General features: G+C 36.4%; 3 pseudogenes; 1 reads left to right on the top strand and 2 right to left on the bottom strand.

Moving 5' to 3' along the window:
- Positions 1-45999: 45999 nt before the first annotated feature.
- LOC144252318 (kinetochore protein NDC80 homolog) lies at positions 46000-80744 on the bottom strand (annotated as a pseudogene).
- A 5813-nt stretch (positions 80745-86557) lies between these two features.
- Positions 86558-108823, top strand: LOC144252316 (cadherin-2-like; annotated as a pseudogene).
- Positions 108824-131215: 22392 nt separating this feature from the next.
- The window catches only part of LOC144252297 (protein Spindly-like), a 20613-nt pseudogene continuing 7649 nt past the window's right edge, over positions 131216-144179 (bottom strand).

Raw genomic sequence — 144179 nt, 5'->3', positions numbered from 1 at the left:
AGTTTTTTTCCTATTTTAGCAAAAGACCTCATACCCCCAAACACAATCCTTAATCATAAGCATTGTTGGAAAGCAGATTTTGCTATTATTTTTTACTTTCTAAAAATCACAGATAGTACCTCAGGAAAGTATCTACAGCTACCTTCACATACATATGGGCACACATATACATATGTATATGTAATTATGTATTATATATACTTTGTAGTTATATCTGTGTGTGTATATATATATATATATATGTAATTTTATGTATATACATGTGCATGTATTTATGTATATTTATGTATGTGTATTTAGTTAAGTTTCAATCCTCTATTACCTGTGTTATTTTTATTTTTAATTTTTGCTTATCCACATTTTGAACTTTAAAATGGTGGAGAATCACATTGAAATAGAAGTGTTTTCCTTCGTTTAAAATTAAATATTGCAAGTTAACCTGGATTGAGTTATCAACATTATTCATTAAAATGATGACAGTAAATGATAATTTACAATGTTTAAAACATATTGGAAAGGAAAAAGTCTGTAATTAGCACATTTTTACAGTAACTTTTTAATAGTATAATTCTGTTTAACATTCTTGGGCACTTTTGTAGAGGTCACAAGTGATGAAAATCCATGTCCCTCCCCTCATCCATTTTTTACTATTCACATGAATCATTTGGACTTTGACAAGGACTAGGGTTCTGGTTACCCAGGAAGTTAGCATGAGTCAGAATAACTTGGCAGTTGCTGATGAAACTAAAAACTCACCACTTATTTTCTTCCTACACATCTTTTTTGTTCATTTGGAATTAATATTTTTTTTCAAAAAAAAGGAAAAATTAGAAGATGGGGGAAGAAAGGGTTCTCAGGAGAGGGGTGTGACAGGAGTGACTGGAAGCAAAAAGGAGGGAAGAGAAAGATGGCAGAGGGCTGGGACCAGGAGCAGCTGGAGGAGCAGGGAGCAGAGGGTGGATCTGCAAAGGGAAGGACTATTTTTATTATAGTCTTCTGTAAAAGCGAAAAATCAACCCCTGTTCTAAAGAAGCCCCTACTCACAGCTTTCATCCACCCCTCTGGAACATGTAATGTTATTGTTCAGAAATTTAACAGGTCCCATTTAAAAGCAGATATGAGAAGCCTGTTCCCAGTTCCTTCTGCAGAGCAGTATTATCTGCATCCTGCAAAAGACTTCCAGTGCTCCACAACTGCCTGCAATAGTAATGCCCATGGTTGCATTACCCTATTTTATTTTTATTACTTTTTATACAACTTGAACACAGATTATATGTGTGTGTGTATATATACATATATATGTGTATATATCACATATAATACATATATATCCCATATTTTATAAGTGGATTAATTATATTTATATATAATGGAAAAAATTTGTTGTATTTGTATATGGACACAATATAATAACGTAATTTGGTTAATATTGTTTGCCAATATTTCCCTGCGTCCCTCTTCCCTATCCTTGGTCCCTTTTCCCTACTCTGTTGGTCTTTGATTTTCATGAAAATCCCTATAGGTATATTCACACACACACACACACACACACACACACACACACAGTGGGGAGAGAGAGAGAGAGAGAGAGAGAGAGAGAGAGAGAGAGAGAGAGAGAGTATTCACACACACACACACACACACAGTGGGGAGAGAGAGAGAGAGAGAGAGAGAGAGAGAGAGAGAGAGAGAGAGAGAGAGAGATCACATTTTCTTTATTCATTCATCCATTGATAGACAACTAGGCTGCTTCCTTAGTTTGACTCTTGTGAATTGTGCTGCTAAACATGGGTTTGGATGTATAGCTATGGTAAGCTGACTTTAATTCTTTAGGGTAAATTCCTAAGAGTGGTATAGTTGGGTCTTATAGTGGTGATTCTATTGCTAGATGGCTTTTTTGTTTTGTTGTCTTGTTGGTATAGGCCAAAAGATTTAGAAACGGTGATAATAACCATCTAACTGGAACCTTTACCTTGTGTCTTCAAACATTAACAGCAAATCATCTTGGAAGATTATTTTCTGGCTATTCTAAATATGAATGTCTCCTGAAATGAAAAATTGGAGGTAAAATGTCTGAAGACATGTTGATTTATTTCTGTTAGAGCAAGAGTGTTCGCCTATATGGGAACAACTTCCTGCAGTGGTCAGACCAAGTAAGGCTCAGTGACATTCTTAGCTGCTTCTTCTGTGCCTTTGTTTCCCTTTGCATCTCATGTTTCTCATCACAGGTGCCCCACTTCTTTTTTCACTCATCCCCTCATTATTACTATTTTTATTGTTATTGGAGACTCAGCTTCTGGGAGCCCAGGGCTCAAGTCATGGCAGGCAGCTCTGGTTCTTCTTTTAAACATTTTTGGCTAGCCTGGCTGCAGGTTGAAGACACATATGCATTCACCAGTACTTGCCTTAGAGCTTCTATATAAGCAGAATTCAGAAGAGTGAATAGCAGTCAGGCATAACAAGCATGGGAAAGAGAGTCATCCAGGTGAATACAAGACAAAACAGAGCCTCAGAAGTGGGGACATCCCTGTCATAATAAAGAAATGAAGATACCAGTCCATGTACCATTACTCTGTCTGGTAGAAATGCTGTACAGGCCACTTGTGCTATTTTTAAGTTTTCTTGTAGTTATGAGGGGAAAAAAGTAAAATCAATTTTAATTGCATATCTTAAAAATACATTATGTACAAAATAGTGTTAGTTCAACTTATAGGCAATGTAAAAAATACAGGAGATTTTTCTACTTTCTGCTTTCCTGGTAGTCAGTCTTTGAAATCTGCTTTGTATTTCACATATCCAGTTCATCTCAGTTTGGGGTAGCCATGGTACAAGGGTTCTGTAGCCACATGTGTTTGGCAGCTCCTTACAGAGCAGAGCTAAAATATGATAAGCAAGAAAGAGAGAAGAATGCTTGAAGATAAAGTACAGGCAGGAACAGGCAAGAAAGGGTGTTTCTGGCCATGATAGAATCCATATAAGTTTGGCAAGAAACTTCTTTTATGAAAGAGAGCAAAAAACAGTTATTAAACTATACCTTTGCTTTGTGCTATCACCTGAGGGCTCAGTAAACCATCACCACCTACATTTTGTACCCAGGGGATTGACTCCTTTGAATATAAGAAAAATGTCCTCTACTGTTAAGAAGTAAAGTTTTAAGGAACTTACCTAAAATGCTTAAGGAGGAAAGAGAAAGAGAGAGGGAGAGAGAGAGAGAGAGAGAGAGAGAGAGAGAGAGAGAGAGGAAGCAGGGGTAAGGGGAACCCATGGAAACCCACTATAACATCCTTCTGTCTTGAAGACTGAACCCTTATGTTGAACAGAGGTGCCTTGCCCCTCACTGTGCACCAGGGTCCCTCTTTATCTGATCTCAAAATATAGCTGAACAGTTGGAGCTCCCTGCTGGCATCCTAGAAGCATCTAAGGAACATTGCAAAAACTCCCAAATCTTGGTTGGTCTTTCCTGATCCACACAGGGTCCCATGTACCGGTTGGATTTTACAATGTGCTTTAGGTAGCAAATGATTGAAAGTTATGTCAAAATTAAACCTTTGTTATTTTGTTATTCAATAGCATTATAAAGGTGCCCAGTAAATATTTGCTGAGAAAATCCAATGGATAGAGAAGCAAGCACTGGTAGAGGCACTACCAGTGTTCCAGGTACAATGAGAAGCTGTTGGGACTCTGGTGTTAAAGTAGAAACAGACACAGTCCATGCCTCCATTGCTTAAAAATAGGGATGTTCTATCCTCCACTTCCTGGTACGTCAGTCCTTGAAGGCGTGGTTACAGCCAGGGCACTCCTGGTGTTTTTGAGCACCTTGCCCTGGATGTGGACAACAAGGTGGGGACAGCATGGTCAGCACCTTCCTGGTGGAGGCAACAGGAAGCAATGGAAGCATACAGTAGGGAGCTTCAAGCCAACCTGGAATGCAGCCTAGAAGAGGTGACATCTAAGCTTCATACTAAAGGAAGAGCATAAGCTGAGTAGAAGAGGGAAGAAAAGTGTGCCAGGCATGAGAAAAACAATTTATGATAAATTTATATTATTTTGCTCCTGCATTACAGTCACTGATCTCTTAGGACCCCTCATGTGTGAAAGTGTTCAGAACAATGTAAAGCCCTATGTGTAAACAATGTAAAGCATTATTATTTTATGGATTCTGTTTGAGGGAACCTAAGTTGAGTGTTGTTTGGGCAGTATGAATATTTGATAAGCAGGGAACACACTCCGCAGCACAGCACGCCTCTCTGAGAAAGAATTTCACTAGAATTATGGCAAATCTCTCCCCTAGCCACAGTGCCCAAATGTTTGTGTCATCTGCATTATGTAATATGAAAATAATCTGAAAATCTTGCTAAAATATATGTCTCGTTTACTGTCTTGGACTAATGCTTCCTAAGGTCAGGGACTCTACCTATCTTTTTGTTGGATCTCCAATGCCCAGAGCAGTATTTTACATAGTGTATGTGTGCAATGAATATATATTGTCTGAATGAGTAATTGAAGTAGAAAGGTTACATTAGGAGTTTTATCTTTCAGTGGTTTTGATTTTTTTCATGATTAAGATTAAGCTGTCTATAACCTATCCCCAAAGTAGTTTGCTATCATTTTAGACTGTTTGTGGATTAGCCATGCTATAACATAACTCAAATTTCAACACATAAGACTTGAAGTTCATTCTTTGTTTTTTTATCCACTGTCAGAGACTGTGTGTTCTGTCATGACCTGTTCTTTAACATCCCTTCATGTACAGCATTACCTGAACTTGACCACAAGCAGAATCTCATTATGTATATTATTCTGATTCCATTTTTTTTTACTTTATCAGCATGTTTTGGAGCTTTGCCCTTCTAAGAGCAACATCTACTCTTTTTAATGACTTCATAGGCATTCATGTATAAGATATCATAATTTATTTAGTCTTACCTATATGTTAGTAATTTAGTAATTTAAAATATGTTACAATAAATAGTCTTCTACATATATTTAAGGCATATTAATGTACTTATTTAGCTTAAATTCTTCAGACATTTTAATTTTATAAAGGGAAGCATTTCCATTGCTCAGTCATTTCCTTTGGGCCCCTCCTTTTTTGCCTCTTTTAATTAAAAATATCAGGTATAAAAAAGATTTTTCATTAAGAATTCTTAGTTGACAACTCCTTATTTCACAACTTAATTGAATGGTTTGTGCCCCTCAGATGGAGACAGCCTCTGGACCTAGGACACACTGCAGCACTTGCCACTTGTGAGGTTCCTAACGCTTCCCAACATTCTCATCATGATCCCAGTAATGGATGCTTATATAGTCAACCCACAGAGCCATGTGTAGCAGCCCCGATGTCTAGAGTTTTCCATCTCACTATTTTTTTTTTCTTTTAGGATCTTCAATACCCTGGGTACTTTGATACATAGACAGGATCAGTCGCTGTGTTATTTATAAAACTTAGAAGCAGTGTAGGTCCTTCAGAAAAGCAAACAACATTTTAATCTTGGAAACAGACATTGGCTCTGTCAATAAATGCTTTGCTGAATGAACAAATGAATGGATGAAAGTGAAGTGAATGAAATTAAACTTTTGGCTCCTAGGGACTTTTCCTACATCACTTACTGACCTGCAAATTGTGGTTTGAACCTGCTGCTGCTGCTGCTGCTGGGAATGGGCAGGGATGGACTGGTGTAATTGGGGCATCCATCTGGATAATGAGCTCACACTGGGTGTTTAATGATGGTGTGGGGCTGTCGGGCGGAAATTCCCAAAGCCCACAACACTTGAGCCTTCATGTCGACAAAAAAGAAAATGCGAAAAGTGGCTGTACAAGTGACTTAGCAAGATACAAGGTCTTCTCCGATCAATATCCACCAAACAACAAAGGCAATTGATAAGTTAAGCCGTGATAAGCCAGATAGTACCTGTGGGCTCTCTTGACAAATGTGACCAACAAGTCCTTTACACTGTACATCATATAAGGAGGAAATCAAAGATGAAATAGAAGGTTTTTTTTTTTTTTTAATTTTTCCCAGTTAAATGAGAGTGTGTAGTTTTGACTGCCCATCTATTATAGTAAGGTTACCTTTGTTTAGGAAAACAGAAAGTGTGTTCATTCATAGTATGTTTTTCTGCCATGCACATAGGCTTATTTCATTCAATAAATATTAATTTAAAAATCATTGTGTTGCAGGCATGGTACTGGGCCTTAGGATATACTTCTATATTTATATAGTATGTACCCTTAGGTGCCATCATTTTAAATATTTCCCCAATTATAAATCTGATTTTTACCATCTCTACCTTAGTACTGAATTCCTTGAATAGCTGATAACAGACACATATTCAAGGACAAACTTATGCTAGAATAGAGAGGTTTAACCCCTGGGTCTTTACTTAAGCTGTATATTATTCCAGAGGTCTGCCTATTTTACAGCATTTTTGATAACTTAAAAAGTGCCTACCACTGTGATAATCACTAAAACGGGGTTGAGGGGGAAAATATAATGCACTGCATAAATACCCATGGGTTTATTATCTGGTTAAGGAGTCCAACCAATGTGAAACAGTTAATTAAATATAAAAGATAGCATCTGATTATGTGGCCAAAAATTACATGAGCATTTTGATAAGGGGCTAGATGGGTCTAGAATCATTTGAAGCCTCATCTACATATTCCTGTGTTTCTAAACATGTGTTCTGAACGTGAGAATATAATGCATGCATGGAAATGGTGACAAAGTGCTCTAATTAGCAGAACTTTAAAAATTAAGTAACAGCAACAAAAACAGCTCCTCTTTAAAATAATTTAAATTCTCTAAAAATTGCTTGGCCAATATGGGAATGGGATGCTCTTAGATATCATGAGGAAATTTGTTCTGAGTATCAAGATACAGTTGAAAAGAGGTGAGAAATAAACTTCATAAATAATCCTGCTATTGATTATATTTTAATTATTAAAAAAATGCCCTCATACCTAGGAGTTTCCCTCCAAGGGTATAGTTGCTATTCTCAGATTTTGTGCGATTAATCCCCATCATTTTAGCCTGGAGTGTGTCATTGTCCATGGAAAAAGGACCTTTGTCGATTATGCTTTAATTCAGCTGTATATAACAAAAACCTACTTAATACTGCCTTAAACAAATAGAGGTGTTGTTGTATGTGCCAAGAAGTTCTCCTGGCAATAGGTCACATCAGTCTCAGCATTATTTGATCTTTACCTTTGCAAGATGGCTTCCTTATTTCTGGGCACTGTGGTCAAATTCATAACAGGAAAAAAGGAGAAAAAGATGATAGCCCATACATTTTTGCCCACTTTTCATGGGCAAGAATTCCATTGTGGCAGCTATACTTATCTTCAAAGGGTACCAGGAAAGTGAATAGTTTGCCATGAAAAGAAGCACATAAGAGAGAAAAAAGATTGCAAGTGAGCAGTGAATGGGTGACCAAACTTTCCTTCAACACTTCTGTACAGGTAGCATTCAATTAAAATAAAAACTGTCTTGAGGGGCATCTTGCCTCTGAATCAACAGGAATCTCTTCCTTTCTTTGTAAACAATGGATTTACCTATGGTTGATCTATATTTTAAGGTGTTTTCTTGCTATAACACCTATGATTTCTCAGATACTTTTGTGATGATTGACAACATTATTATATTAAGCAAGGACACTTAAGGAAAGATTACTGGGTTGTAGGTACTTTAAGTTTTTATTGGGCATGATCTCGCTCCAACCTCACCACACCTTTTTGAGGCAGGCACTACTGTGCTGTCCATTTTATGGATTACAGAGATAAAATTAAGAACAGATTGAATCTCAATGACATGGTTAGGTGCTACTTTAGGTGAGGGCATGGTGAGGACTCATTCAGAATGTGGCTGACCCTAAAGACCATGCTCTTGACCACTAAACTTTAAAGCTAAATGGCAGCCTCTCATTCAAATATATCCATTTTGACCATATGTATAATACACATGGTGGTGTGCTTCTCTGTTTTCAAAACTTTTAGTTTTATTGGAAAAGCCCTGTCTTTTGTGAGTTCATTGTTCTCTGATTTGTGTCCTGTAGAGCAATCTCAGGTCAAGACATGAGCCTTGAATCAAGAATGAATATAGAATAAAATAAATAAAATAGATAAACCCCTGGCCATGCTAAACAAGAGAAAAAGAGAGACAACTCAAATTACTAAAATACAAGATGAAAAAGGAAATATCACAATGGACATGTCTGAAATACAGAAGATAATTAGAAGCTATCTTGAAAATTTATACTCTAATGAAATAGAAAATTTCGAAGACACAGATGAATTTCTAGAGATATATGATGTACCCAAACTGGATGAGGAGGTCATACATTATTTAAACGGACCAATTTCAACAATAAAATAATGCCATCAAAAGTGTACTAACCAAGAAAAGCCCAGGACCAAATGGATTCTCAGCCAAGTTCTACAAGACTTTCAAAGAAGAATTAACATCAATACTTCTCAAAGTATTTCATGAAACAGAAAAGGAAGGAACCTTTCTAAATTCATTCTATGAGTCTAATATCCCCCTGATACCAAACCAAAACAAAGATACATCAAGGAAAGAAAACTTCAGACCAATATCTCTGATGAACATAGATGCAAAAATTCTCAAAAAAAATTTATACAAAAATATATTAAAATGGATAAAGAAAATGTGAGAGTCTCTCTCTCTCTCTCTCTCTCTCTCTCTCTCTCTCTCTCTCAATGAACTATTACTCAGCTTTAAAGAAGAGTGCAATTATGGCATTTGCCAGTAAATGATTGGAGTTGGAGAATATCAACAAGCCAATCCCACAAAACCAAAGGCTGAATATTTTCTCTAATATGCAGATGCTAATTCACAATAAGCTGGGGGCACTAGGGAAGAATTGCCTTACCTTAGATTAGGTAGAAGACAGTGAAGGGAGAGGAGAGGAGGGGATGTGGAGATACGAAAGATAGTAGAATGAAACAGACATTATTACTCTGTGTGTGTGTGTGTGTGTGTGTGTGTGTGTGTGATTCGACTGCGTGACGAATATTATTCTGCAACATGTACACTCAGTAAAAAGAAATTATATTCATCTATGTGTGGTATGTCAAAATAGTGGTATGTCATAAATGCATTCTACTGTCATGTATAATAATTAAAAAAATAAAAATTAAGAAAAAAAGAATGAATATATTGTGCCATAATGACTTTGCACCCTGTTGTGTTTATGCTTGAATCCTACCTCTGCCACTTGGTAGAGTGTCACTTTGAGCATGTTAAGTGTCATAGCTTTATATGTTTGCTTCTTTGCATTCATTGAGAAAAGTGTGGCATAAACCCATGACTTTCTAGAGAAAAAGTAAACAAGATAGTAGCTGCAAAGTGCCTTGCACAGTAACTCTCCATGTATTAGATCATAGGTAACCATTTGTGAATGTGGTTAAAGAGAAAAGAAGTACATACAATTAGAAACAAAAGTGGGATTATTCAGAAAGTGCTAAATGTGATTCATTTAGTGTGTCTGCACATGGATTTCCTTCATTCTGTGTGTGAAAATTTTCTTTGCCTCTCATGTCTGCTGTGAACTCAAGTCTGCTGTAGCTAGCACAGTCCTAGTATGCTGCATGATTGTAGGCTCACATGGAAGACTCTTCCTGTCTTTATCCCCCAGCATTTCAGGGGGTACATGATTTAATGCTGTTAACCCTTTGGTCAAACTCTAAGAGGTCTTGTCTATAGCAGCAAGAGGGAGTCTGGTGTTCAAGTAGATCAAATACAAGGCAGAGATTGCAGTGGGAGCACAAGGTGGCAGGGTGACTTGGGGGCTGGGGTACATCACTTATACTACATCCCTTCAGTGCAGCTGAAAATTAATCCCAGAGCCCAGTGAAGTAAATTCCAAGCTACCATGTTCATCCAAAGGTCAAAAGAAGACTTATGAACAGCATAGTATCATCATTGCTAGGTAATTATTTTCCTTTCGTGTTTCATTAATATTTCTCATTTATCTTATTCAAAATAGTGCATGCATACATAATAGACCCCAAAAAAGAAAGGAAAGGTATATAAACAAAATTAGAACTTGTCCTCCCCTCCCTGCTCTGGTCTGAAAGCCTCTGGTGCTCCAGATAATACCATTGTAAAGTTTCCTATAACTTTTCACAAAAGGAAATTATGCATGTGTGAACATGCAAATAAAATGATACACAGAAAGCCTTTCACATCTTTTCTTATGACATGGCATTAAATATACTCTTCACATCTTGCTTCTTTTTTTAATCATAGTGTCATAAAGAACAGACCCACCTTGTTGTTCTTCATGGCTGTGCCTACAGCTTTGCACTGGTAAACCAAAATGTGTTTAACTCAGTTCAAGGCATATGGGTTCTTTCCACTATGTGCTCCTCCAGTGCTAGAGATTGAATTCAGGACTCAGGCATGCTAAGCAAGTACTTTACTGCAAAGCCAAATGACCAGCCCCAGGTTTTGTTTCTACATGCAATACTACAAAGAACAGCCTTGCACATGTTTGGACTTATTTTTCTGTCAGTAGGGTAAATTAATAGTGAATTTGGTGGGTTACACGTTATATGAATTTGGCACTCTTATAAGAGGTTGTCAAATGCCTGACATACAGAAAACTTCAGCATATCATATTTTCCCTCCCCCAAAACAGGTTAAAGAAAATACACATTTTCTTTATCTCTTTTCCCCAATTCTATATGCAAATCTCTCAGTGGTCTTCTCAAGAGTTTGAGTGGCATGCCTGTCAGGTGGATTTTTTTTGGAGATTTGGCCTTCTTTGTCTTGTACTTGTCTAATGGGACAGGAGGCAGATGAGCTGTGGTAAATATGGGAAGTCAGTGTTCTGGTTGCCTCAACCAGTGAAAGTAGCTGGACTGTTTTTCATAAGTCAAGACATCTCTGTATAGTATGGTAATGTGATGTTGCTGGGATATATCACTTTTTCAAATGCTAAGATGATTATTTTTGTTTATACTCAATCTCATCTAATAATTGCTAAAATAACCATATTGTCACAAAAGTTTATTCTGTAAATCAGATGTCATTGTGTATCTCCTTACCCTGTGGAGACCTAACTGTATTTGGTCCAAACCTCCAATTCATGAGAATTTAGTGATTTCTCCACCTTCTGTGTAAATTTGTGACATGCATTTTTTCTCTCTGGTTCTTAGTCCAGATATGTTGTTGTATTCTGTCCCCCATCATTAAGATTTGTGATGTGTCCACATAAACACAAAACAACTCCTCCCCACCCCAATAACAGTTGTTTCATTGAGTGGTATTCTGGAAGAGCCAAGAGTCTTCACATTGAACCACTTCTTAGATCGATCCTGAATAGCTCCTTTTTTTTTCCAACTTCAAACCCTCATTCCTCTCTTGCCCCTTTGGAAAAGTTTTGCCAACATCTTTGAAACTTTATGACTACGAGTTTCTGTACCCTCCAATTTCTAATTCTTTTTTTTTAAGAGAGAGTGAGAGAGGAGAGAGAGAGAGAGAGAGAGAGAGAGAGAGAGAGAGAGAGAGAGAGAGAGAATTTTTTAATATTTAGTTTTTAGTTCTCGGCAGACACAACATCTTTGCTGGTATGTGGTGCTGAGGATCAAACCCGGGCCACACGCATGCCAGGCGAGCGCGCTACTGCTTGAGCCACATCCCCAGCCCCAATTTCTAATTCTTAACATTGATGGTATACCACTGATGGTTTAAGGGGCATGCATTTCCAGCCAATTTGATATGTTTTCTCAAAAAAAAATGAGGAAAAAATAAGAGCCTCTGTGTTGTCACCTTCTTATTCCTTTTATCTTATTGAGAGCATCTCACTCACAAAGAACATTTCCCAACCACTTTCTGCTTGCTTGGTTTCTGTATTAGTGAGCTGGTATTGGCTATAAGATTCAGTAGAGGATCTACTTTTGAGAATGAATCCATCACTCCTTTTGTTATTGTTGTTGTTGTGTTAGTTATACATGACAGTAGAGTGTATTCTGGAATATTACACATACATGTAGTATAACTTATCCTAATTAGAATCCCATTCTTGTGGCTGTACAGGATGTGGAGTTTCACTGGTCGTGTATTCATATATGAACATAGGAAAATTATGCCTGACTCATTCTGCTATCTTTCCTAATCCCATCCTCCCTCCATTCTCTTCAGTTCCCTTGGTCTAATTTAGTGAACTTTTATTCTTCCCTTCCTGCCCCCTCCCCATTGTGTGTTAGCATTTACATATCAGAACATTCAGTCTTTGGTTTTTGTGGGGATTGGCTTATTTCCATGATAGTCTCCAGTTCCATCCATTCACAAGCAAATGCCATAATTTCATTCTTCTTTATGGCTAAGGAATATTCCATTGTGTATACATACCACACTTTCTTTATCTATTTATCTGTTGAAGGGCACCTAAGTTGGTTCCATTACTCTGCTCTTGTGAGTTGAGCTGCTATAAAAATGTTCAATGTCTCTAGCAACCAGAGAAATGCAAATTAAAGCTATAATGGATTTCATCTCACTCCATTTAAAATAGCAATTATCAAGAATACATAGTAACAATAAATGTTTGCAAGGATGTGGGGGAAAGCTACATTCATACATTGTTGGTGAGACCGCAAACTGGTGCAACCACTCTGGAAAGCAGTATGGAGATTCCTCAGCAAATTTGGAATGGAACCACCATTTGACCCAGTTATCTCACTCCTTGGTTTATACCCAAAGGACTTAATAGGCTTAATATGCGTCAGCATATTACAGGCTATAAGCCACATCAGTGCTTATAGCAGCTCAGTGCATCACTCAGAGGAAGGAAAAGTATGATCTTCGGAAAGGGACACCAGGGCTTATGTTCAGACTGTCATTTACTCACTATTTAAGATAGGCAACTTATCTCCCCCCCACCGCCCAGTAATGGGTACTAAACCCAGGAGTGATCTACCACTGTACACATCCACAACCCTTTTTATTTTTCACTTTGAAATGGTGTCTCACTAAGTTGCTGAGACTGGATTTGAATTTGCAATCCTCCTGCCTCAGACTCCTGAGTTTCTGGGATTATGGGATTGTGCCACTGCACCTGGCTGCAACTTAATTTTTGAATCTTATTTTTTTTCAGTAACATAAAGGGGAATATTCTTCATGAATTGTTTGGAAAATTGAAAATGACAAACATCAAGCATTTGTCATAATGCTTTGGGGGTGCTTAAAACGGAGTGGTAAGACAGTGACACAAAACTTGTTTCAAATTAATTGTCATCAATCCTGAGTTAAAATTGTATGAATTCCTCAGCAGGGAACACTATCTTTTTCTCCTTGCTCATTGACTCAACAACTCCAGTACCCATCCCCATAAGAAGGGGCTTCAGGAGAGAACCTTGTAGTTCATATTTTGTAGTTGCTTACTTAGCATGTATTCAGTACTCAATGGGTACTTATGGCTTGGTATTCTATTGACGGATTGATCTTTAGGCTGAAAATTCACCTCCCTTCTTGCTTCTTGGTGATAACCTAAGAAAATTAAAATTCATTATATTAGACAATGTTTGGTTTCTTCTCTGGATATCTTCCTTGAGTCAGGTTTCTGTATTCTAACATGAAATCTATCCTCATTTTTTATTCTAGCAATCAATCAATCATTCTCATTTCTTATTCATTTCCAAGTTCCCTTTTATAAATCTTTTTTTCTCTTTCTCTCCTTTGCATGGATTCCTTCCTGTTCTTCTGCTTGAAATCCATCTCTGGTGTCATAAATATCCTTATTTCTCTGTGATTCTCCTGTCTTCTTTCCCTCCAGATGATAAATCTGCCTTATTTGAAAGAAAACATCATTTGTTTCCTCACATCTGATCTGAATAATAATACTTTGAGTAAAGAACCCTCTCTATTTACTTGACTTGCAATATTTTAATATTTAACATGCTATGATGTAAAACTTGTGGAAGAAAAATCTCCTGGTGTGAAATGATTGCCTAACAATTTACATTGAGCTGCAATATTTTATTTGCTATAATTACTCACTGACAAAACAGAGAATTGAAATGCAAAAATACAAAATGCTCTCAGTTTGTATTTTATTTCAGAATGTAGAAAAACCCTCCATTCTTGAGAGAGAGAGAGAGAGAGAGAGAGAGAGAGAGAGAGAGAGAGAGAGAGAGAGAGAGAGAGCGCAAGAGAGCGAGCATAGGTTAAGAAAGGCAAGCCAGCTTAGGCAGATAGCCATCTCTGAAAACCAACTCTTCAGCAGGAAGATTCAAACCAAAGAGGAGACTGTATGGCTGCCACAGAGTTTTTCTGAGGCTTCTGATGTGGACTTGAGTTTGGAGGGCAGGGCACAGGGCCCTCACTTTTCCATCTCTGAGTCTAGAGTTTTCCTGTGATTTTATATATGTTCTTCAGCTTTGTGGTACCAATGGCTCTGCTCTTAAACCATTGAAGTTTCATAGATAAAAGATATCAAACCAGTGGGCTTTTGTTAGAAAGTATCCAACTCTGGCACTCTTTCCTCCCCCTATTATTTGCACTCTTGACAAGCACAGGGTGAATGGGCTCCTGGGTCTGAGTGCAGCATGACAGTCACCAGCACAGGCACAGTGTGTGTCAACTAGCAGCTCAGTTGATTTTCTCCTCCTTGAAAAGGCTCTTCTTGATTTCAGAGATAGTAGCCCTCACGGACCCACCTCTTGCTTCACACACCCACCCGACCCTGGTTCCAGTTTGACAAATTAAAAGTGTCTGTTTCTGAAATTACTAATATGGTTGTCCCAGTGCAGTTTGCCAGGATGTAATTAACAGCAGAAATTGAAACATGATTCTTCTTTATGATTAAATTTAACACGTACTCTCCAGGTCAAAACAAACAAAACATTAACTTTGGTGTTGTACTAGGGGCAAAAAGTTATGTTCCATTTAAAAAAAAATCTAATGGCTTTGATACATAGTTGATTTCTTTGTAGATGTGCTTTAGGTTGCATATAACTTGCTCAAAGTAGGCAGTGTACTTTTAGGAGAAAAAATGGGAAACTATTTACCAAGGATAGTTAATATGCATTTTAATATTTCTGGCACATGAAGCAGTTAATGCAAAAGATTAATCATTACATAAACCACGTGTTGCCAGGATTTGGAAAAAGTTCTTAGAAATATAGAACTATATTAGATGGTACATATTAAAAAAGATAGCTTTCTCTAAGCAATCAATAACACAGGATTTAGTGATCCTTAGTTAGTCCCCAAATATTGATTTCATGATCTACATTCATTTTAATTTTATTTTTTAAGTAGCTGGAAAGTTGATTTGGGGGGTTGAAGAATTTCTTTTCAGAGAAACATTTTCAAGTAATATGTGGGTGGATTTCAGCAAACTTTTTCAATGCTATTTTAAAGTCCCAGTTTATTCTTCAGTTTTGTTGATGATTCAAGATGGTGTAGAGTTTCCCCTAAGTTAATAATACCTTTTATTGCTTTATTTCTTCCAGTAATAATAAATTGGATCTTCACTATCAATTTTTTCTTCCATTCATCTTGGCATGTTGTATATCAAAGCAAAAAGAAAAAAGAAAAAAATAGAAAAAGAATGCTCTTGGAACACATTATAACACCTACGAATTAAAATTGCTCTTTAAAGACAATACCCAACATCACCAGGTTACAAGGCTCTGTTGAAGTTGTACTAGTTGAGATTTAATATATAGACAGTAAAGTCCTATGAAGCAGGAGGGAGATTTATTGCAAGGCCACCTGGAATCTTGCACTGGAATTACAAAGCCAACAAGAACTGGGGAAGTTTTCTAGGCAGCCCTCATTAGATTTATGGTCACAAAAAAATCTCTGGTATTTTCTGCTTTATGCCTTGATTTCTTTGCTGACTTAGTTTTTAAGCCTTCAGAAGATCAGCTTGTATTGACCTAGTCTTTTTGGTCTTTCTCTACCTTGAGCTTCCCACCTAAGTTCTTGTCACGTTTCAAGAGCAATTAAAAATATCCTGTCATGTTTTATTCAACATTTCTGTGTCTTATTGCAAGAAGGTTTTACAAATCAATCATGTTTCAGGTGGGAAATCATCCCTAGGGTCCTTCTTTAAACAATATTCTTAGTGGTCTTTGTCAGTGGATTAGAGTTGACATGCCTAGTGTAGATAATCTTTTATGTCTCTAAGCTAGTTTTAAGAAATAGGTTTGAAATCAGGGCCTATGTGACTTGTATGATATTGGATAAACAAGAAATATTTGTTTATGGTTACAAAATTTGCATAACCCAAAATTTATTATCTTAGCTATTTTTCAACGAAATATTCATTGACATTGAGTATCTCACAGAATTGTACATCCACTATCACTTTCCATTTCCAAAACTTTCTATTATCCCAAACAGAAATACTAGACCCAATACACAAAGCCTCTCTGTTTTCTCATTCCCCCAGCCCCTGGAAATCTCCATTGGATTTTTCTGTCTTTATGAGTTCACCTGTTCCAGATCCCCATTTAAATATGGTCATAAAGTCCATATCCTTTTATGTCTGGCTTTTCACCTTCAGCATCATGTTTTCAAGTTTTATCCATATTGTAATGTGTCAGAATCTCATTACTTTTTAAGCCTAAATAGTATTCCATTGTATAGGTATGCTCCATTTTATTTACATAGAGGACAACATTTAAACTGGGCACTTTAGTATAGGAGAGGCATAGCAGTATTGCTTCTTGGCTTATTGAGTTTCTGAGGGAATAGACCAGTAGGGCCACACTGCATATCTCACTAATATTTCACTTAACTAGTGTATGACCTTTGAAAATTGGAGTTTTAAATGTTCCCTAAACCTATTTTTTGTCATGTCCTGCAGACATAATTAAACCTCTTAAAGGTTTGATCCAAGTTTTATATGAAATAGTGCCTTGAATGTTCCTGACATGGCACACAGTGGGTATTCAGATAGTGAACCAGGCCTTCCTCACTTTTTACCCATCTTCCCACTTCAGAACCCCCTACCCATGATACAGAATGAAGACAAACATAAGAGCAGGTGTGTTTCTCTGTGGTTTACAGGAGACAAAAGAAATATGAGTTCCCAGGGCACAGATTTGGGAACTGTCAGGCAGGGATGGCAAGATCCTCATTACAGGAAGAAGAGCCTCTGGGACCTTTACCTCTCTTTAATTGGTCCCATAAACTGGAGGCAGCTGGTTTCCTGGATCTAGTCCATCTCAGGAGAGGAAGGAAACCACTCCTTTTTCCATCTGCCATACCCAAAACACCTTTCCCAAGATAAAACTGTCTGTTACTCTTTTAAACTGTTTTTGCTGTTACCCATGAAAAAAAAATATTTTTCATTTTGATAAAAATCAATTTCTCTCTTCCTGCCAAGCCAACAAAGACTCTTTGAGAAATGCTTTTGCTTTCATGGTATCAGGGTGTAAAATTTGCATGCCATGGAGACCTGCAGTGACATCATTTCAGAACCTGCCTGGGGTGGTAGCTGGAAGAAAAGCAGAATGAAACACACACCTCCTGGTACAGCATTTGAATCAAACACATATGCCTGGAGTCTGCTGGGTGCCTGGGCACATCTGAACTTACAGCGCACTATGGGGTGCTTCCTGTGAACAGTAGATTCAGGACAGGGTAGTGGAAATAGTAAAAATGAACACTGTGGACTCCTCCTCCTGCCTCCCTTCTCACTCTATTAAATGGTTATTTTCCAGCAGAAACCCATTTCATTCCAAATAAATCCAAAGTGATAGAACCAGAAGCAAACAAGCTTTCTAGTCTACTAAAAATTTCCTGGGAAATGTCGTCTGTAGAATCCATTTTCTCTGTGTGTCTCTGAAGAGTTGTAGCCAAGTCGAAGACATAAAACAAAGATATTGTGTGCTCTGACCCCCTACCCCACTCTGTCCCAGGAAACCCTTGGTGTGGAAGCTACAGGATGCCTCTGGAGCATGTAGAGATGTGTCCTCAGACACCTTCCTTAAGAATGACAGTGAGTGAAGGGGGCCAGCCGTGAGTTGGTTTGGGAGTATATGAATCAAACTCAATTGTGCATGGAGTGAGAACTTCTGCATCATGGAGCTGGCGTTTCCTTTAAAGGATATGGACCTTATCCATCATATCCATCTTGGCCAGCTGATTGGAACATTTAGGGAGCCCTCCAGAGCCACTGGTTCAGCATCTTCAAAGCTTCCTTGAGAGGAGCTGTGGTGTGTGGCAGTGTGTATAAGCTTCAGAATCAGATCTGAGTTTGATTTTCCACTCTCCTTTGGCTTTTAACCCATCTGAATTAAAGTTAGCTTTCTTATGAAATGATGATAAACCTGCTCCTGCCCAGCACATTATGTACAAGTGTGAATTAAAGAGCTTTTTTCTAAATGCTCTGCATCATGTTTACCCAGAAAATGTTGATTGTCTCTCTTGTCTCTTCTCCTGGTTTACAATGAAATTTTCTTTTGGTATAGATGCTAAGGCAGTTAATCTGTGTGTGGCATCATCGTTATGATACAGACATTGGCCAGGAGCCTCAGGAATAAATCTGAGAATTAGAAAGAAATACACTTATCAGCTGACATTTTAACCTTTTCTAATTAAAAGATTTCATAGCAAAATACTTATTTTTTTCCTTATTCATGTGTGTGGATACTGTTTGACAGGCATTTTCATGCGTGCTAAAATCCGGGTAAAGTGACAAGGAAATCCCCAGTGAACATGTCACATCCCCGTGCTGACAGTGAAAGCCCTATTTGCTGATGGGTTTTCTGTGCTCAGCTTAGCCCAGCACCTGCCACCTCTTAAGTGCTAAGTCAGGGCTGGTTTGGGTGTTATTAATAAGCAGATCATACAAAAACTTTGCTGTTTCTCAGTATTATCTTTAGGGAAAATAATATGTAGTTGTCAATAGACTGAATGGACTCCCACGTTTCATCATTATAAAATGATAGACTTCCAGAGTATTTCAAAACCATGATGTTCTTGAGACATGTTACTAGGGTGGATGAATCAGACCCAGATCATTTCCTTAGCAACAGAATCGTAGGATGTGTTTACATCTTCCTTCCAAGTGTCAGTAAAAACTATTTTTTTTCTCTTTGACCTTGATACTTCCATTTATTTCAGATATGTATAAAGTATCTCCCAGGTTCTGTTATAATTTTTTTTAAGTCTGTGATTTAATTTTATATTCTGTTACCTTTCTTTTTTTTCTTTTGTTTTTGTCTGTTACTATTGCTTTCCAGTAATTGTTTGCAAACTTGTCATTTGGTTCTAAAAAGACATTTGAATTGAATCCAAAACTTTTCAAAATTCTATAATTAAAAAAGCTAAAGAGTTTCATGTAGAGTTATTATCAAATTAAATTGATTTTGCTCCCTGTAATAACTCAAATTTAGAATTTTTTTGTGATTGAGCAAAATCATTAAATATGTTCTCCTCTCAAATATATGTGAGCTTTTTTCCCCCATAGTAATTCTTTGGAAAAATACAGTATACATGGTTTCCAATTTACATGTATGAAATGCCTGATTTAAATGGGACTATGAATAGGGTTATATTCTTCAAGGAGAATTTGTATATATGTTTATGCTTTCTAGAAAATGCTTTAGTCCATATTGAATATTTGGGGGTTTTAACCCTATGGATATCATATAAAGTTGTATTAGGAAAAGAGTTTATGAAGAAGCGAAATCATAGAGATAATGTAGTAAGAAAGAAGAATATCTAAGTGTGGGAAGCCAGCAGAATCTGGATTAAGGGGAGGCTGGAAACAGAGCAGCCAGTTCTTATGGGGATTGTATTTCAGGATAATATTTAATTGTAAGTGCCTTGAATTGTCAGATGTAAGAAATAGAAATGCAGGATACCCAGTTAGCTTTGCCTTTCTGATAAACAATAAAAATCTTTGTTAGTATAAGCTATGACTCAAATTCAGGTTGAATGCTAAGTCTCAAAATCCCAAACCTACCCTGATGTCTCCGTTGGGTGTTCTCCTGTTATCCCCCTTTATCCCATTTACGCTATGTGTCATAAAGCCTTGTCCTCTGTCTTTTCTGTCAGACTAGGAATCTCTGAGGACACAAATTGTATCTTTTCCTTTGCTAATTATCTGGCATCTAGCCCAGGGCCTGAAACAGTGGACAATCTCGTGTGTGCTGGTTGAATGGACACGTTTCATGAGATCTCTTTAGAGTTACCCCTGGGCCAATGAGCCACATGCTCTTCTCTGAGTCAAATTTCTAGGATATCAGTGGCTAAGAGGATTATTTATTAAGCATCTCCAGCTGTCAGGTATTATGAAAAATCTTGGAGGTACCTGAATCTAGGTCTCTGACCTTAAGGAGCTCATCAACTAGTTGAGAATGTGAGATAATCCAGAAAAAGACAGCAAAATCATAGGAAATGCAATGAAGAATTTGAATAACTAATAGAATTAGAAGACTCAGAAATGCTTAACCTGGATTCCATGGACTGAATGCACAAGGGTATATGGAAGGGCTGACGTCCAAGAAGTCCCTGGAATTATTCTGTGTCTTAGGCATGTGCATTCTTCTTTTTTTGCATGTTTGTTTTTTAGGCATAGGTGGACACAGTATCTTTATTTAATTTTTATGTGGTGCTGAGGATCGAACCCAGTGCCTCACTGATGCTAGGCCAGTGCTCTACCTCTGAGACACAACCCCAGCCCCATGCTGTGCATCTTTTGGTAAGAAAAATAAAGCTTTTATTGAAAGGAAGTACCTGACTGCAGAATTGTTGGCTTGCCATCTGCTCTAAGTGCAGTACACATGCATGATGCACCAAAGATACAAATATGAACAGTGAAACTAGAAGCTGAGAATGGAAAAGATGAAATTTCTTTATAACTTATTGCTGGGGTAGAATTTCTTAAAATAACAAGGGTAAAACTGGAGGAATTATCTCATGAGTAAAGATTTACATTCAGTGAAGAAAATAGAGAAAAAAGAGACAAAGGACGAAGTGAGAGAATATTTTGGAGGTAGATATAATAACTATAGGGAGATTCATGTTGACAGTATATTCTTTTCATTCCTTCTAATTTGTAAACAAAATATATATAATAAAAATTTTAATGGGAAAAATGACACAGTCAGTTTATGAAAGGGAAACCTTGAATGACTAATAGATATTCAAGCGATGTTCCCTTTTGTTTGTATTCAGAGATGAATATTTAAATGAGAAATGCTACCCTACAGCCATCAGATTGTCAAAAAAATCAGATAATAGTAAGTATCAGTGAGTAGCATAAAAACAGGGTTTTTAAGGGTTCTATGCTATGATGAATTAATGGAAATAATGGATCTTCTTGCTGACTAGAGAATGGGGAAGTGAAATTATGGCTTATGCTTATTATAGAACATTTATAACAGAGCACTTATGGTCAGAAGAGATTAAAACCTGGAGCATTCCTGTCCAGCAGAAACCTAAAGGAAGCCTTGTGTTTAATTTACCAGCTTTAGTAGCAACATTCTGAGAACCTGTTGAAAGTGGAAGCACCAAAAATGAGTCTTTCTAATCTTAACCCCTTCCCAGCCTGCTCATTCACTCACTGTTATGTTTTGTAGAACATTAATATGCCAACCGATAAGTGCTAAATTGTATTCTCCTGAAAATTCATATTGAAACCCTAACCCCAGAACATCAGAATGTGAGTGTTTTTAGAAATAAGATGTTTGAAAGGCAAATTAAAATGAGACCATTAGGATGGGTCCTAATTCAATCTGACCAGTGTCCTTAAAACAAGGGACACCAGAGAGGTTACATACAGAAGACCATCTGCTAGGAAGGGACAGGCTCTGTGTGAAACCAAACATACCTGCAGACCTTCCTCTTGGACTTTCATCCTCCAGAACTGTGAGAAAATAAACTTCTATTTTTAAGCCACCCAGTCTGTGTATTTTGCCATGGCTGCCCTGCTGAATTAATACAGCTATATTTTAAAATGTAATGGACTAGGGCTGGGGATGTGGCTCAAGTGGTAACACGCTCGCCTGACAAGCGTGCGGCCCAGGTTCGATCCTCAGAACCACATACAAAGATGTTGTGTCCACCAAAAACTAAAAAATAAATATTAAAAATTCTCTCTCTCTCTCTCTCTCTCTCTCTCTCTCTCTCTCTCTCTCTCTCAAAAAATATAATGGACTAGCTTGAGTGGTAGCACTGCATTAGGAGAAGAACTCTGTAGTCACTTGGGATCAGCCTTAAACTGAGTCTACAAATTGCTAGCTCTCGGACCCTTAAGACCTTTCTTTCTTGTTTGAAATGGGGAATAGTAATTATACCTGCCTTATAGAATCATTGGGAGTATTAAATGAGTGAATAGATTGCTACATAAGTGTTCATTATCTGATCATTAGGCTTGGACGCCTCATTCTAGATGTCAGAGTCTCAGTACTCATGCACAATGCACCTGGGAACCAGGGGAACCTAACACGTCAGTTCCTTAAGCCAAGTGTGGCCTTAAGGATCATGAACAATCACATCACTCTGTGGACCATTGGGGTTTCCCCATTATTTTCAATGGCTTACTGTCCAAGAGCCCAGCTTTAAATTAACTGCTAGAATTCCAAAATTGAACATGGTTTATTCTGAGTTTTCTTTAAGGCATTATCACTGATGATGTGTAGTTAAAATGGGCATGGGAAGCATTGAGACTCTACCAGACACAGCAGCGACCTCTGCAGCATTGTTTGTGAACAGCAGCCTCAGGAGAAGCAGCATCAGAATGCTCTGGGTAGAATTTTGTTGTAGTTCTAATTGCTTTTCCTTCTAGAATGAATTGAGGACAGAATTAGCCTTTGCAGATGGGTACCACTCTGAACCAAGTGTTGTATTTTCTGGAGCATTACTATAATATGCCTGTATTTTAAAATACGACAGATTCTTAGCAACATGTCACTATGCAAATGCAGTGCCTTCCGTGTGCTGAAGTTGGTTACCTTCCCACATCAAGCTAAAGCAGATAGATAAAATTAGGCACTTAATATTCAATGGATATGCTGTGAATAGTCCTGTTGATATGCTTCATTTCCTAAAATCACATAACTTTTTGTTATCTTGTTACACATAAAAGGGATGGTTAGATCTGAGAAAACTATTCCTCTGTCAGATAAACAAGTCACAAAATTCCATTTAAAGTACTTAGGCCCTGCAAGGCAATGCACTTTCCAGGGGACACAATTAGAAATATTGGACTGAGTTCTCTGCATGCTTCTCGACAATGTCTTCGGCTAAAAACAAACAACAAAAACAAAAAATACTACCAATTCTGTTTTGTAGAATTATAATATTCTACTACCTGTGTACATTACTGGTTTCATAGGGTGTTTTCTTGCCTTTCTCATTCCTCCCCCTCTCTTCTATTTCCCTCTCTTGGGATGTTTCTTATTCAAGTGTTCTTTCTCAGCCAGTGGCTACTTTGGTTTGTCTTTGAAAAATTTCCCCCTTGTATTTGTGAACAAGTCCTAGCACCCATGAAAATAGAAAACTAACAGGATTGCCTGGAGACAGTCACATATGTTTTAGACAGGCCCTGTGCAAAGCTCTGCAGTCAGCTTGCAGAACCTTCTTCAATTCCAGCTTGTGAACACCGAGGACATCTGGGCCTGCACAGATGCTGCCAGCTTCTGATTATTGCTTCCACAGACTCCCCTGGTTTGACCATGCTTGCTGAATTGATTGGTGTTCTGTTAGAAAACCACCTGCTTATTAAACACCCTATGTTTGTCTGAATTCAACATTGAATTCTGCAGTTTGGTCACAGTGGGCATATGTAAGATAGTTTTAGCTTAAAAAAAAAAAAAAAAAGATGCAGGGGGAACCAGGAGGTGAGTCAGGTGAAAAGCTTAGGAAAACAGCTTCATGAAATGGCTCTTTTATATTCAATGTCTGGTCTTAATTTATACATATAACCCAATGACTGCCTAGAATTACTCATATATGAAATATTAGGCACAAATATAAGGTAAATCTGCACATATGTCTGGAAAAATATAAGCTTATTGTTAATGATAGAAGGAAAGGATTTTAGAAGGATATAGTGTGGGCAATAGAAATACAGAGTTCCTTCCTGAGCTGTGGATCCATGGAGCCAACTGTGACTGTTGATATCTGGTTAGAAGAAATCCATGCCTTCAGGACCCTGTCCTCCTCCCAGAGTCCCCCTCCTTGGTGTTCGATGTTCTTTATTTAAGTTTTGCCAGGAACTTGAGAAATAATTTATGTCCTTCCAGTTCTTCATCCCCTTATTCAAATCATTTTATTTCTACATCCTAGATGTTTGTGAGATCAATCCAGTTGAGAAAAGAGAGGGAGAGGGGAAGAGAGAGTTTTCTTTTAAATTTTATTTTAAATTATGGTTAAAAAGAAAAACACTTAGTGTCTAACTTACCATCTAAATCAGTACCTCCCCTTATTTTCATCATTGTTAAATCTACGGCTTAATAGTTTTAAGTTTATGCACTTTGTTATACAACATATCTCCAGAACTTTTTTATTTTGTAAAACTAAAACTCTGTTATTATAGCAATACTCCATCTGTCTTTCTTCTTCCTCACTTTTCTCCCTCCCCTCTTTCTTTCCCTCCTCTTTTTCCCCCTCAATGGCTAATGTGGAGAACCAAAAAAGACATAGAAGAATTTGGCCAAATTAATGTAAATCTATCAGCATTGACTCATGTTGACATTCCTACCCGATAATTTTTAAGCAAGATGATTGGTTGGTGGCATTGGACATTTTTTTTTTCATCACCACATGGTGTTCACAGCCACAGCTTGGAACTCCTCCCAGTATTTTCACCAGGTTTCTCAAACTGTCTTAATTTCAACAACCCAAGAAGGTTAAGTGATCCAGGATAGATCACTGTTGTTGTTGATAATTTATAATTTAGAAGCTTACAATAGTGTAGTAAGGTATATGATCTGGATTCGAGTTTCATTTTGTCATTTACTTAATTGTGATTATATACTGGACAAAGCCTGGGTTAGATGAGCCCCCTGGTTTTCATCTAGTTTCTCTGGGCCTACATCAATATGCTGCTTTTGTTCTCCATCCTCCTCTTCCTCTATTACTGTCACATTGTTGAGACACTTGACTAAGTACTTCTTCGGTGAGAAGGGGGAGAAAGGAGAGCATTTGTTTTGTGATATTATGTAGGAGCTGAACCCTGGGATTTTTTTTGTGTGTGTATGTGCTGAAAATATACTGAATGCTGTTCCTGGGGTGTCTATTTGATTTGGCAGTAGTCTGTTCTGTTCAGAAGTGTTAAGCTATTGTACCCAAACTTTCTTTGCTACCAGTGGGTAAAGGTTAATCAAGAAGTGAGAACTTTTAAGTCTGATTCATACAAGATAACTCATCTGTCAACACATGCTTGCCCTGTTATAATTAAAGAATGGTCACATCTTTGCCTTATCCATTAAACCCATGTTTTTGTGATTTCCTGTAAATTTCCTCTGGGCTGCAAAGTAACACCTGCTATCTGTTTGGGAGTAAACTTTTTAGCAGAAGGCAAAAAAAATCAATTTAGCTGGGTTTGACTTATGATAGTTAAAAGAGAAATTGAAAGTCTTGGATTTGGGATAAGTACTTTTGCTTCACAATTTGAGGGTCGAGTGGATGTTAAAATATCACTCACCCCATTGGCCTGTCATTTGTATTATTCTGTTTTATTATTTGGAAGCTATAAAATCAACCAACTAATTAACTGGGATGCACATTGTCTATTTCACATAAAGTACCACTATGCTCATTAACACATCAAATATGAATCATTTGGCTTAGAATTTTTATTTTGTTGTTGAGTATGTTACATTACAGGAGTAGATACGAGGAAAAAAACAGACATTTCTAATCAGTGCCAGGTTTATTGCTACAGGATTAACATTAGTCATAGATTTTTGGGGGGATGAAAATAAATATTTCATCTATACAGTTATAATGTTGGGCAGTTTCCAAAAGTTCTGAGGTTGAAAGAGATATTATTACATAGGGCTTAAGAGCATGGGGTTAATTTAGTGAACATCTGGTTCATATTTCATCTTTTCTGTGTAGTAACTCATCTTGTGAAAATGCACCCAATTACATATGGCATATTCCTGGCAAAGTGCCAGAAACACAGTAGGTACTGGGGAAAGGGAGAGGTGTTATGACTTGCTATTATCAACAAGAGAGAATTAGATGTATGCCTTCATTATTTGCTCCCTCTAAACTGTATTAAAATAATTTTCATGATTCACTGTCCAGAGGAATTTGGCAAGAACAGACTGGTCATTTATTTGTGAACTCAACTGATGCTCATTGTTCTGGGTTCATGGTTTGAAGGCCTTCTCTACCTAGTGTGGAAGTGTTCCTGCATCTCTAGTGTTGCTGGAAACCATCCAAGTGTCAGGGTGAAGGAGAACAAGTGCTGGAAAGCTTTCACAGCTTCGAGTTTTGTACTCTAACCAGCACACATTTTACCAGGATACATGGACTGACATAAAGAGAAAACAAATTCATGAGCACAGAGGTTCCAGATTCTTCTCTCTTTTGATCCATTGCATAGCATAACACCTGGCACAGAATGGTGCTTAGTCAAGGCTGCAGTCAAGATATTAAACCCATATTTTAATATTATTTTGTCAGAGAAATGTATGACAATACCATCTGTCCCCTCTGACAAATGACTTTTTAAGAGTCAGAGGTGTTTTTGTTGGTCTCTGTTACAGATTGAATTTTTTCCCCTCAAAAAATATTGGTTAGAATCAAAATGCCTAAAACCTTAGAATGCAACTGTATTTGAAGATGAGGTCTTTATAGAGTTTAGCTAAAATTAGGTCACTAGAGTAGACCCTAATCCAACATGACTGGTGTCCTTTCAAAAAAGAGAAATTTGGACAGAAATACACAGAGAGAAGACACTATGAAGAGACAGGAGAAAGAACAGCATCTACCAGCCAAGGAGGGAGGCCTTGAACAGATTCTTCGCTCTAGCCCCCAGAAGGAACCAATCCTGCTGATACTTTGATTTTGCACTTCTGTCTTTTAGAACTATGAGATACTAAATGTCTGCTGTTAAGCCTCCTGTTATGATAGTCCTCATGAAGAACATGGTCCTGCAAAAAAATATTTATGGAGAGTAGGACTATTAAAAAAGTAAGAAACGAATTAATATTTATTACAGGCCTCCAGTTTTTTAGACAGTAACGTTGGCAGATGTATTTCCATGTGTCATTGTATTGAGTATTGATGACTGCAGATATCATTTATTTGTGATTGTTTTATTGTTGTAGCCATTTTTGCTCACTCTTTGATTTTCACACTACCTATTTGGTTTTCCATAAATATTTACTGCAAGAATGAAAGAATGATGAAACAGTGACTCTTCAGTGCAAACATGTGAACTCCATAATCTCTTCATGCTCACAAATGAGAATAGTTGACTTCAAAAATTTAAATACTTCATCAAACTTAAGACCTCTCACAAGTGACAGAGCTAATATTTGCAAATCCTTATATTTGGTTCTAAGATCTCCCATGAGACCTTACTGCCTTGGACACCATCTTTCTCCATCATGCTCTAGTTGTGAGAGTGTTGAAATCACCAATGCAAACACATGTTAGTACTATATCTTTTTGCTTTTGCTATTAGTTAAATGTATCTAACAGCAGATTTGAAAAATAGGAGAAATTGAAAGTGAGTTATTTAGTGTGACTATATCCTGAAGGTCAGTGATGAACCAGATGCTAAATATCTGTGCCCTCATTAGCTGCTATTTGGATCACCTGCATGCTCCAAACACTCCCTTTGTGGAAGATGGGGTATTATACACCTTGCCAACCTCTCGACTTTCACACTTTGTATTGTTTTTAGTTACAGAGTCTTGAGCCAAACACCATCACACACCAAAACACTGTGTATGAAACTGATTAAAATTGAACCTCTCAGATTAAGAGAAAGAAGTACTCAGGGCTCTGCCAGCTTGGCCTACTTCCTCAGCTCCTCAGAAAGTCTAAGACTTTTCAAAACAGAGTTTAACACCCACTGGCCTAGAAATGCTCTTCATTTTATAGTTAAGGAAGCCCTGTCCTGAAAAGCTAAATGTGATCAGCAAGTCACAGAATTACTAGTGTCCCAGGAATGTTGAGAAGTCAGGATAGAGAATTTTATACTCTTTCAGTAAAGAGCAACTCAATAACCAGAATAGCAACAGAAAACCTAAGTCAATGTCTGTTATGATTTGGATATGACATGTCCCCTGCATGTGTAAATTCAGGGTTATTTAGAACTGAAATGATTAGATTACAAGAGCTATAACCCATTCAGTGGATCAATCCATTTGATGGATTAGTAATTTGAAAGGACACTGTACCTGGTGTTAACTGTAAGCCAGTAGCGTGTGACTGGAGGAAGTGGGTCCTCGCAGGTGAGCCCTTTGGGATTACATATATTCTCCCTGACTCCTCTGGCTCTCTCTGCTCCCTGAGTGCAATGAGCTGAGCAGCTTTCCTCCACCATGCCCTTCTACCATGGTGTTCTGCCTTACCTTGGGCCCACAGCAATGGACTTAGAATATCATGTGCTGAATCTTTCAAACTGTGAGCCAAAATAAACTTCTCCTCAAAATGGCTCTTGTATGATCCTTTGACACAGCAATCAAAATCTGATGAACACAGTGTCCATTACATGTCAGGTACTGTGCTAAGACTTTTATACCTAACCCCTTAAGAATTTTTGTAAGTTGCTGATAGAGCTGCTTTTATCACCCTCATTCTGAATGCTGATGGTGACACAAAATGCATACTTAATCTCACTTCCCTAATATTATCTGGGCAGAAATCAGGGTGACCAGTACCCTGAATAGAAGTCCTACTCACCATACCTGCTTCCCCATTCACACACTCTTGGTGAACACCCAGGGCCATGAATCCTCTCTCATTTACTTAAATAACTCATAACTGTTTTGCTGTATTTCTCCCATTTCACTTCCTAGCCATGTACCAGAGTGGTGATTCTCAGAATTCTTTCCTCACTGACACTCATGTTGCATATGATGTTGCTGAGAGTCACCAAGAATTGTCTGACATTACCTGAACCTTAGTACGCCAACTTGAGTTCAATCCCTCCTTGATGTGTGAACAGCCTGAGGTATGGCTTACACTTGACTGCATTCCTCAATCATAGTATGAAATCATGCTTGAGAACCATTGTCCTGGGGCATATTATCCACAGTGAAAACATGGCCTCAAATTTTGCAGCATTTGTATAGCAGAACTTCCAGATAACCCTGTATAGAACTTCCAGATAATCCTGTATCTTCCCACATGTAGAGGTCGTTTGAAGCAGCCAACATCATTCTGTATTATCCTAAAGTAGACACAAGAGTTCTTCTTGGCTCCCCCCCTAAATTCACTTCTGTCCTCATAGCTAGTCTTGAGGATATATCTGGTCTTCTGTGGCAACTGGCTGATTGTCAGAAAAGAGATGACTTATCCTGGCTGAGATGAAGGTCTCACTTGTCTTCAATGCCTCACATGATATTAGCTTATAGAAGATAGCTAGTAAATATTGGAGTTTGGTTATTATTTTTCTCTTGCAGATAATACAGCAAGGTAATTGTCCTATGGATGTGAGGATCCTATATCATGAGTGTCTAAGCACAGCAGAGTGAATTTTTCAAAGATGTGGCAGCATACTTTGTTGTATCCTAAATATTCTTCTTACAATGTGATGTGTTTCACCAAGAGATGAAGTGTATGTTCCCTCCACTTGAATCTGGGTGAACCTTGGTAAATGCCTTGACCAGTAGAATATTGCAGAGGTGGTGTGGCATGAGTTGTAAGGCTTGGTCACTAACAGATTTTTGACTTTATTGGTTTTCTCCTTTTTGGCATATCTCTTGGGAACCTCAGTGCATCTTATGAGAACTGTGGCCACCCTGAAGCCACAGTTATAATCTAGAGAGTATACTGATGGATAACTTACAGAGCTAAAGAGGGGTGTCCTGAACTTTCTTCCCATTAGGGTATCCAGATTCATACCTAATGTAGCTTTCAGGATGGATGACTCTCTGAGTCATCATGTGGCTGCAATTTGTCTAAACCCCAAAGCCAAAACTTCCTGACCTATACACTCACAGAAAATTCCTGACTCTCAGAAACCATAAAGGTAGTTCATGATGACTGTTACTTACTTCACTGAGTTTTGAGGTCATTTGGTACAGAGCGTTAGATAACTAGAACTCCAGGCACTGTGTGTATATAAATTTTCGTATAAAAATTTGATAATTGTTCAGCTTTGGCTTTGTAATCTTTATTTCAAACCATGGTAGTTGTTTCTCAATGAATATTAATTTTCTTCTCATATTCCTTTCTTCTGCTCTATTGGTACATTCGAATATAAATTCTTCATAAGAAACCAACCAACCACATTTTAGCTTAAAAATGTATCCCTTTCATTTTCACCAGAATTTCTCCCTTAAGATTTGTTTGAGCAGCATTCCAGGTCTATGACGTTTTGCACATTAATGAAGGCATATCTCTAGGAAGAAACTATTGAACTATTGAGTATTTCATGGGTATTGAGACAACATGAAGGAAAATGTGCTAGTAACTGTAGTCGCATCTGAAAATACTATTTAAGGTTACTTCTTTTGACAAATTTCTAGAGAATGTTTATATTTGTATTAACAGATTCGTAGAAAATTATCTAATATTATTTATAATATAGTAGGCTTGGTGGATTTTGTGTCATTATTGTGGTGGTTGACTGTGGTGAGCCGTTTCTGTGAACTGTGGCCGCCATTACAAGATGGCGCTGGTTTCCCCTGTAGTCTGTGACAAACAACTCCTTATCAGAATGAGTTGGCATGCTGTGACTTGGCACCCTGTGAGAAAAGTCCACGTGGCAGCTTCGCATTGGGGTTTGAGGTGCTTTATTAAGGCTGGGAGGGGCATCCAGGGGTTAAGAAGAAAAGTATCAAGGACCTGAATAAACGGCTGAAAGAAGATTCCTGAGTTGCGTCTTCCTTGCGGGCAAGGGGTCGCGACAAGTGGTGCCGAGACCCGGGAACCAGAACTTTCAGTCAGTCAGGGGTGGTGCACCGGTTAGTCCCAGGTAAGTGGGATCTGCGATCAAAGCAGGGATAGTCCCAGTAAGTGGGATCCGCGTCCAAAGCGGGGTCAGCTCCTCTACAAAGAAAGAGAGAGCCTCATATTTATCGCAGCTGCACTGTGTACTTTCACTTTTGTTTTCTGTGTTTCTTTTGTTGTGTCATTTCGCTTTTGTTTTTTGTGTTTCTTTTGTTGTTGTGTCATCTGTAGGTAAAGAGAGAGTGGAAAAAAAATAATAATAAATAAGACGCTCCTCTGTAGATCAAGAGAGAGCGGGGGAAAATAATAAAATAAGACGCTCCTCTGTAAATAAGGAGAGAGCGGAATTTTGTATTTTCACTTTCTTTATACTGCTTGGAACAGTATGGGTGCTACTCCCTCAAGCCCAATTTTGCTGGCCTTGGACGGGTTACTGTGTTCTAAGGGACTTAAAGTGAAGCGGAGCACATTACAGAGGTTTTTAGAAGAGACTGACTCTGTAGCTCTTTGGTTTGTTTTTTCAGGGAGTCTGACGATTCCCAGCTGGGACAAATTAGGGAAGGACCTGGATTTCGCTCGTGAGCAGGGTATCTTAAAGGATGGTGTTATACTACTTTGGAAGTTAATTAGAGGATGTATAACAGATGGTAAATGCCAAGAAGCTGTGAGCGAGGGTCAGGCCGTTCTTGAGCAATTGCATGAAGAAAAATCGGAGGGGTCACATAGCGAGGTAGCAGAAAGTCTTAGGAGTAAGAATGGTGAACAGATAAGGGAGTCTGAAGTTAAACAGAGGAGAAGGCTCTATCCGGACTTGACTGAGTTAAAAACTCCCAAGGACACAAGTAGCTCGGACAGTTCTGAGGAATTAGATCCACCCTAGCCGCTCTCAACCCCTCCTTCTCATCTTCCCCCTCCCTATCAGGCCCACAGAAAAGTCTTAATTGACCTTCTCCAGAATATTCACCATGGCTTATTTTAGGACTTTCAGCAAAAGAATCTCTACAAAAAAGTTCAATATAGATAAAACTTCCTATTTTCATGTTGCCCTGTTTTATTTGGCTACTGTCTGAAAAAAATCAGCATTCCAGGCACTGGACACTCCCTTACTAGTTTTTCACAAAAATATGTAACAAGGCCTCTGGCCTTGAGCTGGGCTTCACAGTGCTGACTACATTTCTAAGATAAGGGAGTTACTAACTGGGCTCCATGGTAACAGCTGGCAGGAAAAAGAACTGGAAAGGGAGATAGAGGAACTGGAGGGTCAATTGGAAAAGTCAAGATTTAAAGCACCTACGGCCCTGATGCTGTCACGCTCCCTCCTTATAACCCCGATTGGGACAAGGACAACCCCAGAAGGCTGGGGGATGTTCAGTGGCAGCCTAAGACGGCCCAAACTTCCCAGTAATTGAAAACTTGGATGGACAGCCGGCCAGAGTGCATGTTCCTCTAACCTTTAAGGATATTAAGCAACTAAAGGAGGCAGTTACTAATTACAGACCCCATCCCATGCCCCCTTTACATTGACTCTCTTCTAGTTTTTCTCTGCCAATCAGCTGACACCTAGTGACTGGCAACAGCTTTGCATGGCTGTGTTGTCTGGAGGGGATTTTTTGTTGTGAAAAGGTGAAAATCAAGAGAGGTGTCGCGAGCTAGCCCGAGTCAATCAGGACACCGGCTTCCCACGGCATAACCTTGAAATGTTAACAGGCTTGGGACTATATGCTATCATAAGTCAGCAAATTGATTACGATCCTGGGGTCTATGCTCAGATAGCTACAGCAGCCATTTAGGCTTGGAAGGCTCTACCTATTTCAAATGCTAAAACAAAAATTTCAAAAATTGCTCAAGGACCCTCTGAGCCTTATTCTGACTTCATTGCCTGATTGATGCAGGTAGCAGAAAAAATATTCCCTAACTTGGAACAAGCCATGCCGGTCATTAAGCAATTGGCTCTTAAAAATGTAAACTCCTATTGCCAAAATGCTATTAAATCTACCAGAGCAAAGGGTGTTGATGACATGATTCGAGCTTGTAAGGATATTGATGGAGCTCATATTACTGGACAGGTTCTGGACGCTGCCCTCAAACCAGGAACAGGGGTCCGCCCCAAGGTCTACTGGGCAATCCAGGGACGGAATGGTACCCCGGGGAGTGGGCGACTTCGTCACCTCCCAGGGACCAACCCCTTTCTATCTGTAGACTCCCTAGGGGAATGCCAGGAAGTACAGGATATACAAGAGCTGCAACCGCAGGTCACAGAGACAGAACAAGCTGCTACCGCAGTAAGATCTTGGCCAGGCGGGGGAAAATGCAGACAAAATCAAACAAAATACAATCGGCTAAGAAAACTTGGAGAACTTTTGCCCCGAAAATGGGCAGCGGACTCCATGTTGTTTGCATCACCATGGTAACCATGGGGCGCCTGGCCGGAAGAGTAGCTTCCTGGTCCCACCTCCCACACCTTTTGCGGGCTTCTGATTGGTTCTTCCACAGTCACTCAGACAGGACTTCTAGTCCCGCTTTCCAGCCACTAACCTGTACTGCTGTGTTTCAGATTTCTACCGGAGCTGCTCAGAGCCTGTATTTTTTTTAAAAAAACAAATGCCTACCTGTACATGCTAATGAAAGATATCTTTTTCAGACAAAATTTAATTCCACAGGTTTCTATGTTACAGTCCTAAATTTAAGCTAGTTCTAAGTTAAATAACCTGACTTTTTCTCTATAGTTGTGTTACTAAATAATGTTCTATTGATGAGAGATATCAAATATGCTTCTTTATATTTTACTTTTAATTTTGAAGGTTATGAGGATGCATTTGCTCGCCACAGGAACAAGCCGGCAAAGTTCCTGTGATGACCAAAAAATCCTTATTTTCATTGCTAACTATAAAAATAAAAATGTATACTCAAGGATCTATTTCAGTTACATCAAGTGACGTCACATAGAAGAGTGCACTCCTAGTTAAAAATAAATTTAAATGGATCCAAATATTTTAAGACCACGTGGTTACATAAAGTTAATACAATTATAAGTTATGTTCTTATTCTTAATATATATATATATATTTTAGATATTTAGATAACCTATATTTGTTAATCTATAAATTAATTAGCACATGCCTAATTAATTAGTTAATATATATTTGCCTAATTGTTTTTCTTCAACAGAAAACCCATAATTTATGTTTTATATTTACATTTATCAGATACTCTGCCTTTTCAGTTACAGATATTTGAGATAAATGTGTTTACTATAAATTTGCTTTTAAGTAAAAATACAATCAAGTAATTTCTAATTTTCAAGGTTATTTTTCAAACTCATAAAATGATAAATTATTATAATTATTTTTCCAAAATATCTAAAGGTTTTAACTTTATTTTCATTGATATTTCTTATCAAAATATAATAATTTGTTTATAGATTCTAAGGTTTTCAAAAATTGTTCCAAAATATAAAAAGAAATTAAAAAAAAAAAAAAAAAAAGAGGGGCACACATGCCTCCTCCTGGATGAAGAACCTTGGTGTCCTGTGATTTAGAATTAATCAACACATTTTATCTGGGATTTTGGCTGCTAATCAAAGAATAGACCTGCTTCAAACTCAAGTTGAGGAATTGTCTGACCTATTACATTTGGGTTGTATTGATCAACGTGCGCATTTATGTATAACCTCTGTCAGATTTTGATTCCAGAAATGCCTCATGCATCATCGGAGAGTATCTATCCGGAACCTGGTCCATGGAAGCAGAAAACTTGATCCAGTCTCAACTAACTCAGATAGCTGTTTTGAACAACACCCTTGTCGTACCAGTGACTTTGGGACAATTCACCCGTTGGAATTCTTCTGCTTTTTCCTTTTTTAAGGAGTGGGTGGGAATAGGCATTTTTGGTGCAATGTGTTGCTTTGGTATGTTCCTCTGTTTGTGGTTTCTCTGTCGCCTCAAGGCCCGCAATGCTCACGATAAGGCTATGATCATACAAGCTCTTGCAGCTTTAGAAAATGGCAATTCACCTCAAGTCTGGCTTGCGCATCTTAAACAGTAAATTTTTGACATGGTCGTTGCACCCCAAGTTATTATAACATTGCACTGGGATCGACATGTCTTTCCTCGCTGTTCTCTTAGTGTTGGAAAGCCCTTGCACTCTGCCGGTCTTGCTGCCATTGCACGCAGATGGGTTTCCACACTAGTGCTTCTCTATCGCTTTAAAGCCCGTGCCTTTCTTTCAAGGTGCTGTCAATTTGTTTGTCGTTGTACACAGCCACAGTTCAGCCTCAGCTATCCCCCTCCGTCCACCATCGTCACGGTACAGGATGCGAGGCAAGGCACTGCACTTGAGTGATCCTTGGAGTGGACCTCAAGGAGAGCATGTCCTATTGCATGCGGGTTTGACGTCCTTCCTTACCCCACCTTATCCACGCCCCGCCCCACGAAAAAAGGCGTCGGCTGATATGGCCTCGGATCTGGGGAAGGCGCCTCCTTAGGGCTGAGCCATACTATGCAGCCACTTCTGCACAGTGGGATAGGACCTCTACTCTCGCCTGTATTGTCATATAAAAACAAAAAAGGGGGAACTGTGGTGAGCCGTTTCTGTGAACTGTGGCCGCCATTACAAGATGGCGCTGGTTTCCCCTGTAGTCTGTGACAAACAACTCCTTATCAGAATGAGTTGGCATGCTGTGACTTGGCACCCTGTGAGAAAAGTCCACGTGGCAGCTTCGCATTGGGGTTTGAGGTGCTTTATTAAGGCTGGGAGGGGCATCCAGGGGTTAAGAAGAAAAGTATCAAGGACCTGAATAAACGGCTGAAAGAAGATTCCTGAGTTGCGTCTTCCTTGCGGGCAAGGGGTCGCGACAGTTGACAATTGTAAATAGTCACATTTTATTCCAACTATATTCTGTTGAAACTGGTAAGAAAGATTTGATTCAGATCAGTAACTATGGCACATAAAATAATAAACCCTTTCAAAAATGCACCAGAATAAATTATGTGTGCTTGTGGCAGTGGTTGAGAAACCGAACATAAAACTTTAAAATATTAAAGCTTGAAAACCTAATAATCTATCAGCTATTAAAATAGAATAAAGGTAAGAAGTCATTACTCTGAAATTTAATAAGATTGCAAGATGTTTGGGTGCTTTTTTTAACCTTCTCAGTATAGTAGTAGCTTTGAAGACAAAGCAGATGTGTTTGATCTTAAGTAAGTTGAATAAGTTAAATGACCATCTGGATTGTGTAGTAGCTATGGTGAGACTTTCTACTGTGAGTTTCATAGTGTGGTTAATTGAAAATAGGGGAAAGGGTATGGGGGTAGGAAGGATAGTAGAATAACTCAGACACAATTACCTTATATGTATATATAACTATAATGACTGGTGTGGTTTTACATCATGTACAACCAGAAGAATGAGATAATATAATCCATTTATATGAGGTATCAAAGTGCACTCTACTGTCATGTATAACTAGTTAGAATAAATTTTAAAAAAAGGTATACTGTGTGTGTATGAGTGTGTTGTGCACATGCATGCACACACACACACGTGTGTGTATGTGAGTCACCTGTTCCACAGGGGTTCAACTCAGATTATAAAAATAGTAAGAACATGTGATAAAATAAAAATAATTGGATTAGGAAATGGAATGAAAAGCTATTAACATCAGTTTGAGAATGAGGTTATAACTTGCATGTTGTTTGGTCTTGGGTGACATTGACATTTTCCCCATACCACTGAATTGTCCACTATTTAATTCACATTTCTCCCTTTTTTTTCCTTCTCATAGTAAAAATCAAGCTTCTTGTTCTAGGGGCAATTACTTTGAGATCTGCAACAAGGCACAGGAGTGGCATAAAGGGTATACTGATGTTTCTGAATGATGGGGACACTATTAAGTAACTTAGAAGCTTTAAATTGCTGGCACTTGTGCTGTGAGAAGTAAAAATTAGTCTTAAGATATGACCTAGCATGTCCTTGCTGTGGGGAAGGGTGAATACCGTGTTGACTGAGCAGTCACTTATCTTCTATTTAGAATTCTTCCTGTCTGTGTGCCATGTGTGTACCCTGAATATAGCTATTAAAAAAAGGATGCCCCTTTGAACAGGACTAGAAGAAATAAAAACATTTGTTGGTTTAGGCTAGTGGGATTATGGGCTCATTTTTATTTCTTCTTTATGATAATTTTAATGTTGTTTTAAGTATCTTTATGATATAAATAAGAAGGAAAAAAATAAAAAACGTTGATTACTTATCAAGTATTACTGGCCTCCAGGATATTTGAAGTCTTTGGAGATGAAATTCTCATTATACTGACAATATTGTTCAATCATTTAAGCAATATTTACCCAGCAAAGCATTGTAGGAAACTTAGAGTCCCAATGGAGACACTGTTCTCACAGAGTCATAAGGGCCATAATAGGTAAAATAATGTGGTCTGTACATTAACCCTATGGATAGCTTCATTTTATCAAAAGGAATCAGGGATATCTTTTAGAAGGAGGTAGAACTGTAATTTTATTAGGAAGAATGATCAGATTTGGGATCCATGGAGATAGGAAGTCTTTAATAGTGTTGGTCAAATATTTTTAGTTTCTTCCTCCTTCCCTACATATGGTAGAATTGTACTTTTATGGCTTGGTAAAACCACATGACCAGATGTGGTATTGAATTGTGTCATTTTGAACTGCACACTTAATTTCTGGTACAAGGCTCCAACATAGTTTTCCTCTCCTCCCAGCATGGCTACACATAGTTTATGAATTGGTGTTTATACCCTCAGCTGGATGCCTATGTAACCAAGGTGGACAGAACTGCCTCAATGGACAGTACACAAGACATAAACCTTTGTGTGACCAGTTTTTGAAATTTGGGGGCTGCTTATTGTCACAGCAACACTTAGCTTAATCTAATGATATAATGCCAAAAGATGTTCAGAGCAGTGAGGTATATGAGGAAATACATAAAAAAATGACTGGAACCCAATAGTGTAGTGACATTGGTTAAAACCATGATTGGAAAGACTTGGAGCCAGGCACAATGGGGTTATGCCTGCAATCCCAGCCACTTGGGAGGCTGAGGAAGGAGGATGACAAGTTTGAGACCACCTTAAGCAACTAATCGAGACCCTGTCTCCAAATAAAATTAAAAAGGGTTGGGGGGTTGTTTCTCAGTGGTAAACTGCTTGCTTAGCATGTGGGAGGCCCTGGATTCAATCTCCAGTATCAAGAAAAAATGAATAAATAAAAGTGGCCAGAGGAAGTGGGGAGAGATGAGGCCTAGCATGGCAAGCAAGCCTGGAACTTTGTTAGTGATTAAATTAAAGCAATCCTGTGTGCTGTGGCTGGGCCACATTTTTAATTTCAATGTTATTTCACACTCGATTGCTAAAGTGAAAGTGGGTGAATTTTATGTTTAATGAAGGGGTCTCTTTGTAAAACCTTGATCAGTTTTAAAAAGGAAAAAAAATAGCTAATGAACAAATTAATAAAAACATCATAAAACACCTCAACACTTTACCTGTATAAGATTCTGAAATTAAGAATTTCTCCACATGGTGGCCTTTCAGTGAAATCCAGCTCGCTACCTATCTGACTGCTTCCTCTCTCCCTAGAGCCTGGTGCGCTCTTTGTGTGCTCCTTGTTAACCACAGTTTTTTTGGCCCAAGGAGGATTTCCCTACAATGAGCAGGTGGCTTGATCCTCTGAATCAGCTTTGTGTATTCATTGCTCTGTGTTATCTTTTTCTCTGAAGCACGATGAAAATGAGTTAAGGTTTATAAAATGTTTGAGGAGACACTGAGAAAAAATATATTCTGTATGGATGAGATGATACAAATAATGAAATTACAACCAAGTTAGAGATTGGTGAAGAAAATTTAATTTCATTTGCATCAAACAGGCTCAATGCTTTGAAGGGATGGTAAAGTTAAATCTAATTTCTGAAGTTCTTCAACATTCTCATTTCTAACCAGGGCTTTAATATCATTTTAATGCAGTTTTTTACATATGAATTAATATAATAAATGTCAATGCTATATAGAATAAGGTCACATTTTACTACTTTGACTAGAAGTATAATCTTCCAAGATTTAATTTTATTACTATTATAACAGCCATACTGGATAAGGTCACCAATATTTCTTTCCAAGTGATAAAAATATATGATGACAGCCTTTATACTAACTTTAGATTTTGTAATTTGGATTTATGTTCTGAAACATGTTGAAAAAGATATGCCACAGACATTTCATGGTAAAATGGCAGCCTAGGGAAGATTTTTCCTTATAATTAATGGGAAATTTGAAGATGGATAAATGGAGTCATTGAAATGTAGCATTTTCTTGATCATATCATCGCGTGTCTACAGATAATTAAATTCTGGTGATGTTTTAGTCTTCTGCTTGAGAGAGAAAGGTTTTGTTGAAAGACTTCTCCATAAGTAAGTGTTTTTCTCTATTCCCTGGATGAGTGTGAGTGTGAGCATCCCAGCCTGCCAGATGGCACAATTCATATGTGTGACACGTTCATTAAATCAGAAGAGTTCAGGGTTATAGGGGTCAGTAAAGGGCAACTAGCAAAACCATTTACCTTGACCCTCTTTTGCAACATCTTGACCAAGCCATCAGTCTCTTCTGGCACAGCTCCAGTGGGGACAGTGAGTAAACCTACCTTGTGAGATTGTCATGAAGATTAAATAAGGACCTCTCTGCCTTGTTAAAAGTGCTCATGAAATGTAATCTGATGCCATTAGGAATATTTTGTTGGCCATCAACTCAGAAGACACTTTATTTTCATTTTTCCAGAACTCTGTTAAAATATTTTTCTTATATTGAGTTCAAAGCTACCTCTTTGTCCTTTTAACTAATTAATCTCAGTTTGACTTTAGAGATCTTAATGATAATGATGATGCTAATAGTGTCTAATTGATATTGAGTGCTTACTGCGTGCCAGGTAGTATATTCAGTGCATAATCACATTCAAATTTCATTTTCTAATGTTTCAAATACACTCAAAAGTAACATAAATAAAGAATGCCAGTTTGCTTTCAACCAGATTCAGTTGTTACCTAGATTACACACACACACACACACACACACACACACACAGAGTTTACAGGGTCACTCTGAACATTTTAGTTTCTGAGATCCATAATATCTGAACCCTTTCTAGTTTAAAGAATGCTTTTGTAATACTAAATTTGTTCAACTTTGCTGCTTTTACAGAATGAAGGGAACAAGTCAATACTAAATAGTATATTGCTTCTAACTTTGCAAACCTAAGAGAAAAACTGTTGCAACTCAAAGCCAAATTTCTCAAGGTGTTCTAGCTCAAAGCCAACCACAACAGGAAGAGGAAGCATGCAAGTTCTAACACAGAGTGTAATCATGGTACTCTCTCCCCCATGTTCCTAGTCTTCTTCCTTGTCTCTAAATATTCTCACAGGAGAACACTTCCATGAGAGTGCAAGAAAGAGATAATGAGCATCTGAAGGAAGATTCACCTTAGATATTTCAACTATTGTTCAGTGGCCATCTATCTCCACACAAGTCATAGTTCTCATTATCTCCTGCCTATGTAGAATTGTTCATGGATTACTCTTCTAGAATTACAATGCTGCAGAGATTTTTAAATTTTTTTAAAAATTGTTTTTTAATTGTCAATGGACATGTATTTAACTTATTCAAATGCAGTGCCTCATACATGCCAGACAGGTGTTCTACCAGTGAGCCAAAATCCCAGCATCTACATTTTTGTTTTATTTATTTATTTACCTATCTATCTATATACCTATTTATTTATTTATTTATTTTCAGTTGTAGTTGAACACAATATCTTTATTTTGTTTATTTATTTTTATGTGGTGCTGAGGATCAAATCCAGGGCCTCATACATGCTAGGCGAGCACTCTACCACTGAGCCATAACACCAACCCATATATTTTTATTTTTTAGTTTCAGGTGGACACAATACCTTTATTTTATTCATTTTTTTAAAATTAGTTGTAGGTGAACAAAATACCTTTATTTTATTTATGTGGTTCTGAAGATAAAACCAAGGGCCTCACACATGTGAGATGAATGCTCTACTGGTGAGCCCCAGCCCCAGCCCTTATTTATTTATTTTTATGTGGTGCTGAGAATCGGACCCAGATCTTCAAATGTGCTAGTTGAGTGCTCTACCACTGAGCCAAAACCCCAGCCCCCTACAGAGATTTTTCCATGGCCTTCTATTTAGTCAAATTACTTTCTCCATCCAGCACTCATAACTCCAAGCAGAGATTGCCAGATTCTGATAAGAGTCAGACTGTAATGAATGATGTTTTCAATAGGACAAGGAGAAGGCTAACAGAACAATGCTTCTAACCAAATTTAATAAAGGGTACACTGCACTTGCAAAAACTAGCAGTCTCCTCTTACAAGCTGCCGCAGTCCGGCTGCAGCAAAATAACCAGGGGATTACGAACAACTTGTGTAGATTGATACAGCAGGAGTGGAAGCCTTTTATTGTAGGACAGGAGCAGTATTTATACATTCCACACAGCGTATCTTAATTAGCATAAACTAGATACATCAGTCAACCAATAAGGAATCTCCACACTTAATGGCTCGCTGGCGTTACTTCACAAACTACTCCCTTTGGCATTTTGCCAGGTGCCATCCAGACTTGTTTACAGACTCTAACAACAAGCAACCCACACAAACTCCAACACTATAACAGGCTTCTCCCCACTCTATCTGACTGAAATAGCTCATGACCAGTTTCTTGTTGCAACAGTAAGTTCAATAAACAACTAGTCTCTGTGAGTAAGATAGCTACTGGGCTTTAACTGGCTTTTGTTAGCTCTGGCTGGCTTCCCTAATTCTCAGAGTGTCTGTCCCATAGAATTAGAGTCTCCTGCCTCTCCTCTTCACAGCCACGTTTTCCCATTTGCTTGACGAAATTCCCCAAGTTCCCTTTCTTTGCTCCAGGATATAAGTTTACTTAAAGAGAGACCCAAGAACAAGCTGGACCCAAGAACAAGCTGTTCTTGGGTCCTAGTTGCTCAATTGCTCACCCTCTCTTTTTTTTGAGAGAGAGAGAGAGAGAGAGAGAGAGAGAATATTTTAATATTTATTTTTTAGTTTTTGGCAGACACAACATCTTTGTTTTTATATGGTGCTGAGGATCGAACCCAGGCCGCATGCATGGAGAATATTTGGATTTGTTGCTCTCAGGATGCACCCCTTGCTCACTACCTTCTATCTAGGGACTCCACGCTGATATGTCAAAGACAACCAACCAGCCTTTGCCCTGCTCCACAGCCAACTCCATTTCCAGCCTGATTTTATTCCACATCTTTTCTTCTTCTCCTGAAAATGGCCTATTTCAAGTAAATAGCTATTTCACTTCTTTTTCTTTTTTTAAGGTGGACACAATATCATTTTTTTAAAATTTTTATATGGTACTGAGGATTGAAACCAGTGCCTCATGCATGCCAGGCGAGCAGGCTCCCACTTGAGCCACATCCCCAGCCCCTATTCCACTTCTTCATACCCCATTCCAGAAGTGAGGCATTAAGATTGTAGGTGTAGAAATTAGAATTCTTTTTCCAGGATTTATATGACTTAGACCTTGCCTGGAAAACCAACTCAAAAAAGACTTTCTCTCATTTTCCCTACTGAAGTTGACTAATATCTAGGGATTCCAATTTACAATTAGTTTATTTATCTTCCAATTCAGTGCATTCTTTTTTCTCTTTCTTTCTTTCTTTCTTTCTTTCTTTTTTATTTTGCTGTGCAAAATGAAGCTTTTCTAAAGTGTCCAAATAAATAACTTATTTTTTAATGCATTAGATAGTTACTCATTCTATGTTTGAAGAGGAAAGATAAGGAAGCAGTAGTTTTTCCCACAGTGACACCCTTCTGCTAGGACACTGCTCTGGTTCATATCCTCTTTTAAACAGAGTACCCCAAAAGTCTCTACTAGTGAACAGACTGGCTTAGCATGGATATCTACCTCCTTTCTCAGGAGTTGGAAGAGTTGTCAGTGGAGAGATACTTATTATCCCACCCTCCACCAACAAGGAGCTGTCACCTCCCCCTCAGAGGCACTCCAGTAAGGGGCCTTCCCCATTTGTCCCTTAATCCTGCCCAAATCTGGTGGGTGGAGTCTCCTGCTTTAGAGCTGATATCTTTCTCTCTAGTAAGAGGTTGTTAGGTTTGTAAAGAATAAACAACTCCACTACCATACCCCTCTCACAGAACAGTGGTACCACTTGTCCTCTGCAAACTCAGTTGCTTGATAAGAACCTTTTTGGTGGGGGAGGGGTACTGAGATTGAACTCAGGGGCACTTGACCACTGAGCCACATCCCCAGCCCTATTCTGTATTTTATTTAGAGACAGGGACTCACTGAGTTGCTTAGCACCTCGCTTTTTGCTGAGATTGGCTTTGAAGTGATCCTCCTGCCTCAGCCTCCCAAACCGCTGGCATGAAATGCTGCACCACCACACTGGCAAGAGCCATTTTACCATCCCAAATTTAACTACATACCACTTGCTTGGCAATTTCATTGACCAAATCCCAAGTAGTTGCCAAATAGTTGACAGGACTGTAGTTGAAAGATCCTTTCGCTCTACTCATATTAATTTTTTTTTTTTTTTTTTTTTTTGCTACTGGGGATTGAACTCAGGGGCACTCAACCACTGAGCCACATTCCTAGCTCTATCTTATATTTTATTTAGAGACAGGTCTCACGGAATTGCTTAGTGTATCACCATTGCTGAGGATTGACTTTGAACTTGTGATCCTCCTTCCTCAGTTTCCTGAACTGCTGGGATTACAGGTGTGTATAACCTGCTTGGCCATGTTATCATTTTGCAAATTCCTTGAAGGGCTGCCTGACTTCCTAGATGCCTTGCTAAGTTGTTTCACAATCATTTTTATTGATTTCAACTTGCTCCACTTGGGAGATCTCTTTTGCCTACTAAATGGGTAAGCAAGTCATCCCAAGTGACATCCCACAGAGAAAATTCTAAAAAAAAAAAAAAAAAAAAAGAAAGAAAAGAAAAAAAAAAAGGATGTGAGACTATACTGTATATAGCCAGTGGTAGAGAGCAGCATGCTTGGCATGTGTAAGGCCCTGAGTCTAAGCCCTAGCACCATTTAAAAAAATAAGAATCTAACTCAAAAATTAGAAAGGAAAAACCAACCCAATAAATTAAAGCAAAGCAGACGTCAATTCATAGAGAAAAAAAAGCAAAAATTTATTAATTATTTAACATGTGTACAGTTATGCTAAAAGTTTTTATTAGGTCATCATTATTTGCTCATGTGTGTCACTGATGTAGTTTTTGAGTATTGTGCCTAATACCAATTTTCCTATAAGTGCTATAATTTTTTTTTGCTGTTTTTTTTATTGGTTGTTCAAAACCTTACACGGCTCTTGACATATCATATTTCAGACATTAGTTTCAAGTGAGTTATGAACTCCCATTTTTACCCCAAATACAGATTGCAGAATCACATCAGTTACACATTCACCTTTTTACATAATGCCCTATTAGTAACTGTTGTATTCTGCTACCTTTCCTATCCTCTACTATCCCCCCTCCCCTCCCCTCCCATCTTCTCTCTCTCTATCCCATCTACTGTAATTCATTTCTCTCCTTGTTTTTTCTTCCAATTCCCCTCACAACCTCTTTTATGTAGTTTTTTTTTTTTTTAACAATGAGGGTCTCTTTCCATTTCCATGCAATTCCCCTTTTCTCTCTCTTTCCCTCCCATCTCGTGTCTCTGTTTAATATCAATCTTTTCTTCCTGCTCTTTCTCCCTGCTCTATTCTTAGTTGCTCTCATTATATCAAAGAAGACATTTGGTATTTGTTTTTTAGGGATTGGCTGGCTTCACTAAGCATAATCTGCTCTAGTGCCATCCATTTCCCTGCAAATTCCATGAGTTTGTCATTTTTTAGAGCTGCGTAATACTCCATGGTGTATAACTGCCACATTTTTTTAATCCATTCATCCATTGAAGGGCATCTGGGTTGGTTCCACAGTCTAGCGATTGTGAATTGTGCTGCTATGAACATCGATGTGGCAGTATCCCTGTAGTACGCTCTCTTAAGGTCTTCAGGGAATAGACCAAGAAGGGCAATAACTGGGTCAAATGGTGGTTCCATTCCCAGCTTTCCCAGGAATCTCCATACTGCTTTCCAAATTGGCTGAACCAATTTGCAGTCCCACCAGCAATGTACAAGAGTACCCTTTTCCCCACATCCTCTCCAACACTTGTTATTGTTTGACTTCCTGATGGCTGCCAATCTTACTGGAGTGAGATGGTAAGTGCTATAATTTTTTACTGCATTATTTTGCACAGCATGGCAATTATTAGCAAAGTGTAAGTTGTATTACAGAACAATGACCTGTAATTTATAATATAATCACATTTTACTATATAATACTCATAATTTCTAGGAAATTTAAAAAAAGAAGATTAGTGGGGCTTATTAAAATTCACTATCAAGTAGTCAAATTTATTTGAATTGATTTAAAATGTTATTTTGTGGGGCTGAAATTGTGGCTCACTGGTAGAGCACTCTCGTAGCATGTGTGGGGACCTGGGTTCGATCCTTAGCACCACATAAAAATAAATGAATGGAATAAAAGTATTGTGTCCAACTACAACTAAAAATATAAATATTTTTTAAAAAATGTTATTTTGTTTTCAAGGATAAAAATTCACTAATCAATTAAATTTAAAATGAATCATTTCTTGGGGGCAATAACTATAACAGTAGAAGAATGTATCTAACATTTTAAGTTGTTCTGCTTAAGTTCTATTCACCACTCTCTCCACCACAAATAACTTTATAATAGGAATTAAAGGAAAAAATTAGATATAGATTTATAGAAATTATAAGCAACTAATAAATAAATAAATCTTGGTTAGATGAACTTAGTCCCGCTGAACAGCATCTAACTCATTCATAGCTTCACTGAGGCCCTCATTAACAGCACTTTCCAGCAGGTGCTTATGTTTCTCCAAGGACTCAAGCTCTTTGGCACATTTTCATCCTCTTCCTCAGCTTCCTATTAGGATAAAGTCATGGTTACATGTTTTTGATATTCATATTCCATATATTCAAGGTAGATTTTTAAAAGTACATAAAGCATTTTAAAACAATCCAGATTGCATCATTTATATTCTCAGGATGCTTACCACAATTGCCATTGGGAATTCTGTATTATAAATATAACACAGATGTGACCTTTTCAAGAGGTCTGTATAGCTTTAATTTGGAATTTTCAAGTCTGACTATTTTATTTTCTTTTTGATACTTTTTTTCTACAAACCTGAATTTTTAGGTCATTATTTCACAGTGGCATTAACTGTGCACAAAGAAGCCCAAATACAATTTCTAGGTTTTTGAAGATAAAGTATGTATCTTAAAATCTTTCATTTAAGTGCTTCAAAGAATAAACTTAAGCACTGTCAAGGAGCATACATGATAAAACAAAAATTATTATTAAATATCTCACATATAGATCATAATTTGTGGTAAATTTTCTAAAATTTGGATACTATTTTAAAAAAAACAAAACAATAACAATAACAACAACAACAAAAATAAACAAACAAACAAAAAATGCATGGGTTCCACATATACAGAATAAGAAAAAAGTTTTCAATTTCTGGATACTTTGCTGGCATTAGTAATGGTATAGCTCAAAATTTCACTTAAATTGTCTAAGTGTTAATGAACAGAGTCATTTGAATACTTCTCTAAGTAAAATGCTGGTCAGGGGGTGACATATAAAGTAATTAAGAATCAATCTTAATATTTTTTCTGCCTTGTAAACTTCATGAAAATAGTTTTCATCCTCAATCCATTTTATCTTGAAACAGGTTTGGGTTAAGTTTCCAAGGCTGGCTTTAAACTTGCCATTCTACAACCTTAGCTTCTGAAGCAGCTGGGATTACAGGCATTCAGTGACTATTTTTGTTTTTTAATCCCACCCAGCAACACAATAACTCTTGATGGGCAATTATGCATACAATAAGACTTTACTGGTGCTCAAGTTTAGGAGTATATAACACTGAATCTCTATAAAAAGGTAGAAGACATATGTTTAAAATATGTTTTTGTCTTGTAAGAATACTTAATCACATATGCAAGTATAAAATACCAGATGTGTTCTATGCTGAAATAACCTGAATCCAGAAAAATGTTCTTTAAAGGACAAGATAAATGATTTACAATAAATTTTAAGAGAAGACAATCAAACATAAAGATTTCAGTTTTAATGCTAGACTATATGGTAAGTCAATCATGACACAGTTTTGGCTAACTTGAACAAATTGGCCAAGTTCTTACCTTAACTTTTTGTTGGTAAAGATCATCCAGCTTTTGAACTTCCTCTTTCAGTGTTCTCACACTTCTCTTGCTTTCTGTTATCATTGTATTCAACTTGGGGAATAAAACTTTGGTTGAGAATCATAACTATACATCAAAGAAATTTAACATATCATATAATTTTATATTCTCTTTCTGTTATCATTTTTTTAGACAATACTGGGGATTGAATCCAGGGCCCTACAGGCAAGAATTCTACTACTGAGCAACAACCACTGCCCTTTTTTCATTTTTTGAGACAAGTTGCCTAGGTTGGCCTGGAACTTGTGATCTTCCTACCTCAGGTTCCTGAGGAGCTGATATTACAAGCATGAGCCACTTCGACTGGCTAACTTTTACATTCTCAATCAATTAACTATACCAATGTTATTTCTTCTAGTCTTTTTGACTTCCAATCTATTGTTTGTCCAAATATTTTATTATTCTCCAAAAGGAACTGATTCCAAAGAAACTTTAAAATAAGATTACTAGGGCTGGAAATGTAGCTCAGTAGTAGAGTGCTTACCTAGCACGTGTGAGGCCCTGGGTTTGATACCTAGCAACTCAAAACAAAACACAAAAACAAAAAGCAAAACATAAAAACAACAACCAAAAAACCAAACCAAAAACAAATAAAAACAAAAACAAAAAACTCAAAGTACTAATATGTATTTCTAGTGGTAGCTATGGGAGTGTTTTATAAATACTCACATATTATATAAATATTATACACATCACATTATTACATATTATTAATATTGTTATACCAACATATTCATAAGTATAAATTACTTTTGCTGTCTAGATTTTTTATATTTTATATACTTTATATTTTATATACTTCATATATATGTAGCTTCCTATTTGTGTGTTCACTTTCTGAGATGTTAAAAGAGAATTTTTTATATTAATTTTATTGCATAATACTTGCTACTTGGTTATAGTTATACATTCTTTTGAAAGATTAATAAGGTAATCATATTTAATCTTGTTGAAGCTTGACCTTGGAAATAATTTGAAACCCAAACTGAAGAACTGTGTCTAAAGTTCATTTCCTCTTGATAACTGCTGATACCCGTTGATGGCTATGATTAAAAGTTTTCTTCAGGTAGATCAAGAAAATATTTCCCACAGGAAACAGAAAAAGAAAAATGTATAAAGAGCTGTCAGGTTTTTTTTTCTTTTTTTGAGATGATGACTCTTCACATACAAGAATGAAATTTTAAAAAAATATGTTTTTTTTGAAAAGCTTAGTTTATTTGGCAAAAGATAAGGTAATTAAATAATTATACTTATTAAAGACAATTCCATATACAGAATGTTCTTTTATTATTTTACATATGAGAGGAGTGGATTAGAAAGAATGCTCTTTGCTTGGGTTCACACAGTTAGCATAGGGTCAGAAATCAAAACCAGATGTTCAAACTAAAAAGATATTTTCTAAATGTACATGTTATTTTTGAAGGGACTAACAAGTTAACAAGTGGTTTTGTTAAATTTACCTGCAATAAGACGAAAGGACATCCTAATAGTTTCTCATGGCTGGTCAAAACAATGTTTAACAGTTTCTACTTTCTGTATCAACTCCAACAAAGATATGTCTATTAAACATTTTCCCCCTGATTATAAAAATATTCATTGAGGCAAAAAGAGAAAATAATAAAGAAAATATTTGGCATACTTTTTTATCAAGAGCTCAAGTTGTTGATAATCCAAGATACGATAATTACTTCCATTATATGAGCTTCTCTTTTTTTAATCACTAACAGAAACCACCAATGTGGAATTCCATTATTTCCTGCCTCTAATCAACATAATTGTATGAGGGTTTTCCTTCTTTAAATGTGCATTCTTTTATTCCTAATATTTAAACTTTATCCTCATTCCCTTCGAATCCTTCTCACATCATTAAAACCAAACAATTCCCTTATTTGGCAAAACCAAACAAAACCACAAAAACCAGAAAGCTTTTCTACACATCTCTTTTCTCACTACTGTTCCAAATCCTTTCTTCTGATTCAAATATTGGTAGTACTATAATGTGGAGTAATCCACAAAGGCAAATCTATTCATAATACTATATCTCCTTTTCTACTATCCATACCTCAACTCACAATAATACGATTTCTGGCTTGTTGGCTGCATGAAGCCTTTTCTGCAAATGTCACTGGTAACTTCTTTCTTCCCCTCAACCCCTTCAATCCAGGCTGGTGGGTTGGTTGTGGATAAAACCCAGGTTCTGGAAGGCTAAGCATGTCCTCTATCATTAAGCACACCCCTGGCTCTTCGGTAAAATCTTAAAATCTAAAGCCCATGGCTACCTTTCAGATATTTAATTCTATTTGTCATTTTAGTACTAATTGTGGTTACTATTAGCTTCTTTTTAAAAGCCCTTCCTTGGTTTTTAAGACCATGGAATCTCCTGATTTTATCTCTAAGTTTTGGAAAGTCCCTCTTCACATTCCTTTACATTTCTTTTTCTATTCATAATTTGGATATAGATGTTCTTCCAGGATTCTGATCCTGGCTGTAGTCTCACTTGCTCACATGGGAGAGTGCTCTCTCACATCACATCTGTGAGATCTTTTGACTTTAAGAAACTGCCTGCTAAAATAAAACATACATACACATACTGATTTTACACTTTGATGACTCAGAGACCTGAAACTCGGCATATCCCAGACTGCAACAACTCTGTTCTGTACCTCTCTCTCATTAAATATCAAGGTAAAGAACAACATCACATGCCCATTTGCCAGATACAATGTACCTAGACATTCTTTATTTCACTTTTCTAGCCTTCACATCCAACTGTTCACATTTCAGTACTGAATTCTATTGTCTCCGCCTTCCAATTTCTTTTCTCCCTCCTCACTGTAGTAACCTTGGTGTGGGTCCTTATCATTTGTTACACAGAATATAGTTTAGTCTCCTAAGTCTATGTTTCTGGTTCATGAACCTCATCTATTTTTTGAAAATGCCAAATACATAGGTGATTAGCATTCTTACTTAAAAACCTTCAATGGCCCCATTGCCTATAGAATAAAAATTCTACTAGTAAGTAAGGACAAGTTAATAACAATTAGATTATTGTTTCCCCAGGCTTTTCTTTTATCACACTTAACACTCTTGCAATTTGTTAACAAGCTGGTTACTTTGATTGCTGTGCCTTTATTTAGGGCACACATGTAAATTTCTTTGTATTCACTGGTGAAGTCCTAGCTCAATTCAGTTACTGCATCTTTCAGAAAGACTCCTGTGCTTATCTTATGGTAATATAAGAATACACAGCTTATTTATACTACAAAAATGTTATGATAGAAGAAATTGTTTTCATACCTGTCTTTTTAATCGAAAAGGCAAGAGCTGTACTATAATAGTACTACCGACACTAATTATAGTACCAGCCACAGAGACACTCAAGAAAATATTTGCTAATTAAAATTCAGTGGCAAATATTTAAGTTTACCTGTACATTTATATTTGTAAGAATATAAAACATGTAAAGAATCTTTTTTTCCCTTTTCTGATCCCTTAAATATCACTGTTGCTTAGTATTCTATCTTCTGTTATTTAATTTATACATTCTAAGTAATATCACCCACATCCATGGCTTGTAAGAGTGATTGGTTTGACTTTCTTTTGTGATGTTTTTGTTGTGGTATACACTAGCCTTTAAGAATAAATTAGGTCTCTTTGTGCTTTTTAACAATTTACATGTCATAGAAATCATCTGACCTTCAATAATTGAAAACAATGAACTTTTGTAAAAATCACCTGTTATTGAAATCTTTTCGGAGAGCTAATTATTTCTGTACTTTTGTTTCTGGTTACTTAAGTGTTTTGACATTTTATTTTGAGTCAATTTTGAGATTTGTATTATTCATGCTGTAATTCAATTTGATAAAAAAAACAATTTTAAAGATAAGATTTTTATAGAATCTTTTTTATTTTATTTTTGCAATGCTGGGGATACAACCTAGGGCCTTGTGCATGCTAGGCAAGTGCTCTACCACTAAGCCACATCCTTAGCCCTTCCAGTAAGATTTTCGTTCACATGAATTACTCTGTAATTCAAATGAATTCCCACCATCTCTCTATAAACTGTCTACTTCTTACCTCACATTTTCCTTCTTTAACTGAATAGTTTTGGCAATTATCTGTAAATATTTTTCAGATTGATTAGCTTCATTATTCCAATTTATTAATTTCTGTATGATATTTACTATTTCCAATTGCTTTAGTCTCATTAGCATCAGGTATTACTAATTACTGATTACTTTCTTCTTAAAGTTTCCCATATTTTGGCTTCTACTACATATTCTCTTCTTCAAAATAAATAACTCTCTAGCTATTTTGTCCACTTTTTATAAGTATTTTTTTCCAGGATTTTTTTTTCTTTCTCGATCCCTTAAATGTCATTGTTTCTCAGGATTCAATGTTCTGCTATTTTATTTATACATTCCAAGAAATATCATCCACACCCATGGATTCATCTATCATATGTGTGCTAAAGACTATCAAAAGTATTTTCAGCCCTGGTCTCTCTCATGCTCTGAATCTACTGCTTCAACTTTCTCTCGCTTTTCTTCCTCTAGGTAATCCTCTAGTCCATTCAGTTGTCCATACCAGAAATCTGGAAGTCATTATAGAACTTCTTTTTCTCCAAGCTTGGTCATGAAATCCTTGGAATTTATTTACCTTCTTAACACTTCCTAAACCTGTCCCCTTCCCTCTGTTTCTACTATGAATAGTTTGGTTTAATCTCTTAACATTTTCGGTTGCATCCTTTCTAAGCCACATTTTCCCTTAACTTAAAGGGTTTTGCAAAAATGCAAATGTGATTAGCATAACTGCAGAAATGTCAGCCTTTTTCTCCAAGTGGGAGCCCTTGAAGGGTAGGTTTATCTTTAGAATACTAACATGAGGCCTAGCCTATAGTCAACATTTTATAAAACTTTCTTTCCCCAAGATTTCCTGCTCAAAGTCTATCAAGTTTCAAGTCATTCTGAAAGTTGTTTTAGTCATGAGGCCCCTATAGCTTGGAAGTCATCTTTTGGAGGTTCTTCAGATTTAATGTCCATTTCAACAAAAAAAAGAAAATCAACCTGAAGCAGGTCAAAAAAAGACCTTGTCTCAAATAATCAGCACACCTTGTATACAGTCTAAACTTTCTTCCCATAGTCTAATATTTCATAAATCCCAAATTACTCAATAATGTTTCAAACTTGCTTTTTTGAGGAGTTTCAAATTTGTTTTTTAACTTTCTAATACAAAGTAATTCTTTTTTTTTTTATTTTGGGGGTACCAGGCATTGAACTCAGGGCACTCAACCACTTTGCCACATTCCCAGTCCTATTTTTTTAATTTAATATTTATTTTTTTAGTTTTAGTTTGACACAATACCTTGATTTTATTTATTTATTTTTATGTGATGCTGAGGATTGAACCCAGAGCTCTGCCTGTGCTAGGCAAGCACTCTACCCTTGAACCACAACCACAGCCCCCACAGTCCTATTTTTTTTGTATTTTGAGACAGAATCTCACTGAGTTGTTTGACGCCTCGATTTTTTGCTGAGTCTGGCTTTGAATTCCTTCTGTCTTGGTCTCCTGAGTTGGTGGGATTACAGGCGTGCACCGCTTGCACTCAGCCAAAGTGAGTTGTTATAGAATTTTTTAATTTTAAAAAATGACTTTCGGTGGATTATTAGAATAATTATTTGTGAACTACAATTAGGTTTTGTTTCTAAGTGAGAAAAAATAAACATATTTCTACTTAGAGAAAAGATAAGACTTCTTTCTTATCCAGGAATCCTAGTCAGAACACAATAGTTCTTTTCTTTTTTGTGGTGCTGGGGTTTGAACCCACGGCATTGTGAATGCAAGGCAAGCCCTCTTATCAACTGAGCTATATTCCCAGCCCACACAATAGTTCTTGAAGAGTTGAATTAACAACTAGGGGCTTCCTTTAATTGTTTGGTGTCATAAAAACACACTCTAGTGTGTTTGGGAAGTAACTTCTTAACTTTTCTCAATCAACTACTACAGCAATGTTTACTTTAAAGGTTATTAAATATAATATTAGGCCTTTTTCAGGGATATAGGTGGTTGGCTTGGAATTGTTTCATAATTGTTTCAAGGATCTCAGAAACAGGAACTTTCTGAAAACTAAATGGACTTCTATTAGCATTTAAGTTCTCCTGAAATTCCATGATCTAGAAAGAAATACTTGGCAAAAAGAAACATCTAAATCCATCACAGTTGGCTAGCCTCACCATAAATGACACATACATACTTTAAACATAGACACCTCAAATCCATTTTAGATTTAAAAAAGAATATCATTTCAAGTAAAGAAGGAATTCTGTAGTTCTCTTACACCCCCAAAAAGGGAATGAAATCTAGTTTCATATCACTATATCATAGTGATATAAGAAGCCTAGGATATTTAAGTTACTTGATAAGTTACTTCAAATATTTCAGTCAAATTTGTACCAACTTTCATTTTACAGAATTTTTTAAATAAAAATTAATTCCTTGGCAACCAGAAACACATTTAATTTTAGGCTTTAAAAAAAAAACCCTTATTTTTGCTTTAAGCTAAGTTTCATTACTTACTTGGTCTAAAGTATCCTCCAAACCCATTTTTTTTTAATCAGAGCTTTATTCGTTTCTTCTTCATTTTCATTCAGGAGTTCCTTGAGGGGTACCTATACAAAACATGAGAATGTTAGTGAAAGGTAATTACAAAATTTATTTTATGTGGAATATGTAAATTGTGATACAGGGATTGATTTCTATCATGGGGATTGAACTCAGGGCGTTGTGCATGCTGGGCAAAGATTCTGCCACTGAATTACATCCCCAACCCTTTAAAAAATAATTTTGGAGACAGTGGCTTGGTAAGTTGTCCAGGATGGTTTAGAACTTGCCATCCTCATTCCTTGGCCTCTGACTAGCTAGATTATAAAGGTATGTGCCTGGAAAGCTGTAATATTTTTAATTTAATACAACATTACTAAGAAAATAAAACTAATTCTTAATGTAATTTCTATGACTGTAGAATATAACCCGCTCTTGGTTTTTAATACTTGCAAAGTTCAAGAATTGTTCATCTATTCTGGAAATTCACTTCTATATATTTTGTAGGTACACTGGGTGTACCGAAGTAATTTTTCTGAATTGTTCATCTATTCTGGAAATTCACTTCTATATATTTTGTCGGTACACTAGGTTTACCGAAGTAATTTTTCTTCTTCTTATTTTCTTTGGTACTGGAGACTGAAACCAGGGATGCTATACCATTTAGCTACATCCTTAGCCCTTTGTATTTTTTGAGACAGTGTCTTGCTAAGTTGCTTCGGGCCTCTGTAAATTGCTGAGGTTGGATTTACTACAGTATATTTTTGAAAACAATTTATATGTAGGTTGTATTTTTATGCTATATTCTCCAGATAGGTCCTACAGTTTTTAATTTCAATTTTGTTGCTTCTCATTATTCTTTTCTTTTATTGAGGTGAAATTCACATTTTAAGATGGTTAAACTGAAATAGGTTAAATTTAAGTGTGAAATTGAGTGGTATTTAGAGATTCCCAATGCTATGTAAACATATCCCTAGTTCTAAACATTCCATCATTCCAAAAGAAAAACTCATAGGCCATTATGGTGGTCTTTAAAAATTTGGGGTAAATTTTTAAATAGTGGTGCTCTACCACTGAGCTGTATTCCCAGGCATGTCAATTATTTTTTTTTTAATTTTGAGGAAGGGGCTCACTAAATTGCTGAGGCTGATCTCGAAATTGCCACCTTCCAGCCTCAGTCTCTTGAGTAGAATAAATTATAGGCATGTACTACTATATCTGGCTAAGTCTAACTTAACCCATTTCAGTCCACTAATAAACTAATCTCCAGGAAAGTAAAGGTTTTATCTATGTATTTTACCTCTAGCATAGTAGCTGGTCTTCAACATAATATATATTCAATTAATATTTGTTGAATAATTCTCAAGGGAAAAAGTGCATAGCTTTTGAATTTGACAACCTTCTATTCAAAAAACTAAGTATCAGCAGGGAGCAATGGCACACTCATATAATCCCAGCAGCTCAGGAGGCTGGGACAGAAGGATTATGAGTTCAAAGCCAGCCTCGGCAAAAATGAGGCACTAAGCAACTCACTGAGACCCTGTCTCTAAATAAAATATAACATAGGGTTGGGGATATGGCTTGGTGGTTGAGTGCTCCTGAGTTCAATCCCCAATAACCCCCACACCCACAAAAAAACAAACAAACAAAACAAAACAAAAAAACCCAAAAACATAAATGTAAGTATCATGAAAGAGGGCATTTTAAGGGGCCAATAAAATATTAAAATTTATGAATAAGTAAGACATTGTGATAGAGCAAACTAAAAATTTTCTTCCCAAAATTATTTCCTTGGTCATATTGCAAAATTAGGCATAGATTTCTCATTGTTGACTGCTGGTACTCCTTAATGCATTGTTACATCTTATGCTTTCATGTGTGTCCTTGTGCCTTTCACACACCATCCCATGAATATTTCAGTTTTCAAGATTTCATTCCATGGTCACCATCTCTGTGGAGTTTTATTGCTACCTGGGAAAAACCAATCATGTTATATCTTGTAAAGACTTCTAATAGAGCACATATTTGTCATTCATTCATTTATATCTTTCTCCCATGAGGGAACTAGGAGCAAAGGTTGTCATGCTTGTCTGTACAGTCTTGGTGTTTGTCTTGTATATACATTAATTACTTATGGATAGTTGAATAAAGTAGCTAGAGAAGAAGAAAAGGTTTTATACTTTGAAGAGTTAGCTGTAACAAAGACAAGATTTCTACCACCAAGAAGAAAGAAGACCAAGAAGTTCTTTCTCTTTAGTCCTGGGATATGGACATATTTAAGTTCAAATTCTTTCAGATAACAATCTCGTAATTTACTTACATAAACTTGAGCCCTGTATTTGATGAGGCAGTTGGCGCCTGCTTCAGGGTTAAACTTAATTTCAAAGTCATAACCTTTCTAATTCTCAGCACTTTTAGGAATAAGTTTTAATTTTCTAGCCAGTTTGTGATATTCTGCTAATTGTGTTTCAATCTAAGGAGAGAACACAAAAAGAAATGTTAAAAATAAAGTAGCCCTATTTCATATGGTTTTCAACTGGTATTTCTGCAATTTTATGCAAAATGTTATGACTATTTTAGTAGTTTAGTGATTTAGTAATTTTTAGTAATAAGGGTGGCAACTTAAAAATACATAAAAGATGAAAGGTTTTATTCATACTAAATCTATATAATAATTTTAAGACTATAATTGATTGGTAAGTAGTATATTACTATTCTTCCATTTACCTCATAAACAATTTAGAATAAGTGTCCATGTTCAGGTTTTAACTAATACTTACTTTTCCAAATGCTAGACAGAAAAATTATGAAACATAAATAAAAACCTTAGTTTTGTCAATGTACAAATTAACACATTTCATTTATTTAAAATAAGTGAAATTTAATTATTTAAGTTTCAAAATTCTATCTTAACTGTATCAATAAAAATATTTTAGTAACGTATGTCACATTTCCTGTTCTCCTTCTTTCCAATGGGGCTTTGTTTAAATTATGTTATCAGAAAGTTTTCCCTTCTAATGTAGCCCCAATGTTTTTTCTCAAACCTCACTTTTCTTTTTTTCTATAGCAATCATCACTAACTGACAAAAAAAATCGCTCGTTTTAACTGCTGAAATGTAATCACCATGAAAACAGCTGTCTCTACTGTATCTACAACAATGCTTGACATATAGTAGATGCTTACTATTTGATTGAATAAATAAATGGCGGATTCTAGGAAACTTATATTTATAGTGCTTTCTCCATTTAATATGTACTTAGTTTTTGATAACTATTATATATTCATAAATTTTGAGTAAAGAAATGCAATGGCAAATAATTTTTAATTTCAAAAAAAGCATTAGATCTCAAAGCAATACTACTTGTATATTAAGATTTTTCTAATAATAAATTAGGAAATAATTTCTATTACTTTACTATAATATACTAGCTCTCTTGGAATCATTAAAGTATGTAGTTCTATTTGTCTTTATGCTAAATGATGCTGGGAGTAGTTTCTTCTGTTCTTTTCTTCAAACTGTACGGAAAGCATATGTGTGACACATGTGTCTCTAGTTTCTCTTTCCCTCATCAATTCCAACAGCAAAAATTTATTACACTCTTTCCTGATGAATATAGATTTAGTACAATGTCCATCTCAACAAAGAACTCCAGAAGGCTAATACCAGAGTTGAGATGTGAAACAAAAATTAGTCCTGGGGTAGGATGATAAATGAATGAAATGTTCATACTGATCTTTTGTGTACTGCCACCATCCTTAATATCTCTCTTAACTAATTCTGAGGAACCCAATTCTCTAAGTTTTGTTTGCACTGTCCATGGTCTTGCTATGGCTCATCCCCAGTCTACTGCTTTCCCACTTCCTCATTTTTTTTCTCCATTCAGCCTAATCATCCAAATACTAATTGTAGTTTATTAAACTTAGATTTCACTTTATTATACAGTGCTGGTGAAATAAGGTGTAGTGAAGTAATTAATTTCAGATACACTGATTAAGTCTAACCATGTTTAATTTCCTGAAGAAGCAAATGGAGACTATGGGAGGTTAGATGACATGACAGGGTCACATAGGTGGGTAGTGGCAAATCCAGGGCTAAACCCGAGGTTTATGAAATTCTAGGCTAGGTTTGAAGACTTTGACCACCAGAGGCCATCTCCCTTTCCTTCTCTTTGTTGGGATTGAACCCACAGCCTCAAGTATGGTAAGCATTCTATCACTGAGCTACAACTCCAACACCTATTTCCTATAAATTCCCCTTTTTCTCCTTGATGCACAAGTGGAGAGTTTACCTAGCAATGTCAGGAAGAAGAAAGAAAACAGATGGCTAAGGAAAGAGCAAAATTATGTAAAACAGGGTAAAGGAACAAGGTAAAGCTTTGTTAATATTGAACTGTCCATTTCATATTGAGATTCATATATGTCGGTGTGTAAAATTCACACTTTCCATAAATCAGTTAAAATCTGAATGTTCAAGAAACTATCTGCAGACTGAGGATGTAGCTCAGTGATAAAGCCCTTGAGAGGCACTGGGTTTGAACCTCACCACTGCAAACAATAAAACAAAACAAAAACAAAAACAAAAAACCCAAATTCTCTCTGATTATGTCTATAATGCAGTTTATAAATCTGACCAGGAATAAAAACTAGTATTTCCCCCTTAGGGAAAACTAAGCTGCTGTGCTTTAACAACTTTTTCTCATGTGATAAATGTGTAATAAATACTGGCTGGGGTTGTAGCCCACTGGTGTAGCACTTGCCTCACACATATGAGGCATTGGATTCAATATTTATCACCACATAAAAATAAACAAACAAAATAAAGATATTGCATTCAACTATAACTAAAAATTTTTTTAAAAAAACTGTAATAAGGAAAGTACTAGAGGTTATAAGATAAAAAAAATCATTATTTTGGAACAAAAATCAAATGCTAAATTTTTCTCATTAAGGTTTAGATTTTCAAACTAAATCTACCAATAAGCAAACATTATAAATGAAAATCAAAGAATGAAAAACTTTAAAGCAAAAATGTAAGTCTGAAACTCTCTACTCTCTATTTTTCTCCATTAAATAAAAAAAGCCCTTTAAACCCTTTTTTTATTGAAAAAAAAAAGATAACTGGAACTAATAGGCTATAAGCAAGAGTAAAGAATGCATGAAAATTAAGTATGGCAGGAATAATGAAGACTGCCTACAAAAATAAGAGTAACTTTTCATTACCTAAAAATTCATATGGCCAGAAAGTCTACTTTATCAACAATGTTGGCTAAAATATTAAAGTATTATCTATAAAATTAAGCTTAGGCTAAGTAATTTGGTTATTTTATGCTGAAGTCTAAACCCATATATACAATAATTTATTATGCCCTGGATGCCGCATATAAACATTACATCTATCCCCATTCCTGACTTATTTCTTATTTCTCTTCTATTCGCAAGTGAGTGGTACTATTACTCATCCAACTGTGCAAGCTAGAGACATGGCTGTTCCTCTTCTCCTTCAACTATCTCATTTACTGTACCTCCTAAGTAGCTAGAATCCACTCACTTCTTAGAATCCCTATTAGCATTACCTAAATTTAGCTTGTAATTTCTTCCTAGATTACTGATACAGATCCTTATTTAACTGTTTTGCTCCCTTCCAACACATTTTTCACATTACCAAAAATAACACTTTTCTGAAGAGGTAATTATACTTCTTTATAATTTTTAAAACTATGAAACTCTGAGAGTTTTCAGGTCTTATAAACTACAAGAAAAGTTTGGTCTTTTAAACTACAAGAAAAGCTTGTACATTAGGCTGCTTAGTCTGAGCTTTCCCATATATTCCTTTTTTTTTGCTAATTCATGCAAAAAAGAGTTGCCATGTTAATTCTTTCTTATATTTCCTAATTCAATTTGAAATGTTATCTCTTAAAGGAAGCCTTTTCTAAAAACCTTCTCATCCATTTCCCCACATCATGCACACTAAATCTGGGTTAGTTATACTATATGCTTCCTTAGCACCTTGTGCAAATATCTATTAGAATTTGATCTCACAATAGAAAATATAAGGAGAATCCTTTCTTCCTTTTGGGTAGTACTGTACTGGGGATTGAGCCCAGGGGAACCCTACCACTGACCTACATGGCCAGGCATCTTTATTTTCTGTTTTGGAACACTGTCTTGCTAAGTTGCTGAGGCTGGACTCAAACTTTTGTTATCTCTGCCTCAGCCTTCTGAGAGGCTGGGGTTATGAGCATTTGCAACTATGCTGGGCTAGGTCAGATGTTTCTTGATGGAAGAGTCTTTACATTTTTATCTTTATTTCCCCTATGCCCAGCAGAGTAAGTGGCACATGGTGGCTGTTACAGAATTGTATCCCTCTACAGATGGGATTTATACAAATTATTTCATGGTTTTAAGAGAGATTTTTTTGTTTATTTCTTTGTTCACTGTTATAAAATACAGTATACCTTAAATATGACTGTGAGAAAGTGTTACTGAATTGACATAAAAGTAATGAGTATTTTAGTCATGCTAAATGTCAATGTTAGACAATTTTACCTCTTTAGCCAATTTAGTCTACCTCCAAGTTCTTCTTAATTGGAACAGACCTTTAAAAAGGTCAACTCTGATGAGTTGCCACCAAAAATGGTACGACTTACCCCCTCTTTGCCTCTGGCATACTTTAACTCTTCATTCCATAACTGCTGTTGTTCAGCTTCCAGATCCTTGGTTAATTTATTAATGGTTTGCTGCAAATCATTTTTTTCATGATTTATTCTATGTCTGCAACTGAGTACTTCTGGTTATCAACAACATTCAGTAGACGTGCATTCTCCTGTCTTATTGTTTCACATTCTAGTTCTGAATTGGAAAAAAAAAACTTTTAAATTCTTCAATTCCTAAAAGAAAACTGATGCCATTATTTAACAGGACTGATGTCTACCTATCCAAGTTGTGTATATACATATTTCTTCTTCTTTTGGCTAATTTAGGTCTCACTTTGATAATAACATTCTTAGAAATAATACAGTTAAAGTTCTGTTAGTATCTTATTTCTCTGTTGTCTTACTATTGTTTTCAGAAAGTAGTATATGAAAAAAACTGTAACCTAATACATAATAATTACAATTAAGAATATTTGTACTTAAGAGGGATAGTCTGTTTCTGTTAATATTCATTTAAATGCTTTTAATATATGATTTTTTTAAATTAAACTTTATTTTTTTATTTTTTAAAATATCTAGTTTTTAGTGTACCTTTATTTTTTATTTATTTGTATGCAGTGTTGAGAATCAGACCCAGTACCTCACACATGCTAGGCAAGCACTCTATCACAGAGCCACAACTCCAGGCCCAATAGATGACTCTTCAAATAGCCAGAAAAACCATATCCACGAATATAAAAACTTTATTTCATTAAAATAAAGTTTTTAGGGCTAGGGTTCTGGCTTAGTGGTAGCGCGCTTGCTTAGCCTACCCTGTGTGAGGCACTGGGCTTGATTCTCAGCACTGCATATAAATAAATAAATAAATAGTCCATGAATATCTAAAATATATTTTAAAAGATAAAGTTTTTATTTAAATAAATCAGTATTTTCCAACATCCTATCACTCATGCCTTACACAGATATGATAATATTTTTATAACAGGTTGGGATAAAGGGAAGGAGTTGACTAACTGGGTAAAGAACATCATCTTGAGAGCTGAGAGGACCAATATGTCATTTTTTTTTTTTTTTGGTACCAGGAATTAAACCCAGAGTTGTTTAACCACTTACTCATATCCCCAGTTCTTTTTCTTTCTTTTTTTTTTTTTTAAGACAGGGTCTTGCTAAGTTCTTGCTAAGTTGCAGGGCTGTGCTAAGTTGCTAAAACTAACTTTGAACTTGTGATTTTCCTGCCTCAGCCTCCTGAGCTGATGGGATTACAGGTGTGTACCCCATATCTGGCTCAACTTTATTATAACCTATCTGTAGCCCAAGCCCAATATTTGGGAAGCTCCTCATCTGAACTTAAAATAAATTAATGTTGATTTAGGTAAAACTTTATGTATTCATCACAAATGCCTGTTCAAAAATATGTTTAGAGTTTAAATATTTCTTTTACATTCTTGGCTGCAAATGGCTTTAAATAATCAAGAAAGTTAAAATACTCCCAAGAATTAAGACATCTTAGGTTAATTGTTAAAAAATTAAGCTCTCAAACTAAACCACTTTGAAATGACAAATGATAGTTGAAGTATTACTCTCTTATCTATTCAGTTTGCAACTTTTGGGAAAAAGTTTTCATAAGTAGGAAATATGACAATTCTCTTAATTATATGCTAATAAGGAACAGACTCTGTATTAATGTTAGAAATTATTGACTTAATTACATTACAAACATTATTAGAATAATAAATTAGTTATGGTTCCTTGTCATGATGGAGAACAAACAAAGGATAGTGACTAGTTTAGTTTGTATAGAGCAAATTAAACATACATAATCACAGTCATTTGGAAAAAAACTGATTTAGCAAATTCTTGGGATAATTACAAGCCTTGACTTGACAGATGATCAATACTCCATAGACTGAGTTAAATCAAAATTCCTGAGGATTAAATATATAATTTCTGCATGGTACAGACTCAACTTATAAAGTCCTAAAATAAAATACAAGAAGGCCAATTTCTGAGAAAGTAATGGATAATTTTTCATGTATTTACTTTTAAACTGTAGCCCAACAGTTTTGTGATTTGTAGATACCTTCCTTTGCTCTCCTTCTAGATGCTATCAAATACGTGTGCCACACTATTTGCCAACTTCACAATTAAGATGGATATGTGTTTATGAAAACAAAGATAGGGAGACTCAGGATACAAACAAGGTTTCTTTAGTTGTGCTTTTTCTTCTTGAGAATTGTAGTATTTGCATATTTTCAGATTTAGCTGCTGAGCTGCTTTTGTTTGTAGCAATGGAGAGTAAGACAGAACACACTGAAACAGGCAGAGATCAAGAGTCTGGCTTATTAATTACAAAGCAGAATCAAAAAATATAGAATAACACACACACACACACACACATATCAGGCAGCATGAGTTCTTAGGGTAGGTCCCTGTTGACTTTCGAGAGCTTGTGCTTAAAAAAGTGGAGGAGGTTGAATGATGGTGACACAAATATATGAAGTCCTAATCTCTGGAACTTGTACACATTACTTTATTTGGAAAAGGATTTTTGCAGATCTGATTAAGAATACTGGGACAAGCAGAAGGCTCTGGATTATTTATGTGGGCTCTAAATATCACAAGCATCCTTGTGACATCAAAGCAGAGGGAGACTTCACACAGAAGAGAACTGAACATAGTGGCACAAGCATTTAATCCCAGTTCCTTGAGAGGCTTAGGTAGGAGGATAGCAAGTTTAAGGCCAGCCTAGGTAATCTGGCAACTCCATCTCATCATCTTAAAAAAAAATGACACACATGGAAGGCAATATAAAGATGAAGGCAGAGAATCAGAGAATGTAGTGATGTTTATACAAGCTTGGGAACACTGTCCAATACCAAAAGCTAGAGGAGGCAAGGAACAGATTCACACTAAGTCCTTGGGGGGAGGGTGGTGCTATTGGTTTTTGAACATACAACCTCAGTAACTACTATAGACTGAGTAAGTTTTTATTGTTTTAAACTACCAAGTTTGCAGTAATTTGTTACAGCAGCTTCAGAAAACAGAAAAGGCATTGGAAAATTGGTAACCAGCTATAAAAATTTACCATAGAAACAAAATAGATATAGATAACAAAGGTCTTGGCATATATTGGACAATACACATCTGAATGATTTCTTTCAGCATTTGCTGTGCTTACCTACTCTAGCAATTTCTTCATCGAGATCATTTAATTTCTGGTCCAGAATGGCTGAATGAGACTCCAAATTGCTCATGTATGCCTGATATTTCTGAACATCTGCTTGTAAGGAAGTTTTCAAATTCCTTAATGAATCTAGACGGTTCTTTAAGAGAAAATAATATTAAATTAGTTATTCTCATCAATAATCATTCCATACTTTATTTTAAAAGAAAACAATGTTATTAAATTCATCTTAGAGAAAGTTTAATCAGCATTCCCTTTCATTTTAGGAGGAATCAAATGAAAAAGCACTATATTATTATTACCTATATAAAGACATGGACTTTTCAATAAGTCAGTTTAGAATAGAAAAAACAAAACAAAAAATCCCCACAAGGGCCAAAGAGGAAAAAAAAAAAACAAAACAATCATTTAAAATTGTTTATTTTATACAACAGCCTGTGTGCTTCGTTAGTAATACACAAAATCAAATTAAAATATCAGTATTCTAATTTAGTCTTTAGAAAACACTTAGGATTATATGTAATCAGATATATCACTATTCCTTTTTATAGTAATTATAAAACTCAGGGCTTTTTGTTAATATTGTTCCTTGGAGATATATACCATGAGGACTTTGTTCAAAAGCTATTTCTGGTCTTATGTAAAAAGGTAGAAACCTTTCATCATATTCTGAACACTGTTAGTCAAAGATTGATAGATCCCAAGGGGGGGGAAAAACTCCATAGATATCAAACATGTTTTCAATGGGAATTTATTCTATGTAATATTTAACTTTTAAGAAGCTTACTTTGTTAGCTCATTCAAAAAACTTTTTATAAAAACAGCCAGTATTCTCTAAGGAGACCAAGAATCTATAAGAGCTCTCAAGGAAGTACATAAACACATTTACTAACCGGCTCTTTTTCTCTCTCTTGTTCCAATATTGCAATCTGTTCATTCAATGCTTTGTTTTTCGATGCTAATTATTCCAGCTTGGAAGCATCTACATTATATAAATCCTCTGGAGACAAAACCCAAAAAACTTCATAAGACTCAGGCCACAATATTTTTTGCCTTCTATCTCTCTGGTCAAATCACAAAGTTTTTCCCAGGCTGGCCTTACACGTATAATCCTCCTGCTTCAGCCTCTGGGTAGGTCCAGTGGACAAGTTGTAGATGAACACAATATCTTTATTTTATTTACTTTTATGTGGGTGCTGAGGATCGCACCCAGTACCTCACATATGCTACACAAGTGCTCTACCACAATCCCAGCCCTGCACTATACTTTCTATTCCCCATACCCTAACTTGAATTTTTCTCCATAGCATTAATCACCACTTGATTTATAGTTGTTTATTTATTACTTCTCTTTCTATTAGAATGTAAGTTTATAGGGGCAAGAATTCTTTTAATCTCGTATTTATTACTGTATCCCCAGTGTCTAAATGATGCCTAACACATACTAGATATACAACAAAAATTTGAATGGGTAAATGAATGAATTAATTTATATGCTTAATTATATAGAGAAACATAAAATATCTCACTAGATGCATTCTGTATTAGATTACTAGGAACTTTCCTCTCTTAAAAAAAAAAGTGTTATTTATCTTGCTTTCTTTCTCATGTGGTAAAGCTAAAATTGACCTGGTTACTCTTAAGGAATGTACATCTGCAGCATAACATCAGGGAATGTTTTTTTTTTTTTTTTTTTAAATTTCATGCCATGAGTGGCGAGGTGATATTATCCTGTTTTGATTGACTCGATTGTTTTTGAAGGAACAGCTTCATATATCTTAATCTATTTTACCTTTCTCTGACATTTTGTATACATGGTAATTCTAACTTAAGGAACAATAAAATATAATGTCCCTGGATCATTTTAGAGTTAGCCAGTAAATATATTGGGCTGTCACCAGATTATACTGAATACAAAAATATTTTTTATTTAGAAATACAATGATCTGTTAACTTTCTACGAATTTAAAATGAGACTTTAGGTCTTTTGACTAATTAAGTTTTCAAATAGTAAAGCAAGGACATTCTCTCTGTTTAGAGAAATAACATTTATTAATTAATTTCAATGCTGCTGGTTGTGTTTGGTATTATACTGCCATCTAATCCTGCAAAGCTTTGTCAGAGTGATGAAGATTTTTGTTGAGTGCACAGTCACTAAGAAACTTTAGGACTGACATCAACACCAGTATTCTGTACTCCACTACTACTTTTTTCTACCAAAGAAAAAATCTGCAGGCATCTGTATGCATTTAAAGTACAGAGCTCTTATGAATATTAGATATGGCAAAATAAACTACCATACCAAGAGCAGAGGTAAATGACTGAAGAAAAACACACTGGATATGAGAATACTTACTCAGCTTTGACTGCAACTCTTCATTCATCTCTTCAAAGCTGTCAGCACCATTCATGAAACTCTCATAGCATTTTATGGTGTAGTCCAAAAATAACTGGTTGGGTAAAGCAGATTTTAAAAATAAAGTCATAATTCTGTTAGTTTGTTCCACATTTCTAAATAAAAATTTATTTTGAATAAAAAATGTCAGAAACACTGAGTAGTTATATAAATGTGTACGATTAAGAGACAGAAACCTATATGCTATACATTCTCAGCATGCTACATCTAAATGTAGTATTAGATTACTAGGAACATTCCTCTCTTAAAAAAAGTGTGTCATTTATCTTGCTTCCTTTCCCATATGGTAAAGCTGAAATTGACCTGGTTACTCTTCAGGAATGTACATCAACAGCAGAACATAAGGGAATGTTTTTTTACATTTCATGTCATGACTGGCCAGGTATAAATAAGAAGTATAAATATGTATTTCCTATTTTAAAATATCTTCAGAATTTCAAGCTCAAAAAACAAGGAAACTTGCTATAATTACATTGCAACTTCCAGCTCAAAAACAGCCTGGTAAGTAGAGATCTAAACAGTAGAGCATCAAAATTTTTAATATTTATCCAAGAGAAAGTAACACTCTATTTTGTTATCATCGGGTATTTTGGTTCCTGAGAATGAGTATTTTTATTAGAAAGCAAAGCAATTCCCTTTGTGCTAATTCTTTGCTTACAAGCAATTTTCTCATTACTTGGTTGCTATGGACGGAGTACCTTAAATAGATAGTACAAGTATTCCTATAACTGGACAGACTTACCACTGATGATAAAATAATATATTTTCATTCGACTTCAAATCAGTCTCTTGTGATTTTTAGTAATAGTGAATAAGTTTCCCTAAGCTTATTCAATTTTAATCTTACAGATTAAAAAAAAATGAGTTTACAGACCCACAAAGCTGAGGATCAGAATCTGGTGAATTTAATACAGTGAAAACTCTTTATAATTAAAAATAGCACTTTATAGATTCCAAAGTGTTTCTCCGTATTTAATCATTTGAAATAATAGCTCTGATGGAAAGAATAACTTTTAATGGTTTAAACCTTTTGTATGAATGTCAAGAAATTTAACAGTTAATAGGTGGTAATTATATTTGGGTGAAACTGAGGTACAACTAAATGTAGCTGAGAACATATGTTGCAATGTGGGAGAACTCTCTCTAGGGTAAGATCAAAGGCTTTCAAGAAGCAGTTCCAGCTGGGATCACTGCTGATGTACTAAAGGACATGCATATTCTTGCTCAAAAAGCGGGCAGTAATACCACATCAGTTGATATATCTCTGAACTATTGACCAGGCGGTAATAAAAGATGAGAATGGAATTATTTTCACTCTCTTTTTGTGATAAAGGCTCCAAAGATTGAAGGTTAAAATTAGAGATAGAAAGCTTTTCTTCCAGGGGCCCGTGTGGTAATTGATCTTTTATGTATGCTGGGAACACAAGTGCATAATCTCAACATTTAAAAGTTATTCCTTGGATCTAGTATTTATTCCATTTGGATATATAGATTGGCATATTTTAGGAAATGGAGGAGGGGAGGCTTGTCACACAGCTTAGGTTTCAGTAAAGTATATAGTTGTATAAAAAAAAGTATATAGTTCTATAAAAAAATGCATGGTAACTCTAAGTGACAATATGCCTAAACTAAAAAGTCAGAACAAAATAAAGAACCTATGTGTAATATTCTAAGATTCAATTTGTTATCCTTTGTATTAACAACTACATTAAAATATCATTAATATTTTCATTCTATAAGAGGAGGAAAAGAAATCTTATATAACATAAAACATCTTATCTTATTATGCATAATTCCATCTTCAGTTTCTTCTCCCCATGGCTGTACATCATCAAATAAAGGTGAGCTTTCTTTCATGGCAGTTTGTATCTAGTTAGCAAATAAACAGCATAGTAAGTTGATTGTCTAGATGTGAAAAACATGGCTTTCATGTTTGTCAATTTTTAGGGTAGGGTGGTTCTAGGGATTGAATCCAGAGGCTCTTTACCATGAAACTATATTCCTAGTCCTTTTTTATTTTTTTTAAGATAGGATCCCATGAAGTTACTTATGGCCTCATGGAGTTCCTAAGGCAGGCATCAAACTTGTGATCCTCCTGCCTGAGCCTCTTGAGCTGCTGAAATTACAGGTGTGTTCCAATGATCCTGGCTCAATTTTTTAATAGTTTTTTTTTTTTGTAGGTGGACACAATACCTTTCGTTTTATTTTTTCTGTGGTGCCAGGTATAAAACCCAGTGCCTCATATATACTATACAAGTGTCCTACCATTAATTCGCCACCCTCGCCCCTGAAATTTGTTTTTTAGTGTCATTTTTAGAAGCTTTTAATTGTATGACTGAAAGTTTGTTTTCCTGGGATGTTATATTGAATCTTAAAACATGATCCTTAAAATTTTAGTAAAAAAAAAAATCCCTTAAAATTTTGGAAAAAAGTGCTCCATATTTAGTTCTTCTCCATAGAGAAAAACATGTGACCCTTACACAGCTATTAATCTATTGAGAATTTACACAATTTAATGTAACTCTAAGAATTCAAATCAGAACTGCCATAGAAAAGATGAACTAATAATTATTTCTTCTGAGTTCAATTTTGGTAAATCTCATGTATAAATATGAACTTTAAATTGAATTTTACAAAATAAAATTTCAGAAATACTAAAGTTATTGAAATTTGAAAGTAATAAATGAAAGTGGTTTTTGGTGGGAAATTTTCTTTTCCTGGGACTTATATACAGGATTTTGGAAAGACATTGTTCTTAGCCCAGAGTTGCCTGTCCTTCTACCCTTTCCCTAATCTCAAGGCACTGAAGACTTTCTGTATGTCTACGGTGGATGCAGGGAGCTCTATCAATTCATTTTTTGCCTTGTCTTTCATTCACAGGGCCTAAGGTGACAGTATGGTTTAATGAAGTCTGAGAGACATGTATGGCAGAGCCCAAGAAAACAATAGAAGTTTAATGTCAAATGTCCTTGTGAAAACTGTTACTACTCTGCAAGGTTCAAGGAGAGCCATACACAGAGATAGACAGATTCTCCAGGAACTATAGAAGCCTCAACTGCAAGGATTGAGAGTTTTAAAATGAGAAGACTTGGTTGAAATAGTTGGAACTTAAAATTGTACAGAGATAAAAAGGAATATAGCTAGGCATGATGGTACACACCTGCAATCTCAGCAATTTGGGAGGATAAAGGAGAATAATTATGAAATCCAAGGCCAGCATAGGCAACTTAGTGAGACCCTATCTCAAAATAAAAAAATAAAACAGCTGGGATGTGACCCAGTGCTAACACATAACATTTTATTGTTTAATAGAAATTTTCCTAAGTTCAAGTTCAGTCTCCAGTACAGCAAATACACTTGAGGCATTTTTTTTTCAGCTAAAGATTACATTTTTGCAAAATACTACCACTTCTCAAGATTGTGAAACTTCAGGCAGAAAGCATGCAGAGGAATATGAGATAAGTCAGGCTCTGCCCCCTTGATCATTAAACAAAGGCTACCAGGGAACTCTAGGGGCACATACAACCCTCCTATTCATGGTCATCAGTAGAGGAGATGGGGGACTTTTTAAACTACTGCCACTCAAACTGATTATGTGCCAAGCTCTGAAAGGAGGCATAGAGAGAATGAAAGGAGAAACCAAACTTTATGAAATATTAACAAGCAATTTGGGAGTGTAGCAAAAGAATAATAAACAATGATCAAACAGAGGCTATTAGGAAATCAGGTCAAGAGGAAAAGCATACTCTCAATAGATCCTGCAAAAGCATACAACAACCTTTACCCATTCCTGATTAAAGCAGATGAACTTCAACATGAAAAACATTATCTCTATCTTAATACATTAAAACTAAATAATAAAACTGAAGGAGCAAAAGAGATAGGAAAAAAGAGATTGACTACTTTTCCACATGATGATGCTGAATATTGTCAAGATAGAAATCCTCTCCCCCCAATATATCTATGAATTCAATGTGATGTCAATGGGGAGCAAAAGCAAAATGGCTTCAAAAGTGAGGATCTGAGAATAGCTAGATAACTTGTGAAAAGCAAAAAAAAAACCTGCCTCTACTATATAAAATATGTTAGAAAACAAAGCAATTGGAATGCCCATGTTGCAGGGATAGGAGAAAAGGAAAAACGGATCTAAGAATACATTAAGAACAGTTCCAAATTGTTGGGAAACAATAGGTTGGTTATTCAGTAAATGTTACTAAGATATATGAGTGAGTTATTTAAAAAAATGCTTTCTCTTTCTTAAGCTAAAATAAATTTCAGAGGTATAAATGTTTCAAACAACACAAAGCTGGGTGCATTGGCATACACCTGGAGTCTAGCTATCTGGAAGGCTGATCAAATGAGCTCTGGATTTTGAAATAAGACTGGGCAACACAGTGAGACCTTGTCTCAAAAAAGAAGAAAAAAAAAACACAATCACCAAAAAACAAAAAAAATGAAGAAAAACACAAATAAGCCATAAAATACTAGGAAAAATAACTGGAGGAATTAAAACTAACAAACAAACAAACAAAAACAAAACAAACCAACAAAAAAACACCAGGGAATAAAGGAGACCTTCCCAGGTGTGAATAAAATTTCTAAGATTAAATGGGAAAGACAATTAGAACAAGAAACCTATAGTGTCTCATGGATTATATGTTGTTGCAGTGTTCAATTTTATCACACTGAGAAAAGCAAGATAGGAAAGAGGGGATTCCAACCTAAATAATAGGCTTGGAGGCATCTCAAGAGATCTCTTTTTCTAGCTGGATGCAGTATCTGTAATCCCAGCAACTCAGGAGGCTAGGTGGGAGGATCACAAATTGGAGTCCAGCCTGGGCAATTTATCAAGACTGTTTCAAAATAAGTTATAAAAAGGGCTGAGAATGAAGCTCAGTGCTCTAATGATTGCCTGGAATGTGTGAGGCCCTAGATGGACATCCTAGGACTGTACAAAAAAGAGGTCTCTCTCTGACCAGTCATAGCAGTTCCTGTACATCTGGAGGTGTTATCTCACAAACACATAACAAAATACTAAGATGCTTAGGCGAATAAGGTTAGTATTCCAGTGCTAATAGGGATATCTGATAGCAAGAATGCAGAGGTGATTACCATGTCCATGGAGTATGTGAGACAAGTTAAATGTCTAAATGTTATATATAAAGTTCAGTAATTTGTGCTTTATTAATGGACTCTGGTATTGGATTTATATATATATATATATATATATATATATATATATATATTTTTTTTTTTTGACAACTGCTGATGCTCCATGTACTAGCATGGTTCTTGGGTCAAAATCCATCCACCCACTGCCTACTTACATTTACTTAAGGGCTTTTGATGACCAAGAAAATGTCAGGGGGCCATACTGGTTTTAAAAATTATATTGCTAAGTAGGACAGGAAACTCAGAAGCTACAAAAGGAAGAGACTACATTAGACTAGATGAAAATTCATAATTCAGAATAGTCAAAACATGGTACATAAAATCAAAAGGAAAAACCAGGGCATAATATAGACAGGGGCTAATTTCTTTATATGTTGTTATTTTTTTTTTTGTAGTGCTAGGGATGGAAGCAAGGGTCTCATGTATGCTAGGCAAGTGGTCTACCACTGAGCTATACTTTCAGCCCTAAATTAATTATTTTTAACTAGACAATGGCAATCTTGGGTTGGATATAGCTCAATGATAGACAGTTTACCTAACAATCACCTGGAATTGATCCATAACACAGTTAAAACAAATGACAACAACAAAAACAAATAAAATAGCACAAAATGCAAATGTGAAAATATTATTTACCTTTTTTTTTTTTTGCTTGTTATGTTGCCAACTATTAAAAACAATGCGGCTGGGAGTATAGATTGGTTGCAGAGTGCTTGCCTAGCGTGTGTGAGGTTTTGATTTGTTTAATATTGACAATTGTCTGTATGGAGGAACCCTAAAAAGGGAAATTAAAGTAATAGCTGGGTATAGTGGGGAGAACTTGTAGTCCCAGCTTCTTTGCCAACATAAACTTTATCTCCCTCACCTCTCATGACATATGTTGATAGTCTCAGGAACTTAAATGTACTTTGAAAAATGAAAACTTTGAAGCAGACTTGAGATAAGTGGCAAAAGCAAGACTGGGAGAGAAATAGGAGTACCTTTTAGAGAAAAAGCCCAAACTTTCCTATGTGTACATTTAAAAGGTGAAACCAAATACCTTGATGCAGTCTATTAGCCAAACCAAGGCTGCTACAATGTGAGGCCAGGTATGAGGGGCTCCCACTGTGTACATGGAACTTTTGGATAGTGCAAAAGGATACCTGCAGGGGGAGAAAAAAATCTCATATTAATATGGTAAAAATAATGGGCAAATTAAGCAAGAAGTTATGTTTTTAAAATTCCCCATATTCTATTATTTTAACTTGTTTAGAAAATATTTTGTTGTGTTTCTGTGCTAGTCATCTAACTCTCAAAATGATTTTGTGTATTTTTGGTTTCTTCTCTGCAGATTAATTTGTATCTACAAACCCTTAACATGTGGAATTTGATTTATAATCAATATGTTGGAGTCCTATCAAAAGATCTTTTGTTTCCCTAAATTCAATAAACCACCTGTAAGAACTACTCATCCCCAAAACCAACACTGTGCTTACTCTATTTAGCCATTTCCAAATTCATATTCACTCCATTAGACCTCAATGATGTTGTTTTTGTTTCCATAAAATCTGTGGTAACCAGGGCTGAGGTTATGGCTCAGCAGTAGAGCACTCGCTTAGCATGTACAAGGTGCTGGATTCGATTCTCAGCACTACATAAAAATAAATTAAACTAAATGTATTGTGTTCAACTACAACTAAATAAAATATTTATTAAATAAAAACCTGTGGTAACCAGCCTGTACTTTCTACCCCATCACTTCGGCAGTTTAGGGCTTCATGCTCTATCACATGTAGTTCTGTACTAACTTACTGCTATGGTGTGAATGTTCATCTCCCAGAATTTATGGATTGGAAACTTAATCCATAAAGTCAGATGTTAATGATACTCAGAGGTGGCACTTTTGGGAGGTGACTTACAGAGCCCACATGAATGGATTAATCCATCTAGAGGAATATTATTGAAGGAGTGGCTTTAATATAAAAGTCAGATCTCTCTGACACATTTGTATTGTTTTGCCATGTGATACCCTCTTCCATGTCTTGATCCAGCCCTCACAAGGTGCAGAGCAGATGCTGATACCATGCTTTTGGGTTTTCTAACCCCCTAGACCATAAGCTAAATAAATGCCTGTTCTTTATAAGTTACTTTGTTTCAGTATTTGTTATACAGTACAAACACAAAACAGACTAATATATCCACAGTATAATTCCTCTTCTATTCATTCTATATGTACTGTTCACAATAATCATTTTAAAACATGTAACTTTTCTAACTCAAATATTAAATTTATTGAATTTGGTTTTTAGGTTCCAATAATTTCCCCAGACTAAGAAATATAATGTTCATACCCAAGGTTTTTAAAGATTTTTGGAACCTCTTCTTCAAACTTTGTATCAGGAAGTTCATATGAAGGGCACAGGAAGCCATGAAGAAATTTGGTGTGTTGTGAGTCTCCATATTTTCATTCACAATTTCAAACCATATTTTAACTTAGGTCATCATTCCAAGACACTGTTTTCATTTTTTCTGTCCAAAAACATTTCGACACTTGTCTCCAAGTTTTTGCAAGTTGCCCTAAGATTCAGCATTGCCTGAAATATTTCTGAAGCTTTCTCAGTGCTTCCCACAGTATTCCTAGGCTATTCTAAACAACTTAACCTATGATCTGAGCCAGAAAATTGATTGGTGAAAGGGGGATACAAGCTATCTTGCAGGCCATTGTTACAAGTAGTTCTACTTCCAGATGAACAGCCCCATCCTATAACCCGGTAAAGTTTCAGTGTGTTAATGTCAGTTAAAAAAAGGCACTCTTTAAAAATACTGTACATACCCATTTACAAAATTATGGTGGGGGGGAGTTGCATTTGGAGTATCTTCCATTTTACAAAGAGTACATTTTTTAACCATGAAATTTTGTATTTAACATGTAGTGAATACAACTCTTTTTGACATTAATCTTGGATTTATTTCCCCACTTAGGGTATAAAACCAATGACTCCTTACCAATTTTAATTATCTCATAAGTACTTGGAGTGCTGATGGATACACAAAATACATCTATTATTGACTTTTCACCCAAATTGTTTCTTTAGAGAAATCTAAGAGAACTATAAATGTTCTTACTTCGATAACTCAATGACAAATGACAGATAGTTACTAGCTAAAGAAACTAGATATAACAGGTGGGTAAGATAACCAAAAGGGAGAGATTTGTCCAAACATAAATGCTATTTCATACTCCCCCAAAAAGTTTATTTTTACATTGTATTTTGTTTTGCAAACTGACAAAAGAACTGGCAGGTCTCAGGAAGGTTTTGTGTTGCACCCAAGTTTGGGGGCAAGAATTTTAAAGGGATCAGTGAATCAGATGTAATATAGGCTCTGTTGGAGCCACCCAATCCGTTTTGATGACAGTCAGTATTTCCACTTATAAAAAAGCTGCATTGGCATTTCCATCAGCTCAAAAGAACTTTATTCCTGTTTTCATTCTGACATACTTATTATGACTTTATTCACTAAGCAAAAGGAATTATGGGAAATGGAAACTTGATGTCATGTTTTTATTAAGGAGCCATGAGCATATCTTCAGTGAGAAACTAAAGAAACAAGCAGAGTTGTATGTTTTCCTTTCAGGTGGGAAAGAAAAAAAAATTAAAAAGGCCTCATTCATTCCATCTAATACTGTGATTTAGTTAACTTGGAAAACAAAGTAGCATAAAATGAGAAGGCTTATGTCCAAAATAGATTTTTATATTTTAAACAAGTAATGCAATGATTTTATGAATTTAACAACAACAACAGGAAAAAATAAAATAAAAAAAACCTCTGCAGATTTATTCTCTGAAGGCATGAGAAGAGGAAAGGCCAGTTAAGAAAGGAATGTTAAAAATCTGGATTTTTTTTGCCTTCTTTAGAGTTGTAAGTTGAGAGAATGGAATGTTTGCATTTCAAAACAAGGTACCCATCTTCAAATCTAAGTGGCAATACTTAGTCATAAACTATATTGTCCCTTTCTTTATAATAGACATTTTCTTGCAACCTGCTGGTAAATTAAACATTTTATAAACCAAATGTTTTCATGGTAAATTTTATGCTGTTAGTGATACTCTATTTAATTATGTTGTGAAATGTCAACTTCACCTTTTAAATATCTTGGCTTAATATCTCCATTAAGCAGATCTTCACCTTCATTCACATAATTTGCTAGAGAAATGCTTAAGTAATATCATGAGGTCCTTGATGTGTAAGATGCTTGTTAAATGCACATTTATACCCAGTTCTCACAGCTCCTACCATATATGTGCATGGGAGGAAGTGGAAAGCCAGGCTGCCCACAAATAAGAAGTACTATTAATATCTCTTTACGTTTTAGTTCAGAGGTCTTAATTTTTATAAATCTAATTTATTCTAAATGGAATTGACCTATATTTAGTTTGCTAATGTGTTTAAAATTAAGATAGTGTTACACATGTCTCTCCTTTTTGAGTTTCTACTTTGAGCTTAGTAAAATTTTCTTCAGAGAAAGTCATAAGCCCTTGAGTATGAGTGTGTCATCATGAACTGAGAGATCTGCCATAGCATGAAGTTACTTTGAAAGTGTTAAAAAGAAGGTTGACCTCATTATTTTTGTAAAAATTCACCAAATATCAAGGGAGTCAAAACCGCCTAGAAAAACAATAAGGTATTCTGCAAAGTTGCTTGTTTTAAAGTCTAAAATCTAGTACATGAAAGAATTATCAAAAGGTAGTGGGTGCATATAAAATAGGCTGTTAAGAAAAATGGCTTTGAACCTGAAAAAAGAATGTCATTCATTAGAAACCAAAACTTACGACAGAATGTCTACATATGGCCATTATGATAGGAAAGTTAAATATAGAATGGCTCTTTTATAAAAAAAAATTAAAATTGAGTTTATGACTACAATCTTAAAATAAGATGGCTATGTGACATAAATTTAAAGGAGCATCTTTTCCCTTGTAGATTAAACTTAAAATAGCCTCATACTGGTTTTCTAACCAGGTATCTCCCAAGGAACTTGGTAGGTTTTCAGCTCATCTTCCCTATAGTGGAAGTGTCCTCACAGGTCAATGTCTGGGAAAACGTAAACCGTATCCTTAGGTGTCTAGAAGCATAATTTTATTTTCCAGAGTTATGTCTGCTTTTGTCTTCCTTTTAAAACAATTCTTAAGAACTCTTAGATAAGTGTGTTCCAAAGGAGTTTGAATTTTACCTTTTCTATTTGACATCTACTATGTTTAAAGGCTTTGAGACATGGAATTTGGAACTGGAAATATGGGTAGTATCATTTGATCTTCAGGGATGTGAATCTATCGTGGTACATTAGTGCTGACATGACTGAAATCTACTTCATGCAAAAAAAATCTGATTGGTCTATAGTGTGGTTCAAACAGAATAACTGGGGTTGCTTTTGCATTTTGTAATGGCATGTGTATTTTATCAAAAGAAAAGCACCTAGATTATAAATTGCAGTTAATTAATGCCTGTGTAATTTTTTAACCTACTGAAAGGAAGAGTGACAATTGAATAATTACTATTGAATAATTACTGTTGCCCTTTGGTGTACAATTACCTGGGATGTGAAATATACTAAAAACAACTTTATTTCTAAAGGTTTTCTCATGTGCTTTTTGTCCCAGAACAACCATTGCATTCTTTATAAGGCCTGCTCTGAAACCACAGAGCAAACAAAAATCCAGCTTTAAATGGAGCTATTTGCTCAGGGACTTGCTAGGATATGGAATTTTGGATTATGGGGTATGCAGATTTTCAGTGCTGCAAAAAAGATATTAACAGAATAGGCCTCTTGCAAGGTTTCCTTCTTCTACAGCTAAAGAAATGAAGATCCAAAGCATTTCAGAGATTATTCAGTATCATTGGAACCAGAAACAGAACTAAGTATACTGGTTTGTTCTTCACTCAGCTTGTTCACTTTTTTCCCACTAAACAGGAATGAAATGATAAAAATCTCTATCAATACAACTTCTTCCTATTTATTAAAAAAAAACAGCATGAGGAAAAGACTAACAGTAAACAAAGACAAATGGGGGGAGAGAAAGGGAGAGAGAGAAGGGAAAGCATATGGAAATGGTAGGAGACCTTCAATGATACACAAAATTATAAGAGGTTATGAGGGGCAAGGGGGAGGGGAAAAATGGGGGAGAGAATTGAACAACAGCAGAGGAGGTAGAGAGGGAAGATAGGAGGGGAGGGGAGGGGGGATAGTAGGGGATAGGAAAGGTAGCAGAATACTACAGTCACTAATATGCCATTATGTAAAAATGTGAGTATGTAACAGATGTGATTCTGCAATCTGTATTTGGGGTAAAAATGGGAGTTCAAAACCCAATTGAGTCAAATGTATGAAAGATGATATATCATGAGCTCTGTAATGTTTGAACAATCAATAAAAAAAAAAAACTAAAACAGACTAGTTGAAGATGTGGTTCAACTGAGTATAAAATGAGAGTGGCTTATTTAAGATTATTTGTAAAATACATGAGATTAGAGTTGGCCTTTATATGGGCACCTTTTTTAGTATCTTTTAGCATTTATAAATGATTCATCTCATGAGATAGTGAGGTTACTTTTGTACTGTACTCCAAATTAAAGTGCATATTTAGTGCCCTTGGTGGCTGGACTATAATTTACCCAAGGCGTGACTGTTACATAATGAATCTGATTTTTCTGTGTGATTTGTGAAATCAGTCTCATTCCCTTATAATCACATTATGCATATTATATTGTGCATTTAAATATAATTCCTGTGTTTAAAAAGTGCCCCTAATAGTTTTTCCTTATATTAATAGGTCAAACCCATGGGAAGAGGGAAAATAGAAATGCCAAGCTATAAAAACTATAATGGAACTTAATTTTTTGCTCTTAATCCTGCTGTCTGATATGTATGTCTCTCTCTCTCTCTCTCTCTCTCTCTCTCTCTCTCTCTCTCTCTCTCTCACACACACACACACACACACACACACACACACAGCCCTTAAATTCTGTGAACCACTTTGGGTGCATCTATTTTTAGACCTAAATTTTGTGTACATGTTGCCATTTTTTTTATTTAGTCTAATGGATTTCAGTCTACCTGAAGATTTTCTTTGTCCATAATATCCTGTAGCCCATAAAAATTCCCCCACAAATATAATGTGTCCTAAAAACTCTGTGCCAAACAAATCTTCCTAGAACAAAATACTTCCTAGGTACTCACCATTAAGGAAAGCATGGAGTGAGGAACAGTTGTGCTGACTCAGCATCTCCTTTTCCCTAAGTTCTTATACCTCTTTAAATGGACTCTCACTGCCTAACTTATGTGCCCCTGTTCATGCTGAAGCTGCTACCTTTCACCTGTTCACTACTGGGACATGTCAAAAGCCATTTCTGGTGCATCTTGTTAGTCTCTTCTTCCCTTTAAGCTTAATTGTCAACTACCTTGGTTTTGCCCATTTGTTATATTTTGTTTGATTTACTCTTACCTATGGAAGTTATTTCACCCTAAACATAAACCCTTTGGAGATTAGGCTATATCCATCTCCACATTCACCTTAAAAATAGTTTAGGAATCATTTGGGTAATTTTCATTGAGTGTGGGCAGTTCAACAAATATGGAATACATTCTTGGTCTTGAAATTTAGTGGGTAATCCCCCCAGAATTCACCTCAAAATTTGGACAACAGTTCCACCCACTACTTCTGGTGTGCTTAGGTAACTCACATTATACACATTTTTTCTTCTTACATGGAAAGGTGGAGAAACATTATATGAACACACACAAAAGGTATGTATACTTGGATCATTGCAGATGATGTCCAAATGAGAGACTTTATTCCTCACATTCTCAACTATGAACTCCTGACTTAGAAACAGTTGTCATGAGAGTGATTGTTAATTACTTATTCTGTTCAGGGTGTGGGGCTATTTACTTCACTTTTATTAGATGAACTCATATATGTATACTGATGTTAATAGAATGTCATTCACAACTGCTGTTGGATCTAAGGAAGTAGGATGAATCTCTACCTTTGTCCTTTGTTTCCTCATGTTATGTGTTGGCAAGTACACGTTCTCATTGAAGCAGGGCTGTGATTGATGCTTGAGTCTCTGAGCCCATGAGTTTCTTTTAAAGCCTGTTTTTATTAAACCCAATTCGTGGAATGTTGAATGCATATATCAGTGAACAATGGCATAACACTAGACCATTGTTTTTTGCCTGTTTATTACTACTGAGGAGCTGGTTGGAATTTGTTCACATTCCAGTGTTGCATGAGAGGTAGTGTGGCACACAGCCATAGCCCAGATTCTGGGTGCTCTGTTGCAACTCAGCCATGGCTAGATGTTATGGTTGCTGGCCCAGTGACTAGATCACAGGCATAACAACATTTTATTTGCTGCCTCTTACTTAATTTTTAGAAAAGGACACACTTTGCTACACACCCCTGTATGCATTTAGTGATTTGTATCACTTATTTCTAGTCAAACTAGCTGATAAATACAAAGAAGGCCGAGTTTCTTTTATTCATTCTCTGGGCTAAGAATGTCAACTCTGATCATCCATTGAATATCCCTGCCATGTAAAATACAGAAAGAAATAACATAGGGAGAATTAAGGAAAGGTAACTTTAGCCATAAATTCTGTAAAAGATAATAAACTTAAAGATCCTTCTCTGGACAGCTGATTTCATCTTCTGCATAGATTTTTTTTAGGTTTTCTTGAGTCCTCTCCTTTTCTCTTCCCTCTCATTTACTGTGTAATATTTCAGATCCACAGACAATGATCTGAAGCAGGAACCATATGGCTTGTTGGAAGAATCACTAGAAAATGAGCTAGAAGAAGAAAGGAGGATGAGGCTTTAGGACAGGGGCTTATCTAAGGGTTCTGTTCTGTGTGTTATGGGATCCAACTTATAATTTTTAAAGGCTACCACACCTTTCCTGAAGAGTAGAAACAAGGGACTAGGTAGAGGCTCTCCTGTGACTTAGCGGGATCATGACAGAGAGTAAGATGAGATGGTAGCTGTGCAAGTGTTGAGAAGTGGCCTTGTTGTGGTTATATTTGAAACTGGATCTGCAGAACTTGCAAATAGAATGAATATATTTGGAATAAGAAAAGTATCAAACCCCATTTTTAGATTCAGAGTCTGAACATTTGTGTGAAAGGTGAAACTGTCCACCATACCTGTGCAGTTGGTTTTGTTGGGGGGTGTGGAGGCTGAATCAAGAATTGGCCTTGCCATCTAGTCAGTTTGAGTTGCCTATTCTATATATCCAGGTGGATATGTCAAGGAGGTAGTTGAAATTAGGAATCTGTATCTCAGTAGGAGGATCAAAATTTAAACACACATATTCAAGATTCTTATTGATAGCAGCTGATTAAAAAAAAACTTAGGGCTAGTTGCAGTTACTCAGGGTGAGAATATGAAGTGAGATCTAGGGTTAAATTCTGATGCACTGAAGGTAATTGGAGAAGGAATGTCATAGGAACAGGTGTTTAAGTCAGCTTTTTTGCTGCTGTGACTAAAAGATGTGCCAAGAACAATTTTAGAGAAAAAAAAAGGTTTATTTGTGGGCTACAGTTTCAGAAGTCTCAGTCCAGAGACAGCTGGCTCCATTTCATGGGGCTAGAGATGAGGCAGAACAACATGGTGGTGGAAGAGTGTGGTGGAGGGAAGCAGCTCACAGGATAAAAAGGAAGGAGAGAGAGAGAGAGAGAGAGAGAGAGAGAGAGAGAGAGAGAGAGAGAGAGATTTCACTTCCCAGATATAAATATACCCTAAAGGCATACTCCCAGTGACCCACCTCTTCTAGCCACACCCTACCTGCCTTCATTTACCAATCAGTTAATCCCATCAGGAGGCTAATTCATTGATTGTGTTAAGGCTCTCATAACCTAAACATTTCTCCTCTGAACCTTCTTGCTTTGTTTCACTCGTGAGATTGCAGAAGGGTACACCTAGGAATTAATTTCATTTAGATTGTAGCTGATTGTTGATTTTGTTGGCTCTCCTTAGTACTCGTTTTTTTTTTTTTAATGTATAATGATTTAAGAATTTCAGGCTCATTGTGAATGAGATTTTAGTTTCCAACTCTCCATTGTTACCTTGCACAAACCCCACCTCTTCCACAGCCCCAGCCTTATTCCTTGGAGTCCAGTGGCATCCAGGCTGCTGTATCCTCCTTCTTGTATCTTTCAAGGTCTACAGAGGCAGAACTCTCAGGTGCCCCTGCTTGTTTCCTATCAAGTTGACAGTTTATGCTGGTTCATCTCTGATTTTCAGAGGTGTTTATTTTGCCCTCAAGTATGGCTAGTTAGTTTATTTCTTTCTTTTTATGCCCCTTTTAATTTATTATTATTGCTGTGCATTGGGACCCACTCTGCCATGTCTTCCTATCAGAAACTCTTAATACCTTGAATTTATAGACAATAAAAATCACACTTAATAATTCTTTCATCATTCCTATTTAGGTGTGACTTTTATTGTCTATAAATTCGAGGTATTAAGAGTTTCTGATAGGAAGGCATGGCAGAGTGGGTCCCAATGCACAGCAATAATAATTAGAGTTTTTTTTTTAGTCACTGTACCAATTAATAAATTATTATTATTATTGTTTTTCTTCACCTATATATTTCTGCAAGTTAAATGTCTTCTGTAAGTTAGTTTAATATTTCAACCAGAAAAGATTTTTAGTTTATTATCTTAAATTAGTGTTGTGGGACTTTTAGGCAAAAAAGGTGCAATTCAGAGCAGTCAGCTTATTTTATCTACTTATCAAGACAAGATAAGGATATTTTAGTTTTACTCAATTTATTGTAGCTAATACATAAAGATTGGGTAATGGTAAATTGGAAGCATGTGCCCAGAATACTTGTCTTAACATCCTTTTAGTTAACACCATGAAAATTCCTTTAGTAAGTGCTTGTATACTTACACAGGGTAAATTAAATGTGAGAAATCCTTATCTCTGAAACATGTAAAGATACCTTGACCCCTCCTAAGTACTCCTAAAAGATGAGCTAAGTACCACAGGGGCATCTGGGGAGAGTTGGGGAAGGATTAATTCTCCTAGGCAGAGCACCCATGCTCCTCAGATGTTTTCCAGATAAATCACATGGTGTGGAGCTGCAGCATACTTGAGATGGCTGTAAAGTTACTGTGTGACGATTAATCCCATTCACTTTGATATAATTAATGAGAATGGTGAAATAGAAGTGCAATTTCATCTCCAGGAGGAAATGTTGCCCCATTAATGAGGGTAAGGCTTATTACTATCAGTTGAAGCAGCAGATTTTTGAAACAGCAGCTATTGAAACTGCTGAGTTGGTGTATTCTCAGAGGTAGATGTTTCTTTCTGGCAGTGACAGAAGGAGGGAATTTTGAAGGGGAGTTTTTGCTGCTTGCCTCCTCCACACACACCTTTTCCCCCCTTAAACCAGTTATTACTCATGTGAAGCATTTATGTGTGTGTATGTGTGTAAAATCCTTAAATTTTCCTTTATTGCTCTTATGGTAATGCACTAAAAATATTATATATTTCTTAAAATGTACTGTGGGGATTACTGCCCTTGTTTTTAGACCCATTCTGTCATGCCATGCTATCAGAACGTCTTTAGATCTTTAGTTTTGGATTTTTTTTAAATCACTTTAATAGTTCTTTTACCACTACTGCTTAGGTGTTCATGTGCAGTTTTCTTTCAGTCATTGTCCTGTTGTATATTAAACTGGAATGAGTTGAACTGGGGCTCAGAAATGCTATCTCTTTAAGTTACTAGAACACTATCTTTTGCTATTAGAACTGCTTTCTTGGGTTCATGCAGTAATTCTTCAAAAAGTTGGAAAACATCTGGAAGTGGTGGCACAAACCTGTAATCCCAGCAGTGTGGAGGCCAAGGCAGGAGGATCACAAGTTCAAAGCCAGCCTCAGCAAAAGCAAGGCGCCAAACAACTCATTGAGACCCTGTCTCTGAATAAAACATAAAATAGGGCTGGAGATGTGGCTCAGTGGTCGAATGCCTCTGAATTTAATTACCAAAAACAAAAAAAAAAAAAGTTGGAATATTGGTAAGGTGCCCTGCATTGAATCGTTAGTACCAAAAAAAAAAAAAAAAAAAAAAAGAAAAAGAAAAAAAGTTTGGAAAGTAGTGAATTTAGAGACAATCACAAAATGATATATTGAGTTTTTCAAGTTATATAATGATGTTTCCAAGTTATATAATGATGTTTCCTAAATACTAATCTATTATTAGTATTCTTGCATTAATGAATGTACATGAGAATGTATTAATTTTTATTCGTACTTTAGGGATTTTATGAAATTGTTTCAAATAACTTCGTTGCCTTTATAAAAGAAATTGTAACATTGCTGAATTTTTAATGGAATTCTTCATATATGAATACTTAATACACATCATGTTGCTAATGTTAAAAAGTGTAGGCAGCCTTTAGAAATAACAGTTTGTGTTACTTTGATTAAATGTTTATAGTTTGTTTTCTGTTAAAAGTCCAACTTGGCTGCTTAGGAAGTACTTCCCAGCACTTAGTGATGCAACCATTTGGTGGATTGGCAGTTAAAAAATGGAAGTCAGCTTTGAAACTGTGAGTTATATATTATTATGACAGTTTTTTTAGGAATTATATATACATTGCTATTCATATTTGATCATGATCTTTTTCTGCTACTAGCAAGTAAAGGAATAAACATTTATTAAATTGTTGGGTTTAGAATAAAGTCTTATACTTTTAAAACTATTACCAGGAAATGACTTTGTATAAAGTAGTTTAATAGTTTATTGGACTTTAATTTCAGTTAATGCAATATCACATAATCCCAGTAGGGCCAATTTGTTTAATGAGCAGTATGTTCCTTGTACCTCTTTCTTTTTTTCAAGAAACAGGTAACATCCCTTTTTTACCTTTAAGGTATCTGTAGTGCATTTTGAGCATTTTGAGGCCACAATTTTTAACTCAGTTGAGACAGGTTTATTTTACTTGCCCCCTCCCCTTTCTTACTGGCATTTTGGGAAACTTCAATTATTTAAAATTTGTTTTCAGTAAAATGTATGTTGAAAAGTCTCTCTTCTTTAAAAGACAAGGAAAACCCTTAGTTAATTAGAATTCTGTATTGATGTAAGTGGACTGAAATATGGAGCTAGCTAAATTTGCCTCAAATTTCAGTGACTAATAGCCATTAGGTTAGGACAAGGGAAAGTTAGCCACCTGTATTCTGTGATCATAATTTAATTAGAGGTAGTGCCCTTAAAAATTTCAGTGTAATTTGATAAGGGCACATTCTACCCAAAAAAGGGGGTGGTGGAGAAGAAGAAGAAGTGAAGAAAGGGAGAGAAAATAATTCTGCCTGAACACTGATAATATTATATATTTGTAGCTGGATTGTATCAAAAGATAGAGTTTTCATTGCACTGTATGGCATAAAAATGCCTAAAGTAAAAATATCAATGAAGTGAAGAACTTCGTAAATTTTGAGTTATTAGGATACTAATAATTAATCCTGATCCTAATCCTAATTCTACTAATTCAAAGAAGTTTTTGGATCATACTGTCATATGTCATATGATCATGCTGATCATATGTTTTTGGATCATAGTGTCACTTCTAAGGCTGTATTTTAATTTAATTCCAATCTAAGATAGGTTTGTCAGTTCCCCAATATTTAAAAAAAAATGATAAAATTTTTGTGTTTGGAAAAAAGAAAGTGGAAAATATTGTTCAAGGTTTTTCCATCATATCTATAAACAAGGTACATTTTTAGAGAGAGAGAGAGAGAGAGAGAGAGAGACAGAGAGAGAGACAGAGAAAGAGAGAGAGAGAATTTGAATACTTATTTTTTAGTTTTTTTCGTTGGAAACAACATCGTTGTTTGTATGTGGTGCTGAGGATTGAACCCGGGCCACATGCATGCCAGGTGAGCGCACTACAACTTGAGCCACATGCCCAGCCCCAAAACAAGGTACTTTTAATAACAGAAACAAGTTGACTCCAGCAAATTATATATTTCTTTCTAGAAGAGCCAAAAATTGATGATATTTGCCTTACTTTTTTCATCTTCAAATTTCAACTTTGAATTTAATTTTAATTATTAAACATGTCTCTTGCTTTAATCTATTTTCACTTAATGTTTTTATCACAAAAACATCTTTGAAAGGCTATATACTAAATTTAATTTATCAATTATGAATATATTACTGGTGTAATCAAGATTCTGTAATTTAGCAGTTTTCCCTCCTTTTTTCCCCATTTAACTTTGTTTTTAAAAAAAGTCACTTTTTTTCCTGCTCTGCAAGTGCATTTTCCCTCAAAGCCCTCCTCTTTCCCTTACTATTATTGTGTAGGTCTGGAATATCTTCCCAAATTAATTATGTTGGAAGCATTATCTTCAATGTAGCAAGGATTAATCCAAAAAGTGGATTAATCCATTGACAGATGAATAAATTACTGGGAGGAAGGACCTACTTGGGGTCACTTAGGACATGACATTGGGCTTTATCTTTCCTTGACTACTTCCTCTGTCTGTGGCCTGACTGTCAGAAGCTAAGCAGCCTTCCTTCACCATGACCTTCCACCATATACTGAATCCTCCAAAACCATAAGCTTTGGCTTATGACAAGATATGTGAGTTGCTCTTCTCATATATATTGTGCATAATGATGCGAAGAAAACTACACACTCTCTGAAGCACTGACACCTGAATCCAAAGAGTTAACTAGTGCTGAATCAAAAGAACAGGCACCCATAGTAACCAAGAGTTAATTTTCCTCTCTGTCTGCTCACATTCTCACTCCACCTGACGGGGCTTCAGCTACTGCCCTCTATAGGACGCTTCTGATATATTCCAATTTAATTACTTTCATGCACTATTTACCATGGTGCTCCCTAAAGTCTAAATTTAGCATTATTTTTTCTTACAAGAATTTATCAGGCCTCTGTAATTTCTTTAATTCTTATTTTTTAGAGCCTTATATTTTAATATTCAAGAGTCATGATTTTACATACTTTGGCACTTTCCTAAGGAAATGACTAGAAGTAGAAGAGCCATGGGCAAAAATGTCTGTTTAACTTTCCCTTCTCCATCTGTAGGACAAATAGTGATTTCCACTCAGGAGGCTGTCAAGGTAAAAGTGTATATAACCTGATTTTAAGTGTGCTGCACAGTACCTAGAATTCAGCAAATACTGGTTCAATTTCTTGCACTATAAGCAAATTAATACAAATTCAGATTATTTGAAGGACCTGTGTTGTTTTCATCACTAAATGTTGCTATTGCACATTAAGTTTCCAATCTGTTTCTAGTTTTTTGAAAAGTTGTAAGATTTTAATGGATTATAGAAGGAGAGTTAATGTTATCCCTATCACCATTAGGTGTTCTAGTAAACAAAAGAACCACTATCAAGAAACCATAATGAGTCTATAGTCTGCCATTCTAGTCAAATGGAACCTTTAATAAAAAAGCATTACTGTAGTAATTATTACAATATAAAAGTTAATGTGTTTGAATGGACAAGAAGTGCAAAAATATAATTAAAATGGAGAATTCATGGCACTCTTAAGTCAGGGAATATGCTGGCATCATCTGAAGGACATTTTGGGGGACTCCTCCCCTGGAATGATGGCCTGGCTCAAGGACTGTGGTGTGGAAAAATGGAAAGTGTCACCCACAAGTTGATGAGTGTGGGATGTGGGTAGCAGTGAGGAAGGGAATGACTATGGAATCTGGGCAGATTATGTGTTAGAAATTGATGTAAGAAAGATAAAGACAGAATGATCAGGAAGTGAAACAGCATTCATAAAGCATTGCACAGTGGCCTAAAGTCTTCAAGTGCAATATTATGGATTCAAAGCCAGGAGGAGAAAAATCACAGCAGAGGTCGAATCTAGCAGTGAGTGCCAGGACTTGGATCTGGGAGACCACTAGGAGTCCAGGGCAGCAACCCAGGTGTGTATAGGTGAGGATTAATGCCAGAGTGTCAAAATTTAAAGTGAAAATGTGAAATAGTATAAAATCATTCAAATCTAGCCTAAGAATCATGATTTCCTTTGGTAATATTCGAAAGGTAGAGTTTATACTAAAAGATGGTAAAAAGTCTTTAGACTTCTCAGCAAGGTTCCAAAAAAAAAAAACAATTTCAGTTTTTATTTGGTTGTCTTTAATAAAAGATAAGCAGTAAATGTCCTTGTTTCCTAGGAAATATCCCTTCCTTTTTTAAAAAAAAATTAAATCACATGGCATGGAAAAATTGGATAATTCAATATTAATTAGGATACTTCCACTCTAAAGATAAACCTTATGGTTTAAAATAATTTAGTTTGAAATATTATTTTATTTTCATTTTGAAATGATCAGTGTAAAGAAGGATATGTGTGGCATTATATGGAAAATAATATATTCAATAGTTAAAGTATTTTATTACTTCTATCAAGAATTTCATGTAATATTTTGAACAACTAATAAAAAAAGAATTCTATGGTTATGAAAGGAAATAAGCATCCATGTTATTTGGCTGTGGTTTTATGTACATTGCAGTGAATTTATATTAATGAAAATAAAAGAGCTGTTATTAGTTTGTATAAGGGTAGGGGCAGTTTGTATAATTTTTTCTTAGATTATGAAGAACGTGAAAGGCATGTGAATATGGTTTGTAATATGTACCTGTTGATTGTTTTCCAATGCACATCCTATGTATTTGGGGTCAGAATGCAGCATGAGTCATTTATGTAATTGAAAAAAATTGCTTTTACTTTGATGCTTTTACCTGATAATCCGAAAGAATTTTTCTTCAAAAAGAACAATTAAAGACTATAAGAAAAATAATCTCCCTTAGAGAATATTTTTGTTTTTATTATTTTATTTTGTCTTGAATATGTCCAATTCTTCATTCATAAAAACAGTTTAATTTTTGTTATTTTTTGACACATCAGTGGATTGATATTCCATTTTAAAAATCAGTGATTTTCTTCAATCTTAAGTCATTACACTTGAGATTTAGATAATTAAGATCCTGAAATCTTTTTGATCCTTCTATTCTTAAGGCATACATTTTTTTAATTTTAAAATTTACTTTGAGGACATTTTTATTTTCATGTTTGGGGAAATTTTATAAAATTGCTGCTTAACTGAACTATTACAAGTACAAGGAAGGATAGAAATTGCTAATTATTCACCTTTCAATAACCGTGAAGTCTTGTACTTCTAGTGCATAGAGCACATTCAACATCAATAAAGAAAAAGAAACATAGCAGTATTATTTCTTGCTTTAAGCATTTGTTAAAAAATTATGCATTAAGATGATGTGCAAAAAATATACAGAATATCCAAGATAATTAAGAAAATTTGTCTTTATTGGCTCTATGAGTGGATGTCAGGCATGGCTGTGAAACTGGTAGTAGAGCCAAGATAACTTACATTAAGTTGGAAAACATGGGGTTTGTTCTACCTTCAGTGACAAAGAGATTAGGAGTGGAAAGCAGCTTCCTTGAAATGCATCAGAGTGAACAGCAAGTGTAGCTGACAGTGGGTACCCAGGGGACTGTGGAGAGGAGGGGCAGGCTTTGAAATGAGAGATGCCAGGCCACAACCTGAAACTACTCTCTTGGTATCTATAGGGGATTCATCCCAAGACCACAGAATATAAAAACCCAGGGATGCTCAAGTCCTAGACATAAAATAGCATAAACTCTTCATATAACCTATGCATCTCCGCTCACATATTTTAAATTGTCTAGATTTCTTATAATACCTCATACAATGTACATGTCCAGTTAGTAGTTTATCATCTTCTATAGGGAACAATGACAAGAAAAAAAGTTTGCATGAGTTCTGTCCATCATCATACCTGTATGTATGTATGTATGTATGTATGTATGTATATATATATATATATATATATATATATATATATATATATATATTTTTTTTTTTTTTTTTCAAATACTTTCAACCTGCATTTGAGGTTGGTTGAATCTGGGATGCATAACCTACAGATGTGGAGGGTCAAACTGCAAAATGCTGCTAATCATGTACAACTAAAATTTGTGTTTCATGCTACTGCATTTTATCATCTAACCTAAAATAGATTTAAGTATAAGTTAACTTTGTATTTGTTGTGTAGTTAGACATATATTTGCTATCTTTTACAGTGAAGTTTAGAAACTGCAATAGAAAAAGAAAAGTACAGTATGAAAGCAGCAAGCCTGCAGATTTCAAGGTGGATGAAGATATGGCATGGTCTATGCCGTGAGAAGATTTCCTCTCTCTTCTGAGCATGCTAAATTCCTGATATGTGCCCAAGACAAGGAGACCCAAGAGAAGTGGCAAGTGGCAGTAAAGCTGAGTCTCAAGCCAACCTTAACCCAGGAGTTGGCAAAGGTATAATATTGGAGCTGATGTCTACAAAACAAAAATTAATACAGTTAACAAAAAGTGTTGTGTGTGTGTGTGTGTGTGTGTACACATTTTGCTTCATATCACATAAAATAGATGGCCAGTACTTGAATTTTTTTATAAATTGCAGTTACTTTACCAGTATTTTTAATCTTTTAAAATTCTTAGACAAGTATATTTCAAGTGACCAGAAATTATATTTGAAAGATTTGTTTATACTTTGAGATTATAATTTAATTAAAATTAGAAGTAGTTTGTTTTGCATCTTAGAAGCTTTATAAGCTGTTAAATAAACCACAAAATAAACAATTCCTTTGCATGTCATCACCAGTCAAATTTATTAGATGGGAAATACAGATTTACAGTAGTAACAGAAAAGCATTTCTGGCAATGAGTGTTAGGATATGTTTTGTCCCTTAATAATCAAATTGGGAGTGTGAATTATTTATACTATTGATATGACTTTTAGAAATGATATACTCCCTCTGGTTGAAGCTGCTGTGAGCTACATTTCCAAGAGAGTACTGTTCAATTCAGTTCAGAAATATTTATTGAGCACTTACTTTGTATAAGTCACTATATTAAGTACTTTGAACAAGATACAATAAATTCTTTAGTAAAGTTATGGTAATATCATTTCTAGTTCTTTGATTTAATTAAAAACAGTTACTAAAGGAGCACACTCATATATTCTAAAGTTCATGGTTTGATGAACTGTGACTATTACATTTTGCACATTTATTGTACTGTGAGAGACAAGAATATACAAAATCAGTTCTGGTATATAATTGTAAATGTGATATACACAACCATAATCAAATGAGAATGAATATATGTAAGAAAAATGTCATTTTTTTTCTTGTGCTATTTGTTGAGATTTCATTATGTGAAATTTTAATTAATCAATTAACTATTAAAGGTAAACATATCATGTGCGTAATATAAAATAAGAACATGGTGACTAAAGGAGTTAAAAGATACTTTTATTGTTTTTTATGCTCTGTGTCCTAACAAACTAACTTGGGTATTTGCACTGAAGCAGGAAGAGCTAATGGCTAAAATGTCTACAGATATTGGGAGAAAAAGAAGAAAATGTTGACATCTAGCAAAGATTAATACCTACTGTGCAAAGTGCAAAGTCATTTCCAGCATCCATCATGGCTGACAAAGGTTTAGAATAATTACAGCATTAATTCTGTGGGATTTAATAGGGTCATAAATGTTTGAGACATTCCTAAGTAGTATGTATTAAACTTCCCTTGGAATTCAAATTATATTTTAGCACATCAAGATCTAAATTTAATGTACAGTAGCACATTACCTGAACTGTGGTTTAAACTAATGAAAAATATATAAAAGGGTACTATTAAATTTTGCTCAGTACTAAGCTACTATCTAAGATGGTTTATAGAAACTGCAAATAGTTTACACACCTGAGCCCAATAATAAATTGTTCAGAATTCAATGTTTCAGTGAACAGTGCAATTCATAAATTTTATGCTTTTTTCTATTATTTTAATAAGGGGACAAGAAAAGGGCCTCCAGAGTTATTTTCTGTTCATAATAAACTGTGGTTCCTACACTTTCAGGTACCCATTAATATTGATGTTCTTTCAGAAAATGTTTTTCCTAGTACTCAGGAATATCTTGTTATATTTTAATGCAAAGGAGTCCCATGAAATTGAAGAGATAGTATTTCCAAGACAATCCACCAAACACAGTGGATACCTACAAAGGCAGAAGAGAGACTGGGTCATCCCTCCCATCAACTTGCCAGAAAATTCCAGAGGACCTTTTCCTCAAGAGCTTGTCAGGGTAAGATGGTGCAATTTTAATTATTCCCATGGCATGTGGTAATTATCTGTTAGAAATTTTTTTGTGGTTTTTTGCAAAGTAAAGTTTATGACATGTGTATGGAAAACATTTTTTTTCCTGTAGCTAGGTTTTCTATAACACTGTAGAAACCTATTATTGTTTTCCTTGGTTATCTCTTGCACTATTTGTAGGCAGCCCCCACTGTGGTCCTGGATTCTATGGATGTGGTGCTTGTTCTGCAGGTGAATACTAAGGCTATGTGCATCTCCACGCACTCCTTACCCACTCTCAGTACAGACCCTGGAGCTGCCTTGCTGGGAGCTGGGCTCTCTGTGGAGATCTCTGCCCTCCACAGACAGCTTCGAGGCCAAAGGAAAAAAAAAAGGGGGGGGGGAATCACTGCTAAAAATGCCAGCACCAAGTGCATTTGAAAGTTTTTTTAAAAGGAAAAAAATACCTCTGATACCATTATCAGAATCCCTAGGGCAGTGTAAAACCAAAGGCTTTCAAATCTGAAGTTAGTTTTTTTTTTTTGGTTACTCCAGATGCATACCTTAAGATGAAGAAATTAAAAATACAGATTTTTTTACATGTTTAGTAAAATTGTCAGCCCATTATTCATGACTAAAGGACAATAAGACAAAAATCATTATATTTCCATTTGTTAAAATGTAAATGTTCTTATGGGTGATTATTTGAGCATGCGGACTCATATTTATTGAGAGATGTGGGTTTTTTAATAAACCACTTATTTGTGTTGTATATTCTGTCCTTTGTACATTGTAATTCAGTTTACAATGAGCATGACCCCCAAACAAAGGTGCTATTTTTCTATTTCAGTGGAATATGAGAAAATAGAGAATGATGCTTTAACTTTTAATAAAAACACAATCAGATTTTACTAATCAATTTAGTTTATTTATCCAACACATAAAGATCTATTATTATTACCTCTAAATGGTATTTCCCAGTCAGCCCTTTTTATGCCTGCCTGCCTTCTTCTCTGTCCAGAGATTCTTTTCAGCCTCCAATGGCTACTCATGCATTGACTTAATTTTTCTGAGAACCATTGTATTTGGAGGAGAAGGAAATGTGCTTATAGTGACTATACAGTTTGGGAGTATAAAAATATATCTTGAGATCCTTTCTCATAAGCTCCTTATTAATAAAGAATTGTAGTATTAGTTGCTTTTTAAAAATGATATGGAAAGCTTTCTTGCAATTAAGAGTCTTTGTGCAAAGCAAGTAAAAAATATTATGTCCAGGCTCTATCAAGTTGGAGTTCTGTGAAAACATATTTCATACTATGAATAGATAATTATTGCTTACTGTAACTGATGAAAAAATGTAAACAGCTTTTATTTCAATTAACTTGGAAAATTGTTACTATGTTAAACAGTCTAGCCCAGAGTTTCTGTCTAAAAACTGATGCTCCTAAATTTTGACTTTTTGCACTACTCCTAGTGAGCGTTCTTTTAAAGGTGAACATTGCCCCCAGTCTTTCTGAGGATAGGTGACATCTCTTTTTGAAAGCTGTTACCAAGAAGCAGAGAGGAGGGGCAGGCACTGGGGAAGTTTTAGTGGCATTCTGGAAAGAGAAGGAGCAAGTTTGTAACAGAACAAGGGTAGGAAGTGTGGTATGTGCTATCTCTGATAATGAGCTCAGTTAGTCTCTCATTTAATGTCATTGTTTTCTTGGTCTTCAGATCAGATCTGATAGGGACAAAAACCTTTCACTGCAGTACAGTGTCACTAGGCCCAGAGCTGACCAACCTCCTACTGGCATCTTCATTATCAACCACATCTCAGGTCAGCTGTCAGTGACAAAGCCACTGGATTGTGAGCTGGTAGCCCAGTTTCATGTAAAATTGCAACCAGCTTATAAATCTATGAGTTCGTACTCTTCTAAATGTGTGTGGAATTTGTCGTTGCCTCATATGAGTCTGAAAACCTGGATACTGAGAGTTTCAACACCAGAAATGAAATTTGTAGTTTTTGTTTTATTTTGATGATTCTAATGTCTTTATAAAATTTATTAGTGCTCTTGGTAAATCAAAACAATGCCAAAAAAAGGAAAATTGCTCCAATTCTCATTACTCTTTACATTTTATTACTTGCGTTCAGTTATGTGGTTAAGAAAACCTATAAGAGCAAATTATGAATGGGGTCAAACCCATTGAACATAAAATACAGAGATCATACCATTGTTCATGGATACATAGAAGTATAATCAAAGTTAATCCCATATTTTTATTTTCTGTTAAGTATTCTTCTGAATTTTTTTTCTCTTTTTATTACTCAGAACCTTTTATCAATGAAAGATGTTAATGCATGGTTTGTTCTACATGTTCTTTTTTGTTTGTTTGTTTGTTTGTTTGCTTCTAAAATCCTTTATGTTTATGCCATAATATAACATAGCTTTTAATAATGTAAAATTGATCTTTGAAAACATTTTATAATACCTTCTGGTTTCCAGAGCTATTGATAAAGGCCTTCCCTCCTCCAAGATGCTTATCTCCCAATTTTTATCTGTTAGATCAACTTTTTACATTTAAAATTTTAATCTCTGTGGATTTATTTTAATAAAAAGAGAGAGGGATACAGGCCCACTTTTCTTTTCCTTTGTGGCTAGCCTGTTTTCCCACTACCATGTGTTGAATTAATTCCCAAAGTGGTTTAAAACCTTCCTCCCACATAATCATGTGCTTACAAAGTTTTTGTTTTGTTCACTTATACAATTGTTGAACTCTTGGACTTGCTCAAAGCTTTAAAGTTATAGAAATTTCTAAACTACAGTAGATTCCCCTAGATCTAAACAGACAAATAAGCATATGAAAAATTGAAAATGTTTTAGGATCAATATTACTTTGTATTTTCTTTTCAAGACTTTGATTATTTTATCAGCCCATTCTTTTAAAACTCTTGAAGGAACAGTTTATTCTAATGTTGTTTATATTGTCCTAAAATGCAGAGAAAGAAATACAACTTCGAACTTTTCACAAGGACTGCATAGCATTCCTAGGGAATGTGGATTAAGATAGCACATAATACAGCTGGGCACTGTGGAGTATGCCTGTAATCCCAGGGGCTCAGGAGGATGAAGCAGGAGGATCCCAAGGTCAAAGCTAGCATCAGTAACTTAGCAAGGCCCTAAGGAACTTGGTGAGATCCTGTCTTAAAATTAAAAAAATAATGCTGGAGAAGTGAGGATGTGGGTCAGGGGTTAAGTGCCCCTGGATTCAGCCCCAATACAAAAAAAAAAAAAAATCACATATAATAAAAGATTGTGGACTAGTCAGATTTGTGATTATTAAGATTGATACAAAAAAATTTTCCAATCTTTTTCTCTGTGAATTCTCATTTCCTGATCTTCTGTCATTAAAATTCAGAAAATATTTACATCCAGGTCCATTTTATGGTAAATTATTGTTCTTTCAGTGCTCGATTCTTGCATATTAAAAGAGCAATACTCATAGCAAAATAGAGTTTATTATAGAATTATAAGTATTAAGAATGAGTAACTTAGTGAGGACCTGTTTTAAAATTAAAAAGGATGCGACTCAATGTTTAAGCACCCTTGATTTCAATCCCTGGTACCAAAAAAAAAAAAAAGGGATCAGTATTAATATTTTACATAATTATAAATGTAATTAAAGTTCCGTATTAAAAATCTGTTAAGGGGAAAATAAGTCAAGGAAAAATTATACCTATATAATATTGAAATTTAGTAATAAAATTTAGGTTGTTTTCTGTGTTTAATAACCTCTAAATAAAGAGAGGCTGTGTTGACGCTTCTTTAACTTAAAGAACATATCTGATGGAAGCCAACAGCCAGTGTCAGACCAGCATTCCAGTCAAAAAGAAACAGTTCCATGCCAGGAGGAGTAGTTCAAGCCTGTAATCCCTGCAGCTCTGGAGGCTTAATCAGGAGGATTCAGAGTTCAAAGCCAGCCCCAGCAACAGCCGGGTACTAAGCAACTCAGTGAGACCCTGTCTCTAAATAAAATACAAAATAAGGCTGGGAATATGTCTCAGTAGTCAAGTGCTCACCCACCCCAAAAAGAAATGGAATGCCTCTCTTTGTGCAGAATTGATTGAAAGATTTTGAAGATATTCTACAAAGAGTAGCTGATTGATTATACTTGCTTTTCAGAAAAAGACATAGATAATTTTTTGAAAAATACCTATAAAGCTAACCATAAATACATATATTCACATATTTTAATATGTATGAGTTACTTTAAAACTGAAAAACAGTAAAAGCTTACTATGAAAATTTCCTATGGACACTCACTTTCTATACTCCTGTTCCCTTGGTCTTTACAAGCACTCTATGGTGGTACTGTATCTATCCTTACTCTGATTCTTATAATATATACTGGTTCAACAAGAGGATTTTGGAGCTGGCAGAATTGACTGTGGATCCAGATTCTGTCAACAGACTGAGGATTTGGGCCGCCACAAGTTACCTAGCATTTCTGAAGCTCAGTGCCCCGAACTTCAAATGTTGACAGTTTCTGGCTCACTCTTTACATATTGATTTAAATCATTTAAAATGGATTGGCACAATGTCTAACATAAGGTAAAGGATGGATTTTTGCTGCTGTATCTACTGTAATTATATGGAGTCAGGTTGACTACAATTTGTTTTTTAAGAGAGAGAGAATTTTTTAATATTTATTTTTTAATTTTCGGTGGACACAACATCTTTATTTTATTTTTTATGTGGTGCTGAGAATCAAACCCAGCGCCCCGCACATGCCAGGCAAGTGACTGCCCCAGCTCCTGACTATATTTTTTTTTAAGAAAGAATAGCTTCTGTTTTTCCATTAGCTATTTTCCAATAGCTTTTGTCAGTTCATTCTTGCTATGTTAGTAGCATTGTGATTGTGTAATATGTGTTCTCCTAGACAAATATATTAAGTACATTTGTTTTCAATTACTTTTGCAGTTGAGGGCACATGTAGTAGATATTAATGGCAACCAAGTGGAGAACCCCATTGACATTGTCATCAATGTTATTGACATGAATGATAACAGACCTGAGTTTTTGCACCAGGTGTGGAATAAGACCATTCCTGGGGGATCAAAGCCTGGTAAGTTTGAAGAAAAAAATTTGAAGATGGTTTCAGGAAATGCTATATAACCAGCACCATCATATAAGCAAGAAAAGGAGAAATCACACGAGCCTTTTAGTGTCATTTTCTTTCATTCATATGCTTTTAGGTAACATAGGAAAAAAATTGTAGGATGAAAATTGAAAAAAATATGCCTCTTACTGCTCACATGACAATTTTTTTCTCTTTGGAAACAATATATACTACAGTATTAGATTCTGCTACTATATAGAATTTCTGGGAGCCTTTCATTGTGCTACAGTTGATGCAGTTAGAGCAACTTGAAAGTGAGCCCTGAAAGAGGCTTTCTGCTTGTAAAGTACAAATTCTACCATAAAAAACAGTCACCAACATACCCAACCAGAAAGCCTCAGAACTGCTTGGTATATTCTTGGGACCAATTGGTGAAGTAACACCCCAAGCAGGGCATGGACATAGTTACAGCTGTGACTGTCCTCAAGCTACACTAGCTATTTATTTCCAGGGTACCCTAATGTCCTCTGGAGACCTCTCTTTTCAACTATCATAATAGAAAATGTCCTGGCCTAGAAACAGACCTTGCTGGAAGCCCTTTCACCATTGGAAATTGGTATTTGATGACGCTTTTAGATTCTTGTACTGAAAACACTGAAGACTCAGTTACAGCAGAATAGCCAGGCCAGAAAGACCTATTCAGTCTGAAAAATGAGTGGACAAGATGGTAAGCTGGCATTATGAAGGTAAGTGTTGGGCCAGCCTTCCTGAACCATTTTGGTGTTTGAAAAGATTTAAATAGCTATATTTTTTTATTTTATAAAACTTCATTTAAAACTCTGTTTCATAATACGTTGGTCATCCATACAAGTTTATAGCATTTTTTTCATAGTCCAAATGCAATTCTCTATGTCCTCAGTAAAGAAATGGGAGGGAGGGCACCTGGGGGAAAAAAGGGGCTAGACAGGATAACCCATCATCAGTGGCTCCTTCTAAGTCACATAGTCTGAGTAACTTTCTTTGATGTTTTCAAATACAGAATAATTGAATCATGTTAAACACATCCTTACTCAAACATGTATTATACACATATACCAAAAATAGAAAAACCTTGGGCTTTTTTGGCTGTAGAAATTTTGTTCTTAAAAATCATTTTCTTTTTTTCTTGTAATACTTCAAACTTGATAAAATATACTGCCTCACCTAGATTACTAAAAATAAGTCATTGGAACTGCATTTATTATGCATTTGACCATGAATTTCCACTTAAGCCTTCCATAAATAAAGACTAGGTAGTCACTGCAAGCAAAGACATTTCATGAGTGTGTTTCCTGTGGTTTCTCTTCTGTTTGAAAACATCCTACTAGGCCAGGTTTGATACTATGATGACTCTTGAGTCAAACTGTGTTTTTAATCAGTATTTGGGCTCAAGGTTATGAAACATACTGTTGTAAATTTTTTTAACCATCCCTCCGCTCATTCATTCAACACGTTTTTTTAAAGTAAGTGCTACGTGCCAGGCTTTATTCTGGCTCTGTGGTTTGAGAAATAGCTAGTTTGTGCTCTCAGTATATTTTAATAAATAATTATAGTTACCCATGTAAATAAGAAGATGATTTTACCTTATCCTGGAATGAGTTTTCTAAGGTAATACAACGCTGAAGGTATTTTCTCCATTCACTCATCCATCCACAAAGTCAAAAGCATCCATGGCTTGCTTGCTGTCTATAACACACTGTGCTACATACTGATGAGACAAACAGAGCCCTGGGGATGGGAGGGTATGAGGATGTGTTCACAACACACACAAGCATGGTGGGGCAAGAACAGCATGCAATATGATAACAGCCATATAAACTAGAAATCGTGATAGAGATGCATTGTGGGATCACAATCTTGAGGACTGGAGAACTCTGCCTCAAGGATTTTCAGAAGTCACTAACAAAATGACTTTGAAGCTGCTTGTTTGGCAGGCTCAGAATGAGAGAAGGATATTCTGGCCAGGGTTTCTCAACCAGAGAACTATTGACATTTTTTGCTACATAATTACAATTGTGCACCACCACTGTGCCCAGTTTGAATTAGCTTTTGATTTTAAGACTATATCTGCCATGGGGTTGGGGTTGTAACTCAGTGGTAGCATGTGTGAGACACTGGGTTTGGTCCTCAGCACCACATATAAATGCATAAACAAATAAATTAATTAAAGGTCTGCTGACAACTAGAAAAAAAGAATATATATTTCCTATGTAGTTTTGAATAGTATGCATTAGTGAGGATTAGAGGGAAATATCCTATCAACCCTCTTATAACAGAAGTTGCATATATAAAAATATGTAAAAGGAAACCCCGAATATATTGTAAATTATGTATGCTTTCTTCCCCCTCTCTTGAGCTTCTGTGGTGTCTTAAACTGGGTAGAAATTTAACACATAAGAAAGTAAATACAAACCAAAAGACTGGAATGCTTGATCACAGACTAGTGAAGAAAAGGGAAAGGTTGAACCAGATGGAGGTTTTAGCTTAGCTGTGAATTTCACACATCTGCAGCACATTCTTCACTGTGAGGAGATGTGCATATACACAGTTAAATCTCTTTAGACAAAGACCAGACCTGTGCTTTGTAAGTTAAAGTAAACTGCACTTGGGGAATTTCAAGCAACGCTCATCAGAATGAATGATGCTGTGCTTTCTGTGTGTAATAAAGAGCCATTCACAGAACAACTGTTATGTCTTCTTGAGGAACTAGTTTCATTTAGGTTGTTATCTTTATGTCTTTTTAGAAAGTGCAACAGTATACATTAATAATTCAAGCTACAGTTATGGAAGGCAATCCCACATACGGTCTTTCAAACACAGCCATGGCCGTCATCACAGTGACAGATGTCAATGAAAATCCTCCAGAGTTTACTGCCATGACAGTAAGTATGGCCTGTCACTCAAGGAACTTCAGGTCTGTGGTCCATTATGGAGAAGTTTTGTCATGAATAATAAATGTGTTAAATAGAAGTGGAACTTGCTTAACCTGAGAATAGAATGGCCACTGGCTCAGGGGCTCCTATCACCAGGGCTTTAACTCAGGCATCTCAGTAGTTTTCTTCCTCATCTTCAAGATCATTGTTAAAAATGTTAAAATATGCTGCCTAGAACAAACATTCTTAAAAGACTGGGTGCTGTTATAACAAAATACTTACAAACATTTTCAGGTGTGTGAACTAAATGACTGATTGATGCTCCTTCTTGAGCATGTAATTATATCAAAGTAAAATTATTTCCATAGGCAAATCATTTCCCCTAACCCCACATTAATCATCCAGATACTCATAAATGGTTGCTAATTTTAATAGTAATGGAACTGTAACATAATTTGCAAAATAAAAATGGGGACTAAAAAGTGTTATAGTATTTTTAAAGCCAAGTATAAATTTCATGATTATCTGCATTACCAATTTCCCCATTTAGTGTATACAATTAAGATTTAATAAAGCAGTTAACTCTGGGTGATGTGTTTGTCAAGATAAATTGTCCTCCAGTGGTCCATGTCACTCCTCTGACTGACATCTGTCTTTCTTGTAGTTCTATGGTGAAGTACCTGAAAACAGGGTGGATGTAATTGTAGCTAATTTAACTGTGACTGATAAGGATCAGCCCCATACACCAGTCTGGAATGCAGTGTACAGAATCAGTGGAGGAGATCCTGCAGGATGGTTTGCCATTCAGACTGACCCAAACAGCAATGACGGGTTAGTCGCCGTGGTAAAAGTAAGTGTTCCTCAGAGCATTGATCTCTGACAGCCTCTTAGCTGTTAGCACTAGATTTCCCCCACTGTATCATTTTGCTATTCAATCTTATGGTCTTTTTTCCCCCAAAACATCTCTAAATCTGGAATTCAAATTTATTTGGTAGCCTATGTGTTATGGTTTAATATATGCTGATGTTGAGGCCAATATAGGTATTCCCATTGTCATTGTACTGAGATTTTTTTAAAAAACATAAGATCAATTTGGACAGACTTACCAATCTGAAGATGAGACTGACCTCAACAACACTGATTATCAAAGTAATTGATGTATTAGTTCTGATCCTCAGTTGATACCTGTGATGAATGAGGCACCACACCTACATTCCTCCTGGTTACAGATATTGAAAATATTGACAGGTAGAGAATGAACCAGAAAATATCACAAAAGTAACATGGAATGATCAGGAAAGAAAAGAGCCTATGTTTTAAAAAGGTCTTGTGTTTACATTGCTATTTTAAATATTTTTTTTCAAAACTTCAAGAAACTGATTCTTCTGTTTTAATTGACAAAAGAAAGAGAAAGAGAGGACCCCAAACAAAACGATTTGGTGCCAAATGCAGAGGGGATGTTCTTCAGGTATAATAATGCATAGATGTAATGTATAAGTTGGTTCCTCTGAGCATCCCTACTCAGTGAAGAAATATATTACTTTGCCTCTCACCTAAACACTCTTAGTTTGTAAGTACAGCCAGGTGTTGGCTTCACAGGGAAATGTGCATCAAAGTACCAGTTGCCAACAACCATGTACTATATATGCATAAGTCGACTGAGATGTGGTTTTGAAACTTAGTGATCAGGAGCACCACTACCAGAACCCAGTTGTCTGTGTTCAAATTCCAGCTCTGCTCTTGACACTTGTGTGATCACGGTTGGTTATTTAACCTCTGTTAACCTCAAATTCCTCATGCAGAAAGCGGGGCTTTGATGACAGCACCTAAGTCATAGCACTTTTGTGAGGGATGAATGAGTTTTGTATGCTTTGAAGAACTCAGAACTGTGCAGATGCCAGGAAGCACAAATAAATGTCACGTCAGGACAGTGGAGTGGTTCATGTGATCCCTCTAGATACTGCAGTCTTCTTTTCTGGATTCTTCTCTGTCTTGTTGGAAATACTTGAGGAAAGGGAAGTTGAGCTGGGGACTTGGGAGTGAGAGAAGCAAACTGTGTTTCAAGATGTGAGGAAGTGATCTAGGTTAAGAAACTGGTACAGTTGATGCTAATAATGTAGCTTTTTCGTGACCTGCAGCTCTTGATCATTCTTGGGCTACCAGCAAGGTTCAATACTCTCTGTGCCCTTTCTTTCCATGTTATTATTACATCATTCTTCCTATTTGCACCTTCACTAAAAGGTGATCAAGGGAAATTAAGGGAAAGTTCCATTTAGTCATTTGATTCCCATAACATTCTTGTGATAGCAGGACTCAATGGGACTTTGTTTTTTGTAATTTTTAGTTTATTTGTTTTTACCTATTAGCTATACATGACAGTAGAATGTATTTTGACATATTATACATATAAAGAGTTTTACTTCCCATTCTTCTGTTTGAACCTGATATGGAATTCAATGGGACTTTGGAAGGAAATATTTACAAGAAGGGTTATTTGTGCATTGCATTAATCTTGAGTGTTGTCCTTAGATTTGTGATTTTTACAGACCAGTAAAACACTCAGAAATGTTTTAGTTTGCTAAATAATTGGAAAAGGCCTTCCACCAAAAATTACTTTTATTTTAAATGGAAGATGTGTATGTACACATTTGTATTTCAAATTATACTTCAAATTATGAAATATACTTAAACTATTCATAAATTCCAGTGTTATGAAAAAAGACCAGATTTCCTGGGGTTTTTGTTTGTTTGTTTTTTGATTATCACAGACTGGGGAAAGCTTCCCTAGATGAGGACTGATCTTATACCAATGTCTGAGAGTGGAGACCCTATGCTCTTATCTTACTTCATATTAGTTGGTATTTTTGATCCACAATGCTATTTTTAAAAATAATTACTGTTTAGATATACCTAAATAAATAAACCTATGCAGCAGTAATGCACATTATTTGGTGAACATAAATCTTTGAAGTACCCAAGATTTATAAGTAGCTTAAAGTTGCATAAGTATTTCATTAATTGACCAGGCTAAGACATATTTTCCAGAAAGTTGAGAGGAACTTCACTGTGCAGTGAATTAAAAAAAATCAAATTCTGAGAAATGGAGTTAATAGAATGAAGCAAAGAATGTAAATATTCTTATTTCTGAAAAATATGATTTTCTTTTTATCTTTTCTTTTTCCAAACAATTGACTTTGAAACAAATAGGATGTTTGTCCTTACTTTTGCTGCAGAAAATCAAGCGCCATTAGCCAAAGGAATCCAGCACCCACCTCAGTCCACTGCAACTGTGTCTGTCACAGTTATCGATGTAAATGAAAACCTTATTTTGCCCCCAATCCCAAGATTATTCGCCAAGAAGAAGGTCTTCATGCAGGTACCACGTTGACAACTTTCACTGCTCAGGACCTAGATCGATATATGCAGCACAATATTAGGTATGAAATGCTGCTTATGCTGTTTGTATAATTTATATTCCATCCTGTGTCATGAGTAAAATTTATTTAATTTACCATTTATGTATCAATTGAAGAGAAAACATTTCCTATGTTTATTTCTACCCATTTCCTTTTTAAAGAGAAGGTAATTATTTAGCCTGTGCTTTTAAATTGAACACCTCAAAAAGTTATACAGTCAGTGAACAGAGAACTTTTAGAAGCTCATGACATTTATCTCTCCTTCAGGTTGGGAAGAAAATAAAACTTATGCGCAAACTAAAATCTAGGAGCTAATTATTTTTATTCCTTACCTGTGCAGTGAACTTATAAAATGTATCTGTAAAGATTTCCAACCTCAGCAAAATCTAATTTGTCCTTCCTGATAAATGAATAGATGACGGGCAAAGCACACCCCATGAAACTGTTTTCTGTAGCTCATGATAGTAATTCTTAAAATTAGCTAGATAACTGCATTTATCTTCTATTTCTTTATACATTGACATCAAGATACTTAAATATTTCATTAATAGTTGTATTGAAATACTACAATTTTTACTTCTCAAAATATAGCACATTCTTTCAAACTGTACATTGGTTATCTGACCATGAAATATTCACCTCCTACCTCCAGTAAAAATAGAATTTAAGCTTACCACTCTGCTCATACAGACTGGAGATTTTGGGACTTAATTTGAAAGGATATAGCTCAGAAGCTTGGCCCAGAGTGGGAGATCCTAGTAGGAATGGAATTATAAGGGATCTCTTCAGTGAGATTCATCTCTGCCATGATAAGGTGGTGAAACCAATTAGGAGTGATCTGTGATATCAAATTCAATTTATTTCATAAATTTCTCTTAAGTCCTATATATTAGATCTACTGCTTATTTGGAAAGTATATTTGAGCCGTTTATCTGCACATTTGATATCTGTTGAAATAGACAAGAACCTCCATTGAAATCTGTCCAAACTACTTTAACACACACTAGGGAGATTATCAAATATCTATGGAATGTTTCCTGCATGACTGACCAAACACAACCTTTATGTACCGCCCAAAATCACTGCCACAGAAATATTTTCCATGTTAAAGCTCTATTTCTAACCATCATCTACAAAAATGCAAGTTAATGAGCTGGTTGTATTTTTGCAATTAAACCTATAAAATATGTATTATCTTTTAAGCTTCACACCCCCAAAAATTAACCTAACTGCACTTTCATTTTGTAGATACATAAAATTATCTGATCCTGCCAATTGGCTAAAAATAGATCCTGTGAATGCCCAAATCACTATAATTGCTGTTTTGGACAAAGAATCACCAAATGTGTAAAACAATATATATAATGCTACTTTTCGTGCTTCTGACATTGGTGTGTAATTAAATATATTTGTGGTATTATCCTATACATTGGTTAAAGAGACTAGAGCCTCATCAGACATGCACACAAACCAAGATTTTCTATAATACCATATTGATAAAAAAAATAGACCTTTATTGCTCTTAGGCTCCAATTTAAAAAAAAATCATTTCCTGTGGACCTTCTTGTGTCTATTGAATGTTCTCTGGCCGCACACCTTCCATGGTAGCCTGGCATACTGATTATGAAATTTCCTTGTTCTGTCCTGCTACACTTTGATGCCTGATTTACTATAGCTCCAGTCAACCATCAGTGTCCCCAGACTGTTTTGTGGTTGTTTTTGTTGTTTTCCTGTACTGGGGATAGAACTCAGAGCCACATCCCCAGCCCTATTTATATTTTATTTAGAGACAATTTCTCACTGAATTGCTTAGCACCTCACTTTTTTGCTGAGGCTGGCTTTGAACTTTGAACTGCTTCAGCCTCCCAAGCCACTGGGATTACAGAAGTGCACCACCACACCCGACAGCCTCTGTGTTTTTTGAGTTGGTCTTTTTATATTTCTTGTAGTCAGTCTGTTTACTGCCATTAGTATGTGTATCTATAGCAATTGTCCTATTTCTGACTCTCCACCATTGTGTGCCATGCATCAGGAAGCTCTTAATTTAGGGTGCAAATTGAGAGAAGTGAGAGTCTGAGCATTAGGGTGTTGGATTTTAGAACAGATACTCTGACACCTTTTGTATTTTCTTTTGTGGATCTCTGCCGGGTTTGAGTTGGTTGAGATATATAGGTAAGCCCTCATTTTTAGACATCTAATATAAAAGGAATGTATGAAACTTGATGATGAACTTTCTTGTTTTGTTAGCATTCAGTTTAATATGTGCTTGAGAATGGAAACTTTGGAGTTCTGCCTGATCTCCAGGGCCTATCTTCACCTCTCCAACTGTCTTAGCATATGACTGGTGATGGGGTTTAATCTCTTTCCTTTTCTTCTGACTTTTTTGCTGGTAAATACACATAATGGTATTCACTCTGTAATGTTTTGAGGAAAATAGAATGACTTCTACATAGAAAATTGTAAGTAGCACAAACTAACGACTTCAATAAACATTTCTTTTATTTTTGAGTGGTTTCAAAACTGAATCACAACCATGTTTTAAAATATTTTAGTGTTATTCTGTAATAGGAATGTTTAATAAAAATAACCTTTAAATTGGCCGGCAGGATGTCCCGTTGGAAAAACATTGCCTGTCAACACTTTTGATAAGACCTATCTCAATGAACGTTTCCAAATCCTGTATAATAAGATTCAATGAGATTTCAATCTGAAGTAAATCCATGTGGTGACAGAGCCAAAACACTATTTCTTATCCTTTCTAATGAGAAATGACTGTTCAAATGTTGAGAGTTGTATCTCTGTAGAAACAGCCTCTGCCAGTGTACCTCAGAACATTGCTTTAGAGGTTTTTTTTTTTTTTTCCCCTTTGGAGCATTATATTTATACATTTGAGTGCATTTTGACAAAATCACACCCTTGGAATTTATTTTATTTTTGTTCCCATCCCCTCCAAATTTCTCTTTCCTTTTTCCCCCCTATTCTCCTTCTTCCTTTCACTTGCTTATTTATTTATTTTTGGTGGGTGCTTTCTACATAAAGGTGGAATTCCTCTGGTATTGTTATATATATGCACATGGTGTGATTTTTGTTAAATCATTCCACATTTCTTCCCTTTTCCCATTCCTCCTCCTTCTATCTCGATCTCCTTCTTCTACTCCACTGACCTTTCCTATATCTTTATAATATCTGATTCCCCACCACCTTTCCCCCTTATTTTGCTCTAGCTCCTACATATAAAACATTTGACTCTTGATTTTTCTGAGCACTATTGTGTTTTATGCTTCCTCATTGCATGGAAATAGTAGCTGTCCTCTACATTAGAACTTAAAGTAAGGTATCTTGAACCATAATGTCATGATATAAAGATTTACATATATAAAGTGACATGTATGTTTGTTGTAAGTGCCTGCCAGGTTTTTCATTCACCCAGGTGACTTTTTGTTCTAATTGGAAGGTTATTTGATATGAGAGAGAAGTGAGCTGTTCAGTTTACATAGCTGGGACATTCTGCATGTGCATTTCAATTTAAATCATAAAGCTGGATATAGAGCTCAGTTCTGCTCCTTAATGATTGGGTGAGTTCTTATATTCTCTCTGTGCCGTGGTTTCATTAGTATTAAATTATTGACTGTTGCTTATTCTATAAAGTTGTTTTAAGTGTTAAGTAATCTTAAATGTGATAATGAATGTAAACGTTCTTCAAACTGTCAAATATCATAGTGGTGGTGACAGTATTGGGAAATTGGAATAGATACCCTGCCTTCCACCCTAAGCTATCTGTGTTCTCAGAACTGTGATATTCTTAACAGAGGGTAGTAGACATTTTTACTTATTGCCAGCTCAGAATGACATGTGTACGTGTACCTTCCTTATTGCATTACCCTGAGCAGGTCAGGTAATCTCTGGGCTTCAATATGTACTACTATTAATAAACTATTTTATATACATATCATTTATTATTTATGCATGAATATTTATAATATGAGCAGAAAACCTAATTATCATATGAGATGGTAAAGACATTTTATAGTGGAATGAGAATGGATGTGGGGCCAGGCAGAGCCACCATTAGTAATAACCCATTTATATATAATAGTATGTAGCCATGAGCAATTTACAGAGACCAAAGTTCCTCATCTGTTCAAACATGCTTTGTTGGATTACAACAAATTACTACAAAGAAATCCACCCAATCTTTCTAAGTAGTTGAGTGATCAATACCTATCACTTCTCTCCCCTAAGATGTTCCTTCCCCAAATGAGACCTGTGGCTCTGTATTATTTGTCTGTAGAGTATTATATTAGGTCAGAGCCATTTTTGAGCTTTCAAAGCACTCTTGTGTTCTTTCATGCACACATGTCTTAGTTCTACATCCAAAGGCTAGGGTCCACAAACTCTTGAGCCTCTGTCTTGCTTACCTGACATTCCACACAGTGCCTGGAGGAATGTGATGTGCACAGACCCTGAGTAAAGGACAACAGGGCCAGGAAAAGTGTGGGATCCCATAGAGACCAATCATCACCATGCCCACTCCCTACAGAGTAGCATGGCAGTTCAAGGTCATGCCAAAGGGAAGAAAGAAGTGGACTTGGGCTGGGGGTGTGGCTCAAGCAGTAGCACACTCGCCTGGCATGTGTGAGGCCCGGATTCAATCCTCAGCACCACATACAAACAAAGATGTTGTGTCTGCCAAGAACTAAAAAATAAATATTAAAAAATTCTCTCTCTCTCTCTCTCTCTCTCTCTCTCTCTCTCTCTCTCTCTCTCTCTCTCTCTCTTTTAAAAAAAAGAAATGGACTTGTTCTGAAACAGTCCATTCAGATACTGTGACAGCTAGATTTTTTCCAGGGTAACACAGTGATTAGGGCAAGAAGGCTGGACGTTTGAGAATTTCACTGTAATTGAGACTTATTGGAGAGAACTGTTCAGCATCCATTGTAATTTTTTCTCCCTTTTTTAGGAATTCCTCCTATGAGTAGAACAGGAATGCTGCAAATCTATTTACTTGATATTATTGACAATGCTCCTCAAGTGTTACCTCAAGAGGCAGAGACTTGTGAAACTTCAGACCCCAATTCAAATAACACCACAGCACTTGATTATGACATCGATCCCAATGCTGGACCACTTGCTTTTGATCTTCCTTTATCTCCTGTGACTATTAAGAGAAATTGGACCATCACTCAGCTTAATGATAAGAACAGGTTAATTATTTGAATATATGTGCAGTTAATCTTCTCATTAAATATATTCTAAAAGCTACTTACAGTTTAAGTAAAATATTAAGAGCTCTTGAAGCTAAAAAAATGTTTTCATAATGCAGCAGCATTGTGATTCTCTTTATGTATACATTCAGGTAGGAGACACATTCTGGAAAAGGCAGTGTTTCTGTTGCATTAGGTATTGATTATCAAACTGTATTTTTCCTCTTTTTGTACAGGTGATTTTGCTCAGCTCAATTTAAAGATCAAATTTCTTGAAGCTGGGATCTATAGATGAAGTTCCCATCATAATCACAGATTCCGATAATCCTCCCAAGTCCAATATTTCCATTCTCCGAGTGAAGGTTTGCCAGTGTGACTCAAATGGAGACTGCACAGATGTGGACCGGATCGTGGGTGCAGGGCTTGGCACAGAGACCATCATCGCCATCCTGCTGTGTATCATCATTCTCCTCAGTGAGTACTAGTGTCATCTCTTGGGTGTTAATTCCTTTGGCTTCTGGGATTTTCAGCAAAGGAACTTACTGCTGTTGCCCTACAAAGTAACCTAAGTGGTCACAAACTGAACCCAATGTTCAGTCCTGCCTTGACTTGGGAGTAAGCTCTCCTTGACCTCTGAGCATTGACTCTTCAATCATAAACAGGACTGCCAAGTCCACCTAAGAATTAAAAGCCTTGGAGCATTCTTCCAAGCACTTACAGGTTTATAACAAGCCTCCCCAGAATACTTCTTCCATGCCCTCTTGCCATTTTCTGATGCTGATTGCGTGGGGAGTTGTAAAACTCTTTTCATAGAAAAATGTTAAACAGTCCTAAGTTTGAGCACTTATCTTATGATTTGAGTACGAATTTATGGCATGTTGTTAATGATTTAGGAAAACAAGTATATTGCTTTCCTTCACTTTCCTTCATACAAAGCACAGTCAGCAGCCTGCTCCAGTCATGCCAGGATCAAAGTATTTGTTTCTTCCACCCTCACTCACCCTTCACTTCCCTCCTCCCCTCCACCCTTCCACCCTCCCTCATCCTTCCCATCCCTCCTCCATACACACTTCCACCCACACTCACCCTTCACTTCCCTCCTCCCCTCCACCCTTCCACCCTCCCTCACCCTTCCCGTCCCTCCTGCCCTCAACCCTTCCACATTCCCCTCACCCTTCCAATCATGCATCCCCTCCACCCTTGCACCCTCCCTCACCCTTCCATTACTCCTCCCCTCCACCTCCACCCTCCCGCCCCCTTCCATTCCCTCCTCCAATCGACCCTTCCACCCTATTCACACTTCCCATCCTCCTCCCCTCCACCCTTCCACCCTCACTCACCTTCCCATCCCTCCTCCCCTCTACCCTTCCACCCTCCCTCACCCTCCCTTCCCTCCTCCCCTCCACCCTTCCACCCTACTTCACCCTTCCCATCCTCCTCCCCTCCCACCTTCCACCCTCCCTCACCCTTCCCATCCCTCCTCCCCCACCCTTCCATTCACTCCTCCTCTCCACCCTTCCACCCTCCCTCACCCTTCCCTTCCCTCCTCCCCACCACCCTTCCACCCTCCCTCACCCTTCCCATCCCTCCTCCCCTCCACCCTTCCACCCTACCTCACCTTCCCATCCCTCCTCCCCTCTACCCTTCCACCCTCCCTCACCCTTCCCATCCCTCCTCCCCTCCACCCGTTCACCCTCCCTCACCCTTCCATTCATTCCTCCCCTCCACCCTTCCACCCTCCCTCACCCTTCCCATCCTCCTCCCATTCACCATTCCACCCTCCCTCACCTTCCCATCCCTCCTCCCCTCTCCCCTTCCACCCTCCCTCACCTCCCATCCCCCTCCCTCACCCTTCCACCCTCTCTCACACTCCCTTCCTCCTCCCCTCCACCCTTCCACCCTCCCTCACCCTCCCATCCCTCCTCCCCTCCACCCTTCCACCCTCCCACACTTCCCTTCCCTCCTCCCTCCTCCCTTCCACCCTCCTCCTCCTTCCCATCCCTCCTCCCCCTCTACCCTTCCCCCCTCCCCCACTCCTCCCCTCCACCTTCACCCTCTCTCACCCTTCCCATCCTCCTCCCCCTCCACCCTTCCACCCTCCCTCACCTTCCCATCCCTCCTCCCCTCTACCCCTCCACCCTCCCTCACCTTCCCATCCCTCCTCCCCTCCACCCTTCCACCCTCTCTCACACTTCCCTTCCCTCCTCCCCTCCACCCTTCCACCCTCCCTCACCCTTCCCATCCCTCCTCCCCTCCACCCTTCCACCCTCTCTCACACTTCCCTTCCCTCCTCCCCTCCACCCTTCCACCCTCCCTCACCCTTCCCATCCCTCCTCCCCTCCACCCTTCCACCCTCTCTCACACTTCCCTTCCCTCCTCCCCTCCACCCTTCCACCCTCCCTCACCTTCCCATCCCTCCTCCCCTCTACCCTTCCATTCACTCCTCCCCTCCACCCTTCCACCCTCCCTCACACTTCCCATCGCACCTCTCATCCACCCTTCCACCCTCCTTCACCCAAACCATCCCTTTTCCCCTCCACCCTTACACCCTCCCTCACTGTTCTCATACCACCTCCCACCCACCCTTCCACCCTCCCTCACCTTCCCATCCCTCCTCCCCTCCACCCTTCCATTCATTCCTCCCCTCCACACTTCCACCCTCCCTCACCCTTCCCATCCCTCCTCCCATTCACCATTCCACCCTCCCTCACCTTCCCATCCCTCCTCCCCTCTACCCTTCCACCCTCCCTCACCTTCCCATCCCTCCTCCCCTCCACCCTTCCACCCTCACTCACACTTCCTTTCCCTCCTCCCCTCCACCCTTCCACCCTCCCTCACCCTTCCCATCCCTCCTCCCCTCTCACCCTTCCCATCCCTCCTCCCTCCACCCTTCCACCCTCTCTCACCCTTCCCATCCCTCCTCCCCTCCACCCTTCCACCCTCCCTCACCTTCCCATCCCTCCTCCCCTCTACCCTTCCACCCTCCCTCACCTTCCCTTCCCTCCTCCCCTCCACCCTTCCCTCCCTCTCTCACACTTCCCTTCCCTCCTCCCCTCCACCCTTCCACCCTCCCTCACCCTTCCCATCCCTCCTCCCCTCCACCCTTCCACCCTCTCTCACACTTCCCCATCCCTCCTCCCCTCCACCCTTCCACCCTCCCTCACCCTTCCCATCCCTCCTCCCCTCCACCCTTCCACCCTCTCTCACACTTCCCTTCCCTCCTCCCCTCCACCCTTCCACCCTCCCTCACCTTCCCATCCCTCCTCCCCTCTACCCTTCCATTCACTCCTCCCCTCCACCCTTCCAAACTCCCTCACCCTCCTTTCCCTCCTCCCCTCCACCCTTCCAAACTCCCTCACCCTTCCCTTCACTCCTCCCCTCCACACTTTCACCCTCCCTGACCCTTCCCTTTCTTCCTCCCCTCCACCCTTCCACACTCCCTCACCCTTCCCTTCCCTCCTCTGCACCACCTTTACACCCTCCCTCACCTTTACCTTCCTTTCTCCCATCCACCATTCCACACTCCAATACCCTTCCTATCCCTCCTCCCCTCCACCCTTCCACCCTCCCTCACCCTTCCCATCCCTCCTCCCCTTCACCCTTCCACCCTCCCTCACCCTTCCCTTAACTCCTCCCCTCCACACTTTCACCCTCCCTGACCCTTCCCATCCTTCCTCCCCTCCACCCTTCCACCCTCCCTCACCCTTCCCTTCCCCCCTCCCATTCACCATTCCACCCTCCCTCACCTTCCCATCCCTCCTCCCCTCTACCCTTCCACCCTCCCTCACCCTTCCCATCCCTCCTCCCCTCCACCCTCCCTCACCCTTCCCATCCCTCCTCCCCTCCACCCTTCCACCCTCCCTCACCCTTCCCATCCCTCCTCCCCTCCACCCTTCCAAACTCCCTCACCCTTCCCATCCCTCCTCCCCTCCACCCTTCCACCCTCCCTCACCCTTCCCATCCCTCCTCCCCTCCACCCTTCCACCCTCCCTCACCCTTGCCTTCCCTCCTCCCCTCCACCCTTCCACCCTCCCTCACATTTCCCATCCCTCCTCCCCTCCACCCTTCCCACCTCCCTAACCACTCCCATCTCTCCTACCATCCACCCTTCCACCCTTCCTCAGCCTTCCCTTCACTCCTCCCCTCCACCTTCCACCCTTCCTCACCCTTCCCTTCCCTCCTCCCCTCCACCCTCCCTCACCCTTCCCATCCCTCCTCCCCTCTACCCTTCCACCCTCCCTCACCCTTCCCTTCCCTCTTCTCCTCCAGCCTCCCATCCTGCTTCACCCTTCCCTTCCCTCCTCCCCTCTACCCTTCTACCCTCCCTAACCCTTCCCATCTCTGCTCCCATCCACCTTTCCAGACTCCCTCACCTTTCCTTTCCCTCCTCCCTTCCACCCTTCCACCCTCCCTCACACTTCCCTTCCCTCCTCCCCTCCACCCTTCCTCTCCCTTCCCATCCCTCCTTCCCCCACCCTTCCTCCCTACCCTCACCCTTCCCATCATGCATACCCTCCACTCTTCCACTCTCCCTTCACCCTTCCTTTCCCTCCTCCCCTCACCCTTTTTTTACTCCTCTCCTGGCCCCTTGCACCCTCCCTTATCCTCCCCTTCGCTCCTCCCTCACCGTTCCACCCTCCTTTCACCCTTCCCATCGTGCATCCCCTCCACCCTTCCACCCTCTCTTCCTCCTTCTTTTAACACCTTCCTCCATTCTTCCTCCTCTCTCTTAGTATGTTTTCTGTTCCTTTCTCTTTCTTTCCTTTTCTCTTCATGTCTCTTCCTTTTCTTTCTGTCTCCCTTTCTCCTCTTTTCTCTCCCTCCCTGTTCATTCCTCCTATATCTCTACTTTTCTTTATCCTCCATTCTTTCCTTTCTTCCTTTCACCTATTCTTCATTTCTTCTTCTTCCCCCTCTCGTTTTTTCCCTTTCCTTCTGTATTCCCTTCCCACCTTCTTTTGTTCTCTACTTCTCTACTTCCCTCTTTCTTTTCTACCTTAATTTTTTCTCTTTCCTTCCTTTCACTCCCTCACCTTCATTTTTTCTATCTTTTGTCTCTCCCTTTGTATTTTCTCTCCTCTCCTCCCCTTACCTGAATCAAATATCCTCATTACTTCATACTTTCTCTTGTCTCTTTCAACTTTCCCTCATATGTGTCTCCCAGTACTCTCTTTAATTTTCATTTATGCTCTTTTTGGAATCCTTTTCATGCTAGCACTGCCGTGTGGAACAGCCACATTGGAGTGTTCTTTCATCCTGATTTCATGATCCACGCAGTATGATGGCAGTATTCCACTCAAGGTGGATGAGATCACTTTTGCTAACAATTCTTGGATTAGAGGAGGTGTATGGATGCACAGAGAGTGCTAAAGGTGGAGAAAGCATACATTGATGCAGAGACAGATTGGTCAGTCAATGTGAGATCAGACAAAGGTGTTTTTTTTCTCCTTGTTTCAGCACTCCAGAAAAGGAGTGTGAGGTGGGTGAGAGATGGATTCCAGGTTCAAATGTAAATTCCTTCAAGTACAAGCTTTGTGAGTTTGGTCAGAGAAAGTAACGTTTCTGGTACTCAGTTTTTACTTCTTGAAGATCAAACAATCTTGTGGCACCTACTCCAGAGTTCAGACCAATTGAAAAATATATTTAGAACACTAGTGTTTTTCACATAATATGAAGCAAATTATTATATTTTCAATAAAATACGAAGGTCATCAGCTGAGACTAGGAAGAGTGAAAGAGAAACGAAGGTCATCCTGAAGACATGGAAGCCATCTGCTTATTGGTCATAAGATTCACATGAAGGACTCAAGATGATCAAATGATTTTCTTGTGCCACATTTAATCACTTCAGTGCAGACATGGATTAGACCAGGGAGTCTCCACTCTGGCTGTACATTGGAATCTCAGTTTCAGTGCCCCCCACACCCCAATTCTGATTGCAGTCATCTAGGAAGAGGGTCCAGGAGACTTTAGAAGATACCCAGTTGTGTTAGTCAAGTTCCTGTCATTGTAACCAATACCTGGGAAGACCCATTTATAATTACAGTTTCAGAGGTCTCAGTCCATAATGGAGTGGCCCCATTGTCTTTGGACCTGTCCTGAGGATGCATATCAAGGCCAGCTGAGCATGCTCGAGAGTAGCTGCTCCCGTCAGGGCTGCGAGTCAGTGATAGAGAAGAGGAAGGGGCTGGGCTCCCACTCTCCCCTTCAAGGGCACACCCCAGTGACCAGAAGACCTCCTAGCAGACCTGCCTCTTTTCACTGCCTCCCAATTGTGTCAAGCTGGGGATCCAGCCTGTAACCATGGGCCTCTGGGGGACAGTTAAACTCAAACTAGAGCATGAGAAGAGCTGGGTTTAAGTTTGGATTGGGGTCTTCCCAGGGAAATTCAGAAGAGTATTCAGGCATGAAGGGAAGGGCTAATTATGGAGAGTAGAATCTAAGATAAGGAAAAACTTGAGGGCTTTTGTGATAGACAATGAAAAAGTGGTAAGTCAAGGGCCAGAAGCTTTCAGAACAGAAGTGGGAGGCCTCTGTGAGAGCCCACTTCCACTGAACAAATAGCAATACAAACAATTATGTCAGTTAGCGCCACAGGGGAATTATCTTTGCTCCAAGGACTCTTTTTTTTCCATGTCCAGGTAGAGTTTAGTATCTGAATTCTATTGACTTAAAGTGGTTTTTGTTCTAAAAGGATCACAGTGCTGACAGTTCAGATAAAGAGAACAGGATCTACTTGAACCAATTTACGTAGGAAAGCAAGCATTATGGAGTTTTAAGTGGGTTGCAGAATTGATGAGAGGGCAGAAGTGAGACTGCATTTCCATGAATGGATACTTGCTGGGGCTCCACTATGGAACTAGGCTTAGCAATTTTCACGCCCACTCTTGTCCTTGCCCTGCTCCTGTGTCCAGTCGGCATTCAAACAGCAAAGAGAACCATGAAATAAGAGAAGGCCACATAGATATTCAGCAGTGCCACCTGAAGTCACCACTCACGGTGCTGCTTAGGTGAGGTAGAAAAGTGCTAAAAGGTGAGGTGGAAAAGTGTTTTACCGTACAAGATGTCCACAAAGTCCTTGAAGGTGGGATAAGCACATTGTTCAAGAGTTGTTACCTGCTTTATAAAATAACACACTCAATATGATATTCTTTATCATTCTGATACCTTTTGGGATGGAGTACTCTAAATTTAATGGTTTAATTGTTAATCTTAAAAAATATACAGTCATACTTTTTCCCTGTTTTTATGATTTTTTTTCCAGGTTGCCAATTAGACTCATTAATTTAAGAGTATCTTGCTCAACCCTTGTGGGACACATTATTTGCAAGTATAAATAATATACTATTTAAACATAAGTTGATTCTGTATTTCTCAACGTTGTAACCATTTTGTAGTCAAAACAGGTATGCCAACTTTCCTTTCCTTATAAATTTATTTTTCAGAGAAAGACAAAGAATGAGTTTAAGAACAGATCTAGAGGAAATGCGAAGAACAGATGATTCATGGTAAAGCATTATTCTAACCAGATAGGAAAAAAGCAGGGTTTCAAAGAGCCACCTGTTCAGTTAAGTGGAATCGCCTGTTTAGGTTTTAAATTTCACTATCCTTATTTTCTTTGTAATTGTTTTTGTGTGTGCTCGCCTCTTTTATATTTTCCTTACTGCCTTTTCTTTGTTCTCTTTTTTCTTTGTTTCCCTCAAGGCTCACAGGAAGTATCAACATTACTAAAAGCAACAGTCCATGTGGAGCCAGAGAGTCTAGATTTCAGCCTAGGCTCTCAAGTAAACTGACTGGGCCTTACATTTGCCTTTGTAACACCCATATAACTGTGTTAAGTGGAGAGGGGATCAAGGGTCTTCTCCATGCACTACCCAAATTTCCCCAGCACAATTTTTCAAAAAGACTATCATGTCCCTCTGGCACTATGTGGTCTATTATGAAATAGGAGAGCATATGCATGCTTGACTCTGTTTACAGGTTCTCTATTCTTTCTTTGGTTTATTTCTGTGTATGCATATATAGATATGTATATATGTATGTATATATATACGGGGCATATATATTATTATGCATATATTATGTATATGTGTATATATACACACATATATAATTTGGTCTTTTTAGATATAAATGACAGTAGAGTGTATTTTGGCATATTATACATACATGGAGTAAAACTTATTCTAATTAGGATTCCTGTGGTTGTACATGATATGGAGTTGCACTGATCATGCATTCATACACAAACATAGGAAACTTCTGTCTGATTCATTCTACTATCTTTCTATTCTCACTACCTTCCTTTCCCTTTGTCTAATCCAATGAACTTCTATTCTTCCCTCTCCCTCCCTTATTATGTATTACCATCCACATATCAGAGAGAACATCTGGCCTTTGGGTTTTGGGGATTGGCTTATTGCACTTAGCATGACAGTCTCCAGTTCCATTCTTTTACCGGCAAATAATGCCAGAATTACATTCTTCTTTATGACTGAGTCTCTGTTTGCTCTTAAACCACGCTGAATCAATTACTATTTACACTAAGGTTCTTTTTGTTACTGTTCTAATGTTATACATAACAGTAAAATGCATTTTGACACATCATACATAAATGGAGTACAACTTCTCATTCTTCCGGTTGTACACAACGTAGAATCTCACTGGTCATGTAATCATATATGGACATATATGTCCAATTCATTCTACTGTCCTTCCTGTTCCCATATTCCCTTCTTTCCCATCACTCCCCTCTCTCTAACCCTAAGTACCTCAACTCATCCCTAGACCCTACCCACTTATTGTGAATTAGCACCCACATATCAGAGAAAACATTTGGCCTTTGGTTTTCTGGGATTGGCTTATTTCACCTAGCATGATATTCTCCAGCTCCATCTATTTACCACAAATGTCATAATTTCATTTTTCTTTAAGACACAGTAATATTCCATTAGTGTGTATATACCATATTTTCTTTACCCATTCATCTGTTGAAGGGCATCTAGGTTGGTTCCATAGTTTGACAATTTCGAACTGAGCTGCTATACACATTGATATGGCTGCATCTCTGTAGTATGCTGATTTTAAGTCCTTTGGGTATAAACCAAAGAGTGGGATAGCTGGGTCAAAGTTGGTTCCATTCCAAATTATCTGAGGAATCTCCAAACTGCTTTCCATAGTGGTTGTACTGATTTTCAGTCCCACCAGCAATGTAATAGTGTGCCTTTTCCCCTACATCCTTGCCAACAATTATTTTTTGTTTTATCTTTGATAATCGCTATTCTGACTAAAGTGAGATGAAATCTTAGGATACTTCTGATTTGTATTTCTCTAGTTGCTAGAGGTGTTCAACATTTTTTTCATGTATTTGTTGATCAATTGTATTTCTTCTATGAATTATCTTTTCAGTTGCTTAACCCATATATTAATTGGGTTATTTTTTTCAGTGTTAAGTTTTTTGAGTTCTTCATATATCCTGGAGATTGATGCTCTATCTGAGGTGCATGTGGTAAAGATTTTCTCCCAATCTGTAGGCTTTCTCCCCACATTATTTATTGTTTCCTTGCTGAGAAGCTTTTTAGTTTGGATCCATCTCATTTATTGATTCTTGATTTTACTTCTTGCACTTTAGGAGTCTTATTAAGGAAGTCAGTTCCTAAGCCAAATGGTGAGGGCCTCCTTTTTCTTCTTTTAGACACAGGGTCTCTTTTCTAGTGCTTAAATCTTTGATCCACTTTGAGTTTCTTGCAGGGTGAGAGATAAGGATTTAATTTCATTTTGCTACATATCGATTTCCAGTTTTTCCAGCATCATTTGGTGAAGAGGCTGTCTTTTTTTCAATGAATGTTTTGGTGCCTTTGTCTAACATGAGATAACTGTATTTATGTGGGGTTTTTTATATGTCTTCTGTACCATTGGTCTACATGTCTGTTTTGGTGTCAATACCATGCTGTTTTTGTTACTATGGCTCTGTAGTAAACTTCAAGTTCTGATGTTGTGATATCTCCTGCTTTACTCTACTTGCTAAGGATTGCTTTGGCTATTCTGGGTCTCATTTCTCCAAATGAATTTTATGATTGCTTTTTCTAGAATGTCATTGGGATTTTAACAGGAAATGCATTAAATCTGTATGACAGTTTTGGTAGTATGGCTATTTTGACAATATTAATGCTGCCTATCCAAGAGCATGGGAGATCTTTCCATCTTCTAAGGTCTTCTTCAATTTCTTTCTTTATACACTAATGTTCTTTGTATGTTTGTATAAGCCCTCCTCCTTTGTTCTTCAAGATTTTCTTGCCTATTCTTGGCTTGTTGAATTTCCATATAAATTTTAGAATCAACTTGTTGTGTTCCAGTGTGAGGGGGGATTTACTGGGAATTTATTGGAATTGTATTGAATCTTTAGAACAATTTGGAGATAAGTGATATTTTTAGTTTAATATATACCACCAAGTAGATCTTCTTTATCCCTGGGATGTTTGAAGTTCTTAATAGAGAAGTCTTATACTTTTTTCTGTTGGCTTTATCTCTAGGCATATGGTATATTTACAATTATATGATCAAACATTTTTCTTCTTGGTTATTTGCAGCAAACCCAAGGCCAACCTCTTACTGAACACAGAAAAACTGAAAGCATTTCCCTCTAAAATGAGGAGCCAGACAACAATGCCCACTCTCATCACCCTATTCAACATAGTCCTTGAAACACAGACAGAACAATTAGGCAAGAGAAGGAAAATAAAGGGATACATATAGTAAAAGAAGAGGCCAAATTATCAGGTTGCTGATAACATGATCTTATATTTAGAAGACCCAAAAAACTCCATCTGAAGACTTCTAGAGTTAAAAAAAAAGATACAGTAAAGTAGCAAGATACAAGATTAACATACATAAGTCAATCACTTTCCTATATACTCCATTAGTGATAATGAATCTGCTGAAAAAGAAATTCGGGAAATTATCCCATTCACAATAAGCTCAAAAATACAATAAATTGCTTGTGAATTAATCTAATGAAGGAGGTGAAGGACCTCTACAATGAAAACTATAGAATACTGAAGGCATTGAAGAAGACCATAGAAGATGGAAAGACCACCTGTATTATTGGATAAGCAGAATTAATATTGTCAAAATTGCTACACTACCAAAAGTGCTATACAGATTCAATGCAATTCCTGTTAAAATCCCAATGACTTTCTTCATGGAAATAGAAAAAAAAAACAGTCCTAAAATTTATTTGGAAAAATAAGAGACCTAGAATAACCAAAGCAATCCTGAAAAAAGAAGAGCAATGCTGGAGGCATCTTAATAGCAGATCTCAAATTATATTACAGAGTTATAGAAAAAAAAAACAGCATGGCATTGACACTAAAATAGACCCAAAGACCAATGGACTAGAAGACACAGACACAAACCCACATACAAGTGGTCATTTTTTATTTTTCATTTTTGTATCAGGGATTGAACCCAAGGGTCTTTAACTACTAAGCAAATTCCCACCCTTTTTATTTTTTATTTTGAGACAGGGTCTTGCTAGGTTGTTTACAGCTTCACTAAATTGCTGAGACTGGCTTTGAACTTGTGATCCTCCTGCCTCAACCTCCCAAGATGCTGGGATTATAGGCATGTACCACCATGCCTGGTTATACAGTTATCTCATACTATATAAAGGTGCCAAAAACATATATATATTGGTTAAAAGATAGCCTTTTAAAACCAATGGTGCTAGAAGAAAAAAAAAAACCAATGGGGCTGATATAACAGGATATTCCATGTGCAGAGAAATGAAAATTTACCCCTATTTCTCACACCACACAAAAGACAAATCAAGCTGATCACAGACTTAGGAATTAGACCAGAATATGTGCAATTGCTAGGAAAAAAATGTAGGCCCAACACTCCAACATATTGGCACAGGCATTGATTTCCTTAACAAGACTCCTAAAGTGTAATAAATAAAATCACAAATTAAAAAGTGGGATGGCATCAAATTAAAAAGCTTCTCCACAGCAAAGGAAACAATGAAGAATGTGAAGAGAGAGTCTACAAAATAAGAGAAGATCTTGCCAGCCATTCCCTGGACAGAGGATTAATATCCAGTAAGAAAAAAGAAATTTAAAATCTCAACACACATACACACACACACACACCAAAAAAATAGCCCAATCAATAAATTGGCAAAAGAACTAAACAGACTCTTCTCAAAAGAATAAATATAAAAAATACAAATGGCCCACAAATATATGAAAAATGTTTAACATCTCTATCAATCAGAGAAATGCAAATTAAAACTACATTGAAATTTCATCTCACTCCAGTCAGAATTGCAATTATAAAAAATACAAATAAGAACTGTTGGTGAGGATATAGGAGGAAAGGTATACGCCAATATTGTTGGTGAGACTACAAATTAGTACAACCACTCTGGAAAGCACTATGGAGATCCCTCAAAATACTAGGAATGGAACCAATATATAACCCAGCTATCTCACTCCTCAGTATATCCAAAAGATCTAAAATCTGCATGCTATAGAGATGCAGCCACATCTGTGTTTATAGCAGCACAATTCACAGTAGCCAAGCTATGGAACCAACCTAGATGCCCATCAACAGATGAATGGATAAAGAAAATGTGGTTTATATACATATGAGAGTATTACTCAGCCATAAAGAAGAATGGAATTTTGGCCTTTGCCAATAAATAGATGGAATTTGAGACTAATGTACTAAGTGAAATAAGCCAGACCCAGAAAGTCAAAGGCTGAATATTTTCTCTGATATGCAAAAGTTAGTCAAAAATAAGGGAAAAATAGAAAAGAAAAGGGGAAGGATTTCATCAAAATAGGAGAAAGATCAGGAAGGGGATTTAGGAAGAAGCAGGAGGGATGGGATAAGTGAAGAACAGTGGAATGAACAACTTTCCTAGGTACATATATGAATATACCTCAGTGACTCTCACCATTACATATATTCATAAGGCACTAATTGAAAAGAAAAAATACAAGTAAATTGCAGAAAGATCAGTAGAGAAGAGGGAAGGGAATGGGAGACGGGAGGATGGAAGGGAAAAGGGGAAATACTAGGGACTGACTTCAAGCAAATTATATTTCAGACTTTTCTAGTTACATCAAAACAGATCCTAATGTAATGCATAACTAAAAAGAATTAATAAAACTGAATAAAAATTTCTCCATGTGTTTAGAGCTGCTATAGCTGATTTTTAAAATTCACCCTGCATTTGATAGGCAACTTTAATAAATTTCATCATTAATTTTAATAGATTATCTACAAAGTATTTTAGACTTTCTACAAAGCATATGCAAATAGTAACACTGAAAAGCTTCTAATTTTAACATAGTTTCAGACTTACAGGAAAGTTACAAGAACAATGGAGCCTATAGATTCTTTAAGTACCTTTCCCAAATGTTAACATTTCAATATAGTTGCTTTCATGTCTCCTTCAATATATAAAACTACTTTCTTTTTCCTGGACCACTTGTGAATAAAGTGCAGACATGAGAATAAGTAATATTCACTCCTAAATATTTCATTATACATTTCTTAAAAACAAAGCAGTATAAGAATCAAAATCAGGGAATGAACATTCCCATAATACTATCAGCTAATCAAGGTACAAATTTGCCAGTTGTTCCACTATTCCTATCACAAATTGCATTCATCAGATATAGGTCTCTAATCAGAATCAGGTTTCCCACCTTTACTTATCATTCATGCTCTGCATTTTGAAGTATACAAGCCAGGAAAGATGCTACTCAGTAAATATTCTGAGGCTAAGTAAATATCCTATAACTTATTATACTTTTATCCCACTAATTATAGCATTTATTGGTGATTCTTGTCTAAATGACCTAGTATATGTACCAGAGATTTTTGAAATCTATTATCTCTTCTGAGCTCATGCAATGCAATTCTACTGTGAGCAAAAGGTTTTCTTAATTTATTCATTAGTATTTTAATTTTTTTATAATTATATGGGCTTGTGGTTTCTTATTTTACTCAATGTTATGACCCTTTACTATTGTCAACTTACATGCTCAAAATGTCCTCAGATTTGGCCAATGGGAGCCACTTCAAGGTGATAAGTTCATTTCAATGTGCCCCACCATTCTCTGAGCACTTTCTTACTTTTTGGCATAAGATGCTCAAGGCTCATCTCATTCATTCCCAGCCATACTCCTGGAGTCCACTAATTTTCAAAAAATTCTGGTTCCTTTTTGGTGGAGAATGATATTAAGAAATCAAGATCTGGGTGCCAAGGGTACTCACCAGTACTCAGGTGATACTGCTGCCAGGACCTCTCAGTAGACATATCCAGGAGTTCATAAAACTCAATTCCAATTCAACACCACAGAGTTTGTTTTAGCCTTCCTCCTTTGCACATTCTGACTCCTGTTATCCATAACGTGTAGTTATTTTTCAATTTTTCAATCCTATTGCAAAAGATGATTACATCCTAGGAAATCCCTCAAGGAGGGTTTATGGTTACAAAATTCCCTGAGTTGTAACATATATAAAATAATTTTCTTATAGCCTTTATAACTAAAGGATAAACATTTTTATTTTTTACAGTGCTGGAGATCAAACCCAGGGCCTTTCACATACTGGGTGAGTGTTCTACCACTTTTCTTTTCCTTTCACTTTTTTTTAAAAAATATATTTTTTAGATGTTGATGGACCTTTATTTTATTCATTTATTTACATGTAGCACTGACAATTGAATCCAGTGCCTCACACATGCTAGCCAAGTGCTCTACCACTGAGCCACAACCCCAGCCCCTTTTCCTTTTAAAGTAAGAAAATACCAAGGCTTTATATAGAAATCCTTGGAGATATATATAATCTTCTTATTTTATTCTCTTTAATTGATGAGAAATATTCTATTGTGCATATATGCCACATCATCTAGGTTGGTTCCACAGTTTAAGCATGTGTGTGTGTGTGTGTGTGTGTGTGTGTGTGTGTGTGTGTGTGTATCAGCAATAAAAGAGAATAAAATAAGAAGATAGTACTAAGGGAATTTAGCCAATCCCCAAAAAACAAATGCTGAATGTTTTCTCTGATATAAGGAGGCTGACTCATAGTGGGGTAAGGAAAGGGAGCATGAGAGGAATAGACAAACTCAAGATAGGGCAGAGGGGTGGGAGGGGAAGGGAGGGGCATGGGGTTAGAAATGATGGTGGAGTGTGATGATCATTATTAACCAAAGTACATGTATGAAGACACGAATTTGCGTGAATCTACTTTGTATACAGCTGGATATATGAAAGATTGTGCTCTATATGTGGTAGTAAGAATTGTAATGCATTCGCTGTCATATATAAATAAAAATAATTTAAAAAATAGCTCTACTTGTTGGGTAAGTGGAAACACTGTACACAGTTCTCATGAGTAAATAAGATTTATCTGCTTTTGAGGGGTATTTCTAATCTAAAAGAAAGCCCCACTTGTTTAATTGGGTGGAAACTGTTTCTTTTTTTTTTTTAAACTAGTTTGCTTTTTTTGCAGCGGTTTTGAATTTATAGAAAATTAAGCTGAAAATAGAGTTCCCCTGTACATGTTCTTGCCCACAAGCAGTTTTCCCTATAAAATGGTGCCCTCCACCAACTTCATTGATATATCTAATTAATTAATGATTGTTTACAGTATTCTCTTATGACCTTTATATGTCCATAAAATGGTTAGTATTATTATTTTTGTATTGTCTCTCTGATTTTTTCTTTCCTTCTTCTAGCTTTGAGTTCAATCTTCTTTTTTCTAATTCCCTAAAGTTGAGTTATTGGCCTGAGATCCTTTTTAATTTATAGTCATAAATTTCCTGCTGAGTCCTTCTGACTTTGCTACACCTCCTCCTAAGTCCTATTACATTTTCACTTTCATTCATCTTAAGTATTTAACATTCATCTTTAAAAGTATTTTCTTCGTAATTCGCGTGTGCTGTGTAATTGCTACATGGAGCATGTTAGAACATGTTAGAATTAATGAATCCATACTGATACATTATCATGGAGTCCACAGTTGACCTTAGGGACTCAGCTTCATGTTGTGCAGTTCCATGAGTTTTAACAAATGACAGACATGAGTCCACCCACACAGTATCATACAGAGTAGTTCCACTGCCCTAAAAACTCCCTGTGCTCCACCTCACCATCCCACTTCCTACCCTCTCCCCTCACTCCTGGCAACCCCTGATGTCTGTCTTTGTAGTTTTGCCTTCTCCACAATGTCTTGCATTTGGAATCACAGTGTGTAGCAGTTTCAGACTGGCTTCCTTCCCTTAGGAAACCTTAGGTCAAAGGTTCCTCCATGTCTTTTTGTAGCTTGATAACATTTCTTTTTACCACTGAATAAGACTGGATGGTATGGGCATATCCATTTGTTTATCCATTCACCTTCTGAAGGACATCTTTGTTGCTTCCAAGTTTGGACGATTATAAATTTACTGTGAACACAGTTCTGAGTAGATGCACTGAATGTAGGTGTATGTGTACTATAAACATTTTTGTGAACATTCGTTGTTGTTGTTGTTTTTTTAATTCAGTTGGGTAAATGCCAAGAAAGGAGAGCAATTGCTGGATTGTGTAGTAATACTGTATTTACCTTTGTAAGAAAACTGCCTTCCAACATAGCTTGTCACTGTGTACTTCTGTCAGCAATGGATAAGAGTTCCTATTGCTCCCAATTGTCACCAGCATTTGTTGTTTTCAGTGTATTGGGTTTTAACCATTCTAATAGAAGTTTAATGGGATCTCATTGTTGTTTTAATTTGAAATTCTCTAATGATACAAATGTTGAGCATCTTCTCATATGTTTATTTATTATTTATCATCTGTAGTTTTGTGTCTATTTAGATCTTTTACCCATTTTTAATTAAAATTTTTGTTTCTTTCATGGCTTGTGCCTTTGGTGTTGCATCTAAAGGGCCATTACAAAAACCGAAGTATCCTATAAACTTGGTATAATTGCTTATTAGATTCAGCAGATTTTGTTTGGGGGTACTGGGAGTTGAACCCAGCAGCATTTTAACACTGAACTATATCCTCAGCCTTTTAATTTTTATTTATTTATTTTATACTTTGAGACAGGTTCTCAATAAATTGGTAAGGATGGGCTTGAACCTCCTGCCTCAGCCTCCTGGTTCACTGGGATTACAGGTGTGTCCCATGGTGCCCTGTCAGCATGTATTTTTCTGTTGATTATTTGTGATTTTTCTACCCAATGATGTCACCTATAAAACGTTTTACTTCTTCCTTTCAAAGCTGTATATTTTAATTTTCTTTTTCTTTCCTTTTTGCATTAGTTATATATAAAGCAAAAACTATTCTAAGCCAGGTATGGTGGTGCACACTTGTAATCCCAGTGATTTAGTAGTCTGAAACCAGAGGATTGCAAACTCAAGGCTAGCTTTAGCAACTTAGTGAGACCCTGTCTCAAAATAAGAAATAAAAAAGGCTGTAGTTCAGTGGTTCAGCACTGCTCGTAACTACCAATAACAAACATACAAAAAAATAATAATAATTTTAAGGTTGGTGTTGTTTTTAAAATGATTAGAAGAATGCATTCAAGTTTTGGGCCTAGAGTTTTCTTTATGGAAAAGCATTTAGTTAAAATGTCAATTTAATATCAGGTAATTCAAATTTTATTTCTTATGTTTTTTTAAAAATAGTGTTTTTCAAGAAGTTTAATCAGTTTATCCTGATTGTCAGATTTGTTGGTGTAACCTGATCATCCACCTGTTATCTTTTAAAAATCAGTAAATTCTGTAATGTATTTTCTTTATTCCTGATATTATTAACTTGTATTTTCTTTTTGACTTCATAAATCTGATTTGGAGTTTATCAGTTTTATAATCTTTTTAGATAATCAATTTTTGGCTTTGTGGATTCTCTACTACATACTTATACACTATTTCATTGATTTCTTCTTATTAATGTACTTTCTTTCTCAAAAAAATTTTAAAGGTTTAATTGCTAGATTTTCTTTTACTTTCCTCAAAGTTTAAACTGTTAATTTGAAACCTTTCTTTTTGCATACTACACATTCTGAAAGCTGCTTTCTACAAGATTTTAGGAATTTTTCTGTGACATAGCATAAAAGTCATCATTTTAACTGTTCTAAGGTGTCCAGTTCAGTGGAATTAAGTACATTCAACGTTGTGAAACCATCACCACCATCTAGTTAAAACATTTTCTTCATTTCAAATTGAAATTGTGTCCATCAAGCAGTTTTTCCCTTTTCCCTTCTCCTCTCTGTCTCTGCCAACCAGGAAGCTGTTCTCTCTATGGATGAGCCTATCTAGATATGTCACACAAATGTAATTATAAAACAAATGTCTTTTGTGCCAGTTCTCAAGGTTCATCCACATTGCAGCATGTATCTGTCTTGTTTCCTGCAATTCTACAGTGAGTTTTGAAATGGAAATTTGTGAAAGACCTCCAACTTTCTTCTTTTTAAAGTTGAATTTAGCTATTGGGATGCCTTTCAATTCCACTTAAATTTTAGAATTGGCTTTTCTGCAAAAAAAATGGCCATTGGGATTTTGATAGGAATTGCATTGATTCTGCAGATCACTTGGGTCATCTTATGGACCGAATGTGCCCTCTCCCCAGTCCTATGTTGAAATGCTAACCCCTACTGCCATGGTATGGGGTTGGGGGGTGCTTCAAGAAGTAATCAGGTCATGAGGGTAGAGTCCTCATGAATGGGACTAGTGACCTTATAAGGAGACATGCACTTACTTTCTCTGTTCTTCACCATATGAGAATATACAATGATTGCTCTGCACACCAGAAAGTGGGCCTTCATGACACTGCATCTATTAGCACCTTTGTCTTGAACTTCCAAGCATTCAGAAGTGTGAAAAACGTTGCTTGAACCACCTAGGATTCAGTAGCCCAAACTGACTAAGACAGTGAGTACTACCATTTTAGCAATATTGAGATTTTCAATTCCTGAACATGGGGTAGCTTTCTATTTATATTACATTGATTTTCACTTTAATCCAATCTGAATTCCTGGAACAAATCCTACTTGGTCATTGTGTTAGTCAGATTTTCATTGCTCTGACAAAATAGAACTTGGGGGAAGAGAGTCACTTTGGCTCAGTTTCAGAGGTTTTAGTCCATGGTCAGCTTGCTACATTGTTCTGGGCCTGTGGTGAGGTAGGGTATCATGGCAGAAAGGTATGACACAGCAAAGCTGCTCACCTCATGGCAGCTGGGAAACACAGAAGGAGGAAGAGGCCCTGGACAAGATACAGCCCTCAAGGGCACACTGCCAAGGACCCACTCCCTCCAACTAGGTCCCACCACTGTCCAATAACCCATTCAGCTATAGATTTATGGATTAACCCATATAGAAGGTCAGAATTCTCCCGATCCAATTACTTCCCCAAAGACCCACATCTGCACTGGGGACAGTCTTCAACCCATGAGCCTTTGGGGGGCAATTCAGATGCAAGCCCTGACAGCCATGGTATCTATTCCTTTACCTTACAGAGTTCTGCAGCCACAGTCATCATTGATATTGGTCTATAGTTTTCTTCTAAAGTTTTTGTTTGGTTTTGGTATAAGGCTAATACTCTCCTAAAAAAATGAGTTAGGAAATGATCTTCTACTTTTTTGGCAACGTTTGGAAAACATTTGAGTTTGCTGGTGAAGCCAGTAGGTCCCAGAATCTTACTCTGAAAGTTTTAAAAAATATATTATTTATTTTTAAAATTATTATTTAAACTATTGACTGTTACAATCTCTTTTTTGTTATGCCATATTATAATTTTGTTTCTTCTTAGATTTTGGTAGTTTTTCTAGGAATTTGACAACTTCATTGGTATATCTAATTAATAACTGTTTACAGTATTCTTTTATGATTTTTATGTCTATAAAATGGTTAGTATTGTCCCAATTTCATTTCTAATTTCATCAATTAGAGTCTTTTCTTCTTTTCCCTTGATTTGTCTAATTGAGTCTGCCAATTTTATTGATTTTTTTCAAAGAATGAACGTTTTGTTTCCATACATCTTATTATTTTTGTATTGTCTCTCTGATTTTTTCTTTCCTCCTAGCTTTGGATTCAATCTTCTTTTTTTCTAATTCCTTAAAGTTGAGTTATTGGCCTGAGATCCTTTTTAAACACAGGAATTTACAGCCATAAATTTCCTGCTGAGTCCTTCTGACTTTGCTACATCTCCTTCTAAGTTCTATTACATTTTCACTTTCATTCATCTTAAGTATTTAAAATTCATCTTTAAAAGTATTTTCTTTGGGATTATTTGACCCCACTGGTGGTTTAAGTGTGTGCTGTGAAATTGCTACTTATATTTGGTAGAGATCATCAGAGATCTCCTTCAATGCCGACACTCAGGCTGATTTTTTCCTTGACTGTTCCCTCACTGCTATACACTCTATCAATCTCCAGAGTTCCTACAGTCACATTATGCTTTCTGCAATTCCTTAGTTAATTGGCTAATTTTATAGAGGAACAGGTGGTTCATTGAAGCTCCCTATACACCATTTTTCTCTGACATCTCTCAGTATTCTATTTTTAATCTAAGAAAGGAGGTGAAAAGTCTACCTATATTGTCTACATAAAAGTTAGGGGAGAAAAAGTAAGTCATACACAAGGATAAAAGCAACCTTTCTTATAAATATATTTTATTTTGTAGACTATGGATCTACATATTATAAATAATTATAAAAAAATAAAATATTAAATAAGCAATACACAGGAGCTGTGGTTATAGTTCAGTGGTAGAATGCTTGCCTAGCACGTAAGGAGGTGCTGGGTTTGATCCTCAGCACCACATAAACAAATAAAATAAATGTAATGCGTCTACTTACAACTATTAAAAAAAAAAAAGCAATACCCAAAGCAACTGTTCCCAGAGACAAAGTTGCCCAAATCTAACTTTATGCTGAGAAGTTGAGATTTGGGTTCAGATATCCTAGAATGCTAAAATCTTATTATTATGCTAAGAGAAGTAGAACATAAAATATCTAGCAAATCAAACATTAGCTCCCTCCTACTAACACCTTTCTCAAGGAGGCAAAATAGTTTTGCCATCTGTACTCCAGGTTCTGTCTAATAGTGAATAAACCAAGGCTACTTTTTGGAGTAATGATGAGGGAGAAATGTGCCTGTTAGAACAAGGCTATATATATGTTAGTTCACATTTTCCTTTCAAAATTAAGTTTCAATAAAAAAAAAAACTTACTTTTGCAAACCATACACACTATGGGTGCTCTACCACTGAGGTACATCCCAAGCTCTTTAATTTTTGAGACGGTGTCTTATAATCCTGCTGCCTTAGCTTCCTGAGCAGCTGGGATTATAGGTGTGTGCCATTTTGCCCAGCTCCCTGCATGTGCTTGAGTAAAAGTGTCCACCAGAACTGAATACCTCAACTCCTACATTCTATTACCACCACCATTTATCCACTAATATCTGAGTCCCACATCTCATTTTCAACACTTACTGACCATTCTGCTCCTTTTAAACTGTATCTTGAATCCAACTCTCATTTTATATTACTGACCTACCGCCTCAGTCTGATTGTGTATTTAACTGTACTCTCCAATGACAAACCTTGCCACTTCTGGCCTCCATTCTTAGCTTTTTCTAAATCCATTTTCCATTATGACTTCACAAAGCTTTTACTAAAATAAATTGAGTGAGGACACTATTTTGCTTATATCCATTATTTGTTTCCCATCATCTACAGCAGTGATTTTTCAATATATTCCTAGAAGACTCAAGATCAACAGAATTGCCTCAGTTTCTAGGGATTAAGGCAGAGCCTAATGTATGAGATTACCTTGTTGGCCCAGTTCTTCAACCTTCAATTGGCTGCTTAATTTCTTTAAATATGTGTGCAAGTCTCTTTGTAAAAAACATTTCCCAAACCCTTTGTGGTGTTGCTCCTAGATTTCTATTCAGACTTAATTTACTAAATGAAACATTTCTAATTCAGCACACTGGATTCAGAAATGCTTGTGAATATGAATGAATGTGAAAATATGTAGGTATATGTACATGGAAGAACCCTAATTCACCCACCTATAGAAAATATACATGAAATTGCTATGAACCAATCTATATTCATTTAGAAAGTTTAGCATTAAATCTTTTTAATATATAGGTATATATTCACAAAATATAAAGTTATATATAAAATACATATATTTATATGTAAGATCATAGGTATCAAGGAATTGAGAATCCCTGAAGTTTCTTTTTTTGACCACACCTTTATTCTTTTTTGATAATATCCTGTTATCCACACAGAATAAGAAAACACAAAGAGGAGAAATTGTTGCAATTTTATTTTATATTTAAAAATTATTTGTCTCATATGCTTCAGTCATAAAGTGAATATAAATAAAGATACATATAGGTGCTTTAAACACTGACAAAATCTATAACAATATATATTTTCAAATCAAATTTCCTATTTTTACAATATAATGAAAAACTAAGTTCATAAAAAGATTACATATGAAAATATAACAGTATATTAGTTCATTCTCTGAATATATGGCTCTGAAGGTAGGTTAAAATATTCACTTCACTTGAAAAAAATCCAGACACTACACTGCATGTAGATTTAAATTAAGTATAGTCTTCCTTCCATTAACAGTTTATTCAGTGTGAATCACAGAAGATCCATGAAGGGTCATCACTTAAGAAACTCTCCTTAGAATCACAATCAAAATTGAAAGCCTGGTTGAGAAGCATGGAAATGCCGGCTCTTGATACAATGAGGAGACTTGAGTATTTAGAACTCTGGCACCACTCTAGCTCTTAACTAAACTCCTCAGTAACCTCAGGGCAAGTAGTACCTCCCTCTGATCAGAGAGAAGTCCTTACTGCTGAGGACACTGGGTCTCCGGAGTGGATTTGGAGGACACGTATACAGTAGGGTATGATTTCTTACAAGGTTCTTTTTCCAATTTGCTTGCAGGTTCTTTCCCTTCATTAACGTCTGTTTGAAGCATTGACTCAGCGGCTAACCTCCAGGCATTAAAGCATCCACTCTGAATTCAAATGTAGTTATGGAAAAAAATAGAGAAACAAACCCGTAATATATTGAGCCTCTAAGGAGGAATGGTGCTATTTTTTTTTAATAAGAAAAAAAAATTAGCAGACTCCAGTACCATTAAAATACTAAATGACTCTTGAAAGGAATTATTCTTATCAATAGACTTAATTTTTAAATGTCTAGTAAATATGTTAAGGTTGATAAAAAAGGCCTGTTAAGGTCTAGATTAAAGAATTAAATCTGATGAGATATCTATCATGATAAGTACACATAACACAAAAATTGAAATGCTGGAGCAGTATTTTAAAGATAACATGACACACAAAAGGCCCATGCACAAGATGAAAACACCATGGGATCCTGGCTGCACAGATGTCTGTCTCAGACAATGAAAACACACTCAAACTGAGTTTCAACTAGGAGAATAGTTAAAGAAAAATATAAACAGTGGGGAGATAATAAAATAGGCCTGGGAACACTTTAAAGAAGAGCATCAATTAAATTTATAAAGCATGCAACAGTGAAGTTTCCAATAAAAGCCACTTTTGTTATAAAATCATCTTCAGATTGTGTATCTAAGTTAAGCATGCAAGACACAAGGTTGGAAATGTCTGCAGTGAGCAGATGGACTCACACACACGCAAAAAAAAAATCAAGTGTTTTGTGGTATTTTATTTGTTTTTGTTTAACTAGCAAGGCAAATAGTTTCCAATATGCAATTTGAGTCAAACAATTTAATTAGATACATTGAAGCAATATTTTTTTCAAGCACAAATGGGCAGAAGAAGAAATGAAGGGCACATAGCTGGCAAGATATGCACTGATCGGTTCTGGAAATCCACCTCTGGAAGACCATACAGGCCACACACCGTGAGCCATGGAAACCCGCACTGGTCATATGCACACTCCCACAGTGAGCAACACACACACATGCACGGCCTGTGGAACTCGCCTCAGAACAGTTAGCGCTATGGGTACTGTCAGGTAGCATCCATTTGTCATTTCCTCAAGAATATCAAGCTCTTATTTTATGTGACTTACAACATTATACAAAAAAGTCAAGGAAGGAAATAATTAATTAGTCTTCCTTACAATAACAACAGCAGCTAGAGTTTTATCATTGTTGAGTACATTTAGTAGCACTGAAAATTTAAAGAAAAATCAGATAAAACATACAAGGAAGTTCTTTTACATACGATGGACTGTTTTACTTTTTTGATCAAATGCACACAGAAAATGCCTGACTCTGTTCCCTTCTTTCTAAGAACAAAGTAGCCCTAGTAGCACCTTAAAAACCTCATTTCACTGGAGACAACCCAAGCTGGCTACTTTCACAGAAACAAGTTTGAATTTTACATGTCTAAAAGTATTTATTTTTAATATACCTGCCATTGCATTACACAACCTTCATCTTGATTTCCCCTCCATTTCCCTCACTTCTGTTTATCCTTCCCAGATCCTGCTGTGCATGCCCAGAACTCCAACTGCAGCCAGTTACATCCTCTTCCCTCTGTTCACTTGCTCTTACCTTCTCACTTCTATTCCTTTTAAAGGACAAGGCCCTTCAACTGGTCCTTCAGATACACATATCTGACACTTTCTCTTTTAAGTCACAAATTCAATTATGCAGAAATTGGAGGCTTTGATGTTTTAGAAAAAATGGAAACAAATTACCTTGGATATTTAAAAATGTCAAAATAATTAAAAGTAATGTCTGAAGGATTGGTATAAACATCATCAAAAGCCATAGAAAACTTCACCTACATTTTCTTAACTAAACTGTCTTCAGACTACTGGAAAACCTTTGAGAAGGTAAGTTGATTGTTCCTTCATGGCTACTCCTTTACCAGGAGAAAAGTAATAGCACATTTATTCAAACCAACAAGAGAGATGTGTGGCTTTCTAATGACTCCCTTCTTCAGGAGTCCTTTCCCCTTGCAATCATTTTAGTCTTTCTCAAAGTTTTAGAGAAGTTGAAGGCGGGCAGATGAAACTGGGGCATTAGACTGCATGCAATATTGAGAAGACAGATAAAGAGACAAAGAGCATAGCTCATGCAGCGAGAAGGGAGAGAAGGGAGGGCTGCTGGCTGCCTTGAAAGGAGGACACTGACCTGAGAGAGCTGGGCGTGTTCTCACTTCTTTCACTTAAGGCTTGAGCAAGCTTCACACATTTCTTCTCCTTCTTTGGCTGCACATCCACGGGCAGATTTTTGTGAGGAGAGAGAGGGGCAGTGGGAGTGTTTGCAGACACTGACTTTTCTAACTGCAAGTCACCTTCTGAAGGGTCAGGACAGGACTGTGTCTCCTTGTGAGGTGGGAATCTAGAAGTTCCTTCCCAGGCAGCACCGCTGGCACATTCGTTTTCAGCAGGGGTCACATCCAGAGGTAGCACCTCCTGCCTCTTTTTGAGTATAGGAACTTTGATTTTCTCTGAGAATGAAAACCATTAGAAAAATCCAGTCAATGAACAAAAGACAGACCAAGGGAGAGCAGTTATACATAAAGTCTTTTCCTTTTTTCTATTCTTTCAAAATCCACTCATCACCTCACTGAAATCTATTTCTTTTTCTTTCTTTTCCATAGACTGCATTAATTAAAGCTTTTATAGGTTATTTTGACCATAAATTTTTCCTTGGGAACTCAATACAGGAATTCTAGGAATGAATAAAATGTTCTCTTGTGGTATTTTGATAAAAAATTCTAAGGGGAGATGGTTCCTAAGGGAGACCTTGGTGCCATGGAGATAAAGATGCAGTGGCAAACAGGGAGTTTAGGATCAAGTCTGGCACTTAGCAGCTGGATGACCTTAGGAAAGTATTTAATCATCCTACATTTTAAGGTTTCTAAATCTGCAAAATGCGGATTAAAAATACTTACTTTGCTTTGTCTGTTACAAGGATTAAATGAAAAGAACAAGTCAAACTTTAAATATTGGCTATCCCTTGCTGCTCCTTTGAAACCAGATCATCTGGATTTACTAACCATCCTCCTGTCCCTTTGCTGTGTTCAGTTCAGCACACTACCCCTGAAATTCCTAATGGGTAATTTTTACTCACAGGAGCTTACTAGGATCAGGGAAGAGATAAAGGACAAAAGAAAGAGAAGTCTTTTAAAACAATATAAAAAACTTCTCATTGTTGACATTTTCCACACTATTGACCAGAATGAACAGAGTTCAGCCTGTCAAAAGGGTGGGGGCAGAAACCTGTTGAGAATCCTTAACCTAAAACATGTTGACAATACCTTTTGGGGAGGGGAGGGAGTTAGGACCATCACATTCATGGACTTCTTTACATTTGGCTTTTTATTTTAAAATTTATACATAGTAAAGTTCATTTTTTGTAGTATACAAGAGGCAGAGGGTGTATTGGGCTATTTTTTCTCGGTGATGTGACTTGCTCTAATAACTGTCCAAACATTTTTCCTTAAAGGCTAGAGTAAGAGAAGAGGTCGGGTAGAAATCTCCAGTGATAAATACCCTTCAGAACAACCAAGCTAAATAACTATATGCCACAAAAATACATTCACAAGAACTCAGAAAACCAGAACAGGTAAGTTAGACTGTGAAGCCCACAAGGGGAAAGGTTCCCTGTTACTGCAACTCCTTGTCCCCAAGCTTTCATGGTACCACCTGCAGAAAGCCCCCAGAACTCAGTGTGTACACTGAAAAAAGTAAGCAAGAAATAGATATTTGACTTCCTCACCACCAGAGTCTCTCTGTGGGAGTCTCACTGTATGGGCTCACAGCAAACACTGAGAATACTCTGTGGGATGCTCCTGAGACCAGCTAGAAGGAAGGAGAAGTAGGGCTCGAACTAGCACACAGAACTTGGCACTGGCCCCCCATCCCTGTCAGAGGAGACATGCTAGCAGACAGAATATTTAGAAATATTTACTGCTGGAGGCGGGGTTCATAGATCCTCTGGACTCAAGAGCCTGACTGACTCTCCCACATGCCTTGAGTGTACTCCATGAATCTCCCATGGGTCCATCCAGGTTGGAAACTGCACCAGCAGCAGAGTTGTCAAAAAACCTGCATCTAACCTGAGCTCAGGGTGCCCTCTAATGCTGAAATGGAATACCATAGTCAGTCTGCTAAAAATGTCTAAACAAGCCTACTGGAGTAGAATAGTCACAAACAAGTCCAGACTGCAAAAAAAAAAAAAAAAGAAGAGATACCTAATTCATCAATGCAGAGACAAAGATATATGTTACAAGGACTAAGAAGAGCCAAGGAAAGATGTCCTTATCAAATGAACAAAACATATTGGCAAAGATAAACCCAAGACCTTCATATGCATGATTTGGCAGACAAAGAATTTAAAATATCTGGTTTAAAAAAAAAAAACTCAAGAAACTTCAAGAAAACAGAGGACCAATTAAGAAAATTTTATAAGGAGACATTTAACAGATTGAAATAATTTTTAAAAATCAAATTCTGGAGCTGATAAATAAATGAAATAAAAAAGCCACTGGTGGACATTAATAGCAGAACTGATCAAGAAGAGGAAAGAATTAGTGAGCTTGATAACAGGCTATTTGAAAACAGAGGAGAAAAAAGAATGAGAAGGAATGAAGAAAATTCATGAGATCTCTGGGACACCATTAAAAGAGCAAATCTATGTCATTGGTGTCCAAGAGGATCTAGAGAATGACAAAAGGTTAGAATTAAGTTTATTCAAAAATATAACAGAAAACTTTCCAAATCTAAGATACAAACACCCAATTACAGGATAATCAAAGGTTGCCAATCAGATTCAACCCAAATAACTCTCAAAGGTCAAAGACAAAGAGGACTTGAAAGCAGCAAGAGGAAAGAAAGAAGCAAGTGACACAGAAGGGAATTCCAATATGACTGGTGGACTTCTCAGCAAAAACCCAAAAGGCATAAGGGAATGAGATGATATCCAAACTGCTGAAGGAAAAACATCTGCCAACCAAGAATAATGTACTCACCAAAGCTTCTTCAGAAGTAAAGGGAAGACAGACCTTCCCAGACAAAACCTGAATGCACTAATGGCAACAGACCTATCTTATAAGAAAGGCTGAAGGGAGTTCTTCAAATGCAAAGAGAAAAAAAAAGATGAGAACGTCTAATATGAAAACATCTGAAGGTATAAAAACCCACAGGTAAAAATGAGCATTCAGATAAAACCAAAATAACACGGGAACTAGGGGATGTAAACCATTTATATCCTTAGTAAGAAGCCTAAAGGACAATACTAATACAAATACAGTAATCTGCTAAGGGATATGTAATATAAAAAGATGTAAATTTTAACATCAAAAACTCAAAATATGGGAGAGAAATGGAGTTGAAGAGTAGAAGGCTTTTTTCTTTTTTGCTTTTGAAATTAAGTTGTTGCAGCTAAAAATAACCTATTGTAATTATAAGATGTTCTGTGAAAGCCTCATGGTAATCACAGAGCAAAAACCATAAATAGATACACTGAAAAAAAAATCCATGGGATCAAAACATGCTGATAGGAAAAAAATCACTTAACAAAGGAAGACAGGAAGATAAGAACAAAGACGTACAAAACAACCAGAAAACAAGTAATTACATGACAGTACCCAAATCTGACTCTGCTGCCTACAAGACACTCACTTGTAAGGAATATAGACAGAGAGTGAACAAATGGAAAAAGATATTCCATTCAAATGGAAACCAAAAGAGAATAGGAGTGGTTATACTTAAATAAAATATGCTTCAAGTCAAAAACTGAGGAGACAAGGCCATTACAGAACAAACAAAAAAAAAGAGTATACAACAATTGTAAATATATGTCTAAATACATAAAGCAAGCATTATTAAATGTAGAGCGATAGGCAGCAATTTTTTTGCAGTGATAAGGTACTTTAACAGCCCACTTCTAGCAATGGAAGAGCATCTAGCCAGAAAAGCAGCAGAGAAACATCAGATTTAAACTGTACTCTAGACCAAATGGAGCTAACAGAAGTTACAGACCTTTCCATGTACCAGCTGCAGCACATTCCTCTCAACTGCACATGAAATGTTCTCAAGGGTATCATGTCAGGCCACAAAAGAGAACATCAGAAACTGTACAAAGATGTAAAAATTAAACATACTTAGAAGCAACCAATAAGTCAATGAGGAAATTAAAAGATAAATTTAAATATTTCTTTTCACAAGTAAAAATGAAAATATACCAAATATGCCAAAACTTTATGCTTTCAGCAAAAGCAGTTCTAAGAAGAAAGTTTATAGCAATAAACTCCTACTTCAAAAAAAGAAGGAATAGAACAGCTTAGTGGTGTAGTGCTTGCCTACCACGAGAGATGCACTGGGTTCAATCCTCAGCCCTGCATATAAACAAAATAAAGGTTCAAAAACAATTTAAATTTTTTTTTTTAAAAAGAAGGAAGATCTCAATGTCTCATCTCAATAAACTAGAAAAAAATAAGACCAAAATTAGTAGAAGGAAGAAATGGTAAGGATCAGAGCACAAATAACCAAAATAGAGGAAAAAAAGAAAATAAAAGATAAATGAAGAATTGGTTTTTGAAAAGATAAACAAAATGAATAAATCTTTAGCCAGACAAAAACAACAACAACAACAACAAAAAACTCAAATAAATTTAAAAAAAATCAGAGGTGAAAAAGGAAACATAAACTGACCCCACAGAAACAAAGAATTTTAAGAACTAGTAAATACAAACAAATTGGAAAACCTGAAAAAAAAATTTCTGGAGAGCAGAAGGCAACAGCATATCAAAATAATTAAATACCACGATCAAATGGAATTAACCCTAGGATCTAAGAATGGCTTAAAACACAAATCAACAAACTGATATATCACATTACAGACAAAAGGGCAAACACCATACGATCATTTCAATAGAAAAAATTTGACAAAACTTAACATCCTTTTTTGATAAAAACTCTGAATAAATTAGGCATAGAAGGAACACATCTCAGTATATTAAAGGCCATAGATGATAAACCCACAGACATCATACTCAACAGGGTCAAAATCAAAGAGTTTCCTTTAGGATCTGGAACAAGACAAGGATGCCACCAGCATTCACTGTTATGACTCAACACAGAACTTGAAGTCCTAGCCAGAGAAATTAGATAAAAGGAAGAAATAATAGGCAGCCAAATTGTAAAGGAAACCGTCCCTGTTTTCAGATAATACAATCTTTTACAGAAAATTCTGAATACTCTACTTAAAAACTATTAGAACTAATAAATACAGTAAGGATATAAGATACTAAAGCCAATATATAAAAGTCAGTAGTGTTTCCATTCAACAATAGCAAATTATCTGAAAAAGAAATAAAGAAAGTAATCCCATTTATAAAAGCTATGTTTTTTTTTTTAAAAAAGTGAAATAAAATACCTAGGAAAAAATTTAATCAAGGAGATGAATGAGCTCTACAGTGAAAACCATAAAACACTGGTGAAAACTGAAAAGACAGAAAAACATGGCAAGATATCTCATATTCATGAACTAGAATTAATATTGTTAAAATATTCATTCTACCCAAAGCAATTTACAAATTCAATGCAATTCTCATCAAAATTCCATAATTTTCTTTACAGAAAAAGAAAAAAATAATCCTAACCTGTCTTAAACAATAAAATTTCAAATAGTTAAAGAGCAGAAAGAACAAAACTGGAACAATGCTAGTACCTGACTTCAAAATATACTACAGTGCTAAACTGACCAAAATAGCATGGTATGGGCACAAAAACAGTGAAGAGAGCAATGGAGCTCAGAACACATACTGGGCAAAGGACAGTCCTTTAATAAATGGTGCTGAGAAAACTGGATCTCCACATGTAGAACCATGAATATTCATTGTTTCTTCATTGAGAACATTCTCAACTTCTACAAAATCAACCTTTTTTAAATTTCACAGATTAATAGGATCGTGTAGTGTTTGTCTTTTTGTGCCAGACTTCTCTCTTATCATATACAAAAATCAACTAAAATCTATAAAATTACTTGAAGAAAACGTAGGGAAATGCTACATGACCTCGGTCTGGGCAAAGGTTTTTTAGACAATCCCTCAAAAGCAGGAGAAACAAAAGCAAAAATAAGCAAACCAGATAATATCAAACTAAAAAATTTCTATAGCAAAGAAAACAATCAACAAAGTGAAGAAAAACTACAGAATAGAAGAAATTGCTTGCAAATTATACGGCTGACAAAGCATTACTATGTAGTATCTATAAGGAACTAAAAGAACTCAATAGCAAAAACCCTTCATATAATCTGATTTTAAAAATGGGCAAAAGACCTGAACAGACATTTTTCTAAGAATACAGAGGTTTACGAAAAAATTCTCAACACTACTAAATCACTAAACATCAGGAAAAATGCAAATTAAAACCACAGTGAGAAACTATTTCACCCAAGTTAGAATAACTATTATCCAAAAGAAAAAAAAGAAATTCTGGTGAGGATATGGAGAAAGGAGAACTCTCATATACTGTGAGTGGGTCTATAAATTAGTAGTCATTATGGAAAATAGTATGGAAGTTTCTCAAAAATTAAAAATAGAATTAACATGTGACCCAGCAATCCCAATACTAGGTGTGTGTGTGTGTGTGTGTGTGTGTGTGTGTGTGTGTGTTTCCAGATATCTGAACTCCCATAAATGGAGAAAGAAAATGTGATATGTATAAGTAATGGAATACTATGCATTCATAAAAAAGGTATGAAATCCTGTCACTTGTGACAACTTGAATGAACTAAGGATCTTGTGTTAAATGAAATAAGTCAGGCACAAAAAGGCAAACACTACATGTTCCTATTCATCTGTGGAATCCAAACTAGGTTGATTTTGTAGAAGTTGAGTGTTCTCAATGAAGAATGAATATTTAAGGTGATCACATGCTAATTACCTTCATTTAATCATTACACAATGTATATATAAATAGAAACATAATAAATATCCAATTATTATATGTCAATAAAAAATATAGAATTCCCAATATTTAGTTGGAACATGGCCCCTGAGAATCAAGATTGAATTTTCTCAATCTTGCCTTGCTGTGACAGCAAGGCCACATAAATCAACTCTGAACTTTCTGCTCAATGGGATGGTGGCAGACAAACACAAAAGGAGTCTGAATCCTGCAATGCCTCCTCAGACTTTCATCGGTGGAAGAATAATCACAAGCACTTAAACCTAAACTATGTTTAGATCTTCTATAAATAATCTGAATTAGCATAATTTCCAACATTAGCTGCTTATTTAACTTTTTGGTATGACAACATGCTACGATTTTAAGTGGATAAGCCTCAAGTGTCAGTATGATGAAGCCTAGACATCCAAAAAAAGCCACATATCACATTCATGCATACCCAGTTCCCTTTGAATTTTTCAGCTGTAAATTTCCCTTATTAACTACAGATTGATAACTGCAAAATTGGTTTGTAATGAGATTTGCTAAAAGCTATAGTTTGAAAAAAATGTTGATACACTTTCTCAGAGCTACTTAGGACTTAAAAGACAAAAACATAGGAAACTTGCATACCTTCAGGTTCATACTTCAGCTTTAATTCATCTAGCTTAGCTCTGTTTCATATTTTCACTTTCTGCAAGCTGAAGGCATCTTTCATTTGCAAAAAGTTTTCGCTCGATATCCAGGGCCCGCTGGCTCTCAAACAATGCTTTCCTCCGCTGTATGGACAATTCACTTTTGCTGCTTTCATTTTCTTTGCTACAGTAACAGAAAAGAAGAACCAAGGAATGTTAATATATAATTTTGTGAATAACTTAGTGGGATGAATCTTTAATTTTATATTTGAACACTTGATTAAAAATATATTTCTTTGGGATTTCTAGTAACAAAGAAAAACAAATAATTAAAGTTTAACAATAGCATCCCCCGCTGCCAAAATTCATGCATTATTCCAAGGTGATTCATGCATAAATTCCCTTTAAGTTATGAGATACTTATTCTTGAAAAATTTGGATTATAAGAATATTTTCTATATGAAAGTCCTTTTTACTTACCAATCTAAAAAGCTAAACACAAATTATTTACTGAAAGTATTCTTCAGTAATTAGTAATTATTAAATCTTGCATAAAACTCATGTATTACACAAAGACATGTTATTGACTTTCTTTACTGTGGAAATTTCTTTTGGCAATTTGAACTTAAAAATTTGTTATTATATGAATACCATCTATTAAAATAAATAAAAAGTCTTTATCTTCCATCTGCCAACCCAGACACCTACTTTAAGTTCTCAAGCTTTAGCTGAAGTAAATCTGTATAATAGGTGTTATCTTCCAGAGCACCAGAGTTGCCTGAAGGTTTTGAATCCATACTTTCATATAAATTCTAAAGAAAGCAAAAATTCTTATTACTTACATAACAAATTAGGTTACTGTATGCTTATTAACAGTGGCAGCAGCCACATGTTTATCTCTCATCCTTTGACAAATACTCTTCAAAGATCCACCCACTTACCTGAGTGCAGTAGGTACAAGAACCACCAGTCCTTCCTCAGGTAAGAAAAGTGGCTCAAGTTACTACCGGCAAGTAAATCAAGAGCTAGATTGTGAATCCAGATCTAACTCACACTCATATCTCTGACTCCAACTATACCTGTCTTAGGATTTCACTCTCCTGGCTTTTAGAATGAGAGAAGCAAATGCTTTTTGGGTTGAATTCTGGTATGACAAAGCTATACAATGGAAAAATAGGAAAAAGAGAGGAGATTCTTGAGGTTATTTTTGGTATCCAGGCTTTAAATATTCTGATTCACTCTTTGAATATTTTCTTTACTGGAAAAAAAGCAGATGTTTAAAAACTTGCAAAGAATTTCAGAGATTGCACATTTAAAAATCCTCCTAATTTAAGGTCACAATTTTCAAAGTATACCACAAAGCCCCAGGGATAGACTACATATACCTGCCAAGTGACACACTGCAAATTTAGCTAAAATTATAATACTTTTAATAGTTTTTAGAAGAAACAGAGATAAAGTCATATAAACAAATTTTTCTTCAAAAATGTCAAAATAAAGAAAGAGAAACTGTTCCAGATTAAGGAAGACTGAAGAGACTTCATGGTAAAACATGCAACCTTGGATTAGGCCCTAGAATTGAAAACACTAGATTTTTTTTTCTTTTAAAATTTGCTTAGGGTATGTTTTCATCAGCTTTTTTTTGTCTCTGTGACCAAAAGATCTAACAAGAAGAATGTAAGGAGAAGTTTACTTGGGGTTCATGGTTTCAGGTCTCAATCCACAGATGGCCAACTCTATTGCTCTGGGCCCAAGGTGAGGTAGAATATCATAGTGAAAGGGTGTGGGGGAGGAAAGTAGCTTAGAAAATGGTAATCAGGAAGCAGAGAGAGAGAGCTCTCTGCTCACCAGGGACAAAATTCCAATCACCCCTCCAGTAACTTAACTCCTCTAGTCACACTACTCAGTTAATCCATATAAGTGGATCAATCCACAGATCAGGTTAAAGCTCTCATAATCCAAACATTTCTCCTCTAAAAATTCTTGCACTAACACAAGAGCTTTTGAAGGACATCTCATATAAACCATAACAGGGTATCAATGATAACTGGCAAAATGTAAAATGTAGCTTGGTTAATAGCATGGTTCAATGCATGTCAATGTTAATTTGTAATTTTGACCATTTGCTTATATCTCCAATAACATCATGGTGCTTAGGGGTAAAAGGACATCTGGTTTGGAACTCACTCTCAAAGTTTAAGAAAAAACATATAAAAACAGAAAAAGTTATAAATCAAGCATACAAATAAGAAATAGGGAGCTCTGAGTCAAAGGCATGTAGGAGTACTTTCACTTTCCTGGAAGGTTGCACTAATTGCAAAATAAAATAAATTTATTAGAATTTATTAAAGACATCCATAAATTCCAGTGGATATACAATGTTGAATTGACAAAGCTCTAAAAATAATGGAACAGATAGCACTAAAAAATAATTACTGATGACATTCAGGCAAGAAATCTCACTGACATAACACTGAGCAGAAGACAGAAACAGGGGTATATATATTACATGATTCAATTTATATGAAGTTCAACAGAATATTCACATAATGTTGACACAAAGTTAGGAGGTGGGAGCACTTCATTTCAATGGGGCTTTTCTGGAGTGCTAGGAATATTTTATGTAATCTGATAGTAATTGTAAGAATATACATATACAGATATAAATATGTGTGTGTGTGTGTATAAACATATATATGTTAAAACTCACTGAGTTGTACACTAAGATATAGGTACTTACAAACAATAACCAGATAATAACAACAAAAATAGAATAGATTGGTTTGTCTTTGCTTTAGTAAAAGAAGCATGGTCAATAATACTGAAAAGCAGAGACAAGAAAAAAATAATTTAAAGATTGGGTCAATATGTACTGAAACTGAAAGTTAATTATACGATGAGAAACCTATTTAAACTGAAAATTTAAGATATTCAAATAAAAATCCAGCCACATCTTTTCAAGATATTATACGTACCTTAAATTTCTCCAGATTTCTAATTTCACCTAAAAGATGTTTTATTTCACCGTTCTTCTGCTCTAACATGGAAAACAACCGTTCCTGCTGCTCAAATTCAGTTTGAGATCCTTTCATCTGTAGCAATGTAGCAATCTGTAACTAGAATCCCCCCACCACAACAAAATTGAGATATTCTGATAAGCATATTTCTGGAACAATTTGTATTTTGTACTAATACTATTTAGAACTTGTTTTGAAAACTAATTAGTTATTTCTAGTCTAATAATTGGAAAATATACATCAGTTAGTTTTGTTG

This window comes from Urocitellus parryii, unplaced genomic scaffold (assembly GCF_045843805.1).
Source record: "Urocitellus parryii isolate mUroPar1 unplaced genomic scaffold, mUroPar1.hap1 Scaffold_40, whole genome shotgun sequence".
In the NCBI taxonomy this organism is placed as follows: Eukaryota; Metazoa; Chordata; class Mammalia; order Rodentia; family Sciuridae; genus Urocitellus; species Urocitellus parryii.
Note: the sequence above shows the minus strand (reverse complement) of the source record. Positions and strands in the feature narration are given on the sequence as shown.